This window comes from Gymnoscopelus microlampas (genome assembly GCF_963454915.1).
Source record: "Gymnoscopelus microlampas genome assembly, chromosome: 9".
Lineage (NCBI taxonomy): Eukaryota > Metazoa > Chordata > Actinopteri > Myctophiformes > Myctophidae > Gymnoscopelus > Gymnoscopelus microlampas.
The window spans coordinates 20,627,692-20,749,815 of record NC_139946.1 but is presented as its reverse complement, the minus strand read 5'-3'; the positions used below and the strand labels follow the sequence as shown (position 1 = coordinate 20,749,815).

At 42.3% G+C, this 122,124-nt stretch overlaps 3 protein-coding genes across 4 annotated transcripts; 2 read left to right on the top strand and 1 right to left on the bottom strand.

The window, feature by feature from the left end:
- The first annotated feature begins 578 nt into the window (after positions 1 to 578).
- Positions 579 to 49,421, top strand: ankrd13c (ankyrin repeat domain 13C). The gene is made up of 13 exons (XM_084067287.1): positions 579 to 1,254; positions 4,331 to 4,372; positions 19,076 to 19,180; positions 27,581 to 27,666; positions 32,655 to 32,700; positions 35,105 to 35,171; positions 39,278 to 39,422; positions 40,439 to 40,570; positions 41,404 to 41,565; positions 45,318 to 45,397; positions 46,116 to 46,214; positions 46,987 to 47,087; positions 47,253 to 49,421. Exons 1-13 carry the CDS (start codon positions 843 to 845, stop codon positions 47,381 to 47,383), a joined length of 1,608 nt encoding a protein of 535 aa, XP_083923413.1. The 5' UTR covers positions 579 to 842; the 3' UTR covers positions 47,384 to 49,421.
- Positions 49,422 to 50,226: 805 nt separating this feature from the next.
- On the bottom strand, positions 50,227 to 59,348 carry LOC311052629 (uncharacterized protein). Of its 2 annotated transcripts, none has more exons than XM_084067689.1 (12): positions 58,937 to 59,348; positions 57,917 to 58,050; positions 55,804 to 55,913; positions 55,425 to 55,535; positions 55,276 to 55,328; positions 55,031 to 55,164; positions 54,338 to 54,419; positions 53,221 to 53,343; positions 52,687 to 52,776; positions 52,338 to 52,409; positions 51,938 to 52,109; positions 50,227 to 51,646 (listed from the first exon to the last, which is right to left on the bottom strand). In XM_084067689.1, exons 1-12 carry the CDS (start codon positions 59,056 to 59,058, stop codon positions 51,425 to 51,427), a joined length of 1,425 nt encoding a protein of 474 aa, XP_083923815.1. In that variant the 5' UTR covers positions 59,059 to 59,348; the 3' UTR covers positions 50,227 to 51,424. The 2 variants fall into 2 exon arrangements, with proteins under 2 accessions (XP_083923815.1, XP_083923816.1); XM_084067690.1 differs by having other exon boundaries at positions 55,425 to 55,505.
- A 3,201-nt stretch (positions 59,349 to 62,549) lies between these two features.
- On the top strand, positions 62,550 to 102,897 carry xxylt1 (xyloside xylosyltransferase 1). The gene is made up of 5 exons (XM_084066439.1): positions 62,550 to 62,972; positions 64,010 to 64,700; positions 71,434 to 71,581; positions 78,901 to 79,033; positions 102,208 to 102,897. Exons 2-5 carry the CDS (start codon positions 64,149 to 64,151, stop codon positions 102,602 to 102,604), a joined length of 1,230 nt encoding a protein of 409 aa, XP_083922565.1. The 5' UTR covers positions 62,550 to 62,972; positions 64,010 to 64,148; the 3' UTR covers positions 102,605 to 102,897.
- Positions 102,898 to 122,124: the final 19,227 nt, after the last annotated feature.

Below are 122,124 nucleotides of genomic sequence, written 5' to 3'. Positions count from 1 at the left end.
GGAAAAAAATAATTAGGCATCAGTAGTATTATAGTTATTCATGCATGTTGGCAAAGTTGTAGTTACAACAAAATGTCATGATTGTACATGAGAAATATATTCATAGTGGTGGTGAGTGGTGACATTATTAGAACACGGGTAGTCACCTATTTGTTTTGTAATAAGAGTGGGGACGCCCTGCAGACCCCCTCAAGGACCCCTAGGGGTACTCGGACCCCACTTTGAAAACCACTGCACTAGAGTCTAGTGACTAGACCGTATTAGTCCACGTATTAGTGCCAATGAACTATGTTACTGTAAAGTGCTATTATACTTAGTCTTTACCAATATTATGTCTTACAGAGTAATGTAGCAGGCTACTGGTGTTATTTGTATTCACGTGTGTGTTATTGATGAGCTGCTACACACATGAGTAGGCCTACTCAGTCAGATGTTAATTAGTGCGCAGCAGGACAGCGCAGTATGGATGTATCGTACCGTAATGAACATGACCGATGGTAACCCCTGCGAACTCTCGCGATGTTGTCGGCGGAAGAAGACGACATACGAGACGAGTCTTCCGTAGAGTCAAATGATGCTGGAGCCGCTGGTGTCGTGCAGCCTGTCAGCCAGCGACACCACCGTGTTTGTTTAGGAGGACCTGCCGAGTGTCTGTCCCCCCAACAACTGCCAACTTGTGTTGTTGTTGTGTGCGCGGCGGTGGAGGGGGGAGGTTATTGTTTTCATGTTGTGCTGTTTACAGTGTCTGTGTGTGGAAGAAGTACCAGTGGATAATCGCATATCTGTGGAGGGTCACCGTCGACTCCACCACCCTCTGCTCCCACTGACTGAGTGTTTATAAAATGACCGGAGAGAAGATCCGCTCCCTGCGCAGCAAGGACCACAAACCCAGCAAGGAGGAGGATTTACTGGAGCCGGACGAGGAGGCTGCGACCGGCGGGACGTTCACTAACAGCACCGCCACCAAGGCGAACAACAAGAGCAGAGCGAGTAAGATCTTCAGCAATCACAAGTTGATCAGATCTCCGTCTACACAACAACAACAACAGTCGCAGATCAATGCAAACACAGCGAACACGCTGTCATCGTCGGTCGACGTGGTCGACGTCGTCGTCGATGCCGACAATAACAAGAACCCCATCATCATCAGAACCGGGGAAGAGTTCCCGGTTCACGAGTGCGTGTTCAAGGGAGACGTGCGACGGCTGTCCTCCCTCATCCGGACCCAGAACATCGCACAGAAAGACGTCCATGGTGAGTTAAGTAGCTGTCTAGTAGTCATGAAGCTCTTAAGTGGACAGAACTCCTCCTAACCTATATCCTAACCTATATACCACCTATATAACCTATCTCCACCTGTTTTAAGGAGAGCAGAACCAAATACATGAATCTCTACTAGGGTTAGCTTTAAGCTATTCCTGCTTGGGCCAACACCTTAGAACAGTGCTTAAGTTCTCAACCTTTTCAGGCCGTGACCCCCCAAAATAATCATTGTTGAACTGGGGACCCCCCACCCTGATAAGCACTTGGAATGAAAGAGTTGAGGCATTACATTTTCGGTTCCACAGATAAATATTGTGAAAATAGCAGATCTACAAGCTTTACCAGTTTTTAAAGTACAGTTTGTTGATTACCTTTGATGCAGTCATGGTCTTTTTTCATTATTTATTCAAGTATAAGTAAGGTCTTAAAAGTCCTTAATTTTTCAATTTTCACTGTCATCTGGGGACCCCCCCCAAATCATGTAAAGACCCCCTCAACCTGAACACACACATGAACTTCTACTAGGGTTAGCTTGTTATTCCTGCTTGGGCCAACAGCTTAGAACAGTGGTTCTCAACCCTTTTCATTTCAAGGACCACTAGTTGAGATACACACACACACACACACACACACACACACACACACACACACACACACACACACACACACACACACACACACACACACACACACACACACACTCTCTGTATATCATCTCTGGGACCCCAATCTACATAGTAAATTCTCAGTGTTAATTTAACTCTGAGAGTGTACAAAGGGACTTTCACAGTTCCATTTGTACTCTCTGAGTTACAGGCCCATAAGTGTCCAATTAGTTGCTACTACCTATCAATAATTTAGCTGCAGAACGTCTGGAACTCCCCCAAGGACTCTTTGGGGGTCCCCGGACCCCACACAGAGAACCAGTGGCATACCGGTAGGCTTTTACTGCCAAGTTGTGGGTCCTTATGTTGGCTCCTGTGCCAGATTTGTCCTCAATGATGTTGTTGGAAATATGCTCTTTGAACAAGGTTGATTTGTTCAGCACTGTACAGCTGTTCAACATCACAGAAGGCCTATACTCTTCCCTGTGTGTGTGTGTGTGTGTGTGTGTGTGTGTGTGTGTGTGTGTGTGTGTGTGTGTGTGTGTGTGTGTGTGTGTGTGTGTGTGTGTGTGTGTGTGTGTGTGTGTGTGTGTGTGTGTGTGTGTGTGTGTGTGTGTACGTTGTCTTGGATGTGTAGCAAACTGTGAGTGAGGCTTTGAAATCGAATCTGTGATGCGGTCTGGTTTCTTCAGCACACTCGTTTTCATAACATTGTGTCGGAAGTCTTGGAACTTGAGCTTCTAATTTTCTAACTTTGTTCAACCTTGATGAGGGGGCTGTACTGGAGTTGTTGAAGCCATTATGTATTCCTTAGAAGTTCACCTTTTTGTAGATGCAGGCTGCTGCTGGATTGGAATGGATTCATTGTACAATTTAGGTACAGTACGAGTACACTCTTATCCAGACAGACTCACAAAGTGCCAAGGTCGGAGTGCTGAATCAACCCTAGTTAACCAACAACAGACTAAGTGGTCGAGTAATTGCACTGCTAAGAAAACAAGAACAGGCTACAATAATTGCAGCCTGTTCTTGTTATATAACTAGAGTTAATACATATTTAGCAGATGAGTTGGCTTACTTAACTCACATTTTACTAAGTGTACAGTATTGTCAACAACAATGTATCTTAGCCAGTGCTCATATTCACTGTACTGTACTGTACTATTTCTATCATGAATCATGTGTAAGCAGAAAGGGGTTACGGTCTTGCTCGACGTCACTGACAGGATACCTGAGTTAATGGACATTCATTGGGTATTCTTCTTTCTTTTTCCTTTATTTATTCAGGGAAGCCCATTGAGAGCAAGCTCTCTTTTTCAAGGACGCCCTGATAACAACATATCAAATACATATATAATGAGAAACAATAAAAAACATTTCAATCACATTACAATGTCACAGATGCAAATAAACATAGTGTTACATGAAATGGGTGCAGTCACTATGTAGTGTGTCCTCAAGAAGCACCCTTTTATGTCTCTTGGTCTCTCTATTGAGACCAATCACACCAGTTTCAGAGAGTCCTGAAGTTTGTTCCATTTGTGTGGAGAATCAAATTGGTGACCTTTCATTTACTGGACAGCCTCTTTAAAACCACATTTATACTTCTATACTTGACCTGAGATGGCTCTGTACTTGGTGCACTCTTTTATCCCCTCTACACACCAAATCTATTTGCTGAAAATTCCGATCAACAAGCTTAGCTCACAACTTGTATATCTGCTATTTTCGGCGAATGTTCCCCCCCTAGAATAGGGATGCTAGGGTTCAAGTGGTTAAGCTGACCACCACAGGCCTACTCCACATTTTTGTGGCATGAAACGGATTGTGCCTTGTTGTACCGTAGCCAATGCCCTCTTCATGCAGTTCATCACAACATCCAGTGAAACTGCAAGCTAAATCCCAGACGGGGTTGTATTGTCACCCACATCAGGGTTTCAAACAGGGCAGTTCTGTGTGGATCTGGACGCATGTGTGCTCCACCAGAGATCTGAGTGGTGGAAGGAGAGGCATGGCTGGGTAGCGCTGATGTGGGAGATATCAGCTTCCTGTGGAGGGATTCTCCTAAGGCTAACGTGGCATTTTTGCCACTTGGAAAGAGGAGAGGTTGTGTTATTACCGACAGCTTTGTACTTCCCCAAATCTACATTTTGTAGCATCTGCCAAATGCCAAATGTTTGAAACATTTTGGCGTTTTTTGGTACCTCTCAGCAAGCCATGCCGATTCTTGCTGAATGTATGACTTTTGGAATGTAGTTGTTTAATAGCCCCGTCTCTCTCCTTCTCTCTCCCCATGCCTTTCACATCACCGTTTGAAGGATTATGCCGTTTCAATTTATGACAGTGGTGTTAGATTGTGGTGCCCTGAAATACAGCAGCGTCTGTCACAGATATTATTTTAGATTCCTATTGTGAGTGTCAAGGGCAGCCTCTAATCATTTTATCTTTATTTTTCCCCACAGGGAACACACCGTTGCATCTCGCCGTCATGATGGGCCACAAAGGTGGGTAATGATTACAGATGTCTATGTGTGTGTATTTGCCTTTTGTCTGCCTGTCAATCTGTTATTCCCGGCCTTACTTCAGTGTAGGTGGGCAAGGTTATAGATAATTGGGTGTTGTTTGCCTCTGTTTGCTTTCGTTTGTCTGTTAAGTGTAAACCTACAGTATCTGTCTTTCCTTGTCTGTCTTTGTCAGAGATTAATATATCTCTAGTGTGCGTTTGTCAGTGCATTTGTCTTTTTTATGTATGTATGTCTCAATGTACTCTGTTTGTCTAATTGTCTGCCTTCTTTGTTGTTTTGATCTGTGTATTTTGTTGACAAAGTAACACCACCAGACATTTTGTCACAGATCACAGCAAAAATCCCAAAAGACAAGATGCTCATGCATTTATAAATACACTGAGAGATTAAGTTTACGGATCTCAGCCTAGGAAAACTTTTTTTTTTATGGACATCACATCAGTCCATCTGATGCCTCCAGAGTGGAGGAGATGGATACACCGCCTCTTGATTAGTATGGGATTATTAGACGATGATTATATTGCATGAAATTGATGCAGCACTGTTGGCTCAGAAACTGTAACAGATTGAGGCTGGCGAAGAAGATAATTAGTTGAGGTAAGAGGGGTAATTTCCAACTTCCACAATGTGCACGCAGTAGCACAGTTTCTGTCAGTTATTATCTGAGTGTACAAGGAGGTGAAAGTCCTTTAGTGGAAGACCCATTAATCTTGAAAAAGTGACATGGCGAAAAGTGATGTTGTTTTTTTACACAATGCAGTTGTGTACTGTATTATGCAACACATCTTAGAATAACACACAGTCTAGAACACAGGATGAACGTGTTACGACCACTTTCAAGCCCCTGTAGTCTGCTTTCACTTGAGTTGCATGAGCTCAACTGAAAGCATGCCTGTACATAAAATATTAATGGTGCTGCTGGTCCTTTGTGAGTCGATGCCTACATTTAATTTCACCGGGAGTCTTCAGAACATGCTATTGAAAAATTAATGCCTTTTCTTTTGCAGAGGGCTTTCAGTGAATGCTTCAAGCATAGGGTTACCTCTGCTACCCGACTCGCATTTGTTTAGCTCCTGTCACTGGGGCATGAATTTCGAGTGCTCCAATTGATTTCGTAGTCACAAAATCCAATCCTCGCTGCAGGAGTATATTGGCCCTGTCACTGCTTATCGCCAACTGTGTTATAAGAGTGAGGAAGGCCAGTGGCCGATGGGACTCTGTGGAATTGATTGTACTAATGACTTCGCCTTGCTGTGTGGCTGATGTCGTTGCCTCGTCCTCCAGGGATGCCCTGGCCAGACAACACTCGCGACTAAAGCATGAGGTCATAGTTTGGGTGTGGCAGTGCTATTGTGATGGGAGGGGAATGGCAAGCTGTGGCTGTGTGTACAGTCGTACAGCAGCCCAACAGTGATGCATCTCCCTAGTTTGTGATGATGAGCGGGTACTCTGACTTCTGATTTTCCCTTCTTTCACGTCTTAATGAATGCTGTTCTGCAGGAGTGCTGTACAGTATGTGGCACATTCTTTCCGCTGAGGATTGAGCAGAAGCTTGGGAATTTCTGAATTTGCAGCTCAAAGACTAATGCACTGGACAGTCAGAGCACAGTGGCAACCATGCAATTAGTGTTTTTTTGCAGTCAATACTCGACACCATATCTGACACGCAGTTTTGAGCCATTGTCACCATTGCTGCCAAGAGGTACAAGATGAGACCAATTGTCTTCTGGAGGCTGTTTTGTATCACTGTCATATTTCCACCGGTGCACACATGTACAGTATAGAGAATGCGGTCTTGCAGATACAATCGTAAATTATTATCTAAGATGGGATTTGAGAGATGGAAGAAGGCGAGTGATTGAAACCAGTGTGCCTTAGGGCAAAGTTTCATACAACCAGTGCTAATCTACCATCAGATTGGCACTAGAAAAAGCAGAGAAGAGGGTGACTGTCTTGAGCTAAGCTAAAATCTCTGAATAGAAATAGAAACTAGTGAAGTGAGAGCTACTTGGAAGATGTTTCCTAATAAGTTTTGGCAACATGCATTCGGTACGTCAGGGACTTTTTTCCCCCAAAAGTTTTTATGTACAAGTTTTGCACTGTGACTTTGGTGTGAAAGATAACAATAGCACAGATTAAACAGACTTATTATATTCTTAGTATTTATGTGCTGCAGTATTTCCCAGAAGATTAAAGCATTTCCCCGTATCCCTATCTTGTGATTTGGTGTCAGAGAGGCGGAGACTGATGTATATAGCAGGGAAGTGAATGAGAGAGAACCCATTTGCGGATGTGCCCAGCGTCAGTTGGACCGGAGGTTGGCTGAACTTAAAGGGATATTTCACTTTCAAAAAAACTTTTGGTCATTTTATAGTCTACTCAGGCTTTAGTGAGCCCTCCAGACCATTGTTAAGTTACTTTATTCAGTATTTAGATATTTGATATTCATTTTACCAGCCACGCCCCCTTCCTATACAAACCCATTATAACTTAAAACTCAATTTTTAACCTTTTTAACCATCAAAAACACCCGTCCTTGGTTCTGGTGACTCACCCTGCCCTCCTAATGTGTGAGGGGGCCGTGTTTTTTTTATTACTTTTTTCATTTATTTTTAATATATATTTTTTGTATTTAATTTTTTCATTTTCCAAAAAAAAATATTAAAAATAAATGAAAAAAGTAATCAAAAAAACACGGCCCCCTCACGCATTAGGAGGGCAGGGTGAGTCACCAGAACCAAGGACGGGTGTTTTTGATGGTTAAACAGATTACATTTTTAGTTTTAAGTTATAATGGGTTTGTATAGGAAGGGGGCGTGGCTGGTAAAATGAATATCAAATATCTAAATACTGAATAAAGCAACTTAAAAACGGTCTGGAGGGCTCACTAAAGCCTGAGTAGACCATAAAATGACCAAAAGTTTTTTTGAAAGTGAAATATCCCTTTAACAGCCTGCGGAGCCTCTGACAAGTGGCCCATCTGCAGCCAATGCACGTAGTGTAGCGTGAGGGCATTAGATTAGCACAGCGCTCCTCCATCCCTCTCTTCTACTTTCCCTCCGTCCCTCACTCCCTGCCCTGTCATAGATGCATTTGTCTTGGTCAGGAGCCCTCATGCAGCCACTGCACATTATATTCAGCACAGAGACCCACATGGATTTAGTTTTATCAATGCTCTCACAACAGAAAGTCATATGGAATTGAAATCGAATCTTGGCTAATGAGTTATAGATTATGTAGTATTGGGGGTAGTTCGATTTTTAATTCAAATGAACGCCCCACAGTTGTTGTTTAGTTTAGTTATATTTGCCAGGGACAACCAAAAAAAGAGGCATTTTAGTAACTGAAACGTAATTCAGATTATTCCTGTGATAACCACCAGATACCTTTTTTAGCGATCAAGAGAAATATTCACCACCTCTGCTACAACTTCATCCTAGGGGAAACACTGCCCCTCTTTCTGTCTTTTGTATTTATTGTATTTAGTTTTATTTTATATTATCTATTGTACTGTAATTTATGTGTTTTACATTAGTCTTGTTTTGGTGGAGCGGACTATGATTTATTATGCATATCTTGCATTTCTGTCTTGTCATCCTACATTGGAAAGCATTTGAGGTCAACTTCTGTTGTTTTTAACCCATTAAAACCGGGAAAGCATCTGTGTAACCACTTCAACCATTATTTAATACTTTGACTATTCAAAAATAGCAGATATACAAGCTCACGGTATGAGCTATGAGCTTGTAGATCTGCTATTTTTTTTAAATCTTGAAAATGTGCGCAAATCTTTGAATATATGTATATTTTTAAGCGAACATTTTAACTCAAATCTTTGCTTCTGGGGGTCCCTTACACAAAATCTTTTGAGATGGGGGGTCCGCGGCCTAATACATATCATTTTGGGGGCCCTTGACATGAAAGAGTTTGAGCACCACTGATATAGCAACGTATGTTTTTAAGACATTTGTAGAATCTGCCTCAGGTCTCAATGGGTTAAATGTGCTATTATAAATATATAATGTTTATATAAATAAAGATGACTTGACTTGAACCTGGACTGAACCACATGTCAGCCTGGTCTGTAGCTATGGACACATCATGCCCCAGATATTCAGCCTGCAGATGATGTAACATATATATCTGCTAAATGTTGCAGTGATTATTACACAATCACAGAAATCAGTCGGGTGAAATATGGGTCAGGCAGCAGAATGCTGTTGCACTTATCTGCCCGTGGAGCTGGAGCAGCGGGCAAACGCTTCCTCTTCATCATTCCGGGTCTCAGAGTGGGGTCCTGGGACCCCCAGGGGTCCTTGAGGGGGTTCCAGGGGGTCCACAGCAAAATGAGGAACAGTTTAATCCTTTAAGCTCCATTTAATTTTAATTTTGAAAATAGCCTATCTACAAGCTCACAACGTGTTACGATAGGACGTGGTGTGAGTCTGTAAATAGACTATTTTCTTCTCTTATGGGGGTCCCTTTACACAAAATGTTTTCAAATGAGGGTCCGTGGGCAAATACGTACATATCAATTTGGGGGTACTTGACATGAAAGTGATTGAGAATCCCTGCTCTACATTAACCTCTTTAACCATGGCGTCTCTATTTTGAACATGTTCAAAAGAAAAATAAATTAGGGTTATTTATTTCCATAGAAGAAAAAAGGGAAGAAGAAGAAGGGGGGTGTACTGTAAGGAGATCAATCAAAGAAAACAAACACATTATCTATGTATTTACACATAGTACCTGAGATAAGATATAAGGTGCTTGAGCATATCAGCAGATGTATGCTGTGCATGATATACTTAAAAAAACACAAACGCATCATCCACTGTAAGCTTCAACTAGCAATTGGACTCATTTGTAAGGCTTTTTCTTGCTTCTATGAGGGCTGAACTATTTGGGGACCACTGGCCAAAAATGTTGCTATGTAAGTCTTTTAACCCATTTGAGCGTCCCTATTTTTGGCATTCAACATTTTCACCAGCTTGTGTAGCAAGCTGCGCAGTAGTGATTTTTTTCTGACACTTTCTCCTCATTGGCTGTCCTTTAAGTCAGTGCTTCTCAACCCAGTGACCCCCAAAATAATCCTATTTGAACTGGTGACCCCCCTCCCTGATAAGCACTTGGAATGTAGGAGTTGAGGCATTACATTTTGTTTTGACTCTGTTCCACAGATAAATATTGTGAAAATAACAGATCTGCAAGCTCACAATGCCTCGCTTTGCAAGGTGTTGTGAGCTTGTAGATCGGCTATTTTCAAAAGTTTTGCCTCTTTCTTATATTATTTGACCAATGTTTTTTTGGTATTAAAAAGGTCTTAAAAGTCCTTACATTGTCACTTCACTCACTGTCATCTGGGGACCCCCCCCAAAAATCATGTGGGATCACCCCTGGGGGTCCCGACACACAGGTTGAGAGCCACTGCTTTAAGTCAATGGGGAGTCTGCAATGTTCTGAAAATGTCAAAGGTTTCAAAAAAGACGAAAATGGCACATCTACAAGCTCACAACAATGATACACGTTGTAAACTTGTAGATTGGCTATTTTTGCATGAAACCATCGTACGACAAAGTATAAAATAGGGCTGCTTAAATTGTTAAAGATTTATTTCAACAAAATTTGCGATTTGAACTGCAACCGAATTTTCTTTTTTAAAATAACACAGCAGCTCCATGTAGCTGTCTTTATTGACGAGGGCACTGTACATTTAGCTAAATAATCCATAACATTGTTGAGTTATTTCCTAGTGTCTCTGTGAGCTACTCTCATGGGGTAAATGCTGAATAAACCGTGTATTTACCTGTTTTGAAATGAGATCATCTTAGTTATTTCTTGTGAGTCACTTACAATACATTAATTATCAAGGTTGCATCATTGTGTTGCCTTATTAATGACTCTTGTTGTCCACTAGATTTTTGTGTGTCATTATTTGAAGGCACCAAATTGATTGATTGAATACTTTATTAGTCAAACAATTTTAAACGCACAGAGGTACAGTAAAACATTTAGGCTAAAAGGACAACAGAAAAAGGTCCTGGGGACTTGTTTGTGGTCCTATGTATTCAATTCATCAACAGAACATAGAATATTGACACATTAATACATGTCATCAACAAATGCAAATAGCTATATTTACAGAGGAGAAAAGGGAAAAACTGTGCCTGTGTAATCATCCTCAATTACTGCAAAAAGTTTAAATTAAATAAATACATTTCTTTATTTTGATACCTGCTTTTCTAGTTTCTGCCTGTTCAAAATGGCTTCTATTTATTTCTGATTGATAGATTACATAACTAATGAAATAGATTTTCAAAAACTCCAAAAAAGCCAATCTACAACTCAGTTGTAGAGAGGTTATTTTAGCTATTTTGTGTGGTTAATCAGCCTTATCTATTTTGCCGATTTATAAAAATCATATGCATGTGATTGTAGCTCTCCAGCAGAGGCATACTTGTCCAATACTGTAGGCTATTGGCATATAAAAGAGAATGAAATAATGTAACTGAAATCACAGCATTGCATGGTTGAGATTTCGCACATGTTAAAATTTCAATTGATTGTTTAGACCTAGCTCTTGCCTAGCACCATACCCATTTCCCTTTCCTGTGGCAGGGTAGCCTGAGTTTTTTTTTTAGAGCGGCTGTCCTGTAAGCAAAAGGCACAAATTAAATCAAATCCCCACAATAGCCAGTGTATACCAGCAGCCACATGTCCTTGAATCATGTCACTGAACCCTCGCCTGTGAATGCATTGTTGGCCAATATATTGTAAAATGCATAGCTTTCTTTATATATTTAGTTTGCTCGATGTACATAGCTGAAACAAACCCTGTCAAGCACCTGCTCAGCTTTATTTAACCACATTAAGGCCATGTGTTTCCCAGCTGAAAACACAAGGCGCTCTCGTCCAAACGCCTAGAGTTGAAAATATTTACACTCTGGGCGAACCAGATAAAAATGCCAGACATGAACATGCAGAATAGACACTCAGCCTCGTCTCGCTGCTGCCGTCAGCAGTGTTCCCATTGAAAACGCCTTGGTGGACACAGTTCCTAACCCTGGCGTCCCAATTTTAGGGACATTTTCAAAAATTACAAAAGCAAAAATAGCAGATGCAAGCTCACAATTTGTCGCAATGCATTGTGAGCTTGAAGATTGGCTATTTTCATTATTTATCATGCAGCAAATGAAATATGGGGCTTAAGTGGTTAGTTGAATTAGTGCACAATACGCCACTCAACATTTAACATGCAGTCCAATTCAAGTAGGTAGGTGAATGCAGCTGAAGTTAATAACAGTAATTCTGTTCCATGTACAGTACACATGTACTTATATGGCATCATGGCAAATGTCTGCTGTGAAAAAGGTCACTTGGCCTGAAATTGAAGCTTGACATTTATATGTGGCTTTCAATGGCTGCTCACCGGTGTTAAACACAATTGAATCACCCCCCCCCCCCCCCCTTTCCATATTTGCTTCCCATTTTGGCGATAAGACAGACCTCCACTGCTCTCTCCATTGAACCACTTACATGATAATGTTGGTGTTAGACTAGTAATTCATTGCAAGCGTAACTGCTCTCGGTGCTCACCATCGCTAACGCTAATCATATCTTTTTATTAGTCCTTAATTACACTCACGGGATACAGCTCCTGCTCGGTGTTGTGTGGATGATATGTTTTAATTAGGAAGCGTTTGAAAATATATTCTCGCATTGTTATAAAGAATGCATGAGACCTCTGCCTAGTAGACATTAATAAAACATAGACACGGGTGAGCATGTAGATCAGAGTGTGACATTCTAGCTGTGTGAGGGATGTGCTCTTAGCTACACAGGCAATACGTTCTTTATGCCCTCTTATGTTGATTAATTGTAGCATAACGATTTCATCATTAAGACCAGTGCTCCTGGACATACATTCACACTTTGCTGCTGGTCTACAATTGAATCCCATCAGTGCTTTCCCTGCTTAAACACCCTGAGTTGCGAGCCATCTCTGAACCTGTCAGTCTGAATAAAGAACTGGAGTGGACGGAGGGCGCTCGGGTGACGCAGTGGTAAAGTATCTGCCCACCACTGCGGGGGTTGTGGGTTCGAATCCACCATGGTGCATCAGGCTTTGTTGAGCAACAATTGGCCCGTGTCCGGGGGAGGGTGTCACTGCAGGTACTCCTATGGGCTGGGGCGCCCCCCCACCGGTCCTCCAGGTGGGGGGGCTCCTCACTGGCAGGTGAGTCGGTAAGATACAACAGCAGTGACAATACACAAAAGTTTGTGTTGGGTGGAATCAATTGGCATAATGACTAAATTGGTTAGAAAAAGTTGGAGTGGACTGTCCACTCTAAGTTATAGAGATGGATGCTAGTTTGTGAAAGCAAGCAGTGGGTCTTTTTTGCAGCATTATCACGGTTAACAGCTAGTGTCTCTGTATGCATACAGTAGATACCATAACGTCTGTGATTTCGACTCTGTATGAGAACGCCGCTCTTGTTTCACGTTTGTTTTTGGAATAGTAGTACTGCCACTGATGTTTTTTTTTCAAGTCTGAACTTGAGACACAGTGGTTTTTGTATTGAATTTATCCACACAACTTAATAGGGCTGACCCAGTGAGCTGGAGATAAAGGACCATATTGTTCAGCAATCCACCCGAGCCACTCATACACTGAATGCCTAAATTGTATATGGCTTTTGTTAGCTTAAATGACAAGAGTCATCTATTGAAACGCCTCACCAAACAGGCCGTGATGATCAAGGCTGTGATCCTGGCCCATCAAGTGGCTGCCCTAGTTATCCACTCAACGGATCAATGTCTACCACTTTCACTTAGTCTGCAGTCTGCACGCCACTGTTCCTCAACTGCTTATGCACGCCACTGTTCCTCAACTGCTTTTGCACTGGAAATATGAACTCAATGATAGGGGTGCAACAGTAGATAATTTAATAAAATAATGAATTAAAAAATTCATTATTAAAAAAATCCCTATTTTGGGCATGCTATTAGAGGCGAAAACATAAAAAAAAAAAAAATCTGCTACTTTTGCACAACACAGTTGTGTATAAAATTGTGTATAAAATAAGCTTACAAATAATAAAGACATTTTTTTTTGATTAATCAAAAAAGTAATCAATAGAATTATTGCTAAGACAATAATCGATAGTTGCAGGCTTGCAGCCCTACCCTGCAATATATTGAATAACAAGTTTTCTCTTTTAAGTGGTTCTTTGTCTTTTTCGGTTCCTGGATGAGTTAACACCAGTCTAGGCCTAGTATTATTTGCATGTGAACTGCTGCCAAAACATACTGACAAGTGTGTTGGGCACAGTAGGAGTGTGACTACTTCCTCCCGGTGCTGAGATAGAGCTTCATATGGAAGGTCATCACAGGCATTGGCAGCCGAGCAGGAACAGCAGGCTCCACATAGCGGTTTGCTGATAAGCTTGTCCAGCAGGAAGAAGGATCATGTATTGTATTCACTGCTGATCTGACTTCAGGAACAAGTAGGGATTGATAAGAATGTATTGATACCAAGGCTGATTGTCGCTTCTGCTAGGGGTGCAACAGTTAATTGAACTAATCTATTTAATCGATTTATAAAAAAATATCAATAATTTACTAAAATAATCGATTGAAAAATAGGGATAATTAATTGACCCCTATTTTGAGCTTGTCATTATAGACGAAAGGTTTCAAAGAATAAAAAAAAGCACACCCTGTGTGAAGGAAGCGGTGCCTTGGGGCGGGCCTTAACTCATTTCAGTTCGTCCCTATTGGTGATCTGAGTCCACTTACCAAATTTGTACTTGGTAGCATGCTGCAAACTGGAATGATGGCTGTTTAAAGCCCAGCCAATGGGCAGACAGAGGGGGCGGGGCTTAAGTAATGACAGTTAGTCCCTATTGCTGGCTTTAGTCCATGTACAAAATTTGTACTCCATAGCATGCTGCGAACTTGAGTTATGGCTGTTTGAAGGCCAGCCAATGGGAAGACAGAGGGGGCGGGGCTTGAGCAATTCATGCTGGTCCCTATTGGTGGTCTAAGTCCACATACCAAATGTGGACTTGCTGGCATGCTGCAAAGTGGAGTTATAGCTCTGTAAAATCCCATGCTCATCCCGTGCTCATACGGGCGCTGGGGGTCCCTGGACCCCTCTTTCATAACGTCATCAATGCATGCTCGTGCCTATTGGTGGTCTAAGTCCACATACCAAATGTGGACTTGGTGGCATGCTGCAAACTGGAGTTATAGCTGTTTAAAATCCCGTGCTCATCCCGTGCTCATACGGGGGCAGGGGGTCCCTGGAGCCCTCATTGAGAACTTCAGCAATTCATGCTCGTCCCTATTGGTGGTCTAAGTCCACATTGCAAAGTTGGAGTTGGTGGCATGCTGCAAAGTGGAGTTGTAGCTGTTTAAAATCCCGTGCTCATCCCGTGCTCATACGGGCGGAGGGACATAACAGACGCTGGGGGTCCCTGGACCCCTCTTTGAGAACGTCAGCAATTCATGCCCGTCCCTATTGGTGGTCTAAGTCCACATACCAAATGTGTGAGTTGGTGGCATGCTGCCAACTGGAGTTATAGCTGTTTAAAATCCCGTGCTCATCCCGTGCTCGGACATAACATACGTTGGGGGTCCCTGGACCCCTCTTTGATAACCAGTGCTACGTGTGGGCAATGAGAGGAGAGATGACATAGGCAGTGTCCACGTGCGTGTGTGTGTGTCTGTGTGTGCGCGTGTGTTTGTATGTGTTTCTTCTTTGCCGTGCTCATCCCAGGCTCATACGACGGACGGACGGACGGACATACGGACAAAGCCACGTATAGAGCGGTTGGCACCGGTAAAAATATATATAAATAGTGAAATTGATTTGTTTATATAAATAAAATAAAATAAACACAGAAATCCCACACTTTGCGCTCGGGTGCCAGTGAGGCGGCCCCAAACTTCCTCCGATGGGGGCTCCTCGCTGGCATGTGAGCCAGTAGGATACAACAGCAGTAACAAGTTATAACACACAGAAATTACTACATTGGGGAGAAAAAAGATGAATAGATTTTCTTTTTGATAGAATAATCGCTAAGAAAATAATCGATAGTTGCAGCCCTAATTCTGCTTTTCGGTCAGATTATTAATCGATTCCCTTATTGACTTTTCAGTGTGGAAAAAGAGTAGGTCTATTAAGGTTTTGAACTGTTTTATTATTTAGTCTAAATACACTTAGAATACTGGTTCCCAATCGGTGTGCAGAGGCATACTGGTGTGCCGTGATCCAAGTCCAGGTGTGCCTTGGGATTTTGTGACAACTACATATTATTGTTATTATTATTGCATATGCAACGCTCCCCTAAAGTGGAATTCAGGCAGAGGCTCTGAGTCACTACTACTACACTCACCCCCCTTTTGACCTCCCCCACGGGGAAACCCGTTCCGGGTCAGGGCACCATTGTAACATCTTAACCGCTAGCCTAAAGGGGAGTTCCCCCTTGGCCGGGGGAGATTATAGGCTTTTGGTCATCAGGCAGTAGTGCCACTACTGCTACACATATACAGTACAAAAACGTTATTCATTATTTTTTAAATGTACTATACTTTGTGCGCACTGATTTCCTAATACTATTTCCTACATTTGTTTTATTTGTATCCCTATTCTGGGCATGTCATTATAATGTTATTATAATGACATGCCCAGAATAGGGATAAAACATAACTTATTTGTCTATATTATAGACAAACTCTAGATTCAATTCCAGTTCTACAGGAAAGTTTTCCCTTTGTTGGGAAACCAAACTGTACCTGCTGTGCTATTCTACACAATCCCAGTGGAAATATGTTGTGGTCTCATACACTTGATTTTTTATTTCATTATATTATTATTTTTGGACAGTGGGCAAACCACTTTGTATTTTCTTCTTCTTTGTTGACATAAAGAACAGGAAAGGGAGACAGTGTATCAACATCAAGTGACAAACACTGTGGTGAGGTTTGTGTAGTTTTCTCTACTTTCAAAGGAATCTTCACCACTTTGCCATAGACATCAGAACAAAACTTTATTTTTATGGAAGCTTTGTTTGCTTTTTAGTATGCAGGGTTTGTGTTTCAGTAAGCAGGTTAGTATATTAACCACTTCTTATACCCTATATACTATACTGCTTTCACGTATTGTTCGCCTATTTTCACAGAATTCTCACATATATTATGACATGCCCAGAATAGGGATGATACGGTTCATGTGCTTAAGGATACAGATACGAACAGTCCTCAAGGACCACCTCACCCCACCTCCCCACAACTATATATTATGTATAGTATATATTATAAGAAGGCATAGCACAGTCATTTTTATTAAACAAAAACTATTAAAGTTGGCTATTTTTGGTGTGCGACGCCGCATGCAAGAAAGTAAATCAAACCCTTAACGGAGGCATTTGCTCCCCCACACAACACCTATTGGTTCAACACAATTCTTACATTACAAGGACTTAGGAAATATAATGTAAACTCATTTTTGTTACATTTAACAAAGGTACAGCATGTACTCTGTGTGTGTGTGTGTGTGTGTGTGTGTGTGTGTGTGTGTGTGTGTGTGTGTGTGTGTGTGTGTGTGTGTGTGTGTGTGTGTGTGTGTGTGTGTGTGTGTGTCTGTAGAGCACACAGTTTTATTACAGAAAATGCACATCAGAAGTGAAATTTAGAGATAGATTTGTGTCTTCATTGTTTTTTACAGCCTTTCTCTTTATACAGTTTGTTCACTGATATTACCCATTTCCCACCCCAGCACATTTATATTTTTCAACATTTTAAAACATTTTCCCAAGAACCACCTATAATTATGCCATGGCCCACTAGTGGTCCATGGACCTCGGGTTGAGAAACAGAGTGCATCAAAAGCAACCGTTGTGAGTTGTGACTGAGGGAGGAGTAGGCTCTGTGCAGAACAGATGAGTACAACGCTAACGTAGTACAGACCTTTCATTTTTGCTGTGTTCCCTTGAGAGAGTTGGAATGCAAAATTAGAGCTTGTTTTCTTTTTTTGTTCTTAAACGCAGTGTCAAGTTGGAGTTAAAATTAGCTCCTGGGGCCTTTTTTCCCTCTGTTTTACAGGAGAGCTGAACCAAGCTGAAGTTTGAATTCAATGCTTGTGTTACCATGGCAATGTTGGGCTGACAGGAAGTAACCCCAGGGAAACATGGGATGTTGACTGGTTTCAAACTCGTTTTGAGGCCCCTGGCTCTAGTATGAAGAGCGACAGAAATACTTTTTCATGATATTCTGTAGGCTTGTGTTCTGTGACACACTTTTAGGGCTGCTGCTCTCCATTATTTTCTTTGAATAATCGAGAGGCACATTTAATCATTCGTTTAATATTTTAAAATATTAAACAGGGACCCTTTTTGTAATGGACTAAAAGGAAAAAGCAAATAATAGCTGATGTACAAGCTCACAATGTATCACAACATGATGTGTTGTGAGCTTGTAGATCAACTATTTTTGCTAATAAAAAAATCCCCCCCAAAATGTATTATTTTGTATTAAAATGAAAAAATATATTTTCATAATCAATTAAATCGATTAGTTTGATTATCTGTTACACCCCTATACACTGTTGCATGAAGTACGGGTCATTATTCTAGTTATTTTAACTGAATGTCCCATAATAACCAAATTTCCATTATGGGATGTTGAAGTCAACCAACTTTGGTCAGTATTTTGGTGGCTCCACTTTCCCCTGTGTTTTCCAGTGTCCTCAGCATAACAGACAGGCTTGACGGATGCATGTTGTGTAAATCGAATAAGCCATTGATGGATGACTTGTCAATTAGCTAAGAAGTGAGAAGTCTCAGGGCTGGTGCTGTCCCCATGTCCACTCTCCCTAGCTCTGTAACAACTTCAACTTGGCATCCTTAAATTGGGCATGTCATTATTGTCAAAAAAAGCAAATATAGCAGATCTACAAGCTCACAACCAGGTTACAAATAGGTTATGGGGTCTTAAGTTCTGTCACCATGGTGACTGTTTAAAAGCAGACTAATTATTAAAACACATCTCTTTAAACAAGCTTTTAGCTAGGTTTAAAGTGTGTGTGGTTATCTTCCTTTTACATGTACCGTACTGTTGCTTTACTCTAATTCATGTTTAACCTATTTAATTTGCTCCTATTTTTATGTTTTGTCGTGGTTGATCTTTGCCTATTCTGGTGTTTGTTTTGAAGCACATTGAGTCTGTCATATGAAATGTGCTATATAAATACTTTTGACTTGACTTGGCAGCGCGCCGTGATGAGACACGTTGTGATCTTGTAGATTGGTTATTTGTGTGTGTGTATATATTATCTATACATATATATATATATATATATATATATATGTATATGTATATGTATATATATATATGTATATATAATATATATATATATATATATATATATATATATATATATATATTTTTTTTTAAGCGAACATTTTTAACTCAAATCTTTGGTTCTGGTGGTCCCTGGGAAAAAAAATGTAGATGGTCATATCATTTTGGGGGTTCTTTGGGGGTTTGAGCACCACTGATATAGCAAAATTGTTCAGAAAACTGTTATTTTTTGAATTGGCCTCAGGTCTTAATGGCTTAAGTGGTTAATGAATTACTTGTACTTGACCCTGTTTATTTGTGTTTCCCTCTCCCTCACAGAGTGTGCCCATTTGCTACTGGCCCACAATGCTCCAGTGAAGGTGAAGAACGCTCAGGGATGGAGTCCCCTCGCCGAAGCAATCAGCTACGGAGACAGACAGATGAGTAAGCATCAGTGATTGACTGAAACTTTACCCACTGAAATGTACTTAGAACCCTGGTTCTCAAAGTGGGGTCCTTCAGGGGGCCCCCAGCAAAATGGGAAACTGTTTAAAACACTTAAGCCTCATTTTATTTTCTGGCTATTGTGAGCTTGTAGATATGCTATTTTCAAATGTTGACAAAGGTTGACAAATCTTCTCTAATAGGGGGTCCTTAACACAAAATATTTTCAGTTGGGGGCAAAATACATATCAGTTTGGCGGTCCTTGCCATGAAAAGGTTTGAGGAAGTCCACACGAAAGCTTAGTGAACAAACAATGTGGCCTCAATTGGATACAAGGGGCCAGTTCAGTTTGATGTACTGCTTGTGTGAGAACAGTTAGCAGGGAGAAACATATGTGTCCATGCATTCCTCCATGGCACTGCCTCTCGGTGGGGGCATGAGGCAAGGTTGCCCCCCTTTGTCAAGTGGACAGACTGAGAGAGAGAGGGGACATTCCTCAATGCACTCTGGGCTTTTGTGCTGCGATGAAAGGCAATTCATTAGATGTTTCTCTCTCCTCATAGGCCGGTGCTAGACAAGCCCCTCTCTCGCCCGGTTTCCTCCCATAGTCATACAGTACTCCTGCTAGAACCGCTATTTCAAACTTTCAGAATTGAGGGAATTGTGTGATTGAGGGAGTTTTATTCCAAAATGGCCTTTTGAAGAAACTGGCATCCATTCTTCTAAATGGTTGTTTAGTGGTTAAAAAAGGAAAAAAAGAAGAAGAAAAAATATACTTATACATTTCTTTGTGACTGGATAGTGATCATAAGAAGTATTTTTTTCCTAAAGCTCTTATAACCCCCTCTAACGATTGTTTTCGACCAGTGAGATGCTTCACTTTGAACAATGGCGTCGGCCTACTAGGGTGCCACGCAAGTCGGGAAAGATGCAAGTCAGGAATACATGCCCACCTGTTTGTGCAATACTCTTTTACCTGATGTAGTCGTTGTACATGTTGGAATCAGGCTTATCTCACATTTTCTCACACGCCACCTCTTATATTGGCAAATTGGCGCAGTGGCAATAAGCCGGCGGGTCGGGTTAGCCATTTAGTGAAGCCGGTGCCCATACCCCTTCCAAACACACAGAGATGTGGTGCGTACTTTGCAGACCTGCGGACAGACAGATACAGAGATTTGTGGTTTTTCGGTTCTTGGAAACTGTGGGTCTAACCAAATTGTGACCGTTCGGTTGGATAGCATCCAAGTTATACCCACAGACAGACAGACAAACACAGACAGACACAGGTTTCGTGAATTAATAGATACTGAAGGTGGATGTTGCTGAGATGTTGGTCACTTGAGCATAGAAGCATGAAGATGAAGTTTATCCTGAACCTCTGTAAAAAAAAAACTGCTGCCATTTACCGCTGTTCTCAAGAAAAGGCTTTTGAACACACAGAATGAGTATCATAGCTATCTCACATAATGTATATGAATCATAAAATTCACTCTGAACCTATTAGAGGCTACTTCCTCTATTTGTACAAATAGATAGAGGCAGCCTTTCCTTCTCAGGAGGATCACTGTGCTCTCGCCTGGTGAAATAGTGTGGACCAGAATGCCAGAGTTAGCTTGGAGTTCTGTTCTGGCAGCTGACTCTTATGTTCTCACACTCAGGGAACATGCCGCCTTTTACACCATAAACCCCTTGGTATGGTCTTCTCTTCCAGTGGCTGGCTGGGACATTTATGGTTTGTCTGGGAAGCCGGGCGTACTATACATTAAGCACTTTAAAAGCTGTCGTACTTATTTCGGGCATGTTTTAAAAAATTGCAGCTACAAGCTCACAACGCGACACGTTGTGACCTTGTAGATCGCCTATTTTCACTGCATGACACCGTTGTACGACAGAGCATAAAATAGGGCTTAAGTGGTTATGGCTTATCCGTTTCTTGCATCCCCTGGGTCCAGTGCATGGAACAATGACAAGACGAACAGAGTTTCCCTGCATTTATGGTTCCACTATCAACATATACAGTTTAAATTGTCCAGATATTGCTAAAATGGTAATTTGTCAGTAAACAGCTATTCTGTTAGGACTCCAGTCCATTTTTATTTACAGAATGACCCTTGGCAAATTCCGTCTTTGCAAGAACGTATCACTTGAGGTGGTTGCCAAGGCTCCGTTTGTCTCTCTTGGCTCCTCATTCTACTGCAACACTGGTGCGCTTCTTGGCATTTGACTGAGAAACAGCTGATCTTGCTCAATGTTTAAATGATTTTACCTGGCCTGACCTTGATTTAGTTTTACCTGACTGTCGTGATGGCACGGGAGGAGAAGGCTCTCTGCTGAGAGGAAACTGTGCCTGCCTATTTCCCCCTATTCAGCGCAATCAACATAGTTGCTTGTGGGGTTAGCCTAGCAGAGCAGAGCACTGCCACGCAGTAAGCATGCAACTCAGCATTTTTCAAGAGTCTAAGAGGGACGTATGGGATGTGAATTCTTGTCTTGCTTCGTTCTAGAGTAAATAAAAGTATTGAAAGTATTGATTAGCAGTTTCGCCAAAAGACTTAACCACTTTGGCTCTGTATACGTCCGATAAAATAGTTGCTCTACAAGCTCAAAACTTGATGCAACTCATTGTAAGCTTGTTGATCGGCAATTTTCGTTATAAATGTATTTTTTAAGATGTTGAACCTTTTTATTTATCTAGTTTGTGACATTGTGGAAGTTTTTCGCCTATAACAACATGCCCAAAATAAGGACGCTGGCTTGGAAGTGGTTCAGCCGAGTTGTTATTGTCAGCCCACACGTGCGCTAAACTCTGTTTCTCACTGTTTGTCACTGTTAATGACTGAACGTCTGCACAAGAAGACAGAATGTGGCTTGGAACTAGACGCTGTCATATGTTTTGTTCAGGAAGAGCCATTTATTGTCCCCACTTGCCTTCTCCCTCCAAACACAGCTGGGCTGTTGACTTTAAGAGAGCAGTGCACATTTTGAGGCCGTCACAGTTCTGTTGGCGTATATTAGGCAGGGACGTGTTTTTCCATGTGGGCTTCAGACAGATATGTGCTTGGTGCTCAGTTTTCAAATATGGGACAAGGCCCATGGCTGCTTGGTGCTCAAAATATTAACTGTGAGTGTGAGGCAGCCTGAATTTAAGCAGGTGGTACTTATAAACTGCTTTGCACAAGACCAGGACTAACTAGCCAAGGGGTATTCAACTAAGCTTAGGCAGGGGGCCACAATTATAAAATGACCTGATGTATGGGGCCACAAGACCGTGGCCCCATGGTAGCGTGGTAGTATAAAATGAGGCTTTAGTCATTAAAACAGGAAAAGACATTACTTAAGCCATATTATGATATTACAATATCCAAAATCCCAGATCATAGACTCGTATCAGGTATCACACTAGTATCAATACATTGTAACCTAGCTAAGACTATATGTTTTTTGCTTGATTAGCAAATAATAGCAATCTCTTAGCTCTCTTGCCCCAAAAGAAAGAGCCATTTCTCATACTGCCAGTAGATTCTTTCATGCAGAAGGACTTAGTCTGGTGCCGCACAAGATGCCCACTGTCTGCTTTCCATGCCTTCAGTCTGGAAAATATGAGTCTCCTGTAAACTCTAAGTAGGCTTGCTTACATGTGTTGGTAATGTGTTGAAAGATTGTTGTAGCTTGGGATCCAGACTGATTGCTACGTTCCTTTTTTTTTTCTCACTTGGCTTCCGAGTAGCTAAGTGAGAAAAACAAATACACAGAAGGTAGCAAATCAGTCTGGATTCCAGGCTAAGCTTGTTGTGTAATGATCTTTTTATGACATTTGAATTTTTCACACATTCCAAAACGGTAAATGTTAAATTCCTGGACATTTTGCCCAGTTTCAAATGAAAAATCTTCCTTTTATAATTTTGAACTTATTTTGGGGGGAACATGCATAATAATAAAGCAATGTGGCATGTTTTGGTTAAAATATCACCATTTAATGGCAATCCAGTTGAATTGCAACCATACACTGTGCATGTAATGTGCTGTGCACTGCTCCATCTCATTTACAGATGATTTGCTAGCATCCCAGCATTGAATTCCAGCCCTCCTCATGAACAGTGCATTCTCCCATCACATGTGCAGAGCACTCTTCCATCTCATGTACAGATGATTCTCAGCATCTTGCTCACTATGCAGTGCTATGGAGACCACACTACTACACTGTCTGCACCACTGTGTTGAGCTGCATCTTTAACCCATTCAATCCGGGAATGTCTCTGTCATTTTAGATTTCTTTGGTTATTCAAAAATAGCAGATTTACAAGCTCATGGCACAGCACTCGGTGCCGCGCCATGAGCTTGTGGATCTGCTATTTCTGAAAAATCATGAAAATGTGTGCAAAAATTTGAATATATATATTTGTTTAACGCGAACATTTGTAAAATATTTTGTTCCAGGGACCCCCAGAAGCAAAGATTTGAGTTACAAATGTCCGCTTTAAAAAATATACATATTTAAAGATTTGCACAAATTTTCACGATTTTTCAAAAATAGCAGATCTACGAGCTTGTTTATCTACTTTTTGAATAGCCAAAGAAATCTAAAATGACAGAGATGCATTCCTGGATTTAATGGGTTAAAGGGGCATGATGAAACTCTAGCCTGAATTAGTATTGCATGCATTTCAGCATTCTTGTATTCTTGTTCATCCTGATACAGTATATTCACATTAATTCCCATTTACTGTATTCCCTTTAATTCCCATGAAACTTTTGCGCCTTTGAATATTCCCAACATTTTGCAAACCTATTCCTGAAGTGAAGTAACCGTTCAAAAGTAGTTTTTTTTCAAGGGCCTGGTCAAGTTTTGACTAGGATTGGGACATTTTCCTCTTAACCACTTGAACCCCAGCATCCCTATTCTGGGGTGGGAACATTCGCCAACAATACCAGACCTACAGTACGAGCTCGCAACGCGTTGGACTGCGAGCTTGAAGATCTAGATTAGATTTTGTGCAGTAGACGGGAACAAACGGTCCAAGTACAGTTGCAACTCAGGCCCGTTTCACTAATAATAGAGGGTTAAAGTGGTTAAAGACAAGGCAGATATGGCAGTGCAGTGAGGACATTATTTTTCCTCAGAATGGAACCGAAGTTCAAACTCAAGCCTGTCTGATGATGAATAGAAAATCGCAAACTGTGGCATAACTAGCCACATGTTGTTTAATCTTTCTGAATATTACTCTTCATTTTGAATGCTTTGATAAAAAATGAAGAACTACCTGCCCAACAACTTCATTGTTTCACAATTGCTGCTGCTTACCTGTGTCAATATTTACTAACCACTATTCCCTGGAAAGTGGCCAGCAGCAGTTATCAAGTGGCCCCAGGCGTAATTGTTAAGTGGCTGAGCTGTGTGCCATTGTAGACGTGCTCAATGCCCTGCCTGTCTTTACCCATTAGTGCATGGATGTGAATGGCTAAGAGCTGCCACTTAATTTAACCCTAGAACACTAACGTTGAATATAATCACACCATTACGAAAGTTGGGTATATTTTTGTGTATAGAGGGGGCGGGGCTTCAGCAATTCATGCTCGTCCCTATTGGTGGTCTAAGTCCACATACCATATTTGGACTTGGTGGCATGCTGCAAACTGGAGTTATAGCTGTTTAAAATCCCGTGCTCATCCCGTGCTTAACCGGGCGGACGGACATAACATACGCTGGGGGTCCCTGGACAGAGGGGGCGGGGCTTCAGCAATTCATGCTCGTCCCTATTGGTGGTCTAAGTCCACATACCATATTTGGACTTGGTGGCATGCTGCAAACTGGAGTTATAGCTGTTTAAAATCCCGTGCTCATCCCGTGCTTAACCGGGCGGACGGACATAACATACGCTGGGGGTCCCTGGACAGAGGGGGCGGGGCTTCAGCAATTCATGCTCGTCCCTATTGGTGGTCTAAGTCCACATACTATATTTGGACTTGGTGGCATGCTGCAAACTGGAGTTATAGCTGTTTAAAATCCCGTGCTCATCCCGTGCTTAAACGGGCGGACGGACATAACATACGCTGGGGGTCCCTGGACCCCTCTTTGATAACCAGTGGCACGTGTGGCCAATGAGAGGAGAGATGGCATAGGCAATCTCCAAGTCCGTGTGTGTGTGTGTGTGTGTGTGTGTGTGTGTGTGTGTGTGTGTGTGTGTGTGTGTGTGTGTGTGTGCGTGTGTGTTTGTATGTGTTTCTTCTTTTCCGTGCTCATCCCGGGCTCATACGGACGGACGGACATACGGACAAAGTCAAGTGTAGAGCAGTTGGCACCGCTAAAAAATGTACTAATCGAGCTGGGAACTTCTTCTTTGGTCCACCCATTCCTGGAACATGTGAGTCATGTGAGTCATTCCTGGAACAGTGAAGGCACAGTCTCCCTACATGACTGACAACTGTGGGAGAGCCCGCCCGATTCTTTGTACTCTCTATCACTAACGTCGGGTGAAAATCACCCAAAAATCACCCAAAACCAGGGATGGGGGCAGGTAAACAAGCTTTGATGATGTCGCTGAGCAGCCTGAAGGTACCCAAGGACCCATCCACCTCAGACATCAGCAACCCAATGAAAATCACATAACCATAATTGTGTGGGTGAAAATCACCCGACGTTAGTGTTCTAGGGTTAAGGCACAAATAAACCCCCATCACTATCAGGTGAACTCATGATAAGAGGCGGGTGTGTGCTGGGTGGTCCATTGGCAGATGGTGAAGCTGTCTCCCTTCCCTGACCTGCAGAGGAAGGCTGTGGATCAGGGGGAGCCCCTCTCCAGAGATTGTCCACATTCATTAGCCAGCCAGGCTTCAGAGACACCCTCAGAGTGTGTGTGTGTGTGTGTGTGTGTGTGTGTGTGTGTGTGTGTGTGTGTGTGTGTGTGTGTGTGTGTGTGTGTGTGTGTGTGTGTGTGTGTGTGTGTGTGTGTGTGTGTGTGTGTGTGTGTGTGTGTGTGTGTGTGTGTGTGTGTGTGTGTGTGTGTGCTCTCATTTGGCCTACTTTTAACACCGGCACCAGCAGTAACCCCCCAGTCTCTTTGAGATCCCCTGAGCCCTGTGGTGCACAGTGCACACTGGATATACCATATGATCAACATGTTAGTGCACACTGCCACCAGGCTGTGTGTGAGAGAGAGAGACGGAGAGAGAAAGAGAGAGAAATGGATTTCGCAACCACATCACATGTCCACATTTCCTTTGAGTCTAACTCCATTGTTGGAATGTGTTGGTGACATAAAAGCCCAATATATTTTCAATGTTTTTCCATTGGTCTATAATTGTCACGTTTGTCGTGAAATCCTCTGCCTCTTTGAAAGCAGCACAGTTGGCTATCTATGATGTACAACTGGCGGTCCCGCCCCTTTGTAAAATGCTTCCCAACGTTCCAGTAAATGCTGGCCAGTCGGGTGTGGCTCAGTTGTTGTTTTTTCTTTAAATATCAGAACTTGTTTTGAAACTAAGTGAGCAAAGCAAAGGGACACACAGCGAGCCAATGGCATGTCACGTGAGGCTCTGTGAAAGCTCTGTTAATCTGGACAGTCATGGGTAAAAGTCTCCTGTGTGGGTATTTGCCTCCCCCAGGTCATTAAGGAGCTTATAGACGCACCTCATTAGCAGTGAAGTTTTCATACGTTCCTCTCCTGGACTCATTCCCTTTGAACTTCCTGGAATATGCTGATCCCCGCAGGCGGTGAGGTGGGATCACTCCGTTTAACCACCTACTGTAGTGTAGAGTCTCCTGTCTGCCTATAGGAAGCCAGTGTAGCACTGAGCCTCTGCCGCCTGTCACTGGGTGTGGATTGTGTGTTGGAGTGCACGCCTCAGATTTTGCGTAGGCTGATGTTTTGCCGTAGGTGTTATAACTCACTGAACTGACTGAAGTTGAACCTACTCAACTCAACTTCAGACACACACACACACACACACACACACACACACACACACACACACACACACACACACACACACACACACACACACACGTTACACACATGCTGCCACCTCTTCTTAAAGCTGCAATCCGGCACTTATTTTATTGAATACGATATGGTTTTAACCAATCAGTATTAGTAGAGTAGAGTATGTCCATAGAATATAAACCATAGCACATCTTCAGTGGTTGGAGGTGGTCTCCCTCCCTGGTGAGACATTGACAATGTCGGTAAAGTTATTTCAAGCCAATGGTGCACCGTATTGAACACTCCACTCGCTGCCAGATGTATTGGTAGTTCGGACGTCGTTGCAATTAGCTCTCCGTCATTGAAGGGAGACAAAGTACATGAAAATGTACGGATCGTCATTGTAGCTTTAAAGTTGCATGCACCTAACCTTTCCTCCTCCTCTCCCCCCCCTTTTCTTTTCTGTTCTCCCTTCAGTCACAGCGCTGCTGAGGAAGCTGAAGCAGCAGTCCAGAGAGAGTGTGGAGGACAAAAGACCTAAGCTGCTGAAGGCTCTTAAAGAGGTACACTGTCCTCCCCTCCATCATCTGCTCTCTGATCCTCATTTCAAATGATGCTCTTCCTGACATTCTATCCCACAGCCCTTCCATCCAGCTCCTTTTTCCAATCGTCTGCTCTAATCCTTTTATTGTTCGTGTCCTGTCATCTCTCCTCTCCTCTCCTCGCCTCTATGTGAAGTGTAGTCAGCAGTCCTCCTGGGCAGACTTTGTCCCAGAGCCTGATCTGCCAGCGGAACGAACACACACACACACACACACACACACACACACACACACACACACACACACACACACACACACACACACACACACACACACACACAGAGTCTTGTATGTCTGTCCGGTTCTCTTTCAGACACAATACAAACACCACCCTTTCCCTCTCAGTGTCAGTAGGTCAGTGTCTCTCTCTAATTACCGTCATCACAACACAACCAGACAGGCAGCGACCTTCATGTTCAGTGTATGACCAGCACCCACCCACCCATTCTATCTCCCACCCGCCTGCCTTCACAGCCTCCTGTCAGACACATGAAGGGAGCATCGGGGAGTTTAAGGCTGACTTATGCTTCGTAGTACGGCAGTTTCATGCGGCAAAAATAGCCGTTTGGCAAGCTCACGCTGCTTTGCGGTTGCGGCGCGTTGTGAACTTGCACAGTGGCTATTTTCGGCGCCACACCGCCATATGACGGAGCATAAATTACGCATCTGAGGGAGATATGGTGAAATGAAAGAAGGAGGTGGGGCGTAGAGGAGGGAGGCAGGAAGCATTGTGGGAGATATCATGCACGCCGTGTTGGCCTAATGGGTCGGTAACCTGAAGGTCTCGGGTTCAAACTCATCAACAATGTGTCCTTGAGAGAGATACTGATGCTCCTGTCCTGCTGACTCATTGCCTGTCATGCAAAGTCTGGCAAATGGCTGAAATTTAACAAAATGTCCAAGGTAGAGGATGAAAAAGAGAAGGGAGGGGACAGAATGAAGGAAAGATGGATAGTGAGGAAGTCAAGTGAAGTTTATTTGTAAAGCACATTTAAAAACAACAAATGTTGTTGATGAATAACTTCAGCAAAGACGATGACGTTTTTAAAATATGCACTCACCCCTCCTCTCTCTCTACCATTTCAGACATGTTAACTGCTTAAGCCCTATACTTATCATACAACAAATAGCTAAAATGGTAAATCTAAACAGCTCACAACGTGTTGCGAGCTTGTAGATCTGCTAATGTTGACCATGTTTGACAATATATTGACATGCCCAAAATAGAGAAGTCAGGTTGAAAGTAGGTACATTTCTTTAACAATGTTATTACTTTACTTCGCAATGATGATGTAACATGCGGGAGTTGACTATGTTAAAGTTACAGAATAACATGTACTGTATCACAAGTTGGGTCGATCACATTGAGAAAGTTGGATGAAAGCAAGTTATGATTTCATCTCCCCCCTTCCCCCTCTCCCAAGCAGGCCCCCGACCCCAGGTTGGGAAACAGTGCAATAGAGGGCTGTCCACACCAAGCACTATAACTATAACGATAACGGTAACTGAAAGTCTGAAAATCAACTCAAGTGAAAGGTAGAAAGTTATATGAAAGCTATAGTTATAGTACTTTGTGTGGAAGGCCCTTAACACTCAATCGGCAATGAAAAAAGGTGCATCTTAATACGGAATTTAAAAGAGTCAGTGGAGAGAGGGGGAAGACCTAATAAAAATGGCAAACTATTCCAATGCCTTAGGGGCTAAGTTGAGAAGGCACAGGTTGCCCTTAGTTTTTAACTGGGGCTGAGGAGAAGTGAGGAGAGGAAAGGGATGGAGAGAGAGAGAGAGAGAGGGGGGGGGCAGTGCTGAAGAGCTTAGAAAAGAGGGGGAGGTGAGAAAGGGAGCACTTCAGAAGAGGGAAGGGAGCATTAGCTGTCTGGAAAGAAGACATTCTGTTGCTTGTTTGCACTGGGGTAGGTCAGGTTCTTCCACTTGAAGAGAAATGCACGGCTACAAATGTGCAAAGACATATAACCACCTGGGTGCGCATACACTGTACAAGCACATACACTCCTGCAGCCTTGGGCTGCCTGATGGCTCAGCCAATTGGTGCACACACAGATCATAATGCTCTTAAGCCCAGTCCACACCAATGATTCACGATGCAACTAAACCGTTGCACTATGTTGCAAAGAGAAATTGCAGGTCGGTGCAGTTTTGGGACTATGTTGCAAGTGATTGCAAGTGGTTTCAAGTGGTTACAAGTTGCAACCCCAAATCATTGGTGTGAACTGGGCTTTAGTGAGCGCAAGGACCCGGGTTAGAATCCGACCCGTCTTATGTTGCATGTCTCTCCTCTCTCTGCCCTCTGTTTCCTGACACTCCATTCTGACCTATCTGGAATAAAGCATAGAATGCAAAAAAAAACTAACTGCAAAAAGCATTAGCTATGATGGATCGTAAGTTGGGTGTAACGTCAATACTTACTCTAATATTGCAACTTGTTAGTTTGAAACGAAAGTTATATCTTAACCCTAGAATTAGAACTCACTTGTATGATGTAATTTGGTGTTTGAACTTACTTAGCGGGTCCAACAGGCTTACATTACATCATCTACATACATACGCACAAACCACAACGCACTTACAAGGAGCCTTCCAGTGCTGTTGTGGCTGTGTGGTGTGAAGTCTGGCGGGCACTCTGTGGTCATAATCACCTGGCTACTCGAGGGCAGAGCGCTGCCAGGTCAGCTGCACCTGCCTTGTCCTCTGGGAGAGCGAGAGAACAAGCAAGTAACAGAGAGACTACAGTAACAATAAGCTTTATTCATATATAATCCTCTTGTTTACTCGGTTTATATTTTAGTTTCAGAGAATGAATCACTTTATTTGCCAAGTGCATTAAATATTACAGGGGAAAAAAGCTAATTGTTTACAGATAAAATCATTACCCAGAGAAATATATGAATCCTAATAAAATCAATCAAGCAAGCAATCGATCTATACTGAAAATGAAAAAAAATCATGGAAAAGAGTAGACCATCCTGCCTGTAAAAAGAAAAGTGTTTTTCACAGTTAAAATGATGACCATTATACCAGACTAAGCTCCCCTGGCTAGGGACATGGTTGACAGAAATCGGATCATCTTTGACCTTTAACCTTGAAAACAAAAATAATTTCAAATTTCAGTTCATTTCAAATTCAGTTGATAACATTATTGTGCCTGTTTAACCACTTTAAATCTGGCATCCCTATTTGGGGCATGTTGTTGTCAAAATATTTTTTTTTGTACAAAAATATATCAAATTAATGTCAAATTACAGGTCTAAGAGAAACTTTTTCAAATAACTGTACTGGAGTAAAAGTACAATATTTGCCTCCAAGATGTTGTGAAGTAGAAGTAAAAGTACAGAAAATTGGAAATACTCCAGTAAGTAAAAAATACCTCACATTTGTACTTGAGTACAAACACTTAGATACTTTACACCACTGGACTCATGGCTTGTCAATCGGCCTGCACAGCTTCAATAGATCAGATGTATTCTGAGCCTTCCCAAAGTAATGCAGCGCCAGCCTCAATGTCACATTGATTTCTTTCATTTTTTTCACTGCATCATCAGCATCATCATTATCATCATCATCTTGGGGATTATACAACTCTGACAATAAACAAATGATGATGCCCTACTAGCATTACATCATCTGCCAAAGAGGGATTGAGGACGCCGGCAGTGCTTATGAGATCAGGACAACCCACTCATATAGTTTACAGCTGCACTGAAAATGTGCCACAAACTGGGATTAATCAACGGGACTAAAGTGGGATGAATGAAATTAAGTCTCAGTCATTTTGCCTGCTTTGTTGTGGATGGACTAGCAGGTTCATATTAACTTGGTTTCATTTGTCTTTTAAGACAAAACTGGCAATGGCTTGTATAAGATTTGGTTACTTGGCTGACCCATAGACTAAAGCAATGAGGGGTTGGTTGACCATATTGCTTAACCTATTAAAACCGGGAAAGCGTCTGTGTCATTTTAGAGGTTAGCTATACATTATATACAGTATAGCAACAACATAAGTTTCACTCTTATGAATTAGAACAGTGGTTTACAACAGCGGTACTCAAAAACAGCAGATTTACAAGCTCACAGCGCGGTACTTTGTGCACGCTGTGAGTTGTACATCTGCTACTTTTGAACATTTTTGAAAAATCTTGAAAGGGAAATCCTCTCTTCTGGGGGTCCCTGGCACAAAACATTTTCAGATGGGGGGTCAGCGGCCAAACGTGTATCATATTGGGGGTCCTTGGCACGAAAACGTTTGAGAACTAGTGATTTAGAAGGCATTTGTAGAATGGGCCTCAGGTCTTAATGGGTCTTAAAGCCTTACTGTTCACTGTCTGAAGATGTGTCCATCCATACTACCTGTCACTCTGGTTTCACCGCAATCTTGTAATGACAGTGCTTTTTTGTATCCCTTCCCCCGATTGCCCTGTGTGCACTGTCATACACGTGTGGTGCACAGCACAACCCCAGAACACTGTCAACACATGGCCCAGATAGACAGACAGACAGACGGAGGGAGGTAGGATATGCCTCCTGTCCCCCTTTGCACTCTACTGAGTGCATTATTTCTAGTTAACCCATTAAGACCTGAGGCCCATTCTACAAATGTCTTCTAAATCTAAACAGTTTTAAGAAAAACCTATGTTGCTGTATCAGTATTATATGTAGTTGGCCGCGGACCGTCATCTCAAAATAGCTTGTTCCAGGGACCCCCAGAAGCAAAGATTTGAGTTAAAAATGTTCGCTTTAAAATATATATATATTCAAAGATTTTCATAATTTTTGAATAGCCAAAGTATAAAATAATGGTTAAAGTGGTTTGAATCTAAAATGACACGGATTCTTTCCCGGTTTTATAATGGATTAATGATGCGTTACTCTATATCTCTTTATTTGGACTTATGAGGGAGTTCACTTTGTGTTGTCTTATTTTTCTATTGCAGCTTGGGGACTTCTACTTGGAGCTTCACTGGGACTTCCAAAGCTGGGGTGAGTCAGGTTTTGTTTACTGTTGGCCTACTTGGGAATTTTGGAAGAAAAATGCTCTCACAAACACAATTTCGATTAGACACATCCTCCCCACCAAATAATAACGTGTACAGTATGACTTAGATGAGAGTTTACCCTGAACTGAACTGTAGACTGTAGTAAAGTGGTGTACTGTCGGATTGTCTAGCTATGCGCTGGTGTTAGTGGATCATCTGGTAAGTCAAGAGTACAGTGATGATGACAAATTGTTTACACTGTGCTGTCGGGGCAACCATCGTGGGAAAGGCCACTGGCTACATGTTGAAAGGCACTCCCCCTGGTGGCTATGAGTATATCACCTCAAGGAATTACTACCGGTCACACATGCTTGTGGTGGTCAATGTGTCCAGACAAATGCCTACCGTCTGTCACCATTCATGGTATCCCACGCAGACTAAACTGAATTCAGTCGTTTCTACAGCCATTGTAATCAGAGGGCTGTTTATGGACCTAAACGCTTGTTGGCACTGCATGGGACTGAGTGCTGTGCACATGTCTGTTGTTAATTATTGACACGTTTTGTAAGTGTACATAATGGACACATGATAGTAAAGGCATGTTGGGAGGTTGTGTAACGGCACATTTGTTCAACCACACAGAGCCACAGAGGGGTTATATAGTATTGTAATCATATTGGCTTAGGGAAGAAATAAAATGAAATGGCCAAGGGGCCATGGGAAGCACTGAAAATAATTTGATGAAGCATGCCACTTGTTCCCTTGTTGTTTTATGCACAGTTGTTTTCACAATTTTACGGAATCTATCTTCGTTACTATCTTACTAGTCTATAAAATGAACAAAACTCAACCAGTCAGTCCTCCTCCATTTTGCACGCGGGCATTGGCCACTGGCATATGCAGCCAGGGAGTGTCAGTGAGGAAGTCCATTTTTCACTTTTAAGCTGTTTATTAGCATTTTCGCCACAGCCATAGAAGGACCTATAGTCACAGTCCTGGTCCCATAGACTATGGGTCCCATAGTCCTTCCTGGTGGCTGGAAGTGCCAGTAGAGTATCATGATTTATTGATGTTGCATTTGTAAGGACTGCATGGGTATAAGACGGTTGTATCTGCAGTGAGCGGATGTATACAGATACTGGCCAGATGCATAAGGCATGGACTGTAGGTGACCCTACCTGCATGAGGGACAGAGCAGGAAGCTGACCTTTGCTCACTAGCCACAGCCGGCGATTACATCCCATAATTAACCACATTAACCTTGGTGTCCCTGTTTTGGGCACAATTTCAGGATTTTTCCAAAGGTTTTGAAAAATAGCAAAAATAGCAGATCTATAAGCTCACCATGCGCGATCCGAGGCATTCTGAGATTGTAGATATGCTTTGCTATTTATCGTACGAAGTGCAGTATATAGGGAAGTGGTTAAAGCTGGTTTCATTATTCAGCAGAGCAGACAGACTTTTATCGAAGGCAAATACAACTTTCAAATGATTGTTTGTTCCCTGCCTGGTATCAGCTAGTCAGTAGAACAGTCAAAGTTAGTAGGAGCTCAGACGCATTCTGCTAGTGGCTGTTAGTAATTCTGGGGAGGCTTCCTGTCCCTAAACCTAAGCCTCAAGATTCTTTGGATTTTTTTTGGACTTAAAGTAAAACAGACTTTTCTTCTTATAATGCTGTCCTTAATGGAATGATTTAATAAATTATTCTAAAATACTCTCTTTTTTGTGTGTGTGTGTGTGTGTGTGTGTGTGTGTGTCTTGAGATTTGTGTAATGTAGGCAATGGGCCAAAGAAACAGTTTATTTTTTCCCCCTAAGTAATGACTTTCTTAACCCAACAGGGGTTGTGTGAGGGGCCATTAAATATTTACAGTAGCGACAGAGCTACAAGTTATTGCTGGTTATATGGGCCTCTGCGGGGTTGAACTTTCTAGCAGCTTTGAAGTGGTTGGTAATTTTTTATTATTAAATGGCCTTGCTAAATTTAGACAATCCCCATGCTGTGTTTTCACTGCTCGTGGCTGTCGAGCGGAAACCTCCTATGTCCAGAACAGTGACTTTTCAGGAAATGGGAAAAATAACCTGTATTCCAATGGATCCAAGGTAGTTACAGTATTCATTAGTCACAAGCTCTTGTCATTGGTTAAATATTTATGAGACCCACTGACACACTTAACCACTTTCACTTTCACTTAAAAGAAAATCAAATATGGCAAAAAAAAAGCAGATCTACAAGCTCACAACGCATTGAGAGCTTGTAGATCGGCTATTTTTTGAAACTTATGTGCGACACTGTAGTATGACGAAGTACAGTAGCATGTTAATTTACGGGGAAAAAAACTTCCTAAAAAGTATGACAATGAAATTTGGAGATACAAGGTAGCAACAACATTCTTCCTTGTGTTGCAGTGCCGTTGCTCTCCAGAATCCTGCCATCAGACGCATGTAAGATCTACAAGCAAGGCCTCAACATCAGGTGAGTCAAGTAGACAATTCGACTTGGTGGGGAGGGGTGGGGGGGATCCATGCATCTGCTTTCGATACCCCCCCCCCCTGTCTGATATGTTTGATACATTACAGTCATTTAGCAGACGCGTTAGCAGACGCTTTTATCCAAAGCGACTTAGAATAAGTGCATTCAACATAGGTAGGCAAGAAAACTAATAATAATAATAATTAAACAGATGAGACGAATAGGAAGATCAAATGAGCAAGAGCTAAAACTAATAAGTGTATCAAATAAACAAGATCCAATAAAACAAGAGCTCATACAGATACAGTTAGATGTATTGTTTTCTTAATGAAAGAATAAATAGTGAAAATATCCGATCCACAAGCTCACAACGGGTCAGATTGGCTATGTTTGCTATTTGTTGTACAAGAAGTATACATGGCTTAAGTGGTTAAGAAAAGCCTGATCCTAATGTTTTTCAAGACCATATACTGTACATAGAGCGACAGGAAAGTACAGCGGTAAGAGAGACCATTCTGTACCCGCAAGCTCTCACGTTCAATCGCTTCAACAGCCAGTGTGCAGCCATTGACAGACATCGTGTCCTCGAGCAAGACCCTGGACCACAACCAGCTGCATTCATTGTAAATTATGAATGAGTGTCTGCTCAAACAAGTGATGAGAGAGATTTTTATTTTAAGCATTATACTTTATTAAGATAGGACAGTGACCAGAGACAGGAAAGGTAGAGAGAGGTGTGAGCTAACGTGCAGTATAGAGCCTTGGGTTGTATTCGAAGGGTCAGTTGTGAGCAACCTTATTTACCTATGTGGTATGCACTCTTACTCACTGATTCACCAGGGTTTTCCTGATGAGAGACGTTTTACAATGTGTCAAAAAGCTTTTGCATTTGAACTACTACAGTTTGTCCTGAGTGCCACAGGATATTGTATCCACCTCTCCCATTACACAGGCTGACTCCTGTATTTAATTTCATGTGAAGAAAGCTCTTAAGAAGCAACTCTGTTCATCCATTATTGCAGTATTGGTATTTCTCTTGAATAATGCCCTGAAGTATCAGTATGGTGGAAAAAGCTTCACCAATATTATCACATTACAAGCCTGTATTAGTTTTATAAGAAAGTTTTTATAAGAAAACCAACGTTTCATTTCATTAAACTTTCTGCATCGTGGCTAAGAGTTGTGCGGCCTCATCCTTTTCAACATTATTATCTGCCGTGGCCAGCACCTCATCAACACAGGTGTGCGCTCCATACTCTGTGTTTGCCTTACTCTCTAACTCTTAACCACTTAAACCTTATACTTAGTTGACCGACCGGGGTGCACCAGAGGCCTATCCTTTTCCCCTCTATACCAAATCTCTTTGCAAAGAAATAGCGGATCTACAAGCTTACAACGCGTCGCAAGCTTGTACATCAATTGTTTTCGGCAAACGTTTGCCCCGGAATAGGGACACTGGGTGTATTGTCTGTTGTCTCTTTCGGCACGCCACTCGCTCTCTCTACTATGGCCTATTGCGCCCGCGACGACAGCTTAGTTTGACTAAATAGAGTAAAATCTGTGAAATCAGCCCTCACAACCTGCTTCGCCGAGCGGCAAGGCATCTGTTTGCACATCTATTACTTCCCCGGTTCCTCTCCAAAATGAGAGAGCCAGCCTCTCAGAGGGAGAGTCCCTGTAGCATAGCATCCACCTTGCTTCCCTGCTCCCTCCTATAATGGGCCTGCGCGCCATAAGACGTCACTATCAATTACAGCTACCGGGCATCACAACTATCCTGTGTGGAATCCAAACTGGCGTGTTTTCCCTGGCCCTTGTTAATGGTAATATGTGGCGAGCTGCACAGCGCCGATACGGCGAGCTGTGGAAAGTTCAAATTAAGTGTTGAGGTTTACCTCATGCACTACAGCTGTGGCACACTGTCTATACATACACACATCATGTTATGCTGCTCACCCATTAAATAGCTCTAGAGCTGTTGCTAGGTGCACATCACACACTCTCTTCTACAGGCGCCCGTTCTCTTACCACACACACACACACACACACACACACACACACACACACACACACACACACACACACACACACACACACACACACACACACACACACACACACACACACACACACTCTTTAGTTCACCAAAGCCACATGTGCATGGTATCGAACTAAATCTATGTGAATGTGCCTGTGCGAGTGTAGTGTAGTTGGTGAATTTCTCATCATTATTCTCCAGTATTTTTCCTGGGCTGTGAAATTTGGTATTCAAAATGTTGTTTTATTATCCTGGTTTGAGCGAGGGAGTGAGAGACGCATAGGGAATAGATAAATGTAGAGAGAGGGAGACAGCTAGAGACGTACTGTATCTTCATTGACATTCTTGCGGTGGTGTGTGAGAACCTCATCAGCCTCCTTTGTGTGTGACTGGTCATCAAATAAAAATAGCAGATCTACAAGCTCACAATGTGGTGATGCGTTGTGAGCTTGTAGATCGGCTATTTTCTAATATCCTATGTATATATATAGAGTTAAACTGATTTAGATACAACATTAACTAATTTTGCTGGCGACCCCCTGGAACCCCCCTCAAGGGCCCCTGGGGGTCCCCGGACCCCACTTTGAGAACCATTGGCCCCTTCGGAGAGAACGTAGCCTTGAGTTGGTCCTTTTTGATGTTTGTGTTGCTCTTGTACCTTATCTTTCATTATCACTTCCTCCTCCCTCCGCCTCCCCTCCTGTTCCGTCTCTCAGTTTCCCATAACTGTCGTTTCTCCTCTTTCACTGTTCTTAATGCCCTCTCCCTCAACTGTGTGTGTGTGTGTGTGTGTGTGTGTGTGTGTGTGTGTGTGTGTGTGTGTGTGTGTGTGTGTGTGTGTGTGTGTGTGTGTGTGTGTGTGTGTGTGTGTGTACAAGCATAAACAAAAGTGAAAGGGGGGATCCTCTTTCATCGCAGGGAATGTGAATACATAATGTGGGGCTTAAATGAATAATGTGCGTTAATTGTTGCCATGGGAGATATATAACCACTTTACGTTCATAACAGAGACCGTGACCTATATCTGTGTGTAGTATGTGCATGATTTTAGTTTGTGATTTTGTTTTACTATCCTTGTGTGGACTTTTGGTCCCAACAAGGATGGTACAATAAAAATAAAACACAGCCTTGTGGGACATTATTCCTGGCCCCATTGGCCCAGTTATTATGTTTAAGAAAATGGATAGTTTTATTTTTGTCACAGGGACTTTCAATTTTAGCAGCGGCGGCATTGCAGGTAGTGAAATGCTAGTACTTAGATCCCCTAATTAAGAAGATGAAAGTAGGCATAAAATAGTCATAAAAGCAAAACGGGATGGGATTACGGGATGGGATTACAACAATAATGGTACTGTTACATATCAATGACCATGGAATTTCATGGTCTATCCAAGTTAGTTAGGACTAGTGTAACACACTATGCTAAGTATTTTTCAATTATCATTATCAATTGAAAACAACAAGCAGATACAATAGGAATTTAACCTGAAATAACGGGAAAGTTCAACATTTAACTAATAGCATCTATGCTCCATCCATTGCACATACACGTTCCACAATAGGGCATTTGGCGAGCATTTGTGTTTAGCAGCTCCCATGGCTGTGTCTTATTTTTGTGCAACACAAGTAAGCACATACTGAACTGCCCTGGCTATAGTTTTATTCCACAAGCTAACAAATACAAGTTAAGAGTCTGTGTTTCCTGACCACTGCAGGGCACATGCTCACGGACTTGAGACCCAATAGTGAGTTCCTGCAGTACTAGAGACTGTTTCATGCGCCCTGCGTGTCGGACACTCAATCAATGGTTAATTTGTTTTGGGTCAAATTATTGTTATGCTTTTTGCTTTATTGCGTGTAAAACAAAATGTGTGGCAATTAAAAAAAGAAGGATTAGCTTTAAAGGATTAGTTTGACAGCCCTAATATAAACGTACATATACACGTTATAATATGGTTGTGGTTAGGATCAGTTTGGTCAGAAGCTTGAGTAAAATGTGCATTTTTTAATGAAATATTTGTTTTGATGTCCCCACAAAGATGGTAAAACAAACCTGTGTGTGTCTCTACAGGCTGGACACCACCCTGATAGACTTCACAGACATGAAGTGCCAGCGCGGTGATCTCAGCTTTATCTTCACCGGTGACGCCATCCCCTCCGAGTCCTTTGTGGTGCTGGACAATGAGCAGAAGGTCTACCAGAGAATACACCATGAGGTCTGTGAGATACCTACACAATATACCATTAGGTCTGAAATACCTACAGTGTAAAAAAGAATTTCAGGCCAAGGACCCCTTAGCTGAGGGATAGATGAAGCAGGGACCCCCACTACATATTGGATTCATGCTAAATGTGTGTTTTCAGACATTTAACGATTTAAATACTCAATACTTTGTAAACTTGACCTTTGGCTCTGTACTTGGTCTGCTCTTTTGTCTGGTATTTTTGGCTAATGTTCCCCCCAGAATAGGGATGTGAGGGTTCAAGTGGTTAATTTAAAAGTTACAAAATTAAGTCCCTATCATACAAAGATTTGGCGGCCCCCCATGCAGAACCTTTGAGGACCCCCTAGGGGTCCCGGACCCCCGTTGAAAAACCCTGACCTACGCAATTCACCATGAGTTCTGAGATACCTACACAATTCACTATGAGGTCTGTGAGAGACGCATGGCTGCGTGGATGCACAGCAAAGAAAACCTCTACATGGGAGGTTCCAGAAGTGTCATGCTCATACTGCAACAATACTCTGTTTGTATTCACCCAGACACTTGACACAGTATATGACACAGTGTATGTAAGTCCCTACCATTCCCCTAACATATTCAGTAGTTGTTATTTGTGTTGGCATTCCTCTGTGCAAACCAATGGGGATCTACATGCTGCCATTCCATTTTGACTTTTCTAACACTATGTACAATGCAACATATTCAAGGCCCAGAAATAACCTGCTGAATGTCAAAATGTCAGTGTTCCTTAAAGATTCAATAAGTGTGTTTGTCAGCTTGTTTCTTGTCAGCTTGTGATTTGATGCTCCATCAAATCACAATATACCTGACAAGATACCTGATGATACCTGATGAAGGTTGTTTAGACCGAAACGTTGTAAGGAGATACCTGATGAAGGTCGTTTAGACTGTAATAAACAACTTGTTTGCTGTAAGTGAAGACAATGTGCGGGATCTCCATTTTTTTCATGCTCCGGTAGCTGACCATCTCTGGCCTGTACTTTCAGGAGTCTGAGATGGAAACAGAAGAGGAAGTGGACATCCTGATGAGTAGTGATGTCTACTCTGCCACACTTTCCACCAAGTCCATCACTTTCTCAAGGGCTCAGACTGGCTGGCTGTTCAGAGAGGACAAGACGGTTTGTACCCACTCTAATATGGCTATACTTAATATATCAATATAAATAACAATTTACAACTCATACAATGCACTGTTCTTATTGCTGAGTTTGTATCTGTTTTTCAAAACAGTGCTTGAAAGTGTTCTACAAACAGCTATAATTCTTTCTTGCTATATATGATTATACAATATGGGAATCAACATTTTAAATGGTATCTCCTCTCTTTCAGGAAAGTTTTATCACAATTACCCCTCACTGGTACGAATGGGAACTCTGCCTTTTCCCCTCTCTCCCCACTTAATAATCAAATACATCAGGCTCCTCTTCTCAGTGACCCTTGTCCGACTCCGGTAACAATGGTCGTTCTGTTATTCAAGACATTGTAATACGGTACAGAATGTCCGCATCTGCGATCGTATTTCCTGAACTGTATCCAACGTCTTAAAACCCCCCACAAAGTTCAAAAGGAGGCACAGAGAGTTAAACATCCCAGCTGTGTAGACACAAGCCCACCAGACGGCTACAGGTGATGGTCTCTGTGGCTGAAAAAGCACAAACTGTATTAGATGTGGGCAATGGAGGCAAATGTATTACCGGTGACCACATTAACCCTGGTGTCCCTATTTTGGGCATAGCATCGTGACACGTTGTGAGCATGTAGCTTTCTAGATATTTGTCGTAAGATGAAATATATGGTTCATGTCTGATATCATCGCCCCCCTCGTCTCTTTCTTTTTCTGCGCTTTGAGATGTATTAAAATTCTATCACTCAGCGTGTGTGTGTGTTTCTATGTGTCTCTGTGTGTCTGTTTTTGTTTGGGTTTGACATTGCTGTGTCTTCATCTCTCCAGGAGCGCGTGGGAAACTTCTTGGCAGATTTCTACTCGGTAAACGGCCTGGTGCTGGAGTCCAGGAAGAGGAGGGAGCACCTGAGCGAGGAGGACATCTTGAGGAACAAAGCCATCATGGAGAGCCTGAGCAAAGGAGCCAACCTCATCGAGCAGAACTTTGAGGTGATGGATGGAGTTGATTTGAAATTAAAAATGAAAATATATATATTATTTAGATTTTATTTAATAGGGACGATGCTGTTTAACATAGTTTCTATACAGAGCATGAAACTGATCTGCATAGAGTTTATAGCTATTGCTAATGTTCAACTCTTGTCCCTAGTTGGGCTTTACATGGCACAGTGTAATTAAAACATACAGCTTTCATTATCATAAAACCACAATACACTATTGATATGGAAGTAGTACACATGATCACAAGAATAAAATACAACAAAAATGTAAAGTGCAATACACAATACAATTTAGCTAAAGATGAGTATAGCTCTGGTTTTGTTTATATGTAAAGGGATGATTTTGCGCAAAGTGATCATTTTGATAGTTATTTTTGGAACACAGGGATGATGAGAGAGAACCACATTATTTTATCTATCCATCTATCCAAATCTGACCCTCTGTTCTGCACACCCTTTTGTTGTGGTTACCAGACATGCAAACTTGTAGCTTTTCAGCTACAATAGCCGTTTTGAAGCCAAATAGGGCAATTGTGTGACACCTGACCCGAAAAAAACCCCAACATGTTGTCACCTTTTTCACCTCGGGGCTGTTTGCATGCCTGGGTTACACATGAATTATACTTGGTCGCCGACCACGTATAATTCAGTTTATTCCAGGTTTTAATGGCTTAAAGGGCAAGCCATTTTAAACAGAATCCTATTGTACTGTTGTATACAGGATGGGTATAATTGACATCATAAAAAACAACCAAATGTGTTTTACGCAGGCTGGTGTGGTTTTTCAACTGCCTTTTAGCCACACAGATCACACTGGGAAGTGCTAAGTCAGATTTTCACATCTTCCTGCAAAGTGACCCTTTAAGTTAAGGTTAGCCCCTACTGTACTCTGACAAACCCTGCAAGAACGGTATGGACTTCTCCTACACCGTCAACTCCAGACTCTTTAACGTTCTAAGTAATCCATCTCTGCATGGTTTATGGAGAAATTCCTCAGTCTGACTCCTGTCTGTAGGTTCTTTGAAGTCTTGTTTGTTTCGGACATAACTCTAGAATGAAAACCTGGACCCAGTCACCTTGTTTTGTCTGTGCTGCGGGAACAGAATTACCCCACCCGTGTCCACAAACCGCACCTGTTAAGCATGTATTCTGAGGCCTAACGTCGCCCCCTGCTGGTGACATTGGCGACCTACACCTATACTCACACAGCTATATTCACAACCCTACTCACCATCACTCGCCTCTAGTATGTTCCAGAGTTCGCTCAACAAGCCCTTGTCAAAACACTGCACATAAAGCCAGTCACACACTGAAGACAAAGCCGCACAACACTCAATAGATGCCCTCTAACTGATCGCTCCTATTGTCAAGTCCCTGTTGTTCGGCGTTGGGCTTTGTTTCATCAATGTGTCCTCTGTTTTGTGTCAGACTCTTCACAGGCCATGTACACTTGAGTCAATACCCATCGAGTTACTGTTTTAGAAAATAAGCTTTTAAAAATAAGCTAATTTATGTCTGTAAAATGGTGTGTGTGACTGCGCACTTGTTTTGTATAACCGAGGGCTGACGTGGCAGTGCTACTGGAAACGATACAGGGAAGTCGGATCGAGGAAAATAGCTAGGCAGGCTGGTTCCCTGTGACGTAGGTCTGTTTACGACAGTGATAGTAGCCGAGCCCCCCTCGGACAGCCCAGGGGGTTTTAGCAGGTCAGCCCTGCATCTGTGGACACAAGGGAAGCCCGGGGGGCTTTATGACAGAACCCGGCACTATTGATCAGATAGAGGAGGGCTAAAACCCATGGATGGGATAGGGAGGTGGAGCAGGGGGGGCGGGAGGGCACACGGCTGCCAGACGGCCACGGCTGGCATTCCAGGAGATCAGCCCCCCCCCCCCTCCCCAGGCTGTGTATACTCTGTCCCCAATCACAACAGAGGACAGAGCTGTCACACACACATGCACACAGCGTGAGAGCTGGCGCTTATGAAACCACGGGGCGTCAGAGTGAAAACATCAACACATTGTGTGACGGGCACAGTACTGTAAGGCACTGGTTTTTCAACGGAGTGTCTGGGGAGCACCAGGTGGTCCAAATGGATGCTTATGGGTCTGTAACCATAGTTGGTTCAATTTGTACACTCAGAGTTAAATGAACACTGAGGATTTTACAGTGCAGATGGGGTCCCAGCAGGGATAGAATATTTTATCCAATGAGGGGCCTGTGGCAACATGCATATTAAACTGGGGTCCCTGATAGGGATGGGACGATAATCGTTATTATCGTTTATCGTGATAAAAGAAGAACGCTCACAATAATCGTATCGCAGAGATTTAAATTTATCGTGAAATTGTCCTCCGTCATACTTAGACTACGATGAATTAGCTTTTGTTGAGCTGCAAATTCAGTACCACTTAATCCCTCTATACTTGATAAAACGGACCTGTAAAGAACACATTTGGTACACTCTTATTTCACTCTACACAAATCAATTCGCCAAAAATAGCCAATCTACAAGCTCACAGTGCGTTTAAGGATGCTGGGGGGTTGAAGTGGTGAACAAAAGTGGCGTTTTAAGCATATTTTGATTATTGTTAAATGCAATAATATTTGCCACAATAATTGTGACAAAATTATTTAATTGTGACAAAAATAATAAATAATTTTGTCACAAAAATGTCATATCGTCCCATCCCTAGTCCCTGAAATGGAAAAGGTTGAGAATTACTGCTGTAAGGGAAGCTAACGGCACAGGCCTAGCTGCCTTTCCATCCGAATGGAGATAATGTTCGGCCCGTTGAAACGTTCTGTCTAATTATGTACCGTAGGTGACTGAGTGTTATAGAGTAAAGTTCTCAATCCACATTTTTGCATACAATTCTTTATTATGCAGAAAATGAGGTCAGTGTTGACTAGGAAATGGGTTTTTAACTGTGGGCTATTTAGTTAAAAAGCTGTGATGAGCTGGGGAGATCAATGTCGGGGGTAACGAGTAAAACTCTCACCTCCCCTCAACAACTATTGTCAAAGTGCCCTTGATCAAGGCACTTAAACCCCCAGCTGCTCCGGTGGAAAACGGTGCAAAACTGCGGCGGTAAAGGGCAGCTCCCGGACGTGTGGGAACGAGTGCAATTGTTACCCCGGGGCGTCGCTATAAATAAAGTGTTATTAGTCAAGTTGCCCGGGTAAATAAGGGTTAGAAGACAAGAAACCTGTAATTGAGGTTAGACAAAACCGTTCCACGGCTATAGTATTAAGCTTGAGAGCGCTAATTATAAATCACTGTCACGTCTGCCCTGAGTTCTGTTGGCCCTTCCATCTGCTTTACTGTAGTCATTGTTTCACTGTCTCTGGTGGGTAGAACCTGGGTTCAAGGACAGAGACACTGGCATGGCAGGCAGAGTGAATGTGAGTTAGGTCAGGGTAAAAGCCATGCCCTGCTGAAAGGCTTCCAGACTTTACTTCCACGGATGGTCATTAGTATACAGAATTATGAGTCAACACTGGTGAAGTCCTTTTGTGTGAGCATTAATCAGGTCATTTACTTCAGTGGTGTGTTAGAGCCATCTAGTGGTAAGACATATGTTGTGCATCCTGTCACAGAGGCAAAATGACAAAAGTCAATCAAGAGATGACTCTTAACTACTAAAGCCCTGTCTTCAAAAATAGCTCAATCTACATAATCATAACTTTTTTTAAACCATGATATGATTAAATATAATCTTTTGTACCCTTTGCTTTTCAGCCTGTGAGGAGGCAATCGCTAACAGCGCCATCACCCAACACCATCTCCTGGGAAGAATACATCTCTGCTGAGAATGGAAAGTATGTGTCTTCATTCATATAATAATACAAATATAAATGAACATAATGAATTGTTTATCATTCAGTGTATTTATAAAATGAGAAAATGCTGCCACTGGGAGTGTTTTATTTTGTGCGATTAATTCACATTAATTTAAACTGCTGTTTATGTTATGAGTATATCCACACAGAACTCGGAATATAAAGCGACGTATCTATTTTTCACTGTGAATGCAATCATCCACCTAATATGAATGAGGCATCACCAAATTAATAGTTTGATGTGAAATAAACGCGCGCATTATCGCTGTGGTTTTTTGCCTCGCTCCAGGTGTATAGGGACTAAGGGCTTAAGTTACCTTTGTACTACTTTCTCTTTTTTCGTTTCTTGTTCTGGAACAAACCTGTCCAAATGCACTTTCTGACCAGAACACAATACAAGTCCTAATTATTATACTTATGTTTTCAGTCATAAGCCATCTACATCCTATAATACTTTATTGTGCCATCCATGCGCAATCCTTTTTTCTATTTACTGTTTAGCTGAAATAACTGCACCAGTACCATTTCCTAGACTTTGAAATGAATAAAAATGACTAATGCCACTTAAAAAAAGAAAAAGCCCTCAATTGTATGTTAAAAATGTCTGCTGTTGCAGGATAAAAGCATGAAATGTTTTTGTTATTTCTCTTGTCAAAAATGAGGAATTTAATGGATTGAATTGTGTGTTTTTTGACAGAGCACCTCATCTAGGGAGAGAGCTGGTATGCAAAGAGAGCAAGAAGAACTTCAAGGCCACCGTAGCCATGAGTCAAGACTTCCCTCTGGGCATTGAATCGTGAGTGTACTGTTTTCTATATTTCTTTGCTTAAGTAAAGTTCATAGATTCTTTGACAGAGACGGACAGAATCTTAGCTTCCACTGTCTCTGTTGTCATGTTGTTTATTGGGAAGGTTGGGGTACCTTTGAATTGTTTTTTGTATTATATCTTCCATGCACACAACAGTGATAACATGCACTGTGGGGCGGCAGTGGCTCAGGGGTAGAGTGGCCGGGTAGTGTGAGCTGGAAAACCGCAAGGTTCCCAGTTCGATCCCGGGCTGGGGCGCTCCCCTAGAGTTAGTGTCGAAGTGTCCTTGAGCAAGACGCTGAACCCCTAATTGCTCCCGATGAGCAGGTTGGTGCCTTGCATGGTTTCCTCCACCATCGGTGTATGAATGTGTGTGTGAATGGGTTAATGGCACTATCAATGTAAAGCGCTTCGGATAGAAGCGCTATATAAATGCACCATTTACCATTTTACCATTTACCACTTGAACGTTAAGCATTCAAAATATATATTTTATTCTACTTCCTGTCTTAGAAGATAACCTTAACCACTATATACAATGAATAATGAAAATACAAGCTCTACAACATCACAAAACGTTGCAATGCGACGCATTGTAGATCTGCTATTTTTCTTTTAAAGAATATTACAAATACAAGGCAAGCCATATAAATTTGGGTTTGCTTTTTTAAATCTTTTTGGAACAGTTGTTCCTTCCTGCAGAGACATAGCCAGTATAACATTAATTTGTGTATTCCCTGTTGGATGTGTTCCTGCTCAGGTTATTAAACGTTCTGGAGGTGATCGCACCCTTCAAGCACTTTAACAAACTCAGGGAGTTTGTGCAGATGAAGCTGCCCCCTGGCTTTCCTGTCAAACTCGGTAAGTAGCCAGCTACTCTGCATGCTTGTTTGAGTACACATGGACATCATCATTACATGCTCTCTACAAACCAAATCTCTTCGCCAAAAAGTGATGGGTATGTAAATGTCGATTATTGTCTAAACCTTTTTCAATGTTTCTGATGCTTTTCCTCGCCCCCTGCAGACATCCCAGTGTTTCCTACAATCACGGCCACGGTGACATTTCAAGAGTTCCGCTACGACGAGTTTGACCAGTCCATTTTCACCATCCCCAACGAATACAAAGAGGACCCCAGCCGCTTCCCTGACCTTTAAACTCTGGCTAAAGGCAAGCTGCTGCTATGCTCCGAAACAAATTGTATCTAATGCAAAATGACGATGTTTAACACGGCATGAAGTCCCACTGGGGCTGAAACTTTGTCATTTTATATTGTATACAAGGTGTTTTTGGAGCTGCGTAATATTGCATATTCAATAATACGCTTTCACTTTGGATTTCTCTCAATCCCGAGGCAGGGCGGGGCGGATAACTACATCCATTGGGCAACTTGGATTCTGAAGATCTCACCTTTTGAAAGGGCATTGAAGTTAACACGGGTTATGAACGAACAGAGGAACGAGAGGAAAGCGTGAGGGTTTTAAATGGAAAGAGAATGGATTTCTGTGGCTGTTAACGTCTGTAAGTATGTATGTATGTTTATAAAGGGATTGTGTTGAGCTGACGTGTAGTAAAGCACTGTAAAGTTACCGTGTCTGGGATGTTAACCACTTGAACCCTTACCCTTACGATATTTACTTCATCGTACGACAAATAGCGAAAATAGCAGATCTACAAACTTGTAGATCTGCTATTTTCACTATGTTTGAAAATGTTTTCTTTTTCTTTTTTTCCCAAAACAGGGACGCCAGGGTTAAAGTGGTTAAAAAGGGATTCCATAGAGATTGACAACGCCTAATGGTCAATCCTCTTTAAAATCAACAAGTAAAACAAATACTTGTGTTTTCTATGTGTAATGAGTACTATCCTGAACTTGGTAGCAACACCGCACTTCTAGGCACTGACTAGATTCACTACAGCAACCCAGTATTGGAGCTGACGTAGGCAGAACGGGTGGGACCTGTGCTGCCACTTGATAAACCATCACTAAGTGCTGCATTTGAAAACTCATATTATCAGAGAACCAGGGTCATGAAAGTAACCTCAAGTTTTCATGGAAGCCACAATAGAAACACTACGGATCTGAATGGTACCGCAAGAAGGTCTTCTCATCGTTTGACATCGTGTGGCATTATAAGTTAATATGTCTAAGCCTTTTTTTTTCTTATCCTACCTTTGTAAACCATGTAAGAAACTGTACAATCCATCTAAATGAAACCTAACGCAAGGTGTCTGTAGGGGTTAGTGAGTAAGTGAATGAATGGATGCTAAAGTAAAATGTTTTGCCATTTTTACACGTTAACAAAAAACAGGCTTTTCCCTCCCTTTTGCGCAATGTGTAAATACATCGGTTTTATGAGTTTTTATCCGTTTTAATTTTGTTTGTCTTTTGATTTTTCTTATTCTCTTTGTGTTGATGGGACTATGGTGTCCTCTGTAAGAAAAGCTGTGTGGGAGTTGATCCAACAGGTCACTGGATTGGTATCATGGTGGCAGTAGCCATTTTGTACATAGTTATGTGCTGGTAAAACAAACTAAAAAGAAATAATAATAATAATAACCTAATTTCTCAAACAGTTTTTCCACCTCATTTAGTAGCCTGTACACCCCCCTCCCCCTCAGATGTATGGAACAACCATTCATTTCCACAGGGAAACAGAGCACAAAAGCACACTCATTCTGTAGAATGCTGCAAAGTGCTGTTCTTGCAGGTAGAGCTTCTTTATATCGCTTAAGATTGCTTCGTTATTATTGGCAAACCTGGGCTACACCATGTGCTCATTATTTATTTATTCGCTTTGATCTAAAAAGGTATTATGCTGAACGTCACTAAACCTGGCTGTCAGTTAGGGGGAAATAAATGTGGACTACTCAGATGTGGTGCTGTTTCTTCTTGGTGCCAGACCTTCACAGTGTGGAACAATGTGCTTATTGGTATCCATATTGAACATCGAAAGTAGCCAAATACAGTAGCTTTTTTTTATTTTCCTTTAAAATCTTCTCTACTTGTTAGTGCAACCAACGGAAGTGTTCCTCCTCTCCTGTGTACGATCTACACTACAGGTTATGACTTGAACTGCTTGGACATTTACATGTATTCTGTTTTCATGCATCGACATCATGCCAGTTGTACAGCAAGAACCCTTGTATAAGCCTGCCACACTATTTTCATATAAAAATGTACTAAAATAAAAAACCCACATACCTAAATTGATATTGGATCTTACTTGGATTTTATGGATTAAAATCAGCAAGTTAAATACTAGGTTTCTTTTTACATTACTGATGAATATCAATCACAAGACTGGGAGAGAGGCCGTTTCTCCCCTTCAATAATACCAATTGGTATTGTATATCATTGATTAGTCACATTTACGAGGTATAACTTGTAAGGATTGTGGAATGAGCAACACAGCTAAACGTGTAGTCAGGCCCCCAAAGTCTTCCAATGTTTCTGTTGGTAATCCTTTAATTTTTGACCTACTGGCAGGTGTGCCAATCACAGGTGTGAGACACAGAGCATGGGTCCTGCAACTTTGTCGAGTTTGTGTATACCTCCATGGAAAGATGCCATGTTTCCCTTCAGGATAAGGCCTGTGCAATAGTGCAAGTGGAAGCTGGTGTTCAGTTTCCCAGAGTGGTAGCATCATTTGATGCCAGCCCTGGTACCATTTTGGACCAAGTTCCGTGAGACTGGTGAAGTCAAAGCCTGACCGGAGTGGCCGTCCCAGGAAGACAACACCCCAAGACCGGTTCCTCACCCTCTTCCAGGGATTTACAGGCAAGATTTGAACAACAGTCCCACATACAGATCTGTCAAAGTTGCAGGACCATTAAGCTTTCAAACTTTGTTTTAAGTAGTTACGTTAGATTTGATAAAATGCTGGAGTGCAATTTACAGTGATGATAATTGATAAGCCCTAGCCTAGCGGAATGATCTGTGGCATAATTAAATGTCGTCAGTCAGTGGAATTGTGTAGAACAATCACACAAAGCAAAGCTCATTTGACCCATTTTATTATAGACTTTCCTTTGTAAAACATGTTGTAATCCACTAACACTTGATTCAATCTACAGGAATATGAGAAGGGCTGGAGAGTTACAGCAGGACTGAAATGAAAAGGTTACAGTTCCATACCAATTGAACAACAAGCCCCCAAACAGAGCAGAAACCAGAAAAACAAAAGCTGAACCGCACCAAATGCAAAATGGTGCTCATTGATAACCCATTATGCTATGTTGCATGACAGTATCACATTATTTTCAGCGAGCGACACCATCGTGTGACAAAGTATAAATTAGGCGTTATGTAGTTAACAGTCTGAATGTACAATTTGGATCCAAAACCTGGCCGCTGAAATGCTTAAAATATAATATACACCATTTCAAAGGCAGAACAACAAACTTCTAATGTCAGGATGACTAAAATATTCAAAGGAAACCGGTTGTTACAAAGAAAACATTCAACACGCTCTTCAATGTAAAGTACAACAATGGGACAATTTAATACCATGAAAAACAGTTTTTTCCAGATGTTCTTTTTTTTCTCTCCTAACTCGTTAACCCCTTTTCCTTAAAAAAATGTTTACTGTCCTTTCCTACACATGCTTGCTAGATTCTCTGTCCGATACAGAGGTAATTTGACTATCCCCCAAACAGTGCCATTTCTCTGTAATGCCTGATTTACACCTAGTTGTGCGCCTGTGTAAGCACCTACAAGCTTGCAGCGTGACACGCTGACAGCTTGTAGATCGGCAATTTTTGGTGCACATTACCCACACACAACTAAGTAGAACTCAGGCTTATGAGAAACAGAGGGGGAAAGACAGGGATAGAAAGTTTAAAATGCAAAAAAGAATACTGTACACCCCCCTCCTTCAGTTAAGACTACAAATCATTCACAATTTTAAATTCTGACTTTCTGGGACCAGGCACTACAGGAAGCATGTAGCCCAATGGTTCTCAAAGTGGGGTCCAGGGACCCTCAGGGTTCCTTGAGGGGGTTCCAAATGGACCCTTACAGGTCAACTCTGAGAGAGTACAAACGGAACCAAATTCCATTGGTACTCTCTCAGAGTTATGGGGGTCTTTGAAATTAAAACGTTTTGGTGAGAACCACTGATGTAGCCTAACGTTAAATCTTAAAAACGACAAAAGGACAGTGTAGCTTGTGTTGAGTACTATGTATTCGTTGTCAGTCAGTCGCTCATCTCCATGTCCTCTTGGTGGTGGTCGTCTGAACCGTTCAGCTTAGACTTCTTGGGGATGTCTACCTCAGGCCTCTCCGACTCGTCCTGGTTTTGCGCGGACGAGGCAGAGTCCCCAGAGTCGCTCTTCTGCTCGTCGTCGTCCTCCTCCTCCGCCGCTCGCTCCTTTTCGCTGTCATAGCCCTGCTCCTCTTCATCATAGTCCCTGGTCACCTACAGCGACAGATTAGATGGTTAGTGTTGGTAACTGCAGATGTCGTCGCTGATGGACGAAAACTTGTATGTCCAAAACTGTTCCAATGTAGTTATTTAGTCACAAGCTCACGTCATCACAATTAACGTCAAGAATACTACAATATATGAAGGAATAAATGTGCTCACGTCATCACAATTAACGTCAAGAATACTACAATATATGAAGGAATAAATGTGCAGACTAAACGGCACTCCGTAAAACAGTGGAAAATAACAGGACAAAATCGGTGAAAATAAAAACCAACCGACCTTCACGTCTCCTTTCTCGCTGTCAGACTTGCGGTCGCGGTCTCTCTCCTTCTCTTTCTTCTTCTTACTGGTGGAGCGTTCTCGTTCATCCCTGCTGCGGTCCCTGTCCTCCTTCCTGTCTCTATCGCGTTCTTTCTCTCTCTCCTTGTCCTTCTTCTTCTCCTTCTTGTGACTTTAGATGTGAAGAAAAACGATTAGAATCAACTTAATGGCTTTCCTTGCGTTATTATTTACTTGTTCTTAACACATTGCTGTTTTTATAATAAAAACCCAACCTCCATTAAGAATAATTAATTATAGAATTCAATAGAGTTGAGTAAAATAAGGTAATGTACAACAAACATGTCTCCCTTCTATTCCTGGGAACTATAAAGGAAGGAGGTGAGTGTCCTGTTCTCACCGTCTAGGAGAGGGAGATCTGGACGGCTTCCTCTTCGGGGAGCGCGATGCAGTGCGGCTTCGCCTGCGTCTCCTGTTTAGAGCGCATTTAAAAAATGAGAAAACACATTGTGATTAGTCACGTTTCCTCTTTTTTCCAGTCATGACATGATCACATTTACACAGCGGTGGTAATGTTTTACCACCCTATAAAATACTCTAAATGCATTAAAATGTAAAAGTACTTAGTTACTTTACATTTATCTATCACTTTGTGCGAATTTATACTCCGACAACCCTTTTGACAAACGTGATGTATTTTCGTGGCTTCCGTGGGGTATTGTGCATTAATCATTAAGACAGCGTTTTACCGGCTGATGCTTCGAGACCTCCGGGCACTGCTGTAACTCTTGGGGGGTGTTTTCGAGCGTTTCTTTGACTTCTCCTCCTTCCGCCTGTCCCTACACAGTAGAAGAGATGAGCATGGGAAAGTAAAACACAGTATCTCAAGTGCTGTCGCCTAATAGTTATATGGACGGGTTTGTGAGCAGAAAAGTACTCATCAAACCCCCCTCCCCCCAAAATGGCTGTGGGAAAATGTTTACAGTAAATGAATAAGCTGCATTTGAGATCACACTGAGGCAAAGGCAATTTACTGCTCCAGTGGAGATGCTTAGGTATAAGTTATGTGCAATAGTAGCAGGTGTTGGAAAACATGTGGTCAGCTAAATATGTTTCCATGTCTAAAAATGACAAAAATGATGACTGGCCATCAGATTATACAGACATACAGCATAATGCATAAGTTATTTAAACCCAGGCATACAAACATCTTGAAATCGCTGAATTGTGTCAAGTAATGGTTTCACTGCTAGAAGCAGGACAACGGAGGAAGGGTCACTGACCTGGATCTGCTGCGGCGGGGTCTCTCTCTGGAGTGAGACCTCCTCCTCCCTCCCCCCCGCGGGCTCTTGGACCTTCTCCTGCTCCTGGAGTGGGACCTTCGGCGGGACCTGCTCTTTGACCGCCTGTACACACAAGGATAAGTAAGTAAGTCAAGCTGATCCCAACTTTGGGAAGGTCCTAGACCACCGATTACAGATGTTTTGACAATATTTTGTTAACAAGTGCAGGCAATGCATGTTCTAATTAATAATTTGTTTTTTTTTAACTTATATAAATAATAATAAAAATGTACACCAATAACTTTGATCTATGATGGGGATTACTTTATTTAACCACTTAGGAAGCCCTATTCAAAAAAAATCTGATCAAAGCAGATCTACAAGCTCACCATGTATTCGCAATGCGACTTGAGCTTGTAGAAGAAAACTTTTGAACTTTTTCGGGTACAATGACGTGCCCAAAATAAGGACGCCAGGTTGAAAAGTGGGCAAAGAATTCTGGACACATAGGCTGCATACCGATATGGAACTGATATTCAACCCTACTGATATTCAATGCCCATTAGACATAGCACCGTGACCACATTTTCACACATTGTGTTCCCTCCAGACATTTGTGGACGACATTCCTCGCATTGTTGATGTCGTTAGCCAAGAGAAAGCACTTCCCAGTGAGCAGCACTTAGCACCCTGTGTTCAACTCTTTTATTAGCCACTCTATTTTCAAAAGGCCACTTTACTGAATATTCATGTACAGGTTGCTCACACCAGAATCTTGCATACATTATTCCTTTCACTGCTGTTGTTAGGCAAAAGATTTGACCTGTCTGTCAGCCATCGTCACCTCCCATAATCCCGTGGGCACCTCTTTATTTAACGAATACCTACCTAGCTAGCAATGTTAACCACTTAACCATGCCAGGGTTAAAGTGAGTAGATGCTTGGACAAATTGCTTGCTTGTGGCTCTTGTTGCTAAGAGACTACTGAATACACATCTAAACAATGGCTCTCCTGCTCTGAATTAAATAACCAAAATAATTTAAACCTCCAGTGCTAAGAACAAGATTGTGTTGCAGCGTGTTCTGTACATTTAAACTAACATTTAAACTTGTTTACCTGTGTTTGGAGCGAGACCTGGACCTCCTGCGCCTCGACCTGGACCGGGAGCGGGAATGTTTGCGCTTATCATCCTTCTTGTCTGCAAAGAAATGTAAAAAAGTAAGATATACAATAGAGTACAGAAGTCCTGACGTCACTCGTTCATCCCCAGGTTCGTAAAGTAATTTCGCTATGGAGAATAACATTGGGTCATCATAGAATCGTCTCATAAGAATTGTAGTCCAAAAATAAACAAACTGTCTCGGCGATATTGTCAGGGAGGAGGTTCTGTATCGTTTATGATAGTCAGTCACTTATATTTGATACAGTCGGTTTCTGGCGAAAATTTAACTAATTCGGCGGAAGTAACATTAGCGTTTTCTCACCGTCAGTTGATGCTTCATATCCATAAGAGTAAAACCACCAGGGTCATTTGTTTATTTTTGGAACACAGTTCTTATTTGACGCGATATTAAATACGTCTATGGGGATTCAGAATGGGGGTGGAAAACCGCGAACCAGGTAGACAAACCTAGGATGTGTAAATGACGTCAGACTTCGGTGCTCTATTGGATATAATATCAAGGATATATCAACACAGGATGGACAAGTTGTCTCCCTAACCAGCAGAACAGACAGATGTCCAATTTGGATAACTCATGCTTGGTTCAGCAAATCAATACACCAGCAAAAAAAACAGGGTGTACTTACTCCCTGGTTCAATAGCTGCAGAGATGAGTGACTGCGCCTCACGGACTCTCTTCATGGCCTCCTCAATCTCCTTGTTCGAAGAATCAGCTTTTATTCCTGGGTTCATGTTTAGTCCACCTGCCATGGGATTCAACCTGCAAGGACATCAATGGATACAATTATTCAATCACAGATAGCTTGAGTGCAGTCTATCTCCTTATGCAAAGAGTTCTGTTCTTCAAATACTGGAGAACTGGTTTTCTTACTTCATGGATGGATCCATGGATTGCATGAGCTTCAGGAAGTCGGCTGAAAATGCCTGAGGAGAGATGTGTCGATTACCGATATATTTTTGATTTGAAACAAGATTTAACAAATACATACTCTAGTGAATGCATTTAATTAAAGTCCTTACCTGGGGGTTCATGTTATGTCCTTGCATTCCCATGGCAGCCATTTGTTCCATGTTGGGACCTCCAAAAGGCGTCCCTCCCATCTGGAACATCAGGCAGTCACTTATAAGATTCTTGATTGAATGAAGGCAAAGGTTAACTGTCCACGCTAAGGCCAGTGAGCAAAGAAAGTAAAGGGCTAGCACTGCTTTGTCGTTAATTTATAATGGAAAGGTAGTGGTAAAGGCATTCAATGCTCATAACCCAAAATAGGGACACGACCCCAAGCTCACAACATGTCATGATGCAAATGTTGTGAGCTTGTTAATTGACTATTTTAGCCATTCGTTGTGCAACAAAGTACATAAGGCTTAAGTAGTAGACAGTCAAGAAAACACTCACCGATGCCATAGGATTTGGCGTTGGAAGAAGGCCTCCACCTGGCATCATTCCTGCCACAGCATTGGCTGGAGCTAGCAGCGACAGAGCTTTAGTCTCATCAGGAATAACTCCTGGAGAAAGAGAACAAATAATCAGTTCATATCTAAAACCCTTATACACAACACTCAGACAAGACTTACTGTACAGACAGGCCACCTGAGTTTAACTACTCTTACCACCAGAGAGAAAAAGAGAGATGCAACAAAAGAAAATACATTCCACTTTTTGTCTTGTCTGTAAATGTTGCTCCCTAACCTTTTTTTCTCCTTCTTCCAAAATAGTAATAATTTCAGAAAGTAGCAGCTATGATTTTCATAAGTCACAATACACACTGCCAAGATTTTATCACCTGTACTTGTTTTTTAAGTCATGAACCAAACGTAAGCAAGCACAGCCGGTTGTCCAGTGGGGTGTGCTCTCAACTTTCATTAGATGTTTTATGAACAAGCGACTCGCGTCGGCTGCTTCGCTATAAAGCACACAAAAAACATCGAGATACAAAAAACAAAGTTCATAATTTGGGAGTAGACAAGTAGGGTACATTTAAATCACTTATGGTGCATCACTTACCATTACCATACAGAAAAAGTAAATTCCCATTTCTGGGCTTTTGCCGGGGGCTACATTTGTAGGAGCTCACCACAGCACTTACATTAGCCACAATATAGTAGTGCTATCCATGTTATAGCACGGTTACATTAGGGGGCAACAGTAACTTGCTACAAACAGGAAACAAAATCAAGGATACATAGCATTGAAGAGATCATATCAAGTAAGGGCTATTGCCAGCAAAAGCCTTGATAGAATCGTGAACAATGTGGCCAATGCTGAGAAATAAAACACAGAACAGTACAAATGAAAAGGGAAAATCTTATGGAGATGATGATCCATGGTTGAGCAATCTGAAAATAGTCTAATTTCAAATCTAACAATTTATATTTCCATGGAGAGAGAGAGAGAGACACACACACACATACATACACACAACACAAACAAACATTAACAACCATACACTCGTACACAACAGACAACACTTGAGAAACAGGATAAGGCTGCAGAAGACAAAACTGTTGGTGGCATTTTCAGCAGGGCCTGGTATATAGGGCTGGCTGAACCAGGAAAAAGAACTGTAAAACACAACAACAAAAAGAAACACCACCGTTAAATGTCAAATTCACTCAACCCTTTGAGAGTTATGTGTGGAGAGGAGCAATAAAAAGCATAATTCACTGCAACATCAAGCAGAGGCTTTTAATACTACTTCTACCTCTGATATGTTAGCGCAAATTTGGGAACAGAAACGCACTGAATCTGTGTACAATGTTAATATATGGCTAGGGTGAATTTGTTGTGGCTAAAAATGAAAAGAGAGCTTAGCATGAGTGGATATCATCAATAGCTAAAGTGTATGCTGCTGATAACTTTCCAGAGCATCTGCTGGCAATGACTTCCACATCTATTCTAGCATGCATAACCAATCAGTTCATCTAACTTACATGCTTTTGCAATTTTCTTACATACCCACTGATTTAAGCAAGTCAAATTTGGAACCAATAGTTCGTTTTCAAAACTTCTTCATTCCAGATTCCTGCATCTTTTTTATAGGTTATTGTGTGGCTAATCTTTTAATGAAAAGATGCCTTGAACAAAGAGAGAGAGAGAAAAGAGAGTTAATATTTTACGGCATAACAACAGTGAGAAGGGGCTTGCGAGCCTGGGTGCGATTAATTTTTCTAATCTCCTGGCGGCAGCAGAGGACCATTTCAGCCAGCAAGGAAGGGGCTCTCTGCAAATGCCTTGTCCACTACGAAAACCACAACACAAATCACAGAGAGAGAGGTTTACAAAAAAGGCTAAATTGTATGACATGGGAACACATACATTTCCCCCATTACATCCCTACAACTATCAAGCAATGTGAAGCTTTGATAGATTTGCATTCAACTTTGATCAGTGAGACTAATTCACAAGTGGCAGTGTCTGTAGTAGCCCTATCAAAATGTGTCTACACATTGTGCTGCACCTTTCCTACACAGTAGAAGGAAGAGAGGCAAAAATGAAAACAGAAACCCACCTTCAGCAAACGGGACGACAATCAGGGCCCTGTCCACGAAGACAGTGTTGGTCAGATGCTGGGACACACCCACTGACTCGGACTCATGGAACTTTACAAAACAGACACGTGAAGTCACAGGCAAGGGAGAGTCACTGGAAGAAAATACAAACATGTTGTGCAAAGAATACAAACAAAGGGTTTCCGACATGCCTTCTCTCTGAAGTGGAACTCAAATGTTGTTGGGTTTGTTGTCTCCCTAGTAAAAATCTTGCAGATAACATTCTAATCTCTACCTGGGGACAGAAATGGACAGTGTGTCGTACATTTCCTACCTGTACCGACGCCAGGTGTAATTTGAAGAGTGAAAAACGACAAAGCACAGACAATTCAATCACATTAGCTTCTGCTACAAGGAACTTTAATATGGCGTTTCACTTCAGGTCAGTGGCTTAGCTTCTAAACTACTAGGCTAGGGTCTGGAGGAGGATCATTGCATTTTAGCATCAGCAAATCGACTTTACATTCCATCAGTAACGTTACAGTGAATGCATGTATGAGGATAGGGACAAGTCATATTATATGACCATCTTGATCCAAGGCTAGTATGAGGATTTCTAAATCAGGTTGAAAAAAATGGGATCATCTCCTCTCTATAGTTAGCATCTCCCCGGCATAGATTTAGGGAGACATTAAATTAGCTACAATTTATAGTATACTATCACATTATCACAGTCTGGAACCTCACTGTCCACGATAGCTCCGGAGCGTGGAGGTGGAGAGTGAGGTTCCAAACGGGACTAGTTATCACATAGTGGCATAATCTATCCTAGAGTAGTCTCACTAACATCAAACAAGCCTATTGTGCAGTTGTCGCTTGCTGAAAAATAACAGGTCTACAAGCTAAAGTTGTAGATCTGTTCCTTCCAGCCGCCGGGGGCGAGTTGACCGCGCCAGGCCTCCCTCCTCCTCCTCCTGATTACATACAACACAGGGCCTGTGTTTAAAGCCTGGGGCTGCAAAGAAACATCAGTTACTCACTCTGGAGGAAACAACTTGAGCTCCTCGATGTTCCCCAGGAACCCGAACAGAGTCCTCATCTGCTCCGAGGTGGTGCTGGGGGACACGTTGGTCACCTGGATCACGTTGGTGTGGACACTCATCTTGGCGAGCTGAGCTGAGCTGGTGCTGCTGCTGATTGTTAGCAAAGCAAGCTAGCAAGGTAGCTAGCTAGCTAAACTAGCTAGCTTGTCCAACAGCGGTACGGTTTGTTTTTAATCTACTAATAATAACACGAGGGTGGATCAAAAACACTCAAGTGATGTAAAAACGCACGATTCCAAGCAAATAGATGCCGCTGGTCGTCAAGCACGAGAGAAAACCAACATGTTTGTGGATGGTGTAGAGACGTGTTAGGGTACCTCTAGTTCTACCGCCGCGCGACACACAACAAGCTGCCTGCAACAATGAACAGGAACCAGCGTTAGGGCATTCGCAAACTCTACAGTGAGTTCCGGTTTCTGACTTCAGAATAAAACCGATAGAGTTCTAACCCGGTGGTTTTCAAACTTTTTTGCGTCAAGGACCCCCAAATTGACAAATATTAGCCCAGGGACCCCCACTTGAAAAGATATGCCAGGGACACAACCATTTTGATTTCTTGGGGGTCCCAATCTACACTGTATCATCATCAGTGTTCATTTTCTGAGAGTGTACAAATGGACCCCCATTTGAAATGATAAGCAGGGACCCCCACAAGAGAAGATTTTTACGGCTCTATAGCGGTGATTCTCAACCATTTTAATTTCAAGGACCCCCAGTTTGACATGCATTAGGCTACGGACCCCATTTATTGGCATCTCTATCTCTGGGACCCCAATTCATATTGTAAAATCAATGTTAATTTAACTCTCAGAGTTACAGCCCCGTATGGGTCCATTTGGTTCACTATCCATCATTTAGCTGGGGACCCCCCGTAACTCCCTCAAGTACCCCTGGGGGTCCCCGGACCCCACTTTGAGAACCAACGCTGTACTGTATGCGATAATTGTTTCCGCTCGCCTCCTATGGAAACAATAATAGCGTACTGTACTCTTTGCTGGCAACTGTTAATACAGTATTCAATCAATCAATCAATCAAGATTCGTTTTGTGCCCTACGAATTTATTTTGAAGGCAACAACATCAACGTACTTCCGACCGTTGTGTGTTCAGCTGTGTGTGCTGTGACGCACATTTTTAAAGCGCTCCTCACACTTTGCGGGGGAATTCATCTCAACAAATGGAGGTTCAGGTTGTGGCGTGACTGACAACATCTGAGGAAAACAACAAGGGTACAGTGGTGGAAAGTAACTAAGTACATTTACTTAAGTACTGTACTTAAGTAACATTTTTAGATATTTGTACTTTACTTGAGTATTTCCAATTTCCAGTGCTTTTACTTCTACTCCACTACATTTCAGAGGCAAATATTGTACTTTTACTACACTACATTTATTTGAAAACTTTAGTTACTTTTCAGATATAAATTATGATATCATGAAACATACATTAACCACTTTAGCCCTATTTTATACATAGGCTATTTGAAAATAGCAGATCTACAAGCTCACAACACGTCGCATGTGAGCTTAATTGTAGATCGGCTATTTTCAAATATTTTAGTACTTTTACTTTTGGTACTTTATGTACATTTTGATGGCAATACTTTTGTACCTTTACTCAAGTACATTTTGAATTCTGGACTTTTACTTGTAACAGAGTATTTCTATAGGGAAAGGGCGTAGCGATGTCACAGTTTCGTCACGCCGTTAACTCCGCCCACTTTGGCCGCCATAAGCCTTAGCTTGTTTGGTCGCGCTGGTACATCCGTACATCACTCTGTAGTGAGCATGCAGCAAGTGTAGATGGTGTACATGATCTTCCATCTCTCTACTATCTTTGTGGTCGCGCTGGTACATCCTGGTACATCACTCTGTAGTCCTGTGCTCGTTGTTCTCAGCAAGCAGCAAGTGTAGACACTGTGTACATGATCTTCCATCTCTCTACTATCTATCTGGTCACGCTAGTACGTCCTTGTACAACACTCTGTAGTCCTGCTCGTTCAGCAAGCAGCAATGTGTAGACGATGTACATTATCTTCCACCTCTCTTCTATCTATATCTAACTTGTATAATCTCTAACACATATGCTTCTGTGCTCAAACAAGCATGACAGCACACAATAAAAATATAAACATCTGTTGTGCTCAGAGTCTCAGAGCAGAGCATCGGCTAAGTGGCTAGGCTAGCAGTTTGAATGGGACGTTTACGGCAGTATTAGCTAAATCTGGCATTAAAAAAAAAAGAATTTATATCGAATATCTTAAATACAATGAAACAAACACATTTAGGCTCTCTACCCGTGTTCAAACAAGCATGACAGCACACAATAAAAAATATAAACATGTTGTGTTGATAAGACCGTTTCTGGGAGAGAATCAGCGTTGCCATGTCGGCTTATTATAAGCGACTTTGGGCAGAACTTTTTCTGGCTTTTTCTGTTAAGTTGCTTGTAAAATTGGTATTTGCGACGGGTTGCGTTTTTTGTGTGGCTTATTTATAAAGTGTTATTGCTTATTTAGGCTTGTTTCCAAAAAAAATAAAAATAAACCAGTGGTTCTCAAATATTGTCATGAATATTGTCTGTGCCAGGGAGCATTTGTGTTGTTAGAATGTTTAAAAAAAAATCCAAATATTGTTTATTTTATTGCAAGAGTTTTTTTTTAAATAGCCTATGTACAAGCTCACGTGAGCTTGTAGATCGGCTATTTTTTTCAAGTAGCCAATGTCACAAAGCCACTTCTTTTGGGCTTGTTTTCATATACCTGGTTGCTTATTTCTCTCGCGAAATCTGGCAACACAGGTCCCGTTCCATTCACTTACTAGCTCAATGATTAATGAATGAACAATATAATAATAATAATAATAATAATAATAATAATAATAATAATACTTCGCTAATAATAATAATAATAATATATAGATAATCAGTACTCAAGATGACTATATTTTATTTTCGGTTCAGGTGAACCAATATGAAATGAATGATTGTGACTCTGACTGGGCACTGTCATTACAGGGGCACAGATGTAATGACATTTTTCCCAGGTAGCGTGCCTTTGCGTCCGCGTTCAGCTTCTCTCTGTATGGTAATGTCATGCATTGCCCGGTCCATCTTCTGTCCTTTAATGTGTTGTAGACTTTACACAGACTGTGCGTTCAGGACACGTTGTGAGTAACTGTCAATGTTGTTATTGATACGAGGCTAAGTAAGATGGCTGCCGAAATACGTCACTGGTAGCTAGGCTCCGCCTCGACTCCTCCCTATGCCCGTTCCCTATATTGCAGTATTAGTACTTTTACTTAAGTAAAGAATTTGAGTACTTTTTCCACCACTGCAAGGGTATAATATGTGCGGTCCCTGGGCGAAACACCCTGGAAAGTGGGAGTCCCGTGTTAAGCAGAAGAAACAGTTACAATTCTAATGTTCTGTTGACAGCAGTAGTAGTTGCATGTATTTGTTTATTTATTTATGTATGTTTATTTATGCTTATATCCAGAAGGTGGCGTAGTAGGCGCTTCACAGCGAGCGTAACCCGACATAAAAGTCAACGAAGAAAAGCACTCATCAAGTTTCACCGCTCAAAACCATGTTGTGTTTTAGTGTTTATTAATAACCTGCTGCTCATTCATAACATTATGTCATAACGCCCATGCTGTCGTACTCGTACTACAACCATACGTTGGTTGCTTAGAGCGGGCGGGGGGAGGTGACAGATGCCCAGTGCTTGTTAATTAGCATTGTGGCTAGCCCAGCTTGTCAACATTGAGATGTGTGTTTTTAGCCTCGCAGTAGCTGGAGGATACAGACAGTTCCTACTGTGTGTTAATCTGTGTTCATCTGAGACTTGCGTGTTGTTGACTAACTTGCTATGAAATGCATTATAACGGTGTGCCAGTGAAATGTGTTGTTCCTCAAACAAGCTGCTGGTTTGACTCTGAACAAGCTGTCATCATCATCACCCTGGAACCAGATCTGTAAGTAAAACACCACGGTCCACTCCCATCATTATCCTCTATATAACAGGGGTCTTCAACGTTTTTCAGCCCAAGGACAATTTAGCAGAGAGAGAGAAGGGACCCCCCACTACATGTTGTATAACATTATGTTGCAGATTAAACCTTTTCATGGCTTCACAGACTTGTTTGACAGCACTATCATCAGTGTATGTTGGATTCACGTTGATGTGTATTTTCAGACAGTTAACCACTTGCCGAAAATAGCCAATCTACAAGCTTGTAGATCTGCTATTTTCGGCTAATGTTATCAGAAAAGAAGTTCTAGGGTTCAAGTCAGTGGTTATTTTTGTAAAAAACACAAACATTTGGTGGCCCCCCTTTAGTAACTCTGAGGACCCCCTAGCCTAGGGGTCCCGGAACTCCTGTTCTATACCAGGGGTTCCCATACATTTTCATGTCATGGACCTCTAAATTGATATGTAGCCTACTGTAGTTGGCCGCTGACCCCCGTTTGAGAAGAGTTGTCAACTTTTGCCAAGATTTGCCCATATTTTTCGAAAATATCAGCTCCACAAGCTCACATGGGCTATTTTAGAATATACGAAAAATAAAACAGTGCTTATGCGTTTTATATAATACTTTATTGGCAAGCAATTAAAAAATAACACTCCCCCCAGGAGTCCCTGGACCTCACTTTGAGAACCAGCTGCTCCATACAAACCCACAATCCTCTACAATGCTATAAAGTACTGCTATTAACAAACTCATTAACAGTTAAATGTGTTCTGTTTAATTAATGTGCGATTTTCATTTTCTACCAATTCAAACACATTGGTTGTGTCATCTTATGTTACTATAGCGAGCACACTGCTGAACAAAACAGTAGAGCTGTTGTACTTAAGCTCACAACGTGTCACGAATGTGATGTGTTGTGAGCTTATAGATCTGGTATTTTTGTAACTCAGTGTTATGACTATTAAAGATGAGCATGTTTGCCAAAAAACATTATTTAATTCAAGCCGCTTAACAGTGACTGTTCATGTTCTTTCTTGCAGGCTTATCTCCGTGTGTTGATAAGACAAGCTTCCTCCTGAACTCTCACATCGAAGTACTACGGGATGTTGCCTGTGCTGTCATTTAAATCCGCCCTTTCCCTGCCATGAACAGGAAATCACAGCATTTCTGTGGGGAGATATGGGCTTCCTACGAGTGGTAGCCAGCACCATGGGAAGGATCAGCACTTTCAGGTCCTATCAGCTAGTGCTTCTCCTGGCTGCAGCACTCGCTGTCGTAGCCTTTTACTACTTTGGCTCAGAGAAGCAGAACTTCTCCAGCACTACTAAGCGGATCAAGCAGACGCAGGCCAGCCACAACGCCAACAGGAACGATGCAGACCTGTCCTTGGACACCAGGCTGCCGCACGAAGATAGGACCAAGGAGGAGGAGGAGGAGGAAGGAGGGGAAGAGCGAGACGTAGGACAGGAGAGTGAGGAGAGCAGGCCCAGGAGAGAGGATGGTGGGGCCGTAGGCAATCGGCACTACCACGCGCTCATGATGTTCACCAAGGTGGACAAGAGCAGGAGCCTGCAGGACAAGTTCAAGGTGGCCATGTTGTCCATGGTGAAACATGGCCACTTCCTGGAAGGAGAGGTGCTCGTCCTTCATTTTGTGAGTGACCAAGCCAGCCAAGAACTGGGGCAAAGGATGCTTCAGGAATTTCTCCTGGATGCAACGTTTAAGTATGAGGTAGGTCTGCTGGAGCACATTTAACAGGTTTTCCGGGTAGATGTAGATGTCAGGTAGATGTCTTGATGTATTGCACTTGCACCCCTGCTGATGAATGAAGGTTTGTTTGTTATGCGAGGACTCAAGGCTGGGGGTCCACTAGCTCCTGTAGGTTTAATTTGTGGGCCAAGTCAAAGATTAGATTAATAAACAACTTTTCATGTTACAGTTTTGCTAGCATGTTCCTTGCTCTTCAATACTAGCAAATGAGAACGCGCACCAGGTGGAGCCCCATACACCGCACTGTGTGTGCCATGGCACGTAAGGGACGGTACCTGGGTTTTCCCCGCTAGCTTAGTGGGTAGAGAGGCCATCTGGTAATCAGAAGTTCACCGATTTGTCTCCCTGCCTGCCTATGTCTACGTGTCCATGAGCAAGACACTTAACCCCCAATCTGGGAACCCATCGGCAAAAAATAAAATAATAATCTGAATCTCTTTTGAGCTTACTTAACCCCTAACACCTCCCTTACTGCAAGCGCTCATCATGCCCATCTGAGTAACCATCAGCTGGGTGAAGCTGAAACTGAATTTCTCCCTTGGGATTAATAAAAGGTCTACAAAAAAAATACAAATAAAAGATAACCACAGGGCTTCATGAAGAAATGCATAACAAGAGATGGCAAAGGCACATTTTGAATGCCATGTTGAGACACATGGGGGCAGTGTTGGTCTTCCACAATCAAACCCCTCCCAGGTTGTTCCTAGTGCCCAAGGCTCTCTCTTGTTGTCAGTTTGCTGTGTTGTCCTGGCTTGCCTTCCTTTCTTTTATATGCCTCACAGAGCACAAGATAACAGAACTTGCTTATAACTTCCCAAATCCTCCCTCGGCTGAGAGCCACCTCCCTCCCTCCCTGCAAGTAATGTCTCTTCTTCATCATCTGGTATGGAAGTCGCAGCACGGGGAGGATCCGTGCTGAAGCTGACCCCCCCCCGCCTGCTTTGGATTGAGTGGAGAGTTGTTCAGCTTAGCTTAAGGCAGATTTGAGTTAGAGGGTCATATTACTCTCTCTTCGTTCACCCCCTTCCTCCTCACCAGTGCTGACCTTGCTCCAACCTTCCCATAGGAGCACAACTGAGCTGTGTAATATAGTGTAATGCAATATACAGTAATGAGCACTGGACTAGCCATGGCCCAATGAGTCTCTCTCTTTATGGGACATGCTTGACATGTGATTGAACAATGCCGTGAGCGGCTCGGCTTACATCCAAGGAAGCGTGTTCAGTTTCTCCCTGGGCGAGGAGGAGAGCAGAAGTCAAAGTCAAGGTCTCTCTAGGACAGTGGTTCTCAACCTGTGGGTCCCCCACATGATTTTGGGGGGTGTCCCCAGATGACAGTCAAGTGTAAATGTAAGGACTTTTAAGACCTTTTTAATACTTAAGGAAATAAGACCATTACTGCATCAAAAGTAATCAACAAACTATAAAACATGGTCAAACATTGGCCAAATTGTCAAATAATATAAGAAAGAGGTGGAAATCGGCTATTTTCACAATATTTATCTGTGGAACCGAGTCAAACTAAATGTAATGCCAGGGTGGGGGGTCCCCAGTTCAAATATGATTATTTTGGGGGGTCACGGCCTGAAAAGGTTGAGAACCACTTTTCTAGGACATCTGAAAGAGTACGTAGGCAACTAAGGGTCCTCACAATCTCTTCCCAATAACATGCTGTCATTTTGGCTTGAAGGTTTTATGTTGGGTGTATTGAAAGAGTGATTGTCTATCTTGGTAGCCCATTAGCTAGTGGTTTTCCGTGTGAGCATGATGTTATCCACATTCTTGTGGTGTCTTTCCTGGCCAGTGTTTCCCAACATGTTTTGCGATGATGAACCGTGAAAGAACGTGCTGCCCCACCAACACTGTAACAAGTACAAGCACTTACTTTCCTCTACTGAGATCAGATGCATCTATATTTACTCACTCACACATTCAGCCACACTTCAAGTCTCTCACGCACTTGCATGCACTCACACACACACACACGCACACACACAGAGTGACACATTACATATACTCACATACATGCTGAAAAAGCATGCATGTGCACGGATGGATGAACAATATAACTTGAAAACATACTCTGTGTGTGTGTGTGTGTGTGTGTGTGCGTGTGCGTGCGTGTGTGAGAGAGTGTTATCAAGGCTTGTTGTTGAAGCATCATGTTCCTGTTTTCTGTTTTGCATGGATAACCTTTCATAAATGAGATTATGAAAATGAAAAACATTCTCTCACCTATTCTACAAGACAGTAATGGGTTAGAATTCCCCTGGGTTCATTTCGGTACAGTGTGTAGCCATAATGACGTCCTCATCTGCTGATCCCCTACTGAGTCCTTGAATTGCAGTATTCATCTCAAATGAGCAAGAAAACAAGATGGCAATTATGCCAGAGCCACAGCCTCGGTGGCTCCTCCGTGACGGTAGCAAAATCAAAGACCCTTATGGGAGTGGAGACAGACAGTCTATTGAGTGACATTGTCCATGGGCCATGGTCATTACTGCTGGACATCACTCACACATTATATGGCCTGATGCACTTGGAACTTTCCGCATTCAAGCAGTTCATTTTAGAACTGTACCAGTGTCCCCAGTGCCCCTATTAATGCAGGTGTGGATTTCACACATTTAGTGGTCTTGAAGGATTCAGCAAGTAGTATTCTCACTCCTGTAAATACTCTCAAATCGTAAGACCAGAGAGAGAGGTAAAAGGTAGGTTAGAGTTATGCTTTGCCGTGTGATCAATAAGTCATAACCCACAAAATACCAAGGCACGCTGCTTTTGCCAAGCAGTGTGCCTTGGTTATTACTTGAGGTTATGACTTATTGATCAAAAAGTGAAGTACAAGGCAGACCTCTATTTTTTTGGTCTCATGATTTTACAAAGCAGTGTTCCTTGGTATTTTTGGGGGTTATGACTTATTGATCAAAAGGAAAACTAAAGTACAATTCTAACCACTTTTTTGGTCTTATGATATGTCCTTGGATCCAAACAGCACCTGTTTTTGTTTTGAGGGGGGAATTTTCTACTGACTTGGCCTACTGGGAGTGTGCATGCAAAGGTTCATGGCAATCGGATGCTGCATTCATGACGTGTGCCATTTTGTGCTAAACGGGCACCTCCCGCAAACTTTGAAAGCCAATCGTAGCCAATCGTAATGAAATCTGAAATCTCTGACAGATACATCTTGATCACGTGACCACAGAGATAATGTGTATCGATTTGTGAGTTTTGGACAAAATCTCAGTAGTGCCAAAAAGTGTGCTTTGAAGAAAATGCTTTTTGATTGTATGACCTACTTGGCCAAAACATTAAGTGGCCTGTTATAGCGCCACCACAAGGCCGATTTGAAAAAGGCATTGTGAGGCAGACGTTCCTCCTGGTCTACTGGGAGTGTGTGTGTGCAAAGTTTCACACTGATCGGAACAACGGTGCCGGAAATGAGCTGTTCATAGACGGACAGACACACTGACGGACAGGAGTGAAAACATAATCACTGGCCTTTGTTGTCCTCGGTGGCTCTTGTCAAAGTCGATTTTTGACAAGAAACCTTCTCATTAACTACATGAACCCTAGTTTCCCTATTCTAGGGCAAACATTCGACGAAAATAGCAGAACTACAAGCTCTTGTAAGGATAAGGATAATTCCTTTCAACAGGTCGTTCATGAAAGTCCTTGCAGTCTTGTTTCCAATGAGAACCTGTGAGCAATTAGGGGTTAAGAGTCTTGCTCAGGGACAAATTTCATTCATCGACACATATGCTGACCTGGCCTGGAATCGAACCTGGGGCAACCAGGGCCTCTGGCTCCCTAGGTGGGTTCACTAACCATTCAGCTATGGCCGCCCCAAGTATATATATTGTAGATATGCAAAGTATAATCAGGTCTCAGCCTTTTCTACTCTACAGTACCAAACTAACATCTTGATTTTATTGTAATTACACTTTACACCAGGGTATTCTGTCTGCGAATTGGAAGGTCACTGGTTCTCCCCTGGCCTACCGAGTGTATCTGTCAAAGTCTCCCTGGGCAAGACACTTAACCCTAAACTGATCTCCGGGTGCGGTATTAACGGTAGCCAAAAAATGTTTTTTCCCAAATCTGTGCTGTAGCCCAACAACAACAAAAGTGGACATATTATTAGTATTATTATTATGTTGTAATACTTAATGAAGAATGACATTGTGGTCTCATGCCCACAGAAATGGTAAAAACAGTACCATAGAGAGAAACATGTCTTGTCTAAACTTTACTGTTTCAGAGCACACCGGCCCTGTACTGTGAAGAACTCAGTCTCAGAACTCAATACTAGTGGATTTGTGTGTTAGTTAGTATAAGGCCCATTGCATGCTCTCAGAAGTTTTTGCTTTTTACTGCATGGTGGGTGGTCATCTTTTCTTGTGCCAGCTTTCCTGGAGTAGCCTTTTTTTAAATGATTAGCCTATTGTCCCATCTTGAGCTATCATGGGCTAATTATTTTCCCAAAATAACTTTTTCTACGGTTGCAGCAATCATATGACTTTAAATAAGAGTATCAGCTAAAACAATATGTATATACTACTTCTTGTGGCTTGTCAACAAAACCTTATGTACTGTCTGAACCTGTACTGCTATTAGACTTCAATACATTATTTATGGTATCAAGGTTGTTGCAAGTAGAAAACATTTGTTTTTCTCATGGTTTGTTTCTGAATTATTCAAGGGAAGCTCTTAAAAGGCATCATGTCCTATAAAATATACAAGGTAAAATCCTGAAATACACATCCTTTATAAATGTTGAATTTGGGTTCCCGGTAGGTGAGCATTTTCGTCTGTAACACCTTGGGGAAATTACAAGATATTCTGACCATTGGTGGCTGCATATAATTCTTTTTAAGGCCACAGGTTATGCAGTGAAAGGTTGGTTATTTTACTTAGTGCTATTGATTTAGACCTGAGGCCGATTCTAAAAATGCCTTCTAAATACTGACCTAAGTTTTCTGAAAAACTTCAAATATTTATTCAAAAATTACAACAAATGTATGTTGGGAACCCCAAAAGGGGTTCCCGTCCTGAAAGGTATAGTTACAAATAGGGGTATAGTTACAAATGGGTTAAAGAGAATAACAAATAAGTCTTTTGCATACCGTATGTATCCTTGACCTTATTCTGCTCTATTTGTGATTTAGTTTTATGAAGTTTAAAGCATAGTCTCTTCTACATTTACTGTTAGTCTCTCTGCAAGTGTATCTTCTAAATGCCCAAAATGTAGGCAACATTTTACCAGTGCTGACAGTTTTGATCTGGCTCTTTATAAAAAAGAATATTTTTTTGACTCATAGGGTACCTTGCCTCTCATTATCCCACAATGTTGGCAGTACACCTGGGCAGCACTGATTTCCATACAAGCCTGGGGCTTACTATAATCTTTTAGATTACATTAAATGATTATTACCCATTGCGGCACGTGGGAGTGATTTTTAAAATATGGCATACATATTGAACAGAATTAATCCAAACGTTCTCATCACTTGTGCCCAATCTAAAAAGGACTGCCTAATCTACGTAAATCATGTTCCTGAGCACATTTGTTGACTTTTCTGCAAGGATGAAGGCTTTCACAGGGAATTCGGTGTTTTTTTATATTTGTCCTCTCAATCCTCTTTCAGTAATCTGGCAAGATATCCACATGATCAGGCCAAAACTAGTGCATCATGGGATTAGGCCGCACGGGGGCAATGATGAGGGGAGGGGGTGTCACAGCCAGGAGGTATTAGCCTGGCATGGCCAGACTAATATCACTGCGTAGATATTAGTCTGGAATCTCTGTGTGGAACCTGCATTTCTGAGGGGCAAATTAGAAAAATGGTTCTGGTGATAAACCCGCCCCATATTTCCATACTGGGCTCTGATTGGTCCCTCACAACTTCGGAGGGAGAGAAATAAAATCTCTATTGAGAGGGGCCAGACCTAATCTGCCAAGGGATTTTTTTTTTGCAATGGCAGATTCGTCTGGAACCAGGCTAAGGAGATATCATGGTAACCTGCAGACAAGAAGGTGCATGGGGGAGCAGCCCTGGAGTTCTCTGGAGCAGTGGTTCTCAAACCTTTTTAACTTCAAGGATCCCCAATTTGGTATGCATTAGACCCCCATAACTGACCCCCATAAGGTCAGTTATAAGCCCCAAGAGAGTGTACAAATGGAGTACACAATCAGAGTTACAGACCCATAATGGTCCAATTTGATTCCTAACTATCATTCGTTTAGCTGGGGATCCCCTGGAACCCCCTCAAGGACCCCTGGGGGTCCCCGGACCCCACTTTGAGAACCACTACTCTGGAGGGCCACTGATTGGTGTTCAGTGTTAAAGTGTGGCAGTCAGACTCCTCTGCACCCAATCAACTCTGGATTAGGGTTTTCTATGCGTATTTAGAATAAATGTTTTTTGGAAATGTTTGGAATTGATGAAGATGTAACGGTCAGTGAATGTACACTTTAAAATCCTGACTGTTAATTTAAGTCTTGAGAATGTACAAATGTGAGCGGGTTGGTTACACTTATCATTATATGGCTTAAATCTGCATTCTGCATTTCTAAGAGTTTTAGCCTTAGACTGTTTTCTGGTCAACAATAACTTCTGCAAGTACAAACCACCTCAAAGGGTTCACCATACATTTTTCCATAACATGTTCTCACTGTTTTATGTACTGTATAGGTGGTGTTCCATGATGTGGTGGCCCTCACCCAAAAACTGTTCCCCATCGTGGAAGCCATGCAGAAGCATTTCAGCGCAGGCTCTGGGGCCTACTACAGTGACGCCATCTTCTTCCTGTCTGTAGCCATGCACCACATAATGCCTGAAAGTAAGACTCCTATCATATCCCCTCACAACTAACTAATCAAAACTTTATTTGCATACATACCATACGTGGCATATTTGTTTTTTTTCTATGCTTAAAAGGGATGAGCATTTTCTGTTCTTTTAGTTTTTTTGTAGTCGCTAAAGAGAATAGTCGAGTCGACTAGTTCCTCATCCTCCAGTTCATTTTTAGAACGCTCTACTTAAATAAATACCTCCAAAAAATGCCGTATTTGAGCAATGTATTTACCACTTGAACACTACAGTCCCTCTTCTGGGGTGAACATCTGGTGAAAATAGCCGATCTACAAGTTCTGAACGCATCGCGACACGTTGAGGTCGTAGATCGCCTATTTTCAGTGAAGAGATTTGGTGCTGAGGGGAAAGAAGAAGCAGACCAATTATAGAGCCCTTGGGGACCCCGGCTAACTAAGGTTTAAGTGCTTAAAAGGAGGAGTCATGGTGCACAGCTTAGATTGGTGAGGTGTTGGCTACAGCAGTGGTTCTCAACCTTTTCAGGCCTTGACCCTCCAAAATAATCATATTTGAACTGGGGACCCACCACCCTGATAAGCACTTGGAATGTAGGAGTTGATCGCATTACATTTAGTTTGACTATATTATTTGACAATTTGGCCAATGTTTGACTAGTTTTTATAGTATAGTTTGTGGATTACTTTTGATGCATTAATGGTATTTTTTCTTATTAAAAATGTCTTAAAATACCTTAAATTGTCACTACACTGTCACCTGGGGACCCCCCCCCCCCCTAAATCATGTGGGGACCCCAATGGGGGTCCCGACCCACAGGTTGAGAACAACTGGGCTACAGCAAAAGTCAAAAACTGGAAGAGTGGGGAATATGCTGCACACTCATAGTCCTGACACAAACATATACATTTGTAATGAACCAATGTTTCAGTAGGGTGAGGTCTACTTACGTTAGCCCTCTAACCTTTGTTTATTCTTACCTGAAATTATTCATCAGGTGTCAAGTATATTGAATGAATGAAAACGTGTTTGAGTTGACCTGATGGCGATCCACCATCTAATCAAATGTTATCTAGTTTTGTAAATAATAAAATAGGTCATGGATGGTTTTGGAAAGCAATTTGTCTTGTTTCGATCTATTGCCATTGTTAGTATTCATTTTCTTTCACTAGTACCATGTGTGTAACTTGTTGAGTGACTCCCATAACATAATGCAAATGATAATCTTGTCATTCTGAGCATTAGTATGGCTAAAACTAAGGGGCTAGCTTATGGAAACTTTCACATTGAAAAACAGATTGAAAAAGGCCCCAATTGTTACACCATCTGTCCTTGATGGAGTGGATATGAACTTACACAATGGAAATATTCTGCTGTAATTAATTTTCTAATTAGTATATTACTGATTAAAACTCCCTTAGTGACACATTGTTTTTTCCAAAGAAAAAGTCTTCTGTGTACCGTTGCCGCTCCCCAAGAGGTATTAGCATGCTGTGGCTTGATTATCCAACCACCACCAGCCTTCATTTTCCCCCTGTCTTAAGAAAGATGTGTGTGAATCATTTAGCTTGAGTCAGAATTAAAATAAACTGTTGTTCAGCTGGGTGCATACTGCTTACCACAAAGGCCCAGAAGTAATGATGTCGCTGATAAATGTAGCCGAATGGCTCATTTGGCAGCATTTCCAATTTAAAAAGGAATTCTGCACAGTGAAAAACATCGCACTAGGAATATGTTATATGGAGGTCCATCCATCTGTAGGAAGAGCTACATAGGCTGTATTGGCCAATTAGGTGACAATTTCCTAGGGAGGTCTGTTCATTAAGTTGCAATGTTACTTTCATCGAAATTATTAATTACCGTGTCGATGAAGTGTCGGCGAGAGGGTATATTATAGTGGTTCAAGTACTTTAATTATATGCTGCAATCCTGCATCCTCCATGACTGCATAGGGCTGCATATCTTTCGATATAACCGTGGCCGATATATCGGTGCATCCCTACAAACCACACATTTGACCAGAAAGGGACTGACGAAACATACAGGATATCAGTGTAGCCGCTCATTTCATTCTCTCTTCCCGAAAGCATTTGAGGTCAGCAGGACTCTGTATATTTTCAAAGCGCCATTGTCATCTTTAACCATGAGCTGATGTGATGGAGCGGAAATTGGTCCATTCTTTAGGCTTCACTGCAGCAACCAAGTGAGAGTAGGGTGTCAAGCACATTCACAGACTACTCTGAATACCACCTCATTCTGTGTGCCACCGTTGGGAACATTCCATGGTTTAATTTGTCTCACAGCCCATACTGCAAAACATTTACGTTATCTAAGCTATGTTTCTGTATACAACTGTTGGCCAAAACTATTTATTAAAATATATTTTGGACCCTTGTAATACATTTTTACTACCACTACAGATTTGATTATTACACTGTAATGTGATGTGGATACATGGCAAAATCCAGAGCGTTACATTAACCGTGTAGCGCTTTGTCTGAGAGTGATGGATTTTCTTTCAATCCTACAGGCACAGTAGGTCCCCATCACCATCTTCATATTTGATATACCCCCCCAAAAAAAACTTGAAAGTGTTTCCCTGGCAAAAAATCCTTTTCACATGGGGGTCCGCGGCCAAGTACATATCATTTTGGGGGTCCTTGGCATGAAAAGGTTTGAGAACTACTGATTTAGAAGGTATTTATATAATCGGCCTCTGTCTTAATGGGTTAAATCTGCCAGGGAGATTACACACTGTTCAGTCCTAGAAAGTGCACTAAACCACTAATGGGATCATGTACTTTGAGATAAGCAATATGAAACATTTAGATTTGTGTTGATCATCCCATTTTCACTGTTGCTTTCCTGTTATCTCAGTGGCGGCCCGTCAATAGAGGGCGCTAGTGTGCCGCACCACCTCTAGGTCTTCCTTGAATAAATAATAATTACTTTAGAATATATTCTATTTAGTGTTTTCACGATACTGAATTTCTAACTTCGATACGATACCTTGCAAAATATCGATATTCAATACCATTTTCGATATCACTAGGGTAAAAACAAATTCTAAATATATATATATATATATATATATATATATTTTTTTTTTTTTTTTTATCAAAGGCTGTGAGTGTGTTGTTTACTGTATATTACAGATTGATTCTCATCATTCTCATCTCATCACATCAAAGTAAGAAATAAAGAAACGTTAAACTAATTGTAGAAATACAAATATTTTATTGTATTATGTAGCTACATGATCTACGTACAGACCTAACTAATCACACTGATAGTTATAGATTTCCAGTAATTGAGTGTTGAAATCATCTAAAATGAATATTGCAATAGATTTACTGGGCTACTTTATGATTGTCCATGCAGCTGAAGTCCATCGATTGGGTCAGATTGGCTCATAGCTCTGGCCAATGTAATTTGACCAAGCCTTCGGGTGCCTAGGGCTTTTTTCACCCTATATAGTCGCACACGTGCTCAAGTAAAGATAGGTCTTAGGGTCCTAATAAGGTTGACCCACTTTCTCTCTGAAAGGGAAAAAAAGGTTGTGTATTAGGTAATGTCTCTGTTGTTGTTGTTGATGTTTGGCATTGAGCCACACAATGGATAAGTCTGATCTGCTCAGTGCCTCAGGCAAGCTCAACCTAACGATGTTAATTCACCAATACTGCTTCCACATGCCACATGGCCTGTGGCCACTATGGCATGAGAAGCATAGAAAAGTGGGATTGACTTAAGACACAATTATTCGGTACTTGTCAGCTTTCGTCCGGTTTGAGCCATTGGGGATGCATAATTGCAAATGGCATACGTAGTTGGTGAGGTAAGAAAACCAACAAACCACAAAGTAGCAAATGCTATCGGTAAAAACAGTGGCTGCTCCAATTAAATGGTTAGTCCAACAACAACTGGAGGTGAATTGGGCAAAATTATTTAACTGATTTTGTCCTGAAGAAGAACCTCCACTTTAATCCCCAAACTATTCTGGACAGGATCTTTAATCCTGTCCAGATTACAGTTCTGTCTATCTGTAGGTCAGTATAGTATTAGTATAAAATAAAATATTGAAAATATAAACTATGTATTTCTCAATTATTAAATTGACATTAAACAGAAAAAGAAAGTCATCGATAGTTACAGCCCTATTCTCAATTAGCTATAGCTCACCTGAGAGAAGACCATTACAGTACTCTAACCTGCTAGAGATTAAGAAGTAGATATATTTTTCCAACTGGTGATTTAAATTCTGTAATTCTCAATATATTTTTAAGATGATCTAGATGTGATTATGTAATTATACCAATATTTCTGACTTGGTGTTAGCCTTACCTGAAGGTATTATTGAAACAAAATGAACTGTGTGTGTTGTGTTTCCTCTAATAATATCCAGCACCCACCCACCAGACTGCTAGGAAAACATCTCCCTCTAATCCTGACTGTCTTTGATGCACAAAATCCATATTTCTCGGATATTGTCCCTTTGTTCTTGTGTCTGTCTGCGTGTCTCTGTATCTGTCTCGGAATACCATGCTACTCTGTCATTTTCTACCACATTTCCGTCACTATTACCCACTATTACATTTATTCTCTCACAATTACCATGTCACTTTCTACACATTATCAGGATACTGTCTCTGTCAATTCTCTCTCATCTATTTGTTTGTGTAGTCTGTCTCATTAGTCTTGCCACCCTGTCTATGTTACACCCCTCTTATTACCCTGTAGACTGTAATATTGTCCTGAGACACTGCAAACACCAGTCAAATTTCCTCTGCCATAAGTTTAAAATGCTATTGTGTAAAAAACATACTTCCCTGGAGCCATTTGGGGTCAAGTGCCTTGCTCAAAAGCATCAAAGTTGTTTTTGTTGTCGAGGAACGGGAAGAGTGTTTGTCATTCATTTTTCTCTGCCAGGACTTTCACAGCCAGTCTGGTGACTCAATCAGGTCACGTTACAGCCATAAACCACCCTTTTGCCCGAACCTTTAGGATGCTGCTGTTATGAAACAGCGCATCCGTTTGTAAAGGGCATTCCAGCTTTGACCAACAGAATTATGTGGTGTCACAACAGATGTCACAGAGAGCGATTGGAGAGTTTCTGATCCTTCAACCCCCGTGGGACCTGGTGTCGAGTCATCAGTACAACATCAAACCCACCACACTGCAGTGTTATTATAACCGAAGACCCTCTTCCTGCCATACGACCGCTGGCTAATCCCTATTAAAACAAACAAACTGACTGACCACTCTGCAGATGACTCTTTTCAAAGCAGGCCTCTGTTGGCGCTGCACATGAAGGCATTGTGAAGGGCCACTTCCTTGTTTGGAGAGTGGACAGAAAACGGGCTGACGCTGCCGACACTGACTTTTTCTTTTTCCGTCACTTGTTTGAACAGAAAACCTGTGCCCCAAAATATCTCTCTGGCCCAAAGGGCTCTTGGCCCTCAGACCATATTGTTTCTCACTTCAACAAGCTTAGCCGTGGCCACAGTCCTGTCTGTAGTGTGTGGCCCCTCACAGCCAATGTGCTCCACTATACCCTGGTTGGCCTGTCATGGAATACTGCTTGGAGAGTGGCTAGTGATGGTTTGCGAGTGACATGCTGCCATGTTTGTGAAGCGTGGAACAACAGAAGAAATGTTTGTACTTTTATCACCTCTTCCTTCCAAATTTTTTCCTCTTCGTTTGTAGTACATAATCGCAGGGTCTATTTTTACACTCAGAAATAAATGAACAAACACAGAGGATTTTTACTGTGCAGCGTGTCTGTCATAGCCCCTCCAGACATCTGCAGACTATGATGCTGTCCACCATAATGAAACTCCTCCATGTAGCTGCCTCCATCCAGGTGCTATTATGCACAACTAGGAAAAAACTAAATGTCCACAGTGTCCTTAATATGCAAAAACTGAAATTCAAAAATATTTTCAAAATAGCAGATCTACAAGCTCGCTATTCGCTTCGCATTTCAACAAATTGTGAGGTTGTAGATCTGCCTTAAATAACTTTGTACTTGTTTGTGGTTAAATCACAGACAGACCTTGTTTATCAATTTGACATCACTCTTGAGACTGGCATTAGAAACTCTTTCAGCAGTGCAAGGATTACTGCCGTGTCCATGGTACACCAGTACAGCGTCCAGACTATTTCCCGAACCTTTCATCGCCATGCCAACTAGCAAAACACAGGAAGTAGGAACAATGAACAGATGAGGGTCTTTATTTCCTGGATACTGGTGTTATGATTCATTCACAAAGAACAAGGTACCAATCAGTGACGTACTGTACACAGGTAATCATAAACCCAGCAAAATAGAGAAAGCGTCTGTGTCATTTTAGATTTTAACCACTTTAGCCATATTTTATACTTTGGCTATTCAAAAATTGCAGATATACAAGCTCACAGCGCATCCCTTTGTGCCACGCTGCAAGCTTGTAGATCTGCTAATCTTTGAATATATATATTTTTGAAAGCGAACATCTTTAACTCAAATCTTTGCCCCTGGGTGTCCCTGAAACAACATATGTTTTAGATGGGGGTCCGCGGCCAAATACATATAATTTTGGGGGTCCTTGACATGAAGACGTTTGAGAACCACTGATATAGCAATAGCAATATATAGTTAGGATTTAGAAGACATTTGGAGAATCGGCCTCAGGTCTTAATGGGTTAAATTACTATAGCACAGATTTGTATGGATTTATTTATACATTTCCATTGACATTAACTTTGTGTGGTCAGCAATACAAACGGCATCATGTACAGTATACTCTGCATAAAACCCCATGTTGCCACTTAATCTATATACTACAGCTATCAGGCGTTATGGAGAGAAATAAGACCAAGTAAATACTCAATTTTCAGTGATTATAAGAGTTGATTCCTTGGGAGATGTGCTAGTTATTAATAGATATATTAGTTAATTGCATCACTTAAATTTAACTTACATGTTGCAGGTGTGACTTGCAAGTGGGACATAAAATTGCCCACCCCCTGGGTTTTACGGAGTTTGCGTATTTGGCACACGCAATGACATGGCCTTCAGTTATATTTGTTATATATTAGGATTTATCAGTTTTTGACCTCTTTGTTTGTCAGTTACATAATCTTTAGTTTGGCCACATTGTCTTCTGGGCCCTCTTCCAAAGAGCAACTCAATTTGGGCCCAAGACGAGCTGTTTCAATTTTTCAAAATCAGAAAAAGAGAAAGTCATGTTATTGGACTCACCCAAGTGTTTAACACATCTGGAAAAAATGACTTGTTATGCAAGGTAAGAGTATTATGTGTTTGTCCTTAAAACCTTACTTTCCTTCTTTCAGGTCTGACACGCATAGTGCAGCTGGACCTGGACCTGAAGTACAGGACCAACATCAGAGATCTCTTCGAGGAGTTTGATCGTTTCCCTCCCGGAGCTGTCCTGGGCATCGCCCGAGAGATGCAGCCAGTCTACAGGTAGGTCTTTCTGTACAAAAGTAGGGATGCAGCAACTGTTTATTCACCCGCAGCGGTGGAAAGTATGATTAGTAAAAGTACAATTTATTTTTACTTAAGTAAAAGTATCAATACGTCAATGTAGAAATAATTTACTTGAGTAAAAGTACAAAAGTATTGGCATCAAAATATACTTCAAGTACCTAAAGCAAAAGTACTCATTATGCAGGATGTCCTGTTTCACAAGGTATCATATGTATAAAATGTATTAATATCTTTTGAAATGTCATGCGTTTTGAGCATGTAGATATTTTCAAGTAGCCAAAGTTTAAATATGGTTCATGTATGTTTTGTAATAAAAGCTGTAGTGGAGTAGAAGTAAAGGTGTTGAAAATTAGAAATACTCAAGTAAAGTAAAAGTACCTCAAAATTGTACTTAAGTAAATGTAGTTACTTTACACCACTGCCCGTGAGTTAATCCTATATGGTACTATGTTGTTATTGTGATGTTACGCTAAAAGGGAGACATGACGCTGGAAAATCTCTGCCGTTTTACATTAGTTGGTGTGCGTTTTTCTGGAGACTTTGATGGCGAGTTCTCATTATTAATTTTTTTACATGCCCTCCTTAACTCATTCACTGCCACGGAATTAATTAATCAATTCATCCGTCTACCGTCCCTTTGCCAGCGAAAACGGTGATTTTACTGTACCTTTGAAAAATCACGGAATATTCTCCGTGACCTCCTTCCTGGAGAATGTGGCATGTTTTTTGAAAAACTCTTAGAAAACAACAGAAATCCCCCCAAAAATGTACTTTTGTGAATCCTTTAACATGAAAGTAGGCTTTTTTGTTGTTGTGATCACATGATGTCTGTGGGTGTACTCTTCTTCGGTAGTGCTTGGATCATTCACAGCGCCCCGCCCCAGAACAGGGCATTGTCAGGGCATTGAACTGTTCTATTCTATTAGTTACTCTGAGTTGTATGTCCAGACTCCAGACATATTCCATTTGTGTCTGCTCTACTGCGATCGCATTGGCAGCGGCAAATGTACGAAATGACCAAGCGTGGCCAGGAGTTTTTCTTCCATTAACAGAACGGAGCAGGAAATGTGTGTGAGAGAGAGAGAGGGAGGGGAAATGGTGAAACAAAAACGAGATTGATTGATTCTTCGCTGGTCACTGCTGGAGTGCTGAAAGAAAATAAAGCCAGCTTGGCTTTCTTTTTCTTTTTTGTAGTGTGTCACGCCCGCCACGCAGCAACAAGTGTCAGGCATGACGAAGATGTAATAGACATCGAAACGTTGTCGCCTTGCACCCTGTTCTATTAAAGAAAAAGGCTCCAATCATCAGAGTTGCCCCAGTGCCTTCTTTATTCAAGTGTCAGGCATCAGTTTGTTGCTTCAAGTAACTGGCTTCCACTGAAAATGACTTGTAGCCTGTCGCTTTGTCGCCACTAGTGTGAACACAGAATGAGAGTTACTTCTCATCCTTCAAATTGAGCATGTTTTGCTTTGACTTCTGAAATGCTGCACACAGCTCTTGGTATTGAATTCTAGGCAGTTCTTCAACATCAATACCTTGTTGCAGCCTGGTCTTATTGACCAGGGTTTGGCTAATCGAGCACCGTGTCCTTGCTGTTTCTACCTCTTTCATTTTCACTAAAGGCTATAATCCGAGGGGGAAAAAATCACCGGGTATCTGAGCCGTTCACCTGCTGGTGGATGTCCTTAAATCAGAGGGCAAAAAGTTCGATTTTGAGCTTAACTTACACATGCTCTCGAGTGCCTGGGGAACTTTGTACTTTAGTTTATAATTTATTCACCGCAAGCAGAATTTCAAACCACTAGATCATAGGTTTTCCACTGTGGTCATGAACTGTACTGCTGTAGTAGGGCTGCTGGTTTTTAATTCTAATAGGCATGGGACACACTGTGAATGCAATTAACTAAATGCTATTTAATTTTGAGTGGGTTGGGGGGTACCTTCTCCTTGTAATGTTGTTGACCACATGATATTATTGAAAGGCATGGCTTTTAACCACATAGACCGCATACAGTATACTTCTTTGTGCGTCAATAGCCAAAATAGTAAATCTAATTAAGCTCACAACATGAGGTGTTGAGACTCGCCGGATTTTTGCCTTTATGACATGTCCAGTAAAAGAGCGCTAGGGTTCATGTTGTTTAAAGATGTGGCGAAGCAGCTGTCAAGGTTTTATCGACACGGACCACAAGGGCGTCACTGTCAGATGGTGCCCTCCACAAGCTGAGCAGAGAAGAGGATACCCTTGGCTGGGCAGTTAAACAAAAATATGTCTAAACCGATATTTAGAACCAATAATTCAATCTTGCTCGTGTAGGCTAATTGAGATTAAAAGCCTATTTTTGAGGGGATATATATTTCTTTATATATATCAATGAATCAACACAAACTATTATACAAAAATATATAATCCACTGACTAAATCCATTAGTCTGATGGACGCATTGTCAGCTTGTAGATCGGCTATTTTGACTACTGGTGTATATGTGTTTTTTTTTTATGATCGTTCATTAATCATAATCGAGTGTGTGTGTGTGTGTGTGTGTGTGTGTGTGTGTGTGTCCGCCCGTGCGCGTCTGTGTGCTTGTGTATGCTGGGCAGGTGCTGTCAAAACCTTTTAATTTGAAGGTGAGAATGAGCACAGCAGGGAGTGAGTAACAAGGACAGTCTGTCCAGTAGGAGGGGTGGGGGGGTATGGGCGGACAAGGAGGACAAAAAGAGAAGTTAGGCCGAATAGGAGGCAAACACTGCAGTGAAGAGTGTATGTGTGTGCGTGAATGCACGTTATTGCATACGTTTGTGTGTGTCCGTGTCTGAGTGGAGGGACAGGGGGATTCACAAGGATAAATGACGTTATTCGTAGGCTGTGAAAGAAGGAGAGGAGAGGAAGGTCATGAGTTGAGGTTTTTTGGCTCTAGGAAACGTCCATGTGAGTATTGTGACATTCTGAAGGTCATTGTGGAGTTTTTCCTGAGGCACAACAACAGGAAGCCTGTTGCTCATTCTCTCTCTCTCATATATTCTCATTCACTCTCCCTCTCTTCCTAGCCATCCCAGCCTCTCTCTGTCTCTAGCTGTCCTGGGCCTCTCTCGTTCTCTAGCTTTCCGTTTGGCCACCTGTCTATCACTACTTTCTTATTCTGTTTCTCTCTTGACGATTTCTCTTGCACTCATGCTTAACCGCCCCCCCCCCCCCCCCCCCCCGTTTCAGACGGGTGCCATTTGGGGATAATGGTTGCAAGGAGTTGCATTGGTGTGGACTAGCCGTTAGAATATACTAGAGGTTTGGGCCGGGCCCTCAAATCTAGAGTTTGGGCCCTCATACCTCCGTCGCACTGCGATCCGGCCAATATGTCTGAGTCATAGTGTTGGGGGTTTTGTCAGAGTACCCGTTGTACCCCTCTGTCTGTGTCCCTTTTATATTAAAATAAATAGCAGATCTACAAGCTCATAGCGCGGCACCGAGTGCAGCGCTATGAGCTTGTAGATCTGCTATTTTTGAATAGCCAAAGTATAAAATAATGGTTATAATGGTCTTAATGGGTTAAGAGAATTTGAGTGTGTTCAAATGGACATGTAAGGGTCCATTTTTACATGATTGTGCTGCCTCACAATTATAGTTGCGCTGGTAGCTGACCACGTAATCGCAACATCCATCCAGTCCATTTAGATTCTGGAGACTGTTTGCGTGTCGTTTCCCCCCTCTGTCATCACTCAATTTCCTGTCTCTGCACTAAAAAGGAAAAAAACTGCCTAAAAAATATCACACATCATCTTTAACAAAAACAACAGTCTGAAGCCAGTGTGAAATTGACCTGCATTTCCCCCTTTTAACAGCAAGATAAATACCCATCATGCATAATTAAATGGCTACAGTTCAGAGTGCCACCTCATCCCCAGGCAACAAATGACTTGATGTGATGTGATTAGTTGGTAGTGACGGCTTTAATGATTGAGCTCAGCAGGCATGCTTCTCATGCGGTGGCAGTGATTTAACCCGTTCAATTCGGGAACACATCTGTGTCATTTTAGATTTCCTTGGGCTATTTTTGAAGAGAATAATTTGTGAAAATGTGTGCAAATCTATGAATATATATATATATATATATATATACACACACACACATTTTTATATATACATTTTTAACTCAAATCTTTGCTTCTGGGGGTCCCTGACATGAAAAAGTTTGAGAACTACTGATATTATTGCAACGTACTTTTTTTTTTTTAACTGTTAGGATTTAGAAGACATTTGTAGAATCCCCTGAAGCAAAGATTTGAGTTGAAAAAAAAATCTTTAAAAATTATATATACAAAGATTTGTAAACATTTTCATGATTTTTCAAAAAACGAATAGCAGATCTACAAGCACGTAGCACGGCACTCTGTGCTGCACTATGAGCTTGTAGATCTGCTATTTTTGAATAGCCCAAAGTATAAAATAATGGTTATAGCACAAAAAATTCTAAAATGACAGTTGGTTTGAATGGTTTAAGATGTGGCTGGCTGGCTCCATAGAGGGACATTCAGGAAAAGAGGCAAATCATTTTGTACACCTTCCACTGTAGCAGTTTTAATCCCAAACTTCGTCATCCACTTCCACTGTAGTTTCATATTTGTATAATCACTCACATTTCTAAGGAGCTTACTGAAAGACGAACACGGTTGCCAGTTTGATGATGCTCCATGTTAGGAAATGTCTGGGTCTTAGCTACAGTACGGCGTCAAAAGCAATTCATGTTTCTGATTTAAAGCTGGCCAGAGTGGATAAACAACCTGTTCGCTCCACATTATGAGCTGTGACAGGCAAAAATAAACACCCAGTCAAATGATAGACCAAAATAAATGCCTGGAATACTAAAGACATTGAATCAACTATATTTAAGACACCGTTGGGATTTATTTCTCTGCAATTGGTTCATAGATCTCTGACAACTCTACACCAGTCCAGCTGACACTGTAGAGTCCACTTTGCCTACAAGTCATTATGGTCCCCTAGGTGGCAATGTGGAGCCGGCAACTGTGCTCTTTTTCTGTCCCTCCATGATTCCTGTTTGTTTTTTCACTCATTTTCCCTTCCCCTGCCCTCTCTTCACTCCCTTCTTTCTCATTCACCTCCCTCCCTCCCTCCCTCCCTCCCTGCCAACCCTCCTCACCCTCAGCCTCAAGCCTGCAGTAGCGCACCAGCTTGAGAGGAAGAAAACAGACACACATTCTCAGTCCATTGTTTTTATCCTGCGTAAAAAAAACAGCCGTCATGCTTCAGCAATGTGCGTACCAGTGTGGAGGGCTCGATACGTACCAGTTCAGTACCGAGAATCAGTGATTCTTCACGTCAGACCTTCTCTATTTATTTACAGCTATATTAGGCAGGAGAAAAAGCAGTCTGAGTTGCTTTTAAAGGGGTGCTCTAGATCAGTAGCTCTCAAATGTTTTCGTGCCAAGGACCCCCAAATTGATGTGTATTTGGCCGCGGACCCCCATCTGAAAATGTTTTGTGCCAGGGACCCCCAGAAGAGGAGATTTGTGTAAAAATGTACATTTTTCACAACACAAGGTTTTTCAAAAATGATCAAAAATAGCAGATGTACAAGTGACACGCTTTGAGCTTCTATACAGTATCTGCTATTTTTGCACAGCCAAATGTATAAAGTGGTTAAAATGATTGTGATGCTATATTAACACATTAAGCTGGGGACCCCCTGGAACCCCCCCCCCCCCCCCCCCCCCCCCCCCAAGATCCCCTGGGGGTCCCCGGACCCCACTTTGAGAACCGATGTGATGCGAGAGTGCGGTCTAGCCAACACCAACTCGGGACTCCTGAATCGCTGCCTTCCACACTCTCCTATCTAGCATCAGGGACTTTGAGAACCAATGCTCTAGAAGATTGTCACTGGTTTATATTCAGAGTTCAGCCTCTGTAAGTTTGACACCATTGGGATGAATTTGCAGCCCCCACTGGCACAGTTTCGGCTCTGCAAATACAGTGGCTATGATGATTGAGTCGGATTTTGAGAACAGTTCCTTTACTTGAGTTAACAAATGGAGTTCTCCCCATCAGCCAGTCATCTCGTTTCAGTGTCTGATCGCAAAATGTCCAATTCAAGTCACCTGTAGTCACATCGCCCATCAGCAGTCCAAAAGGGAACTTTGGAGAACAGCACATAGTACTGACCTGCTCCACAGCTGCTTCCTGCTGTGTGTGTGTGTGTGTGTGTGTGTGTGTGTGTGTGTGTGTGTGTGTGTGTGTGTGTGTGTGTGTGTGTGTGTGTGTGTGTGTGTGTGTGTGTGTGTGTGTGTGTGTGTGTGTGTGTGTGTGTGTGTGTGAGAAAAACAACCCCACTCAGGTTGTTTTTGAGTTTCTAATGTACACCTGTTTGTGTGTGTATTAGCTAGAGAGGGGCTTTGTTCCTTGACTGATTCATCTGTCCTACTCTGAGGTAATAACACAAACATCACTCGTCTGTTTTCCCATCCAGCCAAGGCATCAAAACAGGACGCCACACTCACACGTATTGAATGCACACACACACACACACACACACACACACACACACACACACACACACACACACACACACACACACACACACACACACACACACACACACACAGTGGTGAGCTGTGGATTTTTGAACTATGGGTACTCTATTTTATGACGTCACGTGCACGCGCGCGGGCACGCGGGCACATGCGTGCGCAAGCATGTGCACATAGCCACTCAGCTCAGTGCTAGTTGAAATACTGTATTCAACATGTGATTATTAGTGTATTTATATTTCTTATTATTTTGTTGCATTGTTAATTTGTTGTTTTTATTTTTGTTTCAATTAATTAATTATTTTATTTTCCTTTTAGTTTTATATAAATGCCCTTTACATAGATTCACCCACACATAAGTGCTTAAAATAATCAGTCAACTTGTCTTTACTTGAATTACTTTTTTTTAAGACTTACATTGCTTTCAAAACAGTGTTTTTTAAAACAAGTAAAAAAAAAAAAAAAATACCCTTTTGCTACTCACCAAAACAAAGACGGTTTTATGGAGTTGAAAGCCTACTTTACTAAATAGGAACACTGTGAGCCCCCACCTCACGTCTAAAATACACTTTTTGGACAGAAAAGAAAATATTTCACCGGAATTAAAACCTGTTTTTGGTTACTCCACAGTGCCCTCTACAGATCTGGTCAATGGAATTTTCCTATTGACCAGATTCTTCCTTCCGGTGAAATATTTTCTTTTCTGGCCAAAAAGTGTATTTTATACGTGAGGTGGGGGCTCAGAGTGTTCCCACTTAATAGAATAGGCTTTCAACTCCATTAAACCGTCTTTGTTTTGGTGAGTACCAAAAGCGTTTATTTTTATTTTACTACAGACGAGAGGCTGCGCTACCGCGGTACGAGGGGAAAGAATATAAAGTACCATAGCGTTAAGGAGAACTCCTTCTAACGCTATGGACCAGAGCTAGATAAGGATACATTTGTGAGTGTCTGGTAGGCTACCAGCTCTTGTTATGCAAAGCAGCCAGGTTGAGGCCATTGTTTAAGGTGTTAAAAACGGCTCGCCCCTGAAGTTGCGTTGTTGTGTTAATGATTGACTTCTCGCGGGCGGCTGACGTGTGTGCTCGCGAGTCCAGCCCCCACAGTCTCAGAACTAAGGGTACGCCGTACCCCCCCGTACCCCCTACAGCTCAACCCTGCACACACACACACACACACACACACACACACACACACACACACACACACACATATATAGAGACACACACACACACACACACACACGATGCAGCACAGGTCCCTGGCTGGGAACTGAACTGGTAGTGTGGCTGAGACATAGGATCTGCTTATGCTGAATCTGATATTCAAAACATGCACACAGGAGGGAGTTAATATTACGTGAGCATCTGCGATGCTGTCTTTCTGGTCCCAGGCTTTGATATTTGATATGTTTTTTTATTTTACCCCCCTAGTGAGTCCTAAGGATAGCAAGGTCGGTCGGTCGGTCAGTCGGTCCAAACCACGTAGTTCACGTGTGGTGTGCGGAGCAGCACAGCATCTATTTTGTAGGATTAATTTGCATTAATGTAAACAGCTGTTTGTACACCTGGATGAATGATGCATCACCAAATCAATCATTTTCGTATTTGGCGGCTTTGTGTTAATCCGATCAACAACAGCAGACCTTTCCTCTCTGCATCTGCCATCATGCACGCACACACACACACACACACACACACACACACACACACACACACACACACACACACACACACACACACACACACACACACACACAAGGAGAGAGGTGAACAGAGAGATGGTAGAAAGAGGCCTGAGATGTGGATTTGCCTTGCAGAGGTTTTAGTTGACAGGCGAGACGGGGCAAACTCCACACCAACAGCTTCCCTTTTGTGCCAAACCTCTCTTTATTCTAGTTAATTAACACTGGCAAAGAACGGCAGACCTCCCTCCCCACATCCTCCTACCTCTGCCCAGGTGTCAAAGGCCATGTGCCCTGTGTCTGCAGAGAGGGAACTTCCAGCCTTAATTGACAGCCCTTTGTTCTTACATTTTAACTCCTCTCTCTCAGGAGGCTTTTCTTCAGAGGAAGGAAAATGAAACAATATACTTGGACCGCAGTAGCGAGAGAGAAGGCCACAGAAAAGAATCCAATTTAGCTTGACTTGCATATCATCAATCTTACACACGCATTGAAAGCACTTTCTGTTTTGCATGGTTCTTTTCCCCCGCGGGGGGTCTGTGCACGGTTAAGATGAATGTTCCTCTGCCCTTCTGTTCGATAAAGCTTTAACTTTCGAAGAGCGTATTGCACAGACATTTGCATTAGTGCAAATGAGATAGTAACCGTGGCATTGGAGAAGTCGTTGCGTGTTAGCCTCAAGGTGGTCTCAAGGCATTACACAGGTGTCAGAAACATCAGCGCAGAGTCCCAAGTTGGCCACTTATGCACAGTAGCAGTTTTTTTCTTCACTATCAGTTATTGCATGGTAACCCGTGTGCACGTACCAACATGTATATCTGCGAATATTTAATGTATAACTGCGAATATTTAATGTATTCCTGAAACTGATACATTTGCATATGGTTCATAAGAGCAAAAATAATTTGTTCTGGTTCCTCACGACATTGTAGCAGCATCAATAATCAAGGAAAATAATCCCCAAAAAAAGGAATGATCAAGGAGTGCAGTTTGACCATTGTCCAAGCACTTGTTCGCGCAAGGTTCTTACTCCTAGGCTATGAATGAACATTTATTTTAAACAAACAAACAATGTACAAACAAACAATCTAAACATCTGTGTTCATGTAAAAGTTGTAAAGTGATCTATGCCAGGGTTGTGTGTTAATCTCCACACATCCCAGACTCTTCTCTCTTCTGGCTCCCGAACTGAGGAACAAACCCACCATTGCAGTTAGAACTGCAAACTCACTCCCAATTTTCTACCATAATCTGAAGACTCACTTCTTCAGACTCCACCTTAGCCCATAGCATTTTAACTAGCCTTGACACGTCTTATGCACAGGTTTAAATGTCATTTAGGGGCACGTTATTTAGAGATGCCAGGTTCATTTGTTGACCTGGCATCCTATAGTATATTATACTGTTTAGACTGATACTAGGTTCTTGGTTTACCTATGATCCTAGATTACTGAGGCACTACTCTGTCTCTATGCATTTGAAGTATGTGTTTACCTTGATTACTGTAAGTCGCTCTGCGTCTGCTAAATGCCTAAACTAAAGTGTGTGTGAGTGAGAGAGGGGTAGTACACGTGCAGAATATGTGTGTACAGTATAGTGTTAGAACTCCAGCCAAATGCTGTTAAATTCTGACATGGTGGTAAATGTGTGTATGGCTATAATCTAGACATTGGCAGATGACCAAGCATCATTTAAAGACTCCTCGCCTCTAGAATCTAGAAAATTATAGCGGAAGTGACTGGTAAAGTTTGGGAAGTTTAAGTGGACAAACATATTTACAAACAAACAAAGTTTCTTTCCTGTGTGTGTGTGTGCTGATTGCAAGTTTGTCGTTTAATGAAAGCAGTTTCTGGCAGGCCATAGAGGGCTCCAGGAATGCCAAACAAACACAGATCCTTATCTCTGCCCTCTATCCAAAACTGTAGCCACTCAGCAAGACCTCCATCCAGGGAAACCCAAGCTAATGGCCTCCCTTTTTGCCCTTGCACGTTCTCAACCTCAAAACACACACACACACACACACACACACACACACACACACACACACACACACACACACACACACACACACACACACACACACACACACACACACACACACACACGCACTCAATCAGTTATGCACTCAAAACACACTGCAGCCAAGCATGAGCTCACGCCATTTACCGCAAACGGCCTCACCAGTTCGACGAAATTTACGGTAGTCCACCGAAAGCCCACGTCAGGAGGGCTCTGTTCCCTTTCCTATCAGACCGACATGGCAGGCGGGATACGTCTGAGTCTTGGCATCCACATCCAGTAATGACGTAAGGCGTAGATGGCCCTGCCAGGCTGTTCGCTACTAGTCCAGGGAACTGTCTGTCATTTTTCAACAGGTTATTGTACGATGGACTCCCTGTGTGTCTACCCATTTGTAGAGACAAAACCTTTTCCTACTCTTAAAAACCTAAAAGAATAAAACAATTGCAGATAGTTCTGGAAATTACTGAAAGGAAGTAATTGGTCAAAGAAATGACTTTTATACATATCGAATTATGAACTTAAAACGTCATGATGTATTTGTTCTCTTACATAGTGCTTTTTAACCCCTTAAACCCCTGTATCGGTATTGAGGGGAAAGGTTTAGTTGAAAATAGCAGATCGACAAGCTCGCATTGTGAGCTTGTCGATCGGCTATTTTCAACAAAAGCTTTCCCCACAATAACAGAAAACAGAAAAGATACTAGTATTGATCCCTGAGGGACTCTGGTTACCCATATGGGAATTAAGTGTTTAAATAAACAATAGAGTGAAAGAGTAGAAAATATGAAATCAGATATCAAATATACATTACATGTATGAAAGGGCAGTCTCTTGTGCAAATAAAAGAAATATCAAATGGCAGCGGATATCAATTATGCATAATATGTATGGGAAGGAAAATGCATCAGAAAGACTATATGAGTATGTTTCAAAGTGTGCAGCTACACACCCACAGAAAGCTCTCAAGGACAGAGTAGTGGGACCAGCTTGCTTTCTCCCAGCTCATCTAGAATAAGGTGAGGAAATACAGATATATTGCTGAATATTGCCTTTTCAGCCAATCTTGATTCAGTCTGTCATTTCCCTCCTGTTCAACAGCCATGTCTTAACAGCAGATGCTGACGTTTATTTATAGGAATAAAAATAGGTGGAGAGAAAATTCTTCAGAACTGTTAGTGTTTCTCAAACTTTTTCATGTTAAGGGCCTTCAAACTGATACATATTTGGCCGTGGACCTCCATCTCATATTTTGTGACAGTGGCCCCCAGACGCAAAGATTTGAGTTAAACATGTTCGCTTAACAAAATATATATATTAAAGATTAATTTTGCACAAATATTTACGATTTTTCAAAAATAGCATATCTACAAGCTCATAGCGCGGCACTTGGTGCCGCACTATGAGCTTGTATATCTGCTATTTTTGAATAGCCAAAGTATAACTTATGGTTAAGGTGGTTAAAATGATTGTGACGCTATATTAACACATTTTGCTGGGGACCCTCTGGTACCCCCCCAAGGACCCCTGGGAGTACCCAGACCCCATTTTGAGAACCAATGCTATAAGCCACTATTATGCACAGAGAGCACATCCTCCCACGAGCCCTCTATGCACAACACGTTCTGGCAGGGAAAAGTTCATTATTGAAGAAGATGCCCAATCTTACTGCAGTGCTTCCCCCCCAGCCAGCTGCATCTTTTAACCCATTCAATCCGGGAGCACATCTACAAATGTTTTCTAAATCCTAACTGGTTTCTGAAAAACGTATCTCGCTATAATATCAGTGGTTCTCAAACTTTTTCTTATCAAGAACCCCCAAATTTGGCCGCCGACCCCCATCTCAAAATATTTAGTTCCAGGGACCCCCAGAAGCAAAGATTTAAGTTACAAATGTTCGCTTTAAAAAATATATATTCAAAGATTTGCACCAAATGTTCACGATTTAAAAAAAAAATAGCAGATCTACAAGCTCATAGATAGGTTATAGCTAAAATCTAAAATGACACAGATGCATTCCCATATTGAATGGGTTAATGTTTTAAAGCACAACAGACCAGACTTAGTTTTAAAACCGCAACACCGTAATTTGTAAAACACAGACTGTTGTGATTTAGGTAATTAACAGCCCGATGAAGCATGTTTGCGTTCTCTATAGGGGTTTTTATGACATGGGGGTGTTGGTCTAACATGACATCAGATGTGTCATATGATATGTGGGATTCAATCATTTGAATCGTGTTGATTTGGTAAGCAATATACTGCTTTTCCCTCAGTGGTTGAGTAATTCTATCCCTGCACATCCTTTTTCATTAATTGATATATTATCTATGTTCTCTTTATATCCCTGGATATTGACTGATCCCATTAATGTGACTGTGACACACAGAATATGGTTTTATCCCACCTACACCCCCACATCTCTCTGACTGAACTGAACTACCAGCGCTGTCATTATCCAGCGACTGTACTCTTGTCATCTATTGACAAGACAAAACAGACAAACAGGCCCATTATTTGTCAAGATAAGTTATAAGGTAGGAGAAGCCCTGCTGTTATGGAGCTTTACACAAAACATTAATGCTTGATTTCTTGTATAAAGCGCTTGTTGAAATGTGCTATACGACTAAACTTGCCTTACCTTGTCATAAATACACTGTAAATATACAGTACAGCACTTCAAATAATTAGCTCTTACTCCACAAAGTTACCAGGTTCAATTCGATTTTAATGACAGATTTCAAATCATTTTAGCCTTCCTCGGTCCTACAGGCAACTCTGAAGATGTGTTTGTAAAGATTATGTATTGTCACTCTAGTCTATAGTCTAATCTACGGTAATTACATTTTATCTAGCACTCATTCACAAATTATACTTTTAAAGTAGCTCCCTCCAACTTAGCTGAGAGAATGGGGAGAATGTTCCCTATATTTGATCACGGATTGCAGAAAGCAATATTTCTGAGAAAGTGCCTTGTAAAAGATTCACCTTGCAAATACACCGCCGACTCCTTTGGTGTTAAATCCCCTCAATTTCCTGTCAGTGATGCAACACTCCTTTTGATATACCTAGTGTTCCGCTGCTCTCCCAAGCCGATCAGCTGTGAAAAGGGCCAGGCATTTTTCTTTTTCATTCCCTCCATGAGAGCCCCCCCCCCCCTTTTATCACTAAGAGTTTTTTAAAAGCAGCTTTTGGAAGTCTAGCTGTAGTGTCCCGGTTCTGAACAAGAGCAAGAGGGGAACATATTTTGGACGAGCAAAGCAGAACAGTGTGTCCCTGTCCTGCTAAATTCTTGCAGTTCTTTCCCGAATGTGAGAGAGACAACACCTCTTGAGAGGTTGGCAGAGAAAAGCGGAGGAGGGCGACAACGCTTTCTGTGAACTGTCAAGCCAAGAGAGCGAGGCACTGTGAGGACCGCAGGCGTCTTGGCTAAGAGGTTATGTATTCAGATGGATCGAGAGGTTTTGGCTGTACTGGTACAGGGGGACAGAAAATGGAGCATGGAAAGACATTCTGACATTTTGTGTTCCAGCTGTTACAGTAATTGGTGCAGATGAGCATCATAGTATCTTGTGAGTGTCACATTACTATTCCATAACTTCCTGGAAACATCAGGAAGTTCATGACTAATAGGGGTGCGCGTTTGATTTCTTTTTTTTACATTCGTATTGAAATTACAATATGAATTGTGTTGCATGCAGTCATTGCGTTTACATTTTTTGACATATGGATTGGAAGCCACAGCACAAGTCTACCTTGCGATGGTACTTTAAAGCCAGTTTTATACTTAGTTGTGCACCAGTGTTGCATATCGAAAATAGCTATTTTCATTTTGTGACACTGTGCATAATCAAGCTAAACTGTCTGGAACACTGACGGGTTTTGAAAACTAAGCTGCTGTGGTTTGAAAATAGTAAAAGCCAGTGCTATAATGGTTGTTTTTTGGCCTGAACTGATCACACAGGTCATGTTTAGTGTGTTGTTTGTTACCTAACTTTGCTGAAGTTTCTCCTTTTCAGAATTCCAAAATAAAAACAGCTGCAGCAGTATTGTATAAGCTGTGATGGCGAGTGTTAGACAAGGAATGTTATGGAATGCTGGTAATTGTAAACACATGCACTTGTACATCCAGCCTGCAGTACTGCATCTCCTTTAAACAGTTCCTGATGTTCAATACTTGTGTAAGAATTCACTGTGAAATAGTTTCATGTACATTTTACATCGCTGACGTATTTGTACGAGCCCGATTTCACATCCAAATTCCTTGAAAGGTCAGTAGATTTATGAGACAGTTGCTTGCTGTTTTGAACAGAAATCAAAGCTGCAACAAATTACACTTGGCAGCATTACCTTAACCACATTCATCCTGTGCCTATTTTAGGCAAACTTTCAAAATAAAAAGTATAAAATATTATATCTATTTTTTTATTGTGTGAAAATAGCAACGAATCCCCTAATTTAGCTATGTCATAAGATTAAGTATATAGGGCTTAAGTGGTTAATGATTGTTCTTCACATATGCATTAGCACTCACGTCAAATGATTTATTGCAGCACGTGGTTGTACAGTTGTATTTGGCAGCACAGGCTGGGCCTTTGCTGAGGATGCTCCCCAATGAATCCTAGCAGCATGCAAGAGAATCTACAATAAAATAAAAGACCCCACATCATTCTATACACATGAAAACATAGCACAAAACCACACATAAATAGGAAACAGCCTGCACAGCATGCATGCACAAGTAATAAGAGGCGCAGCTGCTTGAATGATTTGCAGAGTGAGTGCTCTCAGCTTAAAAAGACCATGGCAATGAGTTGTTTTAATGTGATTGGTGAATGAGTCTGGTCAGTCTGTAGCGATGGGAATCGATAATAATTGTTAGTGAATCTGTGTAACTCCAAGAATAGACATCTTTTATCAATGCCAGCGTGTTTTTTTCTGACAGTTGCTCATTGCAAATCAATGACATTAAGTGACTATTCTGCTGAAAAGAAAAAGATAATCTTGGAGCATTGTAATTTATTTTTACTTGTTAAAATGTTATTAAGCACTATGGAGACATTCATACATTTCTTCTACTGTTTCTACACCGTATTCAGACTCGGGTAATAAAACAGTTGACCGCCTGTGCAGGCCTACTCCATTTCCATAATGAAAACAATAGGAATCGATAAGGGAATCGATAAAGACATGGACCAGTGAGTGGAATCGGCTAATACATGTTTTTTAAATCAATTCCCATCCCTAATGATCAGTGCACTGCCTGAACTAACGCTATGCTTCATTTCCAACATTGCAATGCTGCATGATGACAGACAGTCCACACCTGCAGAGACAGAGCCTCTCTCACTTGTTACTGCAGGTGTGTGTGTGTGTGTGTGTGTGTGTGTGTGTGTGTGTGTGTGTGTGTGTGTGTGTGTGTGTGTGTGTGTGTGTGTGTGTGTGTGTGTGTGTGTGTGTGTGTGTGTGTGTGTGTGTGTGTGTGTGTGTGTGTGTGTGTGGAATGTCCATCCATCGTCACCAAGCGGTATGCGCCATCATTTATTCAGTTAACTCACACCAGGCTGAGTATAGATGTCAAAGTGCACAGCAAGTACATCACTTTGAGTTACAGCAGCAGTCATGTTCTGGTTGAGTTCCCCATTGAAGTTGTGGAGGCTGAATGTAGTAAAATGACAACATAAACTTAAAAAGAAAACATAATTCACATATTTACGAGAGCCTGATGACACAGCCACATACTCCTTGTGAGCTCAAATCCGACTCCGGTCATGTCTACCTTCTCTCTACCCTCCGTTTCCTGTTTGTCTCTTTTATACTCTCCTTGGCCAAAGGATAATACAATTATATGAAAGGTCTAATCAATGTTGATGTTGTTGGGGAGAATCTGCTACTGTAGCTGTCTGCATCTAAACGATGTGATAAATCTCTATATATTTGTGTAATAGATTGTGTAAAAAGATGCGTTCACACAGCGGAAGCAGCAAGTGAGTGAGAGTGACAGCCACTCTGTGTGTGTGAGTAAAATATCACTTCAAGCTAAAATGTCGCCTCCAGTGTCAACTGATTTATTGTGTCCGGTGTGAATGTGTCTTAAACCGCATCCTAAGGGAGTTAGCGACTTAAGTGATCAGTGTTTGTTGGCTGCCAGTCTCATCCCTTTGGAAACAAAGGAATGGACTCCAGCGCTGTCCTTTTTATTTGGGGGGGGGGGGTCATCATCGTGAGACCTTGTGTGCCAAATGGTTGTGTAAATGCTACACTTGCCTCACTCGCAAATAGAGTATGTGTCTCCGAGCACGTAGGCCCTTCGTCTGATTTGACTTAAGGGAGACGAATGGGCCGCGAGGGTCTCCGGTCTGCAGTCCGAGAGCACTGTAGAGCACAGCAAAGCGTATTACTGCTATTTATAGGTCAGCACTAAAAGTGCCGCATGATGAGATGAGTGTCTGATGGTCCTGGTAGATTATAGTGAGAAAGTATGTGTAATAACAGGCCACATCATCCCCCTCTTAACAGTCTTGTCATGGATAACGAATTGGCATTTTGAACATAGCGGCCGCACATAAATTTCACCCGTGCGTTCACTTTGGACCAGGTGCTTTAAGTGGTGATTCATATTCCTTAACAAGTACAAAGAGTGCTGACTGTCTATACTGCACCACTGCATTCATCTTCCATCCGTGTGTGTGTGTGTGTGTGTGTGTGTGTGTGTGTGTGTGTGTGTGTGTGGGGGGGGGGGGGGGTGTGTCGGGGGGTGTGTGTCTGTTAAGACAAGCACATTTCTCCTGGAATATTTTACTCGTACAATGACTCCCAGAGAGCCAGTGTGTGGGTGGTGGTGTGTGTGCGTAATCTGTGTATACAAATACATACTCAGACCCCCCCCCCCCCATTCATTCTCTTGTTCATCTGGGGTAGAAATCTCAGTGCATGTGGCTTCTGGCCATCCAGCACATTGAAAGGAGCATTTCAATACTTTTCCTGAGGGGTGAATACTAAGCTGGAGTAAACAGCTTTTGTTGTTTTTAATTCTCTTCCAAGATAGATGACTTGAATATATTTATTAATAGACGAATGTCGCTGCACTGGTAGCTTGATAATTACCACTAAAAGCACTGGTCTTTTCACATTGATCACTGTTTTGTTGGGAGGCATAGGTGTTAAAATCCTTCCAAAATGTCCGATTTGCACACGAGATATCTCAAAATCGAATGGGCGGATTGCCATGAAACTAGCTGAGTACTTGCTGAGCGAGGTAGATTAACCCTAACCATGAGGGACCTCATGATGTAGTCTAGTAATGCCACCGCCACAGGGCAAAATGTCAATTTTGGAGTTTGCACACAAGATATCTCAAACCAATGTTTTGAAGACTGCAGGAAGAACTTACAGATTTTGGTGACCCATGGCCATTCCTCTAGTGCTTCTTTCAGAGGAAAAAACATACTTTTAGCCCCATGCACTAGTGAGAGCATGGGGCTCTATGTTCCTTCAAACAAGGAGTATCTCAGCCACAAGGGGCTACTAGCCTCTTAGAGTTGTTTTTGTTTATTTATTTAAGAAAAATCAAATGGCCTCGTTTCCACACTTACTTCGACACTAACTTGTAAAGTTGAAACTCAAGTGAAGAACAGGAACATTAAAGCACGGATTATGTGGAGAATTGCAACGTGAAAGATTAATGGTTGCTACAGAACGCTGTTGCCATACACAGGAGTGCCTACAGTTTGACGTGAGCTCTCTCGTAACGCCATGCCTGTTCACCTGGGCTGGAAGAGTCTCAGGAGCTTGTTTAGCACAGATTTGGCCTTGCATGCATGCAGCTCAACAAAAACAAACACATGTTTTTATTCTCCCTTTGCCTACTCCGCCTCAAAGGCAATAGCATGCCTCTCTCTGTGCAATAGCATGTAGAGTTAACTCCTTGGTAGACCGTGTTTTATCTAGGCCTGTCACAATTATTACATAATCGTCTAATCGCAATTATTTGAGATAATCGCAATTATTTTTTGCATAATCGTCATAATCGTTTTCAAGATTTTCACACATTTTCAAATATTAAAAATGGCAGAAATAGCAGATCTACAAGCTTACAACGCGTGATGCGTTGTAAGCTTGTAGATCTGCTATTTCTGCTATTTTTTACAATCCCTGTTTTGGGCTCTGTTCAATTATGTATTGTTTATTTCAGTTGTTTGTCATATCTGCCCTGTGCAATTTTTTATTACGAAGCCTTAAAAGGATTCATATGTTCCAATGTTCAATACCAAAAAACACAATAAAATCGTTAATCGCAATTATTTGAGTGACAATTAATCGTCAACTTAAATTTGTTATCTTGACAGCCCTAGTTTTATCACAACCTAAGACTCCCTATAGCTCACCTGCTTTATCCGCCTGTCCTTCAAATGTGAGAAGCAGGAGAGATGGAGTTCACAATGTCAAGAAGAGTGTGGTATACACAAATCCACGGAGCTCTGTCCTGTAGGTGGCGCAACCATTGCTGCGGTGTCAGACTCAGTCAGCTGCAGTCACTGACTACTCTGACTGCTCACGTTGCTCTTTTTTCTTTAAAGATGTACAGAAAATCGGGACAAACAACCTACGTCAGGTGCCAGTAGTTTATGGCTGCTCTGCTAACGTCAACAGACGGACAGAACCGCAGCAGCAGCTGACTGACACCGCAGCAATGGTTGCGCCATCTACAGGGCAGCGCTCTGTGGATTCGTCTATAGTGGAATGTGTGGAAGATGCATGGTGTGTCACACAACCTTCGATCTGCTCCAGTGTTGAGGACCAGTGTGCTCTGTATCGACTCACTTAACAAACCCTCCGATTCCACACCCTAAACACATAACTTGCTAGCCTTGCGTGGCCAGACAATATCTCTGTCAATTTGTTTTTGCACTGGCAGATTCGTCTGGGCCCCGGTTAATAACTTGCCACAATAGATCTTAGAAACTCCTCATTTTAAGTGAAACTGTAATAATGATGTTGCGTTTCACAGAATCAGAATTAATTAGATGTGTATATACTAGGACATAACTTGTTTTTTGGTGTACATGTAGGCATAGCATACTGTACATAGCATACTGTACTGAACAAATAAAGATACACTATGCAGGATCACGTGTACACCCTATATAGATAGAAAGAAAAAACACTGTGGCCACCATTTTACACAGTGCCTCTTCAATCACTATAATGACACTATAATGATTTATTCCCTGCTTCAGTGTACTAGTAGTGTGTTAATGGATGAGGTAGAGTCTACACCATCCCACCGATGGACCCACAGACCAATGCGTGTATTTCCTGCAAAATGCTGCGACTATGGAGTGCTGCTTATGAGGGAGTTATCACAGTTGTTTGAAAATGGGGCTGAACCCGTTACGTGGAATTAACTTTTCTTCGTATGCATTAAGCCCCCTTAAACACTCCATACTGTTTCCAAATCTAAATGGCTGAATAATGGAGGAAGGTGGAGGTTGATGCTCTGTGACCCCAAAGGGGGACGCTATGGAGCTGAATTGGAGAATATATTGGTCTACCTTGGGCTAACCACAGCTGAGCAAATACACAGCCTGTCTACCAAGCTTCTTACCTCACATTCCTTAACACACAGAACTGGAGCGCACTGGACACTGACGCTGCCCTGGACAGACAAGAACCCCCTTTAAGGCTACAATCTGGGACTTATTTGAATGAATAAAAAGTTATTTTAACCAATTTGTATGGTAGAGTATGTTAATGCAATCATAACTCGGCTCAACTCAAAGTGTATTTATGCAGCCATTTTAAAAACGACCAAGGTCAACCAAAGTGCTACACAGATCAAAACAGAACAAGGCGACACTACATAACTACTAATTAGCACATCTGCAGTTGTTGGAGGTGGTCTCCCTGCACTTTCACTGGGAAATGACATACTATAACTGGTGTGTGTGCTCAAAAAATAAATACAAATTGGGCAGAATATAGCTGTCCCTTTTGCTGGTGAGCGACATTGCTAAGCAGCAGATATTATTAAACATGTACTGTAAACGTATACTGTACATAAGTGATAGTGCCAGAGCAACAGTAATGGAGTGTATTCATGGTCATGTTTACATAAAGTGATGACGGCTGTTGTCACAGCCTATTGTTGCCGAGACTGACATGGCGACAGGGCACAGTGCTCATTCAGCAGCCTGATGATTGACAGATGGAAACTGTACTCAAAAGCCAAACTGTCGTATGGCTTTTGAAATGTACAGTAGTTATCGCTTGCCTAGCCTCGCTAACGGCAGACTGTGGCTGGGGTGGAGAGTGTCCTAACTACCTAGGGCATCCGATCAGTTCAGTGTCAGTTCATTTTTATTTATAGTGCAACATCACCCCAAGGGGTCTCTGTGCACTTCACAACAAGTCATACAACAAAAACACAGTAGCAAAGAAACACAGTAAAATGTGCCCGCCCGTATGGTCAAACAATTACCATGCGGCAGTGCACAGCTGAAAAATGTACAGATAAGCAAAAAAAGAAAAGAAAATTCTCAACAGTGTTTAAAACCACAGGGCAAGAAGAGGTGGTCATAGCAATGAATTCAATAAAACTAGGGGGAACCATAATGCGAGGGGAAAATATGTTTATTTAGCCTAGATTTAAATCTTGACTATCCCGATCACCCTTGACTACGCACCGCTTTTTGTATAGATTCTTGAGGGAGGGTAGCTCACCTCTGACGATGTACTGGGCTGTCTGCACAACATTCTGTATCGCTTTGCACTCAAGTTCCCACACTAGCTTGTCAGGATACTCTTGCAGAACGCACAGATAATTCTTTTCAGCTGTCTGAGGCAGTTTCACCACCACATGCATGGTGTGTGTGGCCCATTTGAAGTCCGCCACGATACATAATATGTATAGAGGTACTTGAGTTTGCTGATCTTCTCCACTGAGACATCGTCTTAGATGGGGGTGTGCTCTGTTCTTTTTCTAATATTTGTTTTGCATATAAGTATTATTCTCAAGTTTTCAGCGCAAGCTTCTTGTTTTGAGGAATAGTGGGACAATAGCAGGTGCAGATGAAAGTCTGAAGACGCAGCAGGCCCACGCAGCAGGCCCACTCCACAGGCGCACTGTTATGGTAGTGCGCTATTTTGCCTAGGTGTTTTTGAAGCATCTGCATGATGTATCTTTAGCAACTCATCTTGGTGTGATCTCGCCCTAATTCATTCAGAGACCCACACTGCAGACGTTTAGTGCCAGAATCTAATCTTCGCTTAAATAATTAGTTAACCCATTCCTGCATCTACGCATCTACAAATGTCTTCTAAATCCTAACAGTTTTCTGAAAACATATAATAGTTTGTATATCTGCTATTTTTAACTAGCCAAAGTATAAAATAATAGCTATAGCTGAAATCGAAAATGACACAGATGCGTTCCCGGATTGAATGGATAATCTTTTTGTTTGACTTTTAGTTTTAGTCTTCGACCTTGTTGCTATGACGCCGGAATTTCCCTCCAGGGATCAATTAAGGTTTATCTTATTTTATCTAACCTAAACTAACTGAACCTAACCTAACCTAACTCTGGGTCCATTCAAATTAATGCTCAGGATGTTGCGGGGTCTCATGCATCAGTGACTACATTTACATTTTAGCCACGTATCTGACGCTAATCTTATACTCGTGGTCAGGGTGAACAGTCAAACAATCTTCTTTCCCTGGACCCGCACACATTGAAACCAAGGTGCACAAGGGTCAGTCTTGTTGTGTTACAACGTGTCACAAATTAGCCTATAGATTACCTACTTTTGGCGAGCAACACCTTTGTATGATGGACTATAAATGAAGCATCAATGTAGGTGTGGTAGATAGAATCCATCATACACACTAGGGCTGTAGCTATCGTTTTACTTAGCGATTATTCTATCGATAACCTTTTCGTTAATCACATAATCAAGAAGCACTTAAAAAAGATTTCTATCAAGTTGATTAACCAATTTAAGTGTTCTTTTATACTTTGTCGCACAATGGTGTCATGCAAACATAGTGGAAAAAAGCCGATCTACAAGCTCACAATGCATTGTGAGCTTGTAGATTGGCTATTTTCACTAGTTACAAACTTTTTAAAAACTTGTTGCCTATAATCCCAAAACAGGGATTGATTATGAATTGATTATTTTATTAGATTATTGATTACCAAATATTTGTTATAATCGATCAAATCCATGAGTTTGATTAACTGTTGCAGCCCTAACACACACACACACACACACACACACACACACACACACACACACACACACACACACACACACACACACACACACACACACACACACACACACACACACGCACACACTTTAACGGTGATAGTGTTATTGATAGAATAATTACATGTGTGTATCTGAAGCTACTTGGGAGTTGGTGTGCTGGCAGAACACGGTGCTGAGTTGGCACGGGGCCTTTGGCACTGAGTCCAGCTCCTGGACCCACTCTCTTCCTGTTTTGGGCTGAAGTGCTGTTTGCTCAGCAGAGTTGGCCTGAAACAGAGCTGGCCTTCACTCTGCTGACCATAGATCAGCCCCAAAGCACACACATGAATGAGACATTTCACCGCTGCTCTACAAGTTTCCTACAGCGTGTGGAGGGTTTTATTTTAAAATTCTGCAAGTCTGAGACCCATTTTGTGGCAGCCCACCCCAATTTATTTTTAAAATGCTACGGTTGTATTTCAATCTTCGTTTTTTCTTTTACTTAACACCTTTTTACATCCCACTCTTTTGAAAAGACCCAGGGACTGCAAGTGAATGATCGCTTTGATTAGCATTTTAATAAACTGTTTGCCAACCAACCAAACCAACCAAACGTCCCTAATGGCACAATAAAGATGGAAATGTGTTTGCCTTCGCAGACACACCTTTTGGCAGTACCGCAAGGAGAACCCCAACACCAAGGTAGGTGAACCTCCTCCGGACGGCCTTCCGGGCTTCAACAGTGGGGTGATGCTGCTAGACCTGGGGGGCATGAGGGCCTCGGCGCTGTACAACCAGCTGCTGCAGCCGGGCAACGTGGCCAAGCTGGCCGACCAGTACCGCTTCCGGGGCCACCTCGGGGACCAGGACTTCTTCACCATGATTGGCATGGAGCACCCTCACCTGTTCCACGCCCTGGCCTGTGGCTGGAACCGCCAGCTGTGCACCTGGTGGAGAGAGCACGGGTACGGAGACGTGTTTCAGCTGTACTACCGCTGTGACCGACCTGTTTATATCTATCATGGGAACTGTAACACACCCATACCGGATGACTGAGGAAGTGCACCCGAATGGTGACACGACGCTGGGACCAAACAGGAAGCAGCACATAAAGCACTAAAGTAAAGCGGAAGGGAATTCTCTAAGGATTCTTGGTTTCTGTGCACTTAGCTTGATGCAAGCGCAATGAAGATATAGTCTCTGTTCATAACGGTAGTCCCGGGTTTTCGGAAGGTGGCATACCCATTTCCTGTTCCGGTTCATTGTCCCATAGCTTTGTTTGATTGGCTGGCAGCCAATTGGTTGGCAGCAGGTTTGACCCAGTAACACATATGACACCTTTGTGTGTTTCCACTTCAAATCTGCTGCTGAGCCTGTCAAACGAAGCTATGATAGGAAGATGAGTGGGAACAGGAAAACGGTCATGATACCTTCTGGAAAACCGGGACTACAATTATATAAAGAGCCTATTATGTAGCAGTTGTCCTGCTTGACCACTCCAATGCTTTTGCATTCAATGACTCTGCCCCCTGCTGGTCAGGAAGGCAACCAGCGCTCTTTGTTATGTGGGTGAAGCCCCCATTAGTATTATTATATACAATATATTGGTAATGGTAATACTAACAATGCATCAATCAATCAATCTTGTGAAAGCATTGCACCATGAGAATGTAGCTCATGTGTAGTATTGTTATTTTGTCTTGCATTACATTTTGGGAGATTGTGATATTTATATGACACTTGGTACAAAATTGTTTGGAGGCAACTGAAAAATAAGTCACACTCCAGACATCTTATAGCAGTTTTTGAACTGATAAATCCTTAGAATTGTATATCTTCCGACGTTCAACACTGTATTTGTTGGGAGATGGGGCATTTACTTTCTGTAGCAGACACACGTGTCTCTCTCTCGCCCTTCTTTTTCCTCGGACTCCATCCATGCCGTCCTCCTAAATCCCGTTCTTCCCCGCTTGCCCAGGTTCTCTCTCTTTACGTTTTCTCATGTCCCTCGAGCACAACACACCTGGAGAGTGCTAACCTGTGGCCCGTCACCTCCCACCCTGGTGGCGTGCAGAGCAGGAGGCGAGAGGGGGTTTGTGTTTGCTGCCACTACTGGTACAGTGCCTTCCTGCCAGGACCATGTGAGTGTGAGGCATGATACAGTCGCACTGTCTGTCCCTGACAGGTCACAGGGTGGGAGGGACCTACTGTAGATAACAAGGTCCTAGATAACACTTGGAATCGATGGAAGATTTGAGGAGGAATGTGTAAAGTTCTTTTTGGTTCAGTGGAGGCCACACACACACACACACACACACACACACACACACACACACACACACACACACACACACACACACAGGCACACAACAGCAGGGGCGATGACACCAGGAGAATGTCTGCAGACGCTGACCTACTTTTAGTTTCTCGCTGTGCTTGCAGTGCTGACAACCTTTCGCAAAGAAATGTCAACATGTAATAGTCCTCATTCGATGGCTCCCAGAAACCATCAAGAGGTGCACAGACAGATGAAGACGCACAAGGCAAATACTCTCTCTCACACACACACACACACACACACACACACACACACACACACACACACACACACACACACACAGCTACTAGTACCTGAGTGGTATTTGAGGAGGGTCCTGGGGAGTGTTTATTTTTAGTGTCTTCCCTCGGGTTTCCTCTGGCAGTAACTGACCTTTTATTCATGTGGCTTTTTCTCAGAAGAGAAAAACACAAATGTCTGTCTCTTCCTTTTACTTCAGTGATGCCATTACCAAGAAACACAACCGTCGTCAGTCCTCAAAATAAATAGCAAAAGTGGTGAAAGAATGCAAATGTGTTGCATTTGATGGATGCAACGTTTTGTTTTTCTTCTTAATATTCGTTACAACAAATCATTCCTCAGATGATTTCAGAAGTAGTGAAGCCAGAGGTGTGCATTAAGAGCTTTGTATTCTAACACTTTATTAGATCTGTGGTTTAGACCAGTCTCAAACCTTTTTATGTCAAGGATCCCCAAAATAATATGTATTTGGCCGCGGACACCCATCTGAAAATATCTTGTGCTAGGGACCACCATATACGATTTGTGTTGTTAAAATGTTTCAAAAATATTTTTACTGGAACACCCTCAAGCACCCCTGGGAGTCCCCAAACCCCACTTTGAGAACCACTGATTTAGCCATGTTTAACCCTGGTGTCACTCTTTTGGTCATGTCATTATAGGCGAAAAAAGGAGATGAAGTAGTTGATCTACTACAAGCTCACTACATTGCGATGCAACGTGTAGTGAGCTTGTAGATCGGCTATTTTAGCTATTCCTCGTACAACGCAGTATATAGGGCTTAAGTGGTTAAAACTGTGTTTCTATCTTGCATTTCCTCATTGAATTTCTTCACAATTTTGTAGGGGACCATGGTTAAAAAAAAATCCAATCCTAACAGGTTTTGTCCACTAGATACTGTAGGTGTTCTGTAGGTTTTCTGTGTTTTAACAGACCTTTATTCTTCATTGTTTCACCTTTATGTATCTTTTGTTTGTTTTTTTATATTCTCCCTGTGGTATTTGTGACTACTTTTGTTCGTCAGTAAGGACCTCTCTGTCACATTGACCGAAATGTGCAATGCTAATTTTAGATAACTGATATGTCTGTGTGTGCGACCTAGTCTGCTCACACGTATTGATGTAGAATGCTGGAATAGAGGAGAATAGAGGGCTCTATTTAATGTGAAGACGTCACAGGTGTGTGTTCTTAATCATCCAAGGTGATGAAAGCGGTCCACATAATTAGTCGGCTTTCAGTCACTGGACAACGTCAAAATGACCTCCAGTTGAACTTCACATGACTCAGCTTTAATCGTTACGGTCTATGACGTAAATAGACTCTCTAAATATATAAATTTATGATATTTTATTATTTTCCAAATGTTTGAAATGTCAGGCTCATCTACTCTTCAGACGTGTAAAAAAAAAGGTATGTGAAATTAGATATTATTTAGCAAAAAATAAATTAATGATCATATGCAGCAAAACTGTTTGTAATCTGTTGTGTGTTATTGTTTGCTACTGTATGTATAAAAATGAGAATCCATTTCCTTTTGCACACATTTCAGGTTTTAGCTCACTGTCTGTAAACAACATACTTTATGTGGTGGTGATAAATGATGCTTTTAGTCAGTCGTACGGCGGTGTCGCGCGAAATTAGACAGTTTACAAGCTTACTTGAAGCTTAAGCTTGTACATGGGCTATTTCCATTTATTTTATTTTGTTTTGTGCCCAAACTAGGACAGCTAGTAGCTTGAAAGTCATTAAGATGCTTTTAAGATTACCATTTTGTTGGTTCTGGCTTTGAAAATGGAGCCAGTCCACGGTTAGGTTCAGACTGAGCCAAAGGGATGAATATAGGTCACTGTTGCACTGATTTAAAGAGACACAGACAGATGTCTGCCTGTTAGAAGGCTAGATATTATGACCGTGTTGTCAACCCTTTTAACCACTTTCAACCTGTCATTCATATTTTCCTATTTCCATTCAAATGTTTAAATTATTTTCAAAAATAGCCAATCTACACGCTCCCAACAAGTCGTGATGTAATCTCTCGAGACCGATTCAGAGCTCCGCAGCTGAATCTGTCGGCAACTACCGTTACAACGTATAGAGTTTGTTGTTAGTAGGAATGAAAACAAAGACGCACCACACGAGTGAACAGGCCGACATCCGGTCTTTACACACTATTGCGGGCGGTGCCCCCAGAGGCACATTTTTTGCCGATGGGTTCCCAGATTGGTCGTGATGAGACACATTATGAGCTTGTAGACTGGCTATTTTCACTACTTTTTTGCAACACCTGGATGACGGTAAGCTGCAAACTCTACTATATATCTCTATATTCCTATCTCTCCCATTTGAGACACAGCTAGCTTTTTAATACATTTCTTGTATGATTTGTGTAAATTTGTATTGTCCCCGTCCGTCCGTTCGTCTGTGAGCAGCTAATCGAACACACCGTTGGCCCGATCGACGTGAAACTGTGCACACACACTCCCTGGATGCAGATGCAACATTTGGGGCAGAACCTCTGCCCCAAATGTTTCACATGGGCTTGTTATAGCGCCACCAGGAGGCTGACTTTTGCTTTTTTTTTTAAATATTACTCCTACATATTTTGTCCAAACATCACACAAATCAGTATCTAAATTCATTAAACCAAACGGTTTTATTTCTGAACATATTTGAAAGTAAAAGTGGTTAAGTGTGTCTGCGGGTTTTATAAATATTGAACCAATTAAAGTAACTACACTGGATCTATAGGAACACAGGTTCTTTTTTTTTCTCCATTTCCTGAAAAGTAACTGTTTTGGACATGGTGGACGGTTTCCACCTGACAGTGGCAAAATGGAGACTTTAGTTACTGTAGTTATCTCAGTAGAAACGGTTTAGTAAAATCTATACTGGTGGACAAATTGCTACTGTCACAGAGTATATACTGTAGGCTACCTTCATATCATCCAGCCATACTTAACTAATTAAACAGCATACATTTTGTTTTGTTTTTACAGCCAAAATACATGAAAACCAGTCCCATGTCAGCTCTCAACTGCTCATCCAAGTAAGTGGAACAAATTGTCTGTCACATTTCAAACAAAGCCCTATACTGTAGATAGTGACTGACAAGCAAATAGCATTATACGGACACATGCTTATTCATCCGTGTACACAGACTATGAGTCAGCGTACATGTTCTGAAGGGGACTAGTAACCGTTTATAGCCCACGGGCGTAATTAAGCTACACATAACGCTGTGTGGAATCAATCTACAAGCAAATGCTCTCACAATCTACATGCAAGTCCTCATCATACCAACTGTGAGTCAGCAGCAGTTCTCAAATGCTTCTGCTCCGAATCTGGCTGTGGCTCTGCTGTATGACACAATACATCACAGACACAAACATTTGAAAATGAAAACATCTCATCAGAATGAGTTATTGCTCGAATAAACTGCATCTGTTTAACCAGCACCAGTTGCTCATGGCTCATTTCCAGCATTGGTTTGGGAAATGAGAAGGGGAAAAAATGTCTCAAAAACGATTCTCACACGTTCACGCTGACATTAGGCACAGTCACGTTCCTGTCATCTCCCAGTCTCACCCCACTCCTCACCAGAGAAATTCTACTGCGACCCATTTCATTTGAGAGGTGTTCAAAGTATTGTACTTCCATGTTTTCCAGAAAAAGAGGAGTTATATATATATTCCTTCCTTGCCTCTTTTTCTTTGCAAAGAAAATCCAAGGTAATAACCCCCATTATCACCTTCAGTTTCCTTTTGCTTGCACTCAACCCTGCAAGGATAAAATTGAGCTTCTGCAGAAAATACTGAACATGTCCACTGCTAATCCAAAACCAATGTCTTCTTATGGAAGGCAGGGCACACGTGTCCCTTTACAATTATATAGCAGTTGTGTGCAAGTTTGTGTGGTAGCTGGCCCAGTGCCCCAGTATAGAGAATGTAGGCCATATACGTACATCCTGAGAGCTAAACAATATAGTAGATAGGGATGCATGATTGTTTATATTGGTATATCAGTATCAGCCAATATTGGCCCATGGTATATTGAAGTAGTACTACATCTCTGGTTGTTTAATTAATATAGCCTATAATTACTGACGTCCGCGTAGATTGTATTACTATAAATCAGCTATCCTGCCTCTCACCTGGTAGCACGAGTGATACATCCTCCTATAATTCTACAAACCTCTGTAGTGGTGTGCCCAAAATCTGTTCTGCCCGGTTCTCCTCAGTGGCTGGAGCAATTGATCTGAATTTTCACACAGCCATTGACCATTACCATGTGAACGGAACAGCGTGACGCGTCACCAAACGTAAGCTGTTTATTAGCGTTTTATGTAAAAGAATGTCGCCATGGTTACGGCTGCCCAGCTGTGGGATGGCCCGCGAGTTATGGGATGAATGGCTCCCGGGTTGCCAGATCATGTGCGCATATCCACCCACGGGGTATGGACTAGTAATACATAATTCCAGTAACACAACCCTAGAACCCCTTGCATGCATCCTCACACAACACATTCAGCAGCGCACAACCAGTTAATTAGATTAACAACAAAATATATCTGTCTCACAAATTACGAGAGTCTTGATTTCCAGCGAGCAATAGAGATTGTTCAAATATGAATGAAGTCAATGAAGATTGCAATCAAAGTAATGTTGTGACTAAGGATACGCCTGTTAACACGGCTGCCATGTTAAGTGGTCAGATAGGTGGAGCATGTTGATTTTAATGAACAATAATATTTTGTTCCGATCAATGGAACTAAAGTAGTAGCCTCTACTTTAAGTTCCTATTTATCGGTATCACATTGAAAACATTTTTTTCTAGAATTTAAGTCATTTTCTTTTAAAATATTAATGTTATATCAATATAATCTTACTCTTTTGCCAATTATTTGGGGGCCGCTTGCAATATCCTCTACTGAAGAGCACTAAAGAAAAAAATTCAAAACAATTTTGTGGAAACAATGAACATTAACATTTAGGGTTAAGTTTACTATCTCATCTTGCAGACATTCGTCTGCATCATCCGTAGGTCACTTCATCTCAACACTTTAGTGGTGAAGAGGCTTTTGTTCTTCATTTTGACCCACGCTCTCTGCTGTCTCCACTGTCAAACCAAAGAAACCACTTGTGTTGTATGGCTTTATCACGCCTACGTAATGGCTCCAATTCTCTCTTCAGTTTGTATGGAACAAATCTCACGTTCGATCGAGCGCCACAAAAACCACTTGAACCATGTTGCCATTACTTGAGGCGTCAGCAGGAAATAGCCAATCTCAAGGAGAACAGCATCAGAGAGGCCCTGAATGTTCCCAGCGGGGGGGGGGGGGGACGGACAAATACATTGCCATCACGTGTCTCCAGATATGGTGCTTCCAGCTTGACCGACTTTTGGGCGGGGTGACAGTTTAAGGTAACTGACGGTTATTTCAGCTTCTTAAAGGATGCCAGGGTTTTTACGATCGGCTGTCTAGAACTGGGTTTGTCTGTATGCAATGTATGTCCCGTCAAATGTCGACCCGTTGCAGCTCATGCCAGTATAAATGAATCACAATCCAGAGCCACCTCCAACCATGAAAGCCTAAAATGCAGTGTATAAAAGTGAATAGAGAATACAAACCATCTGTCATGTTGTTTAATTTACAAATTAACACATTTGCTCTCTCTATATCTCACACATGCACGCACACACGCACGCACACACTCTCACGTTCTCTCTCATACACTTCTAAGTGTGCTCTTTTTTTCCTCTTGTGTATCTGAATCTATCATTGGTAAACAAGGGACAATGATGACAGCAGTCCAGGCTGTTTCTTGAATCACCAACTGCAGAATGTTGGCTAGCACACCGCAGCTAATAATGGGACCATAGGTTTTCAACATCATGAACCTACACTGCTAGCTAAACCACAGGATAAACCACTGAAGCTGCTGGGGAATTTCATAGTGTCACCATGACATGCAAAAAGATGAATGCTGGAACATGATGCACAGTTTATTTAACTATCTACGCGTACACTTGCTGTTTCTGTGATTTCCTATTGTAAATTACCAGCTTGAATTAGAGATGGTATTAATGTTTCGACAAAGTCATGACTCCAAACTATGACTCTGACAATCAAAAGATTGAATGAAATCTGTCGTCCTCCATTGGGCTCATATTCTGAACACAGTCCAAATGTTTGGTGAGAAGTCAGACATAACGGATGTATGTAAATAGCCCTTGAGACGCCTTGACCCATTTTCCATGTATGTGTACCCTAGGGTTTTAATCATGTTAGTGGCATAAGACCAGGCCACAGTGGATTAGGTAGACAGTAACACACAGGGTGGATTTGGGAGCTGTGCCTCAAACCACAGGAAACCCGCTGACTCATAATGAACAGACAGCGAAAACATACGAACAGACCGTCTCAAGAGCCAGCAACACGTAGACATATTACATCTGCCCATTTACAAGATATATAATCATACCGGCCTTGGAGAGGACACACACTGTGAGAACCATTGAGATGCTGACCTGCATAATCTATGGCTCTGTCTCAGCAATGATTAGATCCTTTTGTCGCGGCTCTTCAGAATTCTCCAGTGTAAGAAATCTCCTATCCTGACAGGTCATTTAATTTCATATATGCCACTGCTCAAGCTACTCTGCAAAATGTATTCACTCAAGCAGAGCGGAGTAAGTTATATTTGGTGGCAGTGGTGAAAAGTAACTAAGTACATTTTCTCAAGTACTGTACTTAAGTACAATTTTGAGGCATTTTTACTTTACTGGACCATTTCCAATTTTCTGTACTTTTATTTCTACTCCACTACATCTCAGAGGCAAATATCACTTTTTAAAAGAGTATTTATACATTGCGGTATTGATACTTTTACTTAAGTAAAAAATGGGAGTACTTTTTCCACCACTGTTGGTTGTGCAACGGTTGCTATTTTGAGGAACTGTCATACTAGTCATTTAGAAAATAATGTCTCTTGGTCAAGACTAGTGAAACTAGACTAGTGAGTCATCTCTCCTGTGAGAAATGCATCTTTACAATTGACACCTAGATTAAATGACAAGTTAAGGTGGTAGCGTGTGACACGTCATGTCTTTTTTTTTTATCGCACTGACACAGAGCCCTGTCACTGGGGCCATGGTGAACCACAGCAGTGGTGGAAAGTAACCAATTACATTTACTCAAGTACTTTTCCTGACTTTACTTTACTGTAGTATTTTAGTAGTTTTAATCCACCATTATTTGAAAACGAAGGCACCGTGTATTCGTATATTTTGCCTTCAAAGCCAAAACGCAGGAGCGTCCGGTGCGAGGGGTAGATTGGGACGTGAAAATAGGCATCCTTGAGATATATACTCGTCCACCAATCTCCCTGACGTATCGAGCGTAACAACGTGGCCGTTGTCAGCATTCGAAAATTGAAGTCTGTCAGAAATCTATTTAAACCTTTCAGGTTCAGAATAGGTCTCACGCCCCCCCCTTTCTTTTTCACCAGGAAGTATTCCGAAACCCAACCGGCTCTGATTCAGGGATAATTCTCCGATTGCACCCTTGCTCAGTAGTGACACAACTTCCTCTCTCAGTGTTATGGCAGCTTGGCCTGACGCTCGAGAGACAATAACCTCGTCTGATAAGGGAGGTTTGCTGGAAAATTGCAATCTGTACCCCTTTTTGATCGTGCGCAGCACCCAGGGATTCGGTTTGCAAGCTTTCCATTGCGCTATGCAACGAGCTAGAGGGTTGGTGGGGGCAAATGACGTAACCTGCTCCGAGGAGCGGGTGCAATACGTTAGTCCGACAGCGCAGTGCTCCGACATTAAACAGTAAACCCGAACCAAACCCGCACCCTAACCCTAACCGCACGCAGATGCCACATAGTCGGAGAAAAGGTCTGTCGGATTAACGCATGCCTCCCCCGAGGAGCGCTGGCCCGTTACCTAGGTAACTTGTGATACCGCCGGTCCGATCGGTCTGACTGATTGGGAGGGCGTCCACGAGGGGCAGCAGCGGTAGCCTCTGTCCATATAACGGACGTGATGAGCTCACCGCCTCGGAGGACGTGCCTGTCTCCATGGGAACGGGAGGCGTCGTCACTCAGGGCGACGTGACAGCAGAACCCTTTCTCGGTTTTGTTGTTACCCGGAACGATACTTTCATCCCCACCGGGGAGTGTCGAAGGGGTAACACCGGGGTCCTCCGACCCGTCAACTTCCGCCTCTTGACATCTGCCATCTTAGGGAGGTCGACTGGGGCGGACCTTTTGTGCGGTGTTGTTGTTGTTACACGGAACAAAACTTCCGTCCCACTAGGGGAGTCTCGGTGGTGTAACACCGGGGCCTCCTGGAAAGAACACTTCCGCCTTTCCTCGTCCGCCATTTTGGGGAGGTTGAGGGAGGCCACCATTTTAGCCCTCGACCGTCCTACAGATGAGCTTTGTAGCCATCTGCCGGACGGAAGAGGGAACTGCAGTGGCGCAGTTAGAAATGTTTTATTCACAGAGGGCCCCTGTTTCACGTTCTGAAAACAACACTGTAGAGACATTTGATTCATAGCAGAAGGTTTTACTACCTACGTTTGATTCATCATGTTCATGGCACGCACAGGACCTGTCCCTACAGTGTTCGGAATGCCGTCACTGAGGGCTCATAGCAGAGTTTTGAGGACAGGGCACCCCATTTGCTTCGGGGTACGATCTGCCTCGAACATTCGTATGAGAAGAAATGAGCATTTGTGATTTCGGCAATAGATTTATTCCACACACACAATGCACATTTGATATACACACATCAGACTCAAAGGACACCGTGGCAACCGTATTGTCTTTAGCGTCTCTTTTAGTCTCTGTGTACCCGTGGAGCCGCCCGTGGCCCTGTCCGTCGGGGCAAGAAAAGCGCCAGTTCTGTTCCCCAAGTGGGGAGCTGACCCCGCATGATGCCGGCCAAGTGGCCGTGACGGGATCAGCCAAAAGCTGTCACTTACCCCTCCCTCTGCGGCTAGCCCCATTGTCCTTACGTGGAGGCTTAGTCGGAGGGGGGGTTTGTGGGTCCTTGCGCTTTCTTATGTCTCCCACACCTAGAGAACAGCAGGGACGCTCCCAGGAGCTGGTTCTCACGGAGGAAGACCTGGACGCGCCTCGCCTGCGTCCAGTGGCTGCGGTGGCGAGGAGACCTGCGGCTGCCCCCTGCCGCTCCTCTGCCTGCGTTCTACCGATCAGGTCCGCGGTGGTGTAGAACAGGTTGTGGGCCTGGAGTGGAAGGGCGAGAAGTCCTGTAGACACGTTCGCCCCTGATGCTATGGCCAGGTCCAGCCATTGGGCCCTTTCTAAGTCCGCAGTAAGGGCCATGGCCCGACCGGTCCACATTAGACTCTGGCAGGTGGAGCCCATTGCGAGGCTAGCGTCAGGGTGAGCGCCGCCGCTGCTGCTGGAGGCCGCCAGCCCTCTGGCTCTTTTAAGGCGGCACTCCAGCTGATGAACCGTGAAGTCATCGCAGGGCTTACACGCGTCCTCGTCTTCTGGGTTGTGCTGGGCGAGCCACGCATGGTTGGGTTCCAGGCACAGGATGCATAGACGGTGGCGATCGTCCGCTGCTACAGGTAGGCCGCAGCCTACTAGGCCGCAGACACGAGGCGCCTCCATCTTCTCCTCTTTGTTAGGCATGAGGTTTGAGACAAAGGCTAGCTAGCACTAGCCTAGCTTTAGCTGTTAGCCCTTAAGCGGCCTGCTAGCCTGGCTAACAGCATAGCTTCGAAAGCTTGCCTCGTGGCAGAAATTTGAGAGGATAGGAAAAGGTAACGCGGGAGCGTTATTTAACCAAGATAAAACCTATTTAAACGAATCGCCCGTAGACTGGCACTGGGTGCCCTCGCTTTGGGTTTTGCTGGAATTCGAAGAGTTTTGTCATGGTTGCTAGTTGTGTGTTGCTTCAGGACTCGTTTGCAGAGTGAAGGAAGAGGACAAACCTAGTGACGCAGGGGGTTTTATAACCCAACCGTTTCCGGTTTGCGTCACAGAACCCTAGCCAATCGAAGATTGTATCCGGGAGTTCATGTGTTGTGCTCTGTGCATCGCTAGATAGCGATGATATCCCATAAGTAAGTATCTTACGAGGAACGACATAAAACTCTGATTGTTGGAATAGCCACCAATGTTTTAATCAATGTAATCCAGCATTATGAAAACCCTCCTCCAGTCAGTAAAACAGTCGATACAACAAAAAGGTCATACTGGATGTGATCGAGCAGGTAGTGGGGGAATAATTAAGTGCACAAAAGGAAAAAAGAAATTAATTGAACTTGCAAAATGTCACCGGTGTCATTTTGTATTCTCTGTCAAGTCATTATTTTTCATTACAAAATGCTGCAGGGTCCTTATTGAACATAGACTACAAATGTAAGTACAGTTCCTCTCTCTTGAGTATAAGGTTGTTTTAAAGGCTGCACATGTGTGACATAATAGACCATATGTTGGGTTCTGTTGTTGTTATCGTACAAAGTGAATTATTGATGGTGGTATTCATGGAAGTTTAGGGCCAGGTCAAGTTATCACGTGTGTGTGTGTGTGTGTGTGTGTGTGTGTGTGTGTGTGTGTGTGTGTGTGTGTGTGTGTGTGTGTGTGTGTGTGTGTGTGTGTGTGTGTGTGTGTGTGTGTGTGTGTGTGTGTTATGAGGAATCCATTTGATGTAATGTAAAGTCTTAGTTATGTACTGTATATTCACTTCCTGTGTATTCAGATACAAACTGAAATACTCTGTGTTAACTTCAGTATCTAAACATGGACCCTTACAGAAATCAAGTCACTGAATTTGAATTAACACTGAGGTTGTTATGTAAGTTGTTGTTGACGATGATGATAGTGAAATCTATTATCTGGAGGGGGGGGGGGTGTGTGTGTGTGTGTGTGTGTGTGTGTGTGTGTGTGTGTGTGTGTGTGTGTGTGTGTGTGTGTGTGTGTGTGTGTGTGTGTGTGTGTGTGTGTGTGTGTGTGTGTGTGTGTGTGTGTGTGTGTGTGTGTGTGTGAGTGTGTGAGAGTGAGTGAGTGACTGTGTGGCGTGACTGTGCGTGTGGCGGGGGGGGGGTACTATATAATGTATGTACACTAACAATGCACACATAGTGCTACAGCAACCCTCCATAATGCTCTAGTACAACTTCCTCAGATGTCAAAGGACACAAACCCACGCACACACGCGTGCATACACACACACACACACACACACACACACACACACACACACACACACACACACACATCTGGAGCTTCAGTCACATTCCAAACCGAATTGTGTGCATGCACGCATGCACACACGCATGCCTGCTCCTGACATAGGCCACATTGGGGGACAAAATCTGTCAGGTTATGTTAGGGTAAAGGGGCTTGGTTGCTTGGGACTTCCACAGTATTGTGGGTGTAACTCGAATGAAACTGCATGTGTGTAACGCGCCCCTCACCCCTACCTGCCCCCCCCCCTTTCCTTCATAACGGTATGACTCACCGGCACTCAGGCTTTAAACACACTGACATCTATAATGGTGCATGTGTGTATGTGTATGTGTGTGTGTGTGTGTGTGAACATTTCTGATCTTATATAAATTTGCAGATGGAACTTTCCCAGGGTCACAGTGGGAAAGCACGGCGAGATAATGACAAACAGTCCGTATACTGTATGTCTCCTAGAAGTAGAGCACTGTGTCAACGCATATGACAGCCCTGTGCAGGAAGTAGGTCAGTGTGCTAGTAAGTGCAACAGGAAAAGGTCATGTGATACGTGTTAAATAGGGTGTTCATGTGTGCTGACATGTGTCTGTTACTGTACATCACATATACTCTCCATTGCTTGTGCTCGTTTCTTGAAACAGTGTTAACATTGTCGAAGCTCCAGGTCAGTGATTCCCAACCAGTGGGCCCTCAAGTAATAAGCACAACACTAAGATATTAATGCTAATATAATAATTCTTAAAGACATTTTTACATTTCTTTAAAACCTTTAAAAATGAGTTTTCATTGTGATGTATGAACTTATAGGGATAAGGATATATAGGATGATATAGGAACTTGAAGGGATAGTTCACCCCCAAAATAACTTTTTACCAGGTGCTCGAAGAGCGCCTGAGTCTACAGAGAGACTCTGACATCGTCAGCCGCAACACCTAAGAGACACCTAAGCGACACCTATTTGTCATTGGCTGTCCTGGCTGTCCTTCACTCCTTTGAGCCAATGGCGACACGAATGGGGAGACGGCCCGCCCCCCGCAGTGACCGCCCTCCGCTCCCCTCATTCACACTGCAACAGTTGTTGCAGACAGTGCAAGTTTTACTGCAGCCTCAAGCAGGAGGGTTAGCCTAAATGCTAGCGTGCTTCATTAGACCTAGTTTGGCTATTAACTTATTATGTTCACACTGACTTCAATCTTTGCTATTGTTGGGAAGACCCGTGTGGTGTCTAAAAATGTTGCCACCACTTATATATCATCATCATCATCATCTATTTAAAGTCCGCTTTCCAGGCTCCGCTGGGTTGGACTGGGTTCTCGCTATGGCTTTCTTCCACCGGGAACGGTCCATGGCCGTCTCGTGATTTATGCCGAGTGCTTTCATGTCAGCTAACACGGTCATCTGCCAGGTCTTCTTAGGCCGGCCACTGGGTCTTGTCCCCTCCAAGTTGATCGACATTACTTTCTTCACCCAATCATTCTCCTCCTTCCTTACAACGTGTCCGTACCATCGCAGTCTGCCTCTCCTCACCACATCCACTATGGCCTCCACTCCCATCTTCTGTCTCAGCTCTGCGCTGGTCTTTCTCCCCCTCAGTGACACACCGCACATCCATCTGATCATCCTCATCTCTGCTCTGTTCAGCTTCTCTTCATGCTCCACCCTCAGGGCCCATGTCTCACTTCCATACGTCATGCCACTTCTGACGCAGGCTGAGTACACTTGCCCTTTCATCTTCAGGGATGGGGCCTTGGATGTTAGGAAGGGCTTAAGTTCCCTGAACTTCTTCCATCCACTTCTCACCCTTGTGGTCACCGCTAGGTCCACCCCCCCATCAGCGTTAAGCATGTGTCCCAGGTAGCAGAAACTGTCCACCACCTCATATGTCTCCCCGTCTACTACAAGCCCCTCTTGCTCGGCTGCATCTGCCTGTGCGACTTCTCCCCTGCACCACTGTCATGACTTAAACTAAAGTCAGACAAAGAGGAGACCACACATGACTTCAGTTTCAATAATAAGTATATTTATTTAGAAAAGTAGCAAATAAAGTAATAGGAATCAACTTAATAAAGTATAGGTTATCAGTGATGTGTGCAAGTGTATGAATGTGTATGAGAAAACAAATCAAAACAACCAAACAACTCAAAGAATCTAACTCAAGCAAAGCAACCAAACCAAGGGGAAGAGAGAGACAGAGTGAAGGCTCATGCCCCATTATATAGGGTGAGCAATCACCCCACACAGGTGTGCAGGATTCCCCACTAATGAGGGGAGCCCAAGGAACTCAGACACAGATCTAAGGCCAAGGGGCCGTCACATCCCCCTCACCAAGAATGAGGTCCACCTCATACATTGAAAACAACCAACTACAAATACTACAATCTTCTCTTTTCTTTTCTTTTTTTTTTCTTTTTTTCAGGATGAGCTTTTATATACTATTTTCAGGTCTAATCCCCCACATCAAAACCATGAGAAGCCCACATTCTAAACAAGGGATCCTCTCTCTCTATCTCCTGGAGGAAATAACCCTGCCCAACTTTCCTCACCTGAGACCAAGACAAAACTAAGTCATACAAGTCTTTCAGAGACTGGTCTTCTCGCTGTGCTTTCACCAGTTCTGAACGCGAAACATAAAGATAATTTGGCAAAGTAAACATGTTCACCTCTGACACTGCAAGGCTATCCTCCAGAACCGCCGACAGTGCCTGTGTCACCACACAAACAGAAGACACATGGTTCTCTGCCTCAGAGAGACATGGCTGCTCTGTGTCCTCTGCCTGATCTGGCTCAGGGTCCTCTGGAAGTTCTAGACATGAAACACAGGTCTTTATATCATTTGCCCAAATACAGGAACCTGCCAAGTCATTTCCCAAAATGATATCAATTCCGTCAACTGGCAGTTCGGGGCGAACACCAATCTTCACATCTCCCTGCACCAGATCACAGGACAGAAACATTTTATGCACCGGCACCAACAGAGTTTGCAGGCCCATCCCTCTGACTGGAATGCAGACCCCAGTATCCGAACCTGGAGAAAAAGGCAGTGCTGCCTCTCTTACGAAACTTTGTAAAGATCCTGAGTCCCGCAATATTCTGACTGGAACCTCCTTTTCACTCCCAATTAACTTTGCCACCCCATCAGACATGAATGGAGCATACCCCAACTCAATCTCTGAAATGTCTATTGGCTTGACATGCATTTGAAACGGAGCCACCAGTTCTGCTTCCTCCCCAACAATGGGATTATGAATGGATGCAGCCAAACCAACTGACTTCACATATGAACTTTTCTCTTTTAGCACAGGACATTCTTTTAACCAATGTCCCTTTTCATGGCAATAATGGCATTGGTCTGAGTTACTTCTACCATCAACCTGGCGTTCCAACTGATGCACTGCAGAATTGGGTTTCTGGAATTTCTCCACATTTCGATCCCCAAAGATACGCTTATGTGTTAAAACATATTCGTCCGCCAACACTGCAGCCTCACTGGGACATTTGACTTTGCGTTCATTAATGTAGGTTGCAATATAATCAGGAACCGATAGCTTTAACTGTTCCAGAACTACCAAATCACCTAAGTCCTCCAAAGTTTTTACTCCAGATGAGGAACACCAACGGTTAAAATTTGACAACAAATCCCTTGTAAATTCCACATGTGTCTGTCCCCCATTTTTACGCCCTTCTCTGAAACGTTGGCGATATGCCTCAGGAACTAACTCATAGGCCTTCAATACAGCTGCCTTTACCTTGTTGTAGTCTTTGCAATCCTCTACAGACAGGGCCGAGTAAGCCTCTTGTGCTTTACCCGTAAAGACACACTGCAACATTAGAGTTTGTTCCTGCTCAGGCCAGCTTCTGGAAACAGACACACGTTCAAACATACAAAAAAATGTGTCCACATCCTTTTCATTGAACTTAGGCATTAACTTTAAGTTACTTCCAACATTGAACCGAGAACCAGAGGATCCCTCGCTTAAAGCAGTTGCAGACATTTTCCCTTCTTTTATCAATCCTATTTTTTGCAGTTCCAAATCCAGTCTCATTTGTTCTTTTTTGTATTTCATTTTTTCCATGTCCTTCTCATGTTCCATTTTTAACATTACCATTTTTTCCATGTCCTTCTCATGTTCCATTTTTAACATTAACAGCGCCTTCTGTTGTTCAAATGTTAGCCCAGCCATCTCACTTTCACCACCCTTACTTCCCTCCTTCACCAGTACCCCAGAATCTTCCAGGTTAGCCCGTATGATACTTTTAATGGTTTCTTTTGTACGCTTGGTGTCAATGTCTATAGAATAATGTTGAGCAATATTATTCAATTGGTCCTTAGTAAAGTGATCCAGTAACTCCTCAGATGGAGACTTAAAAAACTCTTCTACACTGGCAGCCATACCAAACCAAAGAAAATAACAAAAAAATCAGACTTGAGGCAAACTTCATAACCAAACTAGTGGCTCCAAATACCAGTTCTCCCTTTCCCCCCTCTTCGTACAGATACTTGCGGGGGGTATTTACTCACTGTAACCTCAGGGGTTGGAAGGCAACTGTATACACAGCGACCCCCAATAAGCCCTGAGACGTGATCCCGAGCCGATGTAGGGAAGGGGGTTTTAGGATGCTCTACCCGCGTTTTCTCTGTCACTGCTGCCCCCGAGGAGAACCAGTTCTACCTAATGCCACTCACAATTTTAGTTTATGTTATCAGTTTACCTCAACCCAACAAGCCCAAAAAGGATTAGTTAAACCTCCCCATTTCATCAAACTAACCAAAAATAAATGCCCTCCAAAAAAAAACTACTGCCATGTGTGATACTCCACTCCATATGACCAAATTTGTTTTTAACAAGTCCAAATTTGTTTTGACGAGCCCCCATTTGTCATGACTTAAACTAAAGTCAGACAAAGAGGAGACCACACATGACTTCAGTTTCAATAATAAGTATATTTATTTAGAAAAGTAGCAAATAAAGTAATAGGAATCAACTTAATAAAGTATAGGTTATCAGTGATGTGTGCAAGTGTATGAATGTGTATGAGAAAACAAATCAAAACAACCAAACAACTCAAAGAATCTAACTCAAGCAACCAAACCAAGGGGAAGAGAGAGACAGAGTGAAGGCTCATGCCCCATTATATAGGGTGAGCAATCACCCCACACAGGTGTGCAGGATTCCCCACTAATGAGGGGAGCCCAAGGAACTCAGACACAGATCTAAGGCCAAGGGGCCGTCACACCACTTGCACTGGAATGTTTCGCTGGCCACTTGCAGGCTACCTTTTACTCCACTGCATCTCCTGTGGACCCATTTTTGGCAGCCCTTGCACTGAAGAGAGTTAGCTTGTACTCCCTTCCCACAGACTCCACATGGCCATGCTCCTGACTGCTGTATCACTCCCAGGCCTGCACCACCAATCATGACCTTTGACTTTGCCGCATTCACCTTCATCCCTTTCACTTCCAAGCATGTCCTCCAGGCTGCTAGTCTCTTTGCTAGGTCTTTCCTTGAGTGAGCCATCAGTACCAGGTCATCCGCATAGAGCAGCTCCCATGGTAGTCCACCCCTCACTTCCCTCGATACCACATCCATCACAATAGCGAACAGTAATGGACTGAGTACTGATCCCTGATGCACACCCACGCTTACTTCGAACCCATCACTGTCTCCCATTCCCGTTCTAATTACTGTACATGCTCCACTGTAAAGAGCCATCACCACCCTGACCAGTCCCTCCTCCACTCCAGACTTCCTCAGGGCCCACCTCACCACCTCTCTTGGCACCCTATCGAATGCTTTTTCCAGGTCAACAAAAGCATAGTACAACCTCTTCCTCTTCTCCTTATGTTTCTCTTGCATCTGTCGGGTGACAAAGATTGCATCTGTTGTACCTTTACCGGGCATGAGACTTGAATTCATGGAGACGTTTTAGTTTTTCTCGCATTCCTAAGCCAATAATTAAATGAACGGCGGTGACTCCGGTAGGAGACTCAAAGTGTCAACTTTGAGTCTCCTACCGGAGACATTAGCATATTTCCGCCGGTCATCACTTTATTGGCTTAGGAATGCGACAAAAACTAAAATGTCTCCATGAATTCAAGTCTCCATGGGGTGTGTAGTTGATAGAAAATAAGTCATTTTTTGGATGAACTACATTGGGTGTACTACATTAGTTCCATTGATCTGGTCGCAAACGATAGAAGGATTATTAAAATAAATATGCTCTGAAAATGCCCGCGGCCCACCCATCTGACCAGATGGGGTGGCCGCAAACACTTTCGAGATTTTCAAGTGGGCCCTGATCCAGAAAAGGTTGTGAAACGCTTCTCTAGGTGCACTTGTCAAAATCATAGACTGTAAAAAATGAATGGACAAAGCCACTCCCCTGCTTTCTACAGACCGAAAATGAAGCCGATAGTTCAGGAACATGTATCCTCCCATCTTTAATATATACAGTTGGCCACGCCGGAACTCAAACACTATTGGTTGAGACCAGACATGTCTGCAGGGAACCGGAAAACAACCCCCAAAGAATGCTATTGGTTGGGTAGCTTGTCAATCAAGAGCGGGGCGGGGAATGAATGCTATTGGTTGTGTAGGTTGTCAATCAAATCATCCCGCCCCTCCTTGAGCATAGCCTACTTTATCGTCAATTTTAGAATAAATGGGAGCATAATTTAGCAAAACGCATATCCTGATGATTGAAAGGAGACTTTAAACTAGCGACTGGAAGCTTATAGAATTTATGACAATTTTTATTACGGTGAGAAAATC

Excerpts from the sequence above, each read along its gene's own strand:
- ankrd13c (XM_084067287.1), top strand. The coding sequence starts at position 843 with ATGACCGGAGAGAAGATCCGCTCCCTGCGCAGCAAGGACCACAAACCC. Across the intron at positions 4,373-19,075 it reads CGTCATGATGGGCCACAAAG|AGTGTGCCCATTTGCTACTG; the intron begins GTGGGTAATGAT and ends TCTCCCTCACAG. Across the intron at positions 46,215-46,986 it reads TTCCCTCTGGGCATTGAATC|GTTATTAAACGTTCTGGAGG; the intron begins GTGAGTGTACTG and ends GTTCCTGCTCAG.
- LOC311052629 (XM_084067689.1), bottom strand. The coding sequence starts at position 59,058 with ATGAGTGTCCACACCAACGTGATCCAGGTGACCAACGTGTCCCCCAGC. Across the intron at positions 55,914-57,916 it reads TGTCGTCCCGTTTGCTGAAG|GAGTTATTCCTGATGAGACT; the intron begins GTGGGTTTCTGT and ends CTCTTTCTCCAG. Across the intron at positions 52,410-52,686 it reads AGGTCTCGAAGCATCAGCCG|GAGACGCAGGCGAAGCCGCA; the intron begins GTAAAACGCTGT and ends CGCTCTAAACAG.
- xxylt1 (XM_084066439.1), top strand. The coding sequence starts at position 64,149 with ATGGGCTTCCTACGAGTGGTAGCCAGCACCATGGGAAGGATCAGCACT. Across the intron at positions 64,701-71,433 it reads ATGCAACGTTTAAGTATGAG|GTGGTGTTCCATGATGTGGT; the intron begins GTAGGTCTGCTG and ends TGTACTGTATAG. Across the intron at positions 71,582-78,900 it reads GCACCACATAATGCCTGAAA|GTCTGACACGCATAGTGCAG; the intron begins GTAAGACTCCTA and ends TCCTTCTTTCAG.